We start from the raw sequence: 144,179 nt of genomic DNA, 5'->3' as shown, positions 1-144,179 counted from the left end.
GAGCTGTCCATGCTGGCCAAACAGGAAATGAAATTCAAAAGTTCGCGGTGATTTTCCTGTCTACCTGGCCAGTGCATCAGAGTTCAGATTGCTTTCCAGAGCGGTCACAATGGCGCACTGTGGGATACTGCCCGGAGGCCAATACCATTGAATTGTGGCCACACTAACCCTAATCTGACATGGCAATACCGATTTCAGAGCTACGCCCCTTGTCGGGGAGGAATACAGAAATCGGTTTTAAGAGCCCTTTATATCGATATAAAAGGCTTTGTTGTGTGGACAGGTGCTAAATTCGGTATAAACGCGTAGTGTAGACCAGACCTGGGAAGGGGAATAAGCTACAGGTTTATAAAGGCATCTTTATAGCAGTACAACCACATCCACAGTAGGGGTTGTACCAGTATAACTACATTGGTTTAAAAAAAACCCCACATCCCTAATTGACCTAATCAGACCAGTACATGAACTATGTGTCAATCAGGCCCCAGAGACCCTGCCTACACACAGGGTTAACAGCTCTAGAAGATAGTGTTTCAGGGAACTGCTACCCTACTGGCTGTATATGTTTGTGAAGACAGAGCACTGAAGTGATTAGCTCAGGGTCATGCAGGAAAGTTGTGGCAGGACTTGAATCTAGATCTTCTGAGTCCCCATTGCATGACTTAACCACAAGATCACCTCTCCTGTCTGGCTACTGAGACCCCTCAGATCCTATTAGGCCAAATCCTGAGGTCCTTGTTGACTTTTGACTTAGTTCTTACTTAACCAACCCCACTCCCTCAGAGAGCAATAGGAGTTTAAGGCGCTTCAGAAAGGAAATGTTCAGCACCTTGTCTGGCTCCTGGCCCATGTTATTTATCAAGTGCCAAGCAATAGAGGCAGTATGACCTAGTGGATAAACACTGGAACGGGAGACCTGAGTTCTGTGCCTGGCTCTACCACTGTCCTTGGGCAAGTCACTGCCCCATTCTGTGCCTCAGTATCCCCATCTGTAAAATGGGGATAACGATACTGATTGTAAAGAACTTTGGGATCTACTGATGAAAAGCACTGCATAAGAGCTGGTATTGTGGTAGGATCAGTACCTGTGCGCTGCATGGAGCTTCTGCATTTCCAAGGGCCGGAAGGCGAGATGGTGTTTTCCTTGTTGAAAGCTGTGGACAGTGGCTGCTCTCTGCTAGCCTGTGCTTTTCATAATCTCTCTCTTCTCCTATCTCTCATGTTCCCTGCTGTTTATCGGAATTTTTAGTTGTCATTCTTTACACTGCTGTGGTCTCAGTATCCAGTTAAGCGGAGCCTTATATTAGCCATACTACCTAACAGTGTGACATCTGTGAATGGCTTTCTAATTACACAAATAAATCAGCGTGATTGGAAATTCTTGAGATTTTATTAGGAAGGAAATTTATAGTGATTAAAACCAATTAATTTTGGGTTTCTGTTCATCCAGTGGTCTCGGATGCTTCGGTTTCTACCTGCATAGTCTCAAGGAAGTGGTGTTGGTGAAAGAATAAATTAATTGATTTCTGGATGATATAAGTGTAGTATTTTCCAAATGAGTTTGTTATGCATCTTGCATCAGTTGCAGTGTTTCTGTTTTGGCATCTGAAAATATCATTCAGGGCTTTTACTAAAGATTCAGACACACTGAACGGAATCTTTTTTTAATCAAAATAAAGAACCCTTTTTAATTACTCAGACTGCTTCACAGTTGGAGGTAATAATTGTCTTACGTTCTTAAGTAGCACTGTTATTAGCCTTCCCTAGAGCTCTTCTATTTTACAGAAGTTAGCAACAGTGTCTGTCGAATGCCAGGATAGAGGATGTGTCAGCTTCAATATTTCTGTCTATGTAAGTCAGACTCTTCAGTGATGGGAATTAAATGTACTGAGTCAAGCCTCTTTGTCCTGTGCCAACATTCCCAGAATGTCTACATACAGGAACATCCCGACTGGGCTACAGGAGGCAGGGCACATTAATAAATAGCAAGGGAATAGTTAGATCCAGACGTTCAGAACTGAGTGCTTGCAGTTGTGCCTGCAAAAATGTGTATGCACCTTAGCAGTTGTATGGCTAATGATGGAAAGTTGCAACTGAGGGGATTGAAGGTGTAAATTGTACATGTACCTTTTTGTGCCTGTGGTTTGGAAAATCTGGCCTATATCTAGAAAATAAAATCTCCAGTGGATATGGTGGAACTGCTCTGTATGCAATAAAATTTTAATTTCTACAGATAGTGTCATTGGTTTAGGGGGACTGGAGATGAAATAAAAGACCAGATTTTGGATGACAGCTGTATTGAAAAGGCATGCAGGTTGTCCACAGTTGTTAATAAGTCAGAGTCAAATTATTTGCTACTTGCAGGTGGGGAATGCAGCTAGAGACCATACAGGAAGAAATTTAATTTGTCCCCCTTGTTTAAATTCCCCCAGTGTTTCCACAATATTCCTCCCAGACATCTTTGCATTGTATCAGGACATTTTTCTGCCGGTACTTCAAGGGATTCATTCTACAGTGGAACCTCAGAGTTACGAACTGACCGGTCAACCACAAACCTCATTTGGAACCAGAAGTACGCAATCAGGCAGCAGCAGCGGGGGGTGGGGAAGAAGCGGCAAATATAGTACAATACTGTATTAAATATAAACTGCTAGAAATAAAAGGAAAGTTTAAAAAAAATGACAAGGAAACTTTCTGTGCCTGTTTCATTTAAATAAAGATGGTTAAAAGCAGCATTTTTCTTCTGCATAGTAAAATTTCTAAGCTGTATTAAGTCAATGTTCAACTGTAAACTTTTGAAAAAACAACCATAATGTTTTGTTTAGGTTACGAACAATCTCCATTCCCGAGGGGCTCGTAACTCTGAGGTTCTACTGTAATTTTGTGTACTCCAGTTTATGCTGGCCTAATGCCATTGACTTTAGTGTAAATCAGCAATAACTCCACTGATGTAAGCGAGAGCAGAATTAGACACCAAGTCCTCAAAAGAAGCTGTTTCTACCAGGCACTGAAACCAATCCTCTAATGTGAGAGGATTTGGATTCCATCACCTACGCAGCAATAATCTCTTCTTATATTCAACAGTCTTGCTAATTCAGCCTGCTTCTTGTCTCTCTCTTTCTCATTCAGACAGCTTTTATTTCAGTGAAATTGTCCAAGAGTATTGAACCTATTGGCTGAGGTTATCATTATCTTACCATTGTCATATCAATGGGCATGAGTGGAGGGTATGAACAATAACCATGTTATTTCCTTGAGACTCCCAAGGAACCAGCCAAAATCAGCTTCCTAATAAAGGCAGAACTTGAGAACCCCAAAGAGAGTAATAACACAAGAAGCATGTTCACAGTGATCAGACTTTTTACTCAAAAGTTTTCCCTGTAATTGAACATCATAAAAGATTACAACGGAAGAGTCCTTAGCAAAGGTGATATAAAACTGTGACAGAGAGATTACTGTGCCAATCTGCATGCCTCATCAAAGCCACTCAGAATACAGGATGACAGAAAGATGAGGATGGACCTAGAGCCATAAATCCTGGAAGAGGAAATGGTGCATGCTATTGTGAAAATGAAGCCAGGGAAAACACCAGGGGTAGATAACGTACCAGCAGAATTGTTAAAAGGGAGTGGTGACTGTGGAACTGATCTCATGGAAAATTTGCACTGATGTATGGATGTCTAGAAATTGGCTGTACAACTGAAAGGAGGGAATCTTTCTATCCTTACCAAAGAAAGGAGAGATTGCAGAGTGTAGTAACGATTGTATGAGCAACCTGATACTTCACACAAGCGAAGTGCTGCTCTACATAATCCAGGATTGCATAAAGCGAATGATGGAAGCAGAATTTACCACCACAATAAGCTAGTTTCAGAGAGGGACAAGGCACTCAGAATCAAATTGCGTACATAGATCACATCATTGAACAATGCAGGGAGTACAATCACCCATTGATTGTGTGTTTCATTGACTACCCAAAAGCATTTGATATCATCAACATGACTGTCTTTGGAGGATACTGGTAGACCGGGGGATTCCAAAGCATTTATTTAAACTCATTGCAAGTCTCTACCATCAACAACAGACCACAGTGTGAACAGCAGCAGGCAACAGCAAGTGGTTTTCCACTGGATGGGGTGTGAGACAAGGTTGTATTCCGTTCCCAAGCTTTGTCAACATATATGCAGGATTTATTATGAGAGAAACCCTGAAAGATTTTGACAAAATGGAAGGAGATGGGATTTCCATTAATTGAATTACATTGGTGATTGTAGCAAAGAACATTGTGTCATCAGCATATGTAAGATCGTTAAGAGGTGGACTTGTTAATTGCTTCCTTGTTCCAGTTGCTACAGTTCTTCAAAGGTGGGGCTGGGTTCTAGGATGCTTTCCAGGGCGTAGCATGGAAGTCTGGCTGGGGGGGGGGGTCCTGGGGCCACAGCAGGAGGCATTTTGGACAGATGGGTGAGATGGGAGTGTAGGAAGAAGAGAAATGGAGAGATCAAGGGAGAGAAAAGGGCAGTAGTTGACACAAGAGGTGACCAAGGCCTAGACAAGAGTTTGAGTAGTGGGGATAGGGAGGAAGGGATAGATTTTTTTTAATAATCAAAGCTGAAGATGCATCGGGAGAACTTCCTAATGAAAGGATGAAAATCAGCTGAGATAAGGAGTCATTATTCTAGCATTAGGGTCAACATCCCAGAAAGTCAGACTCTAATTTTTTGGGAAGGATCTTCCTCAGTGTTCCACTGTCTTTTCCAGAGGTTTGTGTTGAGGTGGCTCATTCCTGTGGTACTGATTCTCTCTGCAGCTGGTTGGCGTGACTCTGAGGCTGGCTGGAGGGGGTTGTCTGAGAGAGAGATGCTTCCTTCTCCTCCTCTATCCCTCCCCAGGGTAGAGCATGCTGCTTCCTGCTGGCCCAGGGAGAAAGGCACCAAGCCCTGTGCCTCCAGACACAGCCTGGGTGTGTGACACTTTTGCTTCAATTTGAAACATCAATTAATCAAGCCCTGCAAACAATCTTTGAGATCAGTAGTAGTTGTATCCTCATTTTGTAGATGGGGCAAATGAGACACAGAAAGGTTCTCCCAGCAAATCACTAATGACTAAGGTGGGTGTAGAACCCAGGAGTCCTGACTCCCAATCCACTGCTATAACCATATAATCATTTGATTTGGTATCACATAACATTGTGATTGAAAAATTAGCACTATACAATGGAAATATTTCTACTTAAATTCTGTAGGCATCAGTTCTATGGCAATGCTAGGCACTATTCAATATTCTTATAAAAACTATCTGGAAGTAAACATAATACCACTGTTGCTGTGCTGATGATACAAGGTGTGGCAAATTATGATGAGGGCAAGCCAGTTGTATAGAGTGACCTGGATCATTAGGTAAACTGGGCCTATTCAAACAAAGTACATTTTAATTCAGCCAAATACATGGTCATACAACTAGGAACAAAGAATGCAGGCTATACCTTCACTGGAAAACAGTGACTCTGAGAAGAATTTAGGGGTTGTAGTGAACAAACAATTAAACATGAGCTCCCATTGTGGTTCTGAGGGGAAAGGAAGCAATTGGGATCCTTGGATGTATAAACAGGAGAGCAGCGAGTAAGAGTAGGGAAGTGATTTTACTTCTGCATACAGTACTAGTGAGACTGATACTGGAATCCTGCATCCAGTTGTGGTGCCTACATTTTAAAAAGGATGTTGAAAAACTGGAGACGATGCAGAAAAGGATGACAAAAATGATCTGGGGGGTGGCAAAGATGCCTTACAGTGAGAGCATTAAGGAGCTCAATCTGTTTCGCTTCTCAAAAAAGATTGAGAGATGGCTTGATTATGACTCTAAATATTTTCATGGGAGAAAATATTGGCTACTAAAGGGTTCTTTAATCTAGCAGAAAGAGAAATAATAAGAACCAATGGCTAGAAGCTGAAGCCAGACAAATTCAAATTAGAAATCAGGTGCAAGTTTTTAACTATGAGGGTGATGGAACAAGTGATGGATTCTCCATCTCTTGATGTCTTCAGATCAAGACTGGATGCCTTTCTAGACGTTGCTTTAGCCAAACACAAGTTATTGGGCTCAATACAGGGGCAAATGAGTGCAAATGTATAGCCCATGTTGTACAGGAAGGCAGACGAGGTGATCTAATGGTCTTTTCTGGCCTTAAAAATCTGAGTGAATCTATGAATTAGATTCTTTCCCTACTATGAGCTGAACATAGAACCCAGGAGTCCTGACTTCAAATATCCATTTTGCAGTGTCTCTTAGACAGCAACATTGTGGGGGATTTCTCTTCTCCCTCCTGCCTATTATTTGCTAATACTATCATGACTTTTTGGTGTGAGGTTCAAAGCACCAGTGAGATATCACTGCTTCCCCTGTTAACATCTACTAAGATCCTAAATGTCAGTATGTAACTGATGCCACAGATAAGTTATCTGGCTCTCTGTATTGAGACAAAAATCAATTTATGGATGAGAAGTTCTGTTCCTTTTACTACTGATAGTAGTAAAAGGAACAGAACTTCTCATCCATAAATTCTCAGATAATCTTTATGGTTGTAGAAGCAAATCTAGCCAGAATATCAAGTCATCCGTGGGTATGCCAGGATCTGGTCTAACACAAGATCCTGGCTTGCCTGCTTAAAGATAATACCAACTGAACTGATCAGCTGAATGTAATATTAATTAATTAATACAATCTTTATACTGCATGAGGCTCAATTTAGCTGATGTCAGCTCTAGCTCCCCAGATGGGACCAGTTTTCAACATAGCACCCATTTTATTCTAACCCATCTAAAGAAGGCCATATGACAAGAAATACTGTGAAACTCAGTATAACCAGATGGAGTTGCTGAGTAGATTTTCCTGTGGGGTGGGGTAAGTGTAACATGTTGTAATAGTATTCAGTTGTTATATTTGTGATATAACTGGTTATGTTAATACAAAATGGTTTGGCTTAAAATTCTCCCCCTCTCTCTGTTGATACATTTAAAATCTAGATCTAGTTAGAAAATTTTCAATGGAAAATGTCATTTTGTCAAACTCAAAATGCTTCATGGGAATGTGACAATTTAGAGATAATTTCATTTAGGAAAAATATCCAAACGAAGTGTTTCAAAGATGTCAATTCAACATTGAAACAGAACGTTTTGAGCTTTCATTTCAAAATGGCTTTTCATGTCAAATTTTTAATTTTTTTTTAAAGGGTCGCAATCTGAATGAAACATTTAGATTAGACTGAAATGAAATGTTTCCATTGACTCCAAATGAATTTTTAAAGTTATGTTGAGCAGGAAATTTAGAAATTTTTAGTTTTTTTCTAATTCAGAACAAAAACAAAATTAGAAATTGTGGAATTTTACTTTGACATCAGAATTCTGCTTTCCATCCATCTTTATTAACATCTGAAACATAACTGACAAAGAACACTTTCTCTGCAATATGATGGTAAAAGAAAGACAACATAAACTGAGATAAGGACTTGAGAGAAAATTAATTGCAATTTGTATTATCAGCTGAATGTCCCTTTGCTTGCATACTGATCAATTTAATTGGATATCTACTTGTTTTAGTATTATGAGGACATGCATATCATGTCCCCTCTGATTTGTCTCTTGTCTAAACGGGGAGTATGTTCAATCTGTATAAACATTTTTATGATGCTAATTATTTTTATTTACTGTTTCTGAAGCCCTATTTATTCTGGATCTCTTTTTTAAGATGGGTTGACCAATACTGAATACAGTATTTAAGATAGGAGCATCACACTGGTTTATATAATGATACAGGAATCTTTCTTAGCTGCTATAATTCCCATGAGACGTTTTACTTGACATAATTTTTATTGGCTTCACTAAGGCTGCATTCCTATTTTTGAGGGACAACTGTAAAGCTGCTTGCTCCTTGCAATTTACCCATCCTGCTCTTGTTTTTCTAGCATTCACATTTCCTTTTTTTTATGCAGGAGTATATACTTTTTCTCTGCTTCTGTAATGGCTGCTTAAGTGGCCTCTCTACTGGTCTAAAGATTTCATTTCCTCACTTTTGACTTTATGGGTCATGACTAGTTTCCTTATATTTTAAATCCCGCATCGCTAAAGTATTTGGTACGAATCTTCACTGTCGGGGTTATTGTTCTTGTACATAGTGACTCAAATATAGTTTCTTTTTAAACTGACTCTTGTGTGTTACTTAGGTTTACATCTAGAACAGCCTCTCCTCTTGTGTTCTCTAGAACTAACAGTTCCAAGAATCCGTTGATTAAGTGTCAACACATTTCTACTTTAACCTTTGTCCCATTGTTACATATGACCAGTTTCTATCTGAACAGTTGAAATTACCAGTTATTACTGCTTTAACTCTTTGCTCTCCGTTAACATAGTGCACTCAATACCCAGTAAATACAAGATGTTACTGAGATTACAATCCATCCCATTGTTTTTATTTTTGCCTGGAGACCTACTTTTTAAATGTAATTTCTCAGTCCTGTTGTTTTTCTGGAATGTCCTTCTGCAAACTCAACCTGTCCCTCCTTCATCTTTGCTGCAACTTCTATCTTATCCTTCGATGGTGATAGTTACCTCGATATTACTGACAACCCAACCGATGTCTTAATCCAAACTCAGTGCTCCTCAGAACCTGTCAGCTCTTCCCCAACTCTTAGTTTAATCCTCTCCATGCCTAGCTCCCCTTTGGAGCCCTCTCTGCTATCCCTTCAGCATGTACTCTCTCTTCCTTACATGTGGACACTCATAAATGTAATTATAAAAAGAGAGAAAAATCTGTTTTAGTTTTCTCTCTGCCTACACTTGTGCTGCTGCTTTTGCTCCCCTGCCTGTAATAGTTCACATTTACTTTGGTCATTTCCATTTGACATTTCCCTCAGATTTGACACCTGAGGAACAGGACCTCTGAATAAGAATCTCACAACTCAAATCCAACCAGTAGCTGGCACCCAAAAAATGTCCTAGGTGCTTTTGAGACATATAGGAAAAATCCTTGTTCTGAAGCTCTGACAATCTAAGGGCCAGATCATGCTTCCTTTACTCACCTTGAGTCTTCTCCATGAGTACAGCCAAGAAGTCAATGGGATACTTGTTGAGTAAGGTACTATTCAAGCCGAGTGCAGCAGATTCTAGCACTGATTAGATAGCACAAAGAGGAAGTGGACAAGCCCACAGGATAGACCTGCACTGAAATAACATTTTTGATTTGCTCTTCACAGCCATCTTCCAGATTTTATTTTATTTTATTTTATTTTACTTTATTTTATTTTATTTTATTTTATTTTATTTTTACTCGCAACAGAAACACTGAGCTGGGATGTCTTGTCTTTAACCTAGTCTCCAGAAGTCCCTTCCCCCAGAAACCAGCTCTTATTGTCTGATGCTGAAACATCTCCCAAGGCTATGACATGAACTGGTTCTAAGACAGGTAGGGGAGATATTTCCTCTAAGTTTAGATGTGGCTAGTGTCTACTGAATCATCTCAGCTATTCTTTAGTACACGTCTATGACTTGGGCTTGACTTTGAGATTCCATTCATGAGGAAGTGTTCCAAAGTTAACCTGCACATTTCCAGACTTTTGCAGGAGATGAACCTTGCATTGTGAAGCTGCTGGGAAATAAACAGTTTGAGACTCATTCTCAGCATTTTAGGCAAATAAGAAGCCAGGAAGCAAAGGACCTTGTCTACGGTATGTATTCTATCCACTGGTTTAGCTCCACAAGTGTAAACCTGTAGTGTAGACAGGCAAAGCTTTTCCATTGGTGCAGCTAAACCCTGCTTGAAACATGTCCACACTAGGGGATGCACTAGCCACCAATGACTGCAACCAGTGCAAATCCCCGGGAGTCAGAGTTAAATTGCTTGTATGTTACAGGTATTTTCATTGGAGAAGCCCCCTGTCAGAAAGTGGTATCTTTTTGCATGTGAGTTTTAGAATGCTTTTGTGCTAATGCATTTATATTGTGACTGCAAAAAGCCTTTTTTAAAGAGGAAGATAAATCTTACCCAAATCTGATAATCATTTTTTAAAATCTGTGCTCTGCGATTTATGTTGATGTTTTTTTCTCCCCCTAGAAAAGAATACTCCCCCCTAGTGCATCGAAGACAGAAATAATAGCTTGTAAGTACTTAAAAGCTTATGGATAGGAAACTTAAAACTGGTCAGATTCAACCCAAATCCTATCAGATTTTCTTCGTTTTCATAAACCTTTAATCAGCTCCCATGGGGCATTTTTGCTAACCATAAAACGTGATTAGACGACACATGAACCACTAGAATTATGACAGCAAGATGGGCTTTGACTTTAGTCCAACTTAAGAATGGGAATTTAAGAAACCATTCAACTGATAGGACTAGCTGATTGCCCTAGGAAGGACACGAGGGAGGGGAAGTCATGTGGAAGGGCTTCCATCTTTGCTAAGGAAAAGCCAATCTGTTGGTAAATGGCTCCAATAACCATTCTCACCATCTCACAAACTCTTGATAGTCTTGACTGCTTCACACTCACCTGTGCATGTAGACAGACAGATGGGAGGCCTTGATCACTACCTTTTAAAGGCCTTAATCTTTAGTTATCGCAATGACTGCCTGCCTGCCTCTGTCTGCATCCCACTGTATCAGCTAGGATTAATGGGGTACTGAATCTGGAGGTCCCTGGAATGAAGCTCCCAGGGTAATTATCTCAGCAGTGGGTAGTCACACTTGAAATTCACTTCCACAGGCGAGCAGGATGAGCCCCAATGCAAGACCCATCTTTTCACACCAGCCTTCTCCCAATAGTGATTCTAGAGAGCCATTTAATGGTGGGAGGCAATATCATCTAGCAGAGTGAGCAGGGGATCTGCAGGCAGAAGACCTGGTTTTTATTCCTAGCTCTGTGACATAAGGCATGTCACTTCCTATATGTTCCCTCTCTCACCTTTTGTCCGTTTTGTCTACTTAGAATGCCAACTCTTTGGGGCAGGGATTGTCTCTTACTATGTGTCTTAATGGATCTAGCACAATAGAGGCCCCAGCTGAGATAAGACACCATGTGCAACCATAATAATAATTACTAGGAGATAGCCCCTGAGGCTGATCCAACTTAAGAAGAGACTTTAAATTAGGACAGGAATGGAGTATTGGTCCCTTTTTGACAGAATTTATATATTTATAAACATTATATTTCAGGGTCAAACAGCTATTCAGGTGACAGGTGCACTGGAATGTTATAGCTAGTCTAATTGCACTATATTATATGCTACTGATTAAATTATTTACTAGCACAAGAATTTGCAAGTTTTTCACTTGGTCATTTTGTTTCAGAATTTTTCTTTTTTAAGAATTGAATCTGTTGTTTGTGAAAGGTGCTGGCTGGACAGAGCTTTTTAGTGAGAGAACAAGTTGGGTGTGCAAGTGTAACCCTCTGGTGAGTGTGTTTCACAGGTCCCCAATCCACAGAGAATTTGAAAGCGTTACTTATAGCTCCATACAAAGAGTTTTAGCCTGAGCTGTAGCAGCTCATGCTTTTAGCACCAGAGGTCCCCAGTTCAATTCCTAGTGTCAGACAAGATGGTGGCCATCACACAAAGAGAACCAATTCAGGTATGAAAATTTCTCAAGCTGTGTCTTAGACCTATTTTGAAAGGACTTCCCTATTTTGCAAGGTCAAGGTAATCAACTCTCTGAGATAATCCAACTCATGGTCAGCCGATTCGGAGTTCCATCGAGGGAGCCACTTAGTCCCAAATGGGGTGGTATGGACTTCTGTCCCCTAGGAAGTGGTGGAGTGACATCACCAATCCATTTGACATGGACATGAGATGGTTGTTGGGAGTGAAGGCAACCTTTGATTGTCAAGTGCAGTTTCTGAGCATTCTTAAAGTTGTTCTGCAGAATCAACAAAGTGAAAAACAAAACAACCTGCCCACACTAACAATCTGGTCAGTTGTACAGGAATGGTCTTTATTGAGATGGATTCTGCACCTTATTGCAAGGGTTTGTTGAAGGAAAGCTAGTCTTTAAGACCTCAGAACAGCTGAATGCCCTACTAGAAGACATTCAGATACTATGGAGATGAGGGAAGTACTTCAAGAAAGTATATAGAATAAGAGTAGAAAATACAACACAGTGATATTACAAGAGGGTGAGTTTCCGGCAGGGTATTTACCATGTAGGACTTTCAGTTTTGGAATTTACTCCCTAACTTGGTCTGAAATTATCCCGTATGTCTTGATCTTTAGCGGAAACTACATGGTCCATCTCTTTTACTAGGCAAATGGAGGGATGTAATCAGGGCTGATATTTTGGAGCATGCCAAGATAGTTTCTTTTGATTGGAATCTCTGGTTGATTATTCTCTGGTTTGGGCAAAGCTGCTGTTTATTTTTATTGATAATATATTTTTAAAATTAAGTCAAAGGTACCTTAGGCCAGAACAGGTACATTTTATTCTTTGATTGGTTATAATTCTAGCTAAATAAATGTAGGCAATACAATATTATTCTACTCCGTTAACGTCCCTGGAAAAACTATTATCCAAAAACCTGCTAAAAGAGTAATAATTTTTAGCAAATTGTACTAAAATAATTGTAGATGATTTTACACATGCATACGTGTAAACACACACACACACACATTCACTCAAACAATACGGTTCTATAGCTTTATAATTTTCTACAGTGGGAGTGCTGCAAGGACTCTTCCTAGACTTTTGGGGGGAATTAGAAGTAGCTTGTCTGATATAAACCCGTGTTCTGGATAAATTTGCAATCCCTGAAACCATGTCTGCTGGGGGATTGCAGTGTATCAGTGTGATAGGGTCCTACCCTGGCTGGAGAATTGCAGAAGAGAGATAAGAATTTGATATTGCAAGTTACATATAGAACATTACTGATAAAAACACACTCATAAAAGACCCTTATAATTATATTTTATGATTAGGACCAAGCCACAAGCTTCAGATCTGGAACACATTTCAAATACCCCCCTGTGTGTGAACATTTGGATCCAAGAGTCTGGTTCAACCCACAGAGACAGGAGTTAACTGCAACATTCATAGCTGGATCTGGATTTGGATTACACTCCCCTCACTCACCAAAGTTGGGGAGTATTTGGCAAATTCAGCTTTCAAAGCTTGGTGTCCTCAGATCCCAGAGTTGGGTTTGCATCCATCTCTAGCTTAATGTGTGATTCTAGTTTGAAAAGTAACTCTCTGTGGGGTTCTATATTATCCTCCCACGGATCTTCTGTTTCAGATCTTCTCACTTTACAAGTGGAAAGACAACTTTTTTTTAAATTTTTTTAACAGCCAGCCCTTCAGACAAAGATCTGAACCTCAAATGGCCAGAATCAGGATTATTATGCAGGGGTTTCTACATCCAGAACTGTGTTTAGTCCACACTGTGCGTGCGCGCTCATGTGCTCGCTCTCTCTCTCTCTCACACACACACACACACACTCTCTCTCTCTCTCTCTCTCTATTCTTGTGTTGCTATGCAAGCCTCAATGTCAATTCTTGGCATCTACTGCTTTCTTTCCCAGGGATACCGCGATTTGTCTAATTTTGTCAGCAACAATTATTTCTTATCACTGAATAGGAAATAGGCTAAAGAGATTACAGCAGTAATTAGTGGTTTACAGTAGAGATAGTCAATACACACAAAGTTCTTCATTCATGTAGAACAATTGAACGATCAGCCTCACTCCTTTTATTTCAAATGCAAGTTAGGTTCAGTGGCCTATCTGAAATGAGTTTCAGGTCTGTGATGGGGTGTATAAGCCCTACCCTGAGGAACTAATGGTTAACTAGCAACTCTGGACCCAGAAGGCCGTGCCCAGCCACCCCTGCTGCCTGCTGGGCATGCTCACAATGGAAGCAGAGCTCAAAAAGGAGTGGGCCATGTCAGTCAGGGGGACAGAGCGAGGGAGCAGCCCTACACGGTTAGCTCCTGCAGGGAGGCTGCAGGGACTCCACGCTGCCTGGACCAGACCCCACTGCTGAGCTGCCAAAGGCCCCCTGTGAAGACCAGGAACAGTGGGCTGGATCACTGCCAGGGAGAACCCCCTGCTTGGTGAGTCCATAAGCAGACTTTGTGACTCTAGAGGAGCAGAAGCTGCGGTAGGAAGTGTCCCAGGGTCCAGGCCTGGGGGTGTCCACCCCAGGCCTCATATCCGACCTGCTGGTCACAGGTCCCGGGGTTGGAACTTGGTGAAGTGGGGGGGCTGGGTTCCCCTACCGATGGTCCCACAGATTTTCGCCACTGAGCGACACTACTGGGCTCAGATACCAATCCCCTGACATGATCTCAGACATATTCCAGGTACACAGGTGCCTACCTGGTAGTAGTCACCACCGTTCACATTGTTGGTTGCCTCACCAGAGAGGCCAAGGACTGATAGCCTTAGAGTACCATACCCTCTTCCTCATAGAGCAAGCCCCTCCATGCCAGAACTGAGACACATGGGCACAGCACTGTGGGGAAGCTTCCCCTGTGTCTACATTATAAAAAGTACCGTTTGGAGGTCTCTTGATAACATGGCAACCTCTTAGAATAGTTAAAGCCCCGTTTGTTCTAGTAGTATAGAATAGATGATCTCACACCATGTTTTTAACCATGTTTGTGACTCATGCTCCAGCTGCAGGCTTTGCAGGGCTGTAGCACCCTGTGGGAAGACATTTAAAACATATTTTGCTGCTGTCCACATTGCAAGAACAAACTAAGCTGTAACTGCAGCCTCTCTACAATCATATTGTGACAAACTCCTCTGACTGAACAGATTTTAGAGAGCAGGTGAAATCTAAATTTTAACAACCTGGAAAACATGGTACCTGAGCTATCTTCTGTCATTGGCATCCCAAGCTGCATCAGGTGCCAAGTCATCAGACAGACTAGTCTTAATTTGGAAAAGTTTTGAGCTTAATAAAATCTAGCTCAATTGCACTGGAACATGTCTGGGTCCTTTACAGCAAGGTAATGAAACAGGGAAGTAAGCAGCAACCATAAACTATGAGTGCATGGATTTTCTGAGCACTACACAGAAAAGAGACAGGAATTTTGTGTGTGTGCAGATACAAAGCTACAAATAGCTATTGTTCAAATGGGAATGGTTGGGTCACTTGGACTGGAGTCTTCAACTCGCAATGACTTTTAACAGGCAACATCTGACAGTACCAAAGCCTCTTGCAGCCCTGGGTGAAATTATGATAACAAGAGAAAAAAGCTATTACTGACACCATGCTTTCATTATGCAAATGATATTAAGATAGGCTGTGTGGATCGCCCGTGGCTATGCTATAATCTCCAGGCAGTGATTATAATGTGTCAAACTTAGTCATTTTGATTATGACATGTTAATTACATGCCATCCTCATGCAGACATGAATATTACTCGCAGTCAGACAAAACACAAATTGGGGGCATTGGTTTGTTTTGTTTTGTTTTGTTTTTGTTAGAAATTTTGTTGATTAAATGGATTAAAAGATAAAGAACTACATAATATTGTAAACTCATTAAGTATCGGCAAAGAGCTCCTTGCTTGGCTGGCTGGCTGGAGTGTTTTTTACAAACAGATCATCAGTAGCATTTTTTTTTTTAACATCTGAGCAGGGGCAAAATTTAAAAATCTTATTTTGTAAAATCCTCCCATAGTCAGGTTCTTTTTAAAGCCACGGAATACGTGGCATTGCTGAGAATTTTAACTTTTAACCCTCCTGAGGCTACTAAGGGAAAAGAAAAAGGAACCTCAGACCCTTGGAACTTCACAGCTAGGCCTGGTCTCTATGGGGAAAGGTATTAAAAAAAGAAAAAAATCCCACTGGTTCTAACACAGCTTCAGCTGAACCAGTGGGAGCCCTAATGTAGACAAGGTTTCTGTGGCTGGATCCATTATCATCACTGGTCAGTTAGATTTGCCTATCTGTCAGTCTGGTCCCCATCACCATAGCTCAATGCGTCCCATTACTTTGAAGATTACTTTGTGCTCTCCTTTCCTTCCTGGCCCCCTAGAGCAGGCTTGGGGCTATAGTTTGTGAGGTTTTTTTATAGGATGGGTGATCAAGTGAGTATTCAATTTGGATCTTAGCTAGGCAAGGTGAGAGGCCATTCTGATTTCTTCTGGCAGGGAATTCTGAATTCTTGGCCCAGCTCCTGTGAAGGTTCTGTCTCCCATGGGCACAAGCCCCTCCCTGCTGGTGGACAATATCATTGTTCCAGCAGAATGCAGCTATTGTGGCGGGGAGAATACAACATAACAGAATAACTAAAAAGAGGAGCAAATAAACCAGATAGCTGATTTTTCCCTCTCAGAGAGTGTTGGTCTTTCTGTTGTTATTGATCCAAAAGTAGGCACTCACACAGGATTGTGTGCTCCTAACCTGAAGCAAATACTCACTAGCAACCCCACACCATACAACTTAAACACTAACCCAGGAACCTATCCTTGCAACAAAGCCCAATACCAGCTCTGTCCACATATCTATTCAAGTGACACCATCATAGGACCTAATCACATCAGCCACGCCATCAGGGGCTCATTCACCTGCACATCTACCAATGTGATATATGCTATCATGTGCCAGCAATGCCCCTCTGCCATGTACATTGGCCAAACCGGACAGTCTCTACGCAAAAGAATAAATGGACACAAATCTGACATCAGGAATCATAACATTCAAAAACCAGTGGGAGAACACTTTAACCTCTCTAACCACTCAATGACAGACTTGAAAGTGGCTATTTTACAACAAAAAACTTAAAAAACAGACTCCAAAGAAAGACTGCTGAACTCGAATTAATATGCAAATTAGATACAATTAACTTAAGTTTAAACAGAGACTGGGAATAGTTAGGTCATTACACTAATTGAATCTATTTCCCTATGTTAAGTTCTCCTCACACCTTCTATGGGTCATCTCAATTATCACTTCAAAAGTTTTTTTTCTCCTGCTGATAGCTCATCTCAATTGATTAGACTCTTCCAGTTGGTATACGTACTTCCACCTTTTCATGTTCTCTGTATGTATAAATATCTCCTGTCTGTGTGTTTCATTCTATGCATCTGAAGAAGTGAGCTGTAGCTCACGAAAGCTTATGCTGAAATAAATTTGTTAGTCTCTAAAGGTATGTCTACACTACGGGATTATTCTGATCTTACAGAAACTGGTTTTTTAAAATAGATTATATAAAGTCGAGTGCACGTGGCCACACTAAGCACATTAATTTGGCGGTGTGCGTCCATGTACCAAGGCTAGCGTCGATTTCCGGAGCATTGCACTGTGGGTAGCTATCCCATAGCTATTCCATAGTTCCCGCAGTCTCCCCCGCCCATTGGAATTCTGGGTTGAGATCCCAATGCATGATGGGGCAAAAACAGTGTCTCGGGTGATTCTGGGTAAATGTCGTCTCTCAATCCTTCCTCCGTGAATGCAAAGGCAGAAAATCATTTCGCGCCCTTTTTCCCTGGATTGCCCTGGCAGACGCCATAGCATGGCAACCATGGAGCCTGTTTAGCCTTTTGTCACTGTCACCGTATGTGTACTGGATGCTGCTGACAGAGGCGGTACTGCAGTGCTACCCAGCAGCATTCATTCGCCTTTGCAAGGTAGGAGAAACCGTTACTAGCCCTATATTACTGTCTGCAATTGGAAATTGGCGATGACGGTTATCAATCCTTTTGTACCGTCTGCTGCTGTCATGGGTGCTCCTGGCTGGCCTCGCAGAGGTTGGCCGGAGGCACATGGAAAAAAATGGGAATGACTCCCCAGGTCATTCCCTTCTTTATGTTTCGTCTAAAAATAGTCAGTCCTGCCTAGAATATGGGGCTAGTCTACTAGAGAACCAGAGAGCACAGCCGCTCCGGGTCAGAGCCCCACCCATTGCTTCCCTCCTCCCACACCCCTCCTGGGCTACCGTGGCAGTTATCCCCCCATTTGTGTGATGAAGTAATAAAGAATGCAAGAATAAGAAACACTGACTTTTTAGTGAGATAAAATGAGAGGGAGGCAGCCTCCTGCTGCTATGATAGTCCAGGCAGGACAGAATCTTCATTAGACATGAAAGGGGGGGGGTGAGGCGCTCAGCCTCCAGTTGCTATGATGAGGACGGTTTTCAACCCTTTTGTACTGTCTGCCAGGAATGACAGGGAGTCATTCCCATTTTTGCCCAGGCGCTCCTGGCCGACCTCACTGAGGCCAGCCAGGAGCACTCACGGGATGATGAGGATGGGTTCCAAGCCTTTTGTACCATCTGCCATGAGGAAAGGAAGGGGAGGGGATGCTGCTTTTCAGTGCCTCAGCACCTCATCTACCAGCAGCATGTAGTAGACATACGGTGACACTGTGGAAAAAAGGCGAGAAACGATTTTTTCCCTTTTCTTTCACGGGTGGGGGGAGGGGGTAAATTGACGACATATACCCTGAACCACCCAGGACAATGTTTTTGACCCTTCAGGCATTGGGAGCTCAGCCAAGAATGCAAATGCTTTTCGGGGACTGTGGGATAGCTGGAGTCCTCAGTCCCCCCTCCCTCCCTCCATGAGCATCCATTTGATTCTTTGGCTTTCCGTTACGCTTGTCACACAGCACTGTGTTGAGTCCCTGCTGTAGCCTCCGTGTGGAGATTTTTTTCAAATGCTTTGGCATTTCATCTTCTGGAACGGAGCTCTGATAGAACAGATTTGTCTCCCCATAAAGTGATCAGATCCAGTATCTCCCGTACAGGCCATGCTGATCAGCTCTCCACGCTGGCCAAACAGGAAATGAAATTCAAAAGTTCCTGTCTACCTTGCCAGTGCAGCCGAGTTCAGATTGCTGTCCAGAGCGGTCACAATGGTGCACTGTGGGATAGCTCCTGGAGGCCAATACCATCAAATTGTGGCCACACTAACCCTAATCCGAAATAGTAATACTGATTTGAGCGCTACTCCCCTCGTCGGGGAGGAGTACAGATATCGGTATTAAGAGCCCTTTATATCGAAATAAAGGGCTTTGTTGTGTGAATGGGTGCAGGGTTAATTCGGTTTAATGTTGCTAAATTTGGTATAAACTTGTGTAGACCAGGACTAAGGTGCCACAAGTATTCCTGTTCTTTTTGCAGATTCAGACTAACATGACTGCTACTCTGAAACACAGGATTGGGTTCCCTTTGTGCTAGACCCTTTATGAATACATAGGATGAAACAGTCCCTATCCCAAAGAGCATCCAGGCTCAGTAGACAAGACAAGCAAAGGAAAGAGAAAGCAGAGGCATACAGGGGTAAAATGACGAGGTCACAGAGTCGCATATACAACTCTGGTCTCATGCCCAAAGTGATGCTTCCTTCACTAGACCACACTGCCTCTCAAATCCTGTTTTTCAAATACAGCAATTAATGCTGGGATTGGGCTAGAGGAGCTACCCCATCTTACACTCTGTCAAAACAATTCCTCTGCAGGACTTCCTGCTATTCTTTGCAGAAAAAAATTGAGTGTTTTTTATACTTTCCTATTAAAAATTTGTTCTAAAACATAGTTATTTTGTAGCATGGCCCGGTGGAAAATCAGGGGAGAAGGTTCAATAAAATATGATGAAATGTGTCATTAAATATAGAAATAAATCAGACATGGACCATCCCAGTGAGATTCCCAAGAATGAGATATCTAGGTAAGAGCTGAATTGCTTAGACACCTCAATAAATTGTGTGTGGTGGGGGGAAGGTGGGAAGCCCTTGCTATGGAGCAATTCTCAAATAGATTTGTAAATAGCTGGTACTGCTGCTCGCCTGATTAATTTGAGGGAAATAAGCCTCACCAAAGGTGTTTTCCATGTACATCAGCGTGCCATGCTTTTACAATGTTAAGAATAAAATATTAACATCTAAACAAAAGTATTGTCTTCAGTAATTAAATGCTTTGAACTACTGATTCATTAGCAGAGATCTCATCCTCTTTTGTCCCCTCTTGAACTAACTTTTTGGAAGTAAGAGTGAGAGGATGTGTGTGGGTCACATTCAAACCCACATCATATTTGTGGAAGTGAATCTCTTGTTCAGCACATGCTGCTCCTCCCGCTTCTTTGTTTAGAAGCCACGCCATGGCTGTCATCCCCATAATGATACAGTTAGCAGCAGGGTTGGCACATGTTGCTACAGCAGCACCATGGAGTCAGGTGGAAAGTGCTCTCCCGTCAGATGGGCGGCTTCGACCTCGGAATGTAGCTGAAGGGAGGTGTTGCCATGATGGAGAAGCAGACAGAGTCGTACACATGGAAGAAGAGTAGGCAGGTCAACAGTTGGAGCAGGCCTAGAGGTCGCAGAAGAATTAGAGAGGGAGAGAAGCCTAGGCATGGAAAAAGAGACAAAAGGTCTTGGCCTAGAAGCCCTTAAGTCTGATACTTATTTTCTTTGTGATCTTGGGCAATTCACTGAACCAGGCTGTGTCTCCATGTGGGCCTGTGAGGGTGAATTCAGAATGTGTGTGTGACAGGTTGGATCACAGAAACGCTCTTGGGGCTGCCAACTGATTTGCCAAGACTACTCCTGCCCCTGCTTTCCCTGCCAGCTTGGGACTCCAGAACCCTGCCTGGTTGTGCCAGACATGCTTGCCGGCTACAAACGCAGACCCAGGTCTGAACCACATTCCACAAACTACAGGCTTAACTGAAAGCAGGTTAAGAAATGTTGCTGTCTCTAACACTCAGATGCCCAACTCTGAATGGGGTCCAAACCCCAAATAAATCTGTTTTACCCTGCATAAAGCTTATACAGGGTAAACTCATACATTGTTCACCCTCTATAACACTGATAGAGAGATATGCACAGCTGTTTGCCCCTCCCAGGTATTAATATATACTCTGGGTTAAATAATAAGTAAAAAGTGATTTTATTAAATACAGAAAGTAGGATTTAAGTGGTTCCAAACAGACCAAAGTGAATTACCAAGCAAAATAAAATAGAACATGCAAGTCTATGCCTAATACAGTAAGAAAACTGAATACAGATAAAACCTCACCTTCAGAAATGTTCCAGTAAGCTTCCTTTTACAGACTAGTCTTCTAATCTGGGTCCAGCAATCACTCACACACCCATGGTTACTGTCCTTTGTTCCAGTTTTTTTCAGGTATCCTTTGGGGGTGGAGATGCTCTCTTGAGTCAGCTGAAGACAAAATAGAGGGGTCTCCCAGGGTTTTAAATAGACTTTCTCTGATGGGTTGATATCCCTCCCTCCCCTTGTGTAGAATCCAGCTACAAAATGGAGTTTTGGAGTCACATGGGCAAGTCACATGTCCACGCATGATGGAGTTCCTTACCAGCAAAGCCACATTCCTAGGAAAGCTCAGATATGGATTGGCGTCTCCAAGTTCATTGTGGGCTTAAGGGTTTCTTAACTGGGCATTTACTGAGAATAGTCTTTTCTCAGGAAGCTGATCAACTGCTTCACTGACGCTTTTTAAAATTAAACAAAAATGTTACATGCATACCTATAGGAGGAATGTATTCAGTAGATCATAACCTTTACAGAGATATGTTACATGGCATGTGTAGCATAAAACATATTCCAGTTATGTTACATATACATTCATAAGCATATTTCCTATCAATCATTGTGGGGTGCAATGTCACAGTGTGTTCAGTTCTTTGAAAAGATTTTGGTCTATACAGGTCATTACTACTATTATCTGCCCTGCCCTTTCCTCCCCCACCCCCCCACAAAGCTTGGAGGGGCAGATGCCCCTGTGCAAGGGAGTAGAAATACCTTTCCACTCTATTCTGCCTGGTTTCTGTCAGAGGGCATGGGCAGGTCTCAGATAGGAGAGACAGGACTGGCTGGAGGACCGTTTGGGGAGAAAACATTTTCTGTAGAGAGGAAAGTTGAGTTCAATGGCAAATGTGGGAGAAATATAACCTCAGTAGCAGAGGAGCATTCACTCTCTTCTGGAGAGGATGGTTTACTGTCTAAACATCAGCTTTGAAATATTTACTCTCCCTAGAGCCATCAATTAAGATCCAGGCAATTTTGACTTGCACCTTCATTCAGGGAGTTTCTGTTGTGGTTATTTTCATTATTTCCTATTGGTTTCTGGTGGCACCCACAATGTACGAGGCATGTTCCCAACATAACGAAGGGCACAGTCCCTGCCCTGATTTTCAAATTCAGGTTCCTGTGAAAAGCCCAGCCCTAAGATATACTGGACCATTATGGCAAATTACAAAATTGGAATAAGTGAAGGTGGCACACCTGTGTACCTAAGGTTGTAGAAAAAACTCTATATGATGCTATCGTCTTATCTGAAAAAGAGTATAAGATCCTGTGGCTAAAGATTGCATCACAAAGCATGTGTACAATGGGGAGTATGGGGAGAGGGGCAGCATTAAAGTGTGATCTACTCTGAAAAGTGACAATGTAATAATGGCACCATCTTGCTTAGCGTATCCAAGTGGCTTCAGAGACAGAGCTACAGTCCTCAGTGACAATAATAGGTCATTTTATTACTGTTTCTTCTCTGTAGTGCTAATCCAGACGAGGGTTTGTCTATACCGCAATCATGGGAACAAGATGACAAACTTCATGTGGAACTCCAGTTACGTGTTATTGACTAACACAATGCATGGCATCAAAAGACTACTGGACATGGGTTTGTTGATCAACTGGTTTGATTAGCAGCATGAAATTTGTTAGAAGTTCTTATCTGGAATGGCAGCTGTACATGTGAACCAAACTTAATGTGGAAGGTTTACAACATGCTAAGTGTGACTATCTTTCAAGAGTTCACGAGAAGAATAACACTGATGTCGTTGCTCTACAAGACGCTCGTGCTGCATGTGTTGAGTAAGCTGCAAGATGCAAAATTGATGTCTATGAACTTTTTGTCTTTGTGAATGACGCTAAGTATGGCAGGAGACAGAACCCCTCCTCACAGGGTATCAGAAGAGCGGTGACCTGGACACAGCAAAAGCACTAACAAAGTCATTGAACTCTGCCTGCCTGAAGTGATGGAACAAGACAGTGGAGGGTCTTCACTCATTCCAGCTGCAAAGCTTAGGCACTCATCTGTAAGCTTGGAGTGCTGATGGTAAAATACCGTCGGCTGAAAGTGATGGCCAATGCTATCATCTCATACTTTCTCCTGAAACTGCTGGGTACATGCCTCCGCTGCCCCTACTCATGCTACCATGGCTATGCTGCTATTTATACTCATGCTAGCTTGAGGACAGTGAACATGAGTATGTGTTCACATGCAGGGGATTGACGCCCCTAGCTCATAGTGTAGATGTAGCCTAAGAGAGGCTGAGCTGGATTCTCTTCCTTCTGGGGCCTCATCCACAGAATTGTGTCAAATGTTCCAATTAGTTACACCTATGCTTACCCACTAAAGGCAAGATGGGTGCGCAGAAATCACTGAGGATACAATTTGAAGACAGTGGGGTTGCACAGATTATCATTGTGACCCTAATCTGAGCTGCAGAGATTTTATTACTGGAAGTGATGCACGAGATTGGAGGCACCCAGATTGTATTGGGATGGGGACTGTGTCTTCCTGTGTGTTTCCATAGCAAAATAGGGGCCCCTGATCCTGAGTGGGGCCACTGGGCTCATCTGTAATAATAACACTGGCTTTCCGATCACAGGTTGCACTTATAGGGGCTGGCAGGTAGGGAAAAAACCACATCTTTACATTTTTAAATTGAGCACACTTGATAGAGAAATCACAGAGACACTAAACATGGGAGCCTTCAATTCCATTATGGGAGAGTCAGGTTCAGAACAGAATCACCGTCCGAAGTTGCATGCACAACCCTAACTTTCCTGATTGTGTTGCTCTTAGACTCATAGACTTTAAGGTCAGAAGGGACCATTATGATCATCAAGTCTGACCTCCTGCACAATGCAGACCACAGAATCTCACCCATCCACTTCTATAACAAACCCATAACCTATATCAGAGTTATTGAAGTCCTCAAATTGTGGTTTGAAGACCTCAAGCTGCAGAGAATCCTCCAGCAAGTGACCCGTGCCCCATGCTGCAGAGGAAGGCGAAAAACCTCCAGGGCCTCTGCCAATCTGCCCTGAAGGAAAATTCCTTCCCGAGCCCAAATATGGCAATCAGCTAAACCCTGAGCACGTGGGCAAGACTCACCAGCCAGCACCCAGGAAAGAATTCGCTATAGTAACTCAGATCCCAACCCATCTAACATCCCATCACAGACCACTGGGCATACTTACCTGCTGATAATCAAAGATCAATTGCTAAATTAATTGCCAAAATTAGGCTATCCCATCATACCATCCCCTCCATAAACTTATCAAGCTTAGTCTTGAAGCCAGATATGTCTTTTGCCCCCATTACTCCTCTTGGAAGGCTTTTCCAGAACTTCACTCCTCTAATGGTTAGAAGCCTTCATCTAATTTCAAGTCTAAACTTCCTAGTGTCCAGTTTATATCCATTTGTTCTCGTGTCCACATTGGTACTAAGCTTAAATAATTCCTCTCCCTCCCTGATATTAATCCCTCTGGTATGGTTATAAAGACAATCATATCCCCCCTCAACCTTCTTTTGGTTAGGCTAAACAAGCCAAGCTCTTTGAGTCTCATTTCATAAGACAGGTTTTCCATTCCTCAGATCATCCTAGTAGCCCATCTCTGAACCCAGGACCAGAGCTAAGGGTTTTAGTGCCCTAAGCACACAGCAATTTCACCTCCCCGAGCGCTGGTCCCAGGGTTCAGGTGGAGCTGCCGCAGTCATGCCTGCGGAGGGTCCGCTGGTCCATGGCTCCGGTGGAGCTGCCTCAGTAGTGCCTGTGGGCGGTCCACCGGAGCTGCGCGAGCAGCCAACCGTCCGCAGGCACGACTGCGGCAGCTCCACCAGAGCCGTGGACCAGCGGACCTTCCGCAGGCACGACTGTGGCAGGTCAACCGGAGCCGCCTGGCGCCCCCTCCAGCAAAATGCCGCCCACCGATAATCCTGGCACCCTAGGCAATTGCCTAGGCCGCCTAAATGGAAGCACTGGCCCTGTCTGAACCTGTTCCAGTTTGAATTCATCCTTCTTAAACATGGGAGACCAGAACTGTACACAGTATTCCCTATGAGGTCTCACCAGTGCCTTGTACAACGGTACTAACACCTCCTTATCTTTGCTGGAAATACCTTGCCTGATGCATCCTAAAACTGCATTAGCTTTTTTAACGGCCATATCACATTGGCGGCTCATAGTCATCCTGTGATCAACCAATACTCCAAGGTCCTTCTCCTCCTCTGTTACTTCCAACTGATGTGTCCCCAATTTGTAACTAAAATTCTTATTAATCCCTAAATGCATGACCTTGCACTTTTCACTATTCAATTTCATCCTATTACTATTACTCCAGTTTACAAAGTCATCCAGATCTTCCTGTATGATATCCCGGTCCTTCTCTGTGTTAGCAATACCTCCCAGCTTTGAGTCATCTGCAAACTTTATTAGCACATTCCCGCTTTTTGTGCCAATGTCAGTAATAAAAAGGTTAAATAAGCTTGGTCCCCAAACTGATCCCTGAGGAACTCCACTAGTAACCTCCTTCCAGCCTGACAGTTCACCTTTCAGTACAACCCCTTGTAGTCTCCCCTTTAACCAGTTCCTTATTCACCTTTCAATTTTCATACTGATCCCCATCTTTTCCAATTTAATTAATAATTCCCCATGTGGAACCGTGTCAAATGCCTTACTGAAATCGAGGTAAATTAGTAAATGCTTACTTCCACTGCTGCACTGTCCTTGAACAGAGAGCCCTGACAGGAGAATAGCAGGCAAAGGAACTCTGTCTCCATAAGCATTTCCTATCTCTCCCCTGTCCTCTTGGCTTCTAGAACAGCCTGGAGTGCTTTGCAATCTGCAGTGGCAGTGCAGCTAGTTGTGCAATCTAGCTTTGCATATGGAGTAGCAGTTACTCCGCTTGTCGGGGAGGCAGTGTATTTTTGAATTGCCTTAGGTAGGAGAGGAGCAGGCACACATACCCCTCAGTTCCAGATCAGCCCCTTTTAGCTTTCGTTGTTGTCATATCTAGATGCATAGAGGTATAAATGTATACACAGAAGTCACATCTAGAAGTGTGAAAAATACAAAAGGGACGAATTCTGCTTAGTTCCACCAGTGCAGCCTTGTTGATGCAACTCCATTGACTCAGCAAGGGAGCTCGACTTGTCACCATTATGTCCAGAGAGCAGGTTGAGCCCCATTTCTTGTTAGATTCCCACTTCTGCCAATCATAAAGTTAGTCCTGGCACAGTCACGATTTCAGCAGCTCATCTGAGAGTTTGCTGTTTGCTTTAAATGCACAAAATAAATTTTAAATAAAATAAAAGGCATCCCCCTAAACATTGTATTTTTACAGAGGGACATTTCAAGACAAGTTTTACACAGGTTTAGCCCAGAGGGAAATTAAACTCTACATTTAAATGGAGATTACACACAAAGGAATCCATTAGTTTCAATATTTCTCAGCAGGAGGGTTCAGAGTTATTTAAATAAGTTTAGATATTAAACCTAAAGTAGCCATTAAAGGAATGCGATTTGTTTGCCTAGTTTTTATAGAAATCTTGTTTTCTCTCCAGTTGACTGAAAAATCCATTGCTTGCATGATGCTGAATATTTTTAATGTATTAAAAAAAGGGGAAGGTTTCAATATAGTACTTCCTTTGAATTTTTAAGCACCAAATTACAGAATACTTATTATAGCAAAATGTCTTCTTTAGGAGAGATTAAACTGCAAACATCTCACTTTACTTTTTTTCTTTGCCATCCATGCTTTAGAAGAATGCTAATCTAAACACTGGCATTAAACCATATTGGCTATGTAAGGCACTTTGATTGTCATTGAGATTATTTTAAAAGTTATTTAGGCCCCCGTGTTACATCTTTGCAACTGCATGGAAAATGTTTCACTATGTTTCTCTTTGCAACATTTCTTTGGGGATTCATAAATATTGATTGTACCGTAAAAAATTGATGGAATCTTGAAACAGACTGCAGTCTTGGCAGCTAGGGAATTTACTCAATTTTTCTCAATAGCTGCAGTCTATAAAAAGAGGAGATTTTGCAAATTGTTTCTCACCTTGTCTTTTTAGTATTTAATAGCTCTCAATTCGGTAGCTTTCTGAACCATGCACACTGTGTGTTTTCCATCAAAACTGTATCAGGCCTATTCAAAGGGAATTTTAAAGGGCAAGGTGGCACCAAAGGGGTTAAACTGACTTCCATGAGGGCCAGTATAAGTTTAATTAATGAGGCAATGTGCTTCCATCCTAGTCTTTGTTATGTTAACTTTTTTCTTTTTCTTTTCTTTTTGTTTTTGTTTTTCATTCTCTTAAGCATTCCTGGTCAGATGTGGAAATGGATAAGAAGTCGATTTCAGCTACTTGATTAAAAAGGATCCTGAAGAGACTCTGTAGTCAGTGCCAAAGTTGTAAAAGCAAAATCTTTTAGCTCACCAGCACTGTACCTTCCATTAATGGATGAAAATCTAAAAGCAAACTTTCAGATACATCTATCTTTTTAGGTACTTATATGGCCCTCATCACCTTCATACTTAGACTCATGAGGCATTGTGAGAAACATTAATGGATTTTATCATCACAACACACTTATAAGGTAGGGATGTGTTAGCCCCCTTTGACAGATGGGGAATTGAGGCATGGAATAAATGTCTTGAGCCAGGGGAACTGGAACAAGGCAGGGCAGGAGGGCATGGCCCAATGCCTTTTTACCAGCTGTAAGGGTTAGCAATGTGTGGGAGGAGGAGGTGGAGAGGAGCAAGTGGGAGTGGGGTCTTGGGGGAAAGAGGTGGCATTGGAGTGGGGCCTTGGGGAGAAGGGGAGACTCAGAGGGAATGGGTGGTGCAGGATGCGGGGCCACAGTTTGGTGCTGGTGGCCCTTACTTTTAGGGATCTTCCACCACTCCTTTCTGAGCAAGATCACAGAGTTAATCTGTGACCACACCTGGAATTGAAACCCTGTATCCTAAGTCCCATTCCAGTGTGCCATTCTTCCACTGGTGCTAGTGTCAGACTAACTGGATATCTTTTTTTTATGAGATTACAAGTTTGTTAGCTAAAGTTAAGAGTGCAGCTGTAATCGAGTTAGACTTCTGTAAGGCATTTGACTTGGTACCGCATGGCATTTTTATTAAAAAAAAATAGAACAATACCAAATTAAAATGGCAAACATTAAAGGCATGAAAAGCTGGCTAACTGATAGGATTAAAAATGTAATTGTAAATGGGAAATTAACATCAAGTGGATGTGTTTCCAGTGGAGTCTCATGGGGATCAATTCTTGGGCATACGCTATTGGACATTTTTATCAGTGTTTGCAGATGACACAGAGTAGGAGGGGTTACAAAATTAAAAGGACAGGTCACTGCTGCAAAGCAATCATGGTCACTTGATAAGTTTGGCTCAGAGAAACAGTATGTGTTTGAATAAGGCTAAATGTAAATGTTTACATCCAGGAACAAAGAATGCAAGTCATACTTAGCAGCTAGGGGACTCTATCCCGGGAAGCAGTAACTCTGGAGAAGATTTCGGGGTAGGGTAGAAAAATCAGCTGAACATGAGCTCCCGGTGTGACACCGTAGCCAGTAGGGCTAACATGATCCTTGGCTGCCTAAACAGGGGAATCTCAAGTAGGAGTACAGTGGTTATTTTACCTCTGTATTTGGTACTTGGTGTGAACGCTGCTGGAACACTGTGTCCAGTTCTGGAGTGGGTTCAGAGAAGAGCCTTGAGAATGATTAAAGGATTTAAAAACATGCCTTATAATGTTAATAAGCTCAAGGAGCTCAGTGTATTTAGTTCAAGAAAGAGAAGGTTAAGGGGTGACTTGATCAAACTCTGTGAGTACCTACCTGGGGAACAAATATTTGATGATGGGCTTTTCAATCTAGCAGAGAAAGGTAGAACACGATCCAAAGGCTGGAAAATGAAACTAGGCAACTTCAGACTGGAAATAAGGAGCAAATTTTTAACAGTGAAGATGATAAACCATTGGAACAGTTGACCAACAATCATGGTGGGATTCTCTATCGCCAGCATTTTTTAAATCAAGATTAGATGATTTCTAAATAGATCTCCTCTAGTTCAAAATGAATTATTTTGGGGAAGTTCTGTGGTCTGAGTTATACAAGAGGTCAGACTAGATGATCAGAATGGCCCCTTTTGGCCTTGGAATCTATGAATTTATGACTGTCTGAGCCTTTTGGTATAAGTTTTTTATAAAGAGCGACTCTATTTCTTGCCCTTTCTGGCATGCAGCACTGTTCAGTGGTACTGCAATAGCCACAGAACAGCGGAGATAGTGTGTTCCCAGAGGTAGAACAAGAACCAGGATTGCTGGGTTCTCCTTTTGGATCTTTCACTGATTCACTTTGTGACCACAGACAAGTCACTTAGGCCAAAATTTCCAAACTCAGGAGTATCTAAAGTGAGATGTGTAAGTCCATGCTGAGGCACTCAGCTGAGTAGCTTGAATTTCAGAGAGGCCAAACACCCATAGCTCTCATGGAAGCCCATGTGATTTGGAGGCTCGTAGCACATTGCTGACCTTTAGGCCTCTATTCAGTCTCATTTAGGTGTTTGAAACTCACTCAATCTTATTTATAGGGGGCCAGTCACTGTAGTGTTGAGGTTCGAAGTGTAGACTCTGCTCTTGCCATCCTATGTACCCTTGAACTCTGTTATTTTGTTTAAACCCTTCTTCTGGCTGTCTATCTCACTCTCTCTTTTATTCAGCAGGAAATCAGAGTTTGCACTGGGTTCTAGAAACAGACAGAGAGGGCTTGTTCTGATCTCTGTCAGCAAAGTCTCCCCAGTTTATGACTCAGCACCAGGGCTTCTCTGCCTCCCAGTCCTAAACACTTCGTCTGAACTGTTAATAGTTTCCGTGTCTCCAAGGAGCACAGCAGGTTGCAGATGGACAGGTGACTTCTGAGGCAACCTGGTCCCATGAGTTACATGAGCCTGGAGAGAGAATAGGGCCACTATATTGAGTTTACTGAATTGTAATATTCTGGTTTTTTAAATTTTAAAAGTACCACGACTGCCTCAAACACAGAAGACAATTCTGTTAGGGTAATATTTTGGCTATGGCTCCGTGTGCACAGCTGTTCTTGTCTGGCTTCCACTGGTGTCATATATACAATACCAGGATTTGGTCCTATCTGCAGATATACAAACAGAAACAAAAATGACTAGCAGACAGCTGACTGTGAATTTGCCTTGCTGCTAATTCAGTTAGTGAGTATTCTAAGGACTGATGGGTGCAAATGAGGGCATGGGAAGCTCTTCTGCGCTAAGTGCCTTGAACAGATTGGCAGAAATCCAGGGCTGATGGTGCCAGCTAATTCCTGGGTAGTAAGGGCATGTTCATACCTTGCTTTCTAGCCAGCAGCAAATGGACGTGAGAAGAAATCCCTGATTCAGTTTTGCCGCATTTCCTGTGTTTTCAAATGTAGGGCTTTGAAAAAGTGGTAATTTAACCTCACATTTCCAAAGTAGTTGTAACCCTTCTGCCAGGTGCTGTGGCAGCAGCAAGGACCAGGTTCAGATGTCTAGGGGTTCCTCTTAAAATCAGCAAACACCATCGGCTGAAGACCCCACCCAGAAATGCCTCCCCTCCGTCCCCTTAACAGGCAATACTCCCCACCCCAGTTTACCACGGTAAATAAGCACCCTGACTTTCACAATAAGCCAAAAATCAAGCTAATCCCATTTCAAAACAAGGCCAACACAAGCCAATCCTTAAGAACCCCAACACTCTATGTGACTAAATCCCTGCAGTCTGGGGCTGTGATGGGCCCTCTGTGTACCCCAGACTCTCTCCCCTCCTTGTCCCTGCTTGCCCCCCCTTGCTGGGAGCTGATCAAAAAAAAGAAGCAACAAGCCAAACAAGCTACACACCACAAACTAGCCAACAAGCAACTCACAAACAATTAAGCCAAAAACAAGCCCAATTTCTGCATTTTTTTTGTGGGTTTGGCATGGCTGCTCCCCACCCCTTGCAAGCACTGACTCTGTACATAAAACAAGGAAAGGCTCTAGTAGGGGAAAGGGGGACAGAGCATTGACTTGGGAAAACATACCAACAATATATATAAATGAATGAATGAATGAATAACCTCCACTTCCCCACCCTGGTGTCTTTGGCAGTAATCCCATAACTCAATCCTCCCCTGCACCACCGCTGCCAGAGTGAACATCCAATAAGCAAATATCCCTTTAACACACTGCTTCCCCACTGCTACAGCCCGCTCCCATTTCAGTGTCAGTGGTTAGTCCTAGAGTATGGGAGTGCATTTGGTGAGCCACCTTTTCCAGTCCCTAGGGAAGTCCCTGCCTGGTCTGGTCCTGAGGTTCTACCAACTAGCCCAGCCAGAGTGATTTCAGCTTGCTGGTGCTGGGTCAGGAACTGTCACTGGGGTTCACTGAGTGCTGCTGCTGCTGCCCTCTGAGGCTTCAGCAAAGAGCTGCCTCTCACTGCAAAGCTGCCCCAGCCTCAGTGTCTCTGTGTTGTCTCTCGTTGTAAAGTCAAGATCAATAGAGCTTAGAGGACTTCTGAGTAGAGTCCTTGCCCGCCCCTTTCCCCTTCCTCTTTCTCAGTTCAGTCCCACTACCGCTTCAGTTCAGAGTTCATGTACGGCTCTGCTCAGACCCAACTGGTCAGCTGGAGGATTTCTGGGTAGAAAGTTTATGCACATGAAGCTCTCTCTTTTGCCATACTTTCACCTGTTCACCAATGGCTGGTGGAGGAGAGCTCCTTTGTCTATGGAGCTTGTCTGCTCCTTCCCCTGTTCACCAACAGATAGCAGTACAGAGCTCTCTACCCTCCACAGCTTCTGCCGCAGAGCTTCCCTGCCAATGAGATATGAGACCAAGCTGCAGAATGCTCCAAAGTGTGCGTGTGTGTGTGTGTTTGTGTATGTGTGTGTGAGGGAGAGAGAGATGCAAACTGCAGATCTAGATGCAGGGGAGTTTTACTAATGTTCTGAGGTGTTTAAATCTGGGATTTTGGCTTGGGCTGGCTGTATCATCCATTTCTCTGTGTGTGCATGTGCCTCAGGCATTTATACAGCACCATTCACCATCCTACAGGTGCTTGTATCTCATTTCTAGGTCTAAACTGAAGTTGATGGAAGTTTACCAGAGACAAATTGAGTCCAGAGAGTTTTAAGGTACCCCGTGTGCTAATCACAGAGCATCATGTTACCTCACACAGTGTAATTAACATGGGCTATGGGGCAGAAAATCAGTTCAGATAGGAAATCCACAGGCAGGGGAAAATAACTTAAATAAAAATCAGAACAGGGTCTTAAACCCTGTATAAACCCTTAATCAGGGCCATCTGTCCCCTCTGCAGTGCCTGGTCTCTGGCAGTGGAGATGTCAAGTCACCATAGCTATTTGGATCTCCTATGGAGGCAGCCATTCAAAAGTGCCACTTTATTGCTCCGGAGACAAAATCCTCTCTTCCGGTCAGAGAGACCTGTAAAGTTTCTCTTGATTCAGGTATCAGGGCACCGGAAGAAAAATCATGACCAGATACTGTTATCAGCTTAACAACAGAAAGATTTTCACATCCTTGGCTGGATTTCCCCCCTCAGACTGCCTGTTATGTACTGCTATGTATAAGCAGCCTTTCAGCCTGTATGATAATGTACAGGTTACCCATCTGAAAGCAGATGGCATTTCCTGTTGGCTTTTGAAATCATTCATTGCAGTTAAAAAGGCCTGAAGAGTTTTCAGGAACCGAAGGCTACGGGTGTACTCTGTAAAATAAGTAGCAGTGCTGTAAAGGTTCCCATTCCTTGGAGCCTAATCTGCTGCTGATATGAGAGTGTAACTCCCATTAACATTAACGGCAGTTCAGCACGCACACAGGCTGCAGAAAAAGCCTGCGTAAATTCTGTGCCTACTGCAGTAATGGGATGTAAAATGTGTTTTATACGGTCAATACTTTAATTTTTTATTGCATGTATATAAATTAGAACACAAAACTGCACACTTAGGCCCAATCCTGATACCACTGAGGTCAGTGGGAGTTTGGCCATTGACTTCAGTTGGAGCTATATCAGGTGTTGTGCTATTATTGTAGGGTTTGGGTTGGCACTAGAGTGAAGTATTCATGCAAACATGTTTCATGTAGATGAGTAAGTCTAAGTCAATATTGCATTAACAGCTGCGTTGGCCTTGGACTCCTATAATTTTTATTTTATTTGCTTTGCAGTAGTTCCTGGAGATACCCCACATGCCCCCACTTGTGCTAGGTCCAGTACAAACGCACAGTAAAACAACAGCCCCTGTCTCAAAGAGCTTGCAATCAAAGTATAAGAGGAAAGGCAACAGGATAATACAATAAACAGATGGAGGGCAGGGAGCACAAGGTAAGATAACAATGAGATGGTTATGACCAGTGTGTAATGATTTTTAAAGAGATGTCACAAATGCAAATGTTGGGGGGAAATTGCTAAAATATCCATTTTTTTTGTTACCTTTGTTCTCTCTGCCCACCGATTTGCCTCACCCACTTGTTGTGTCTTGTCTCTTCGATTGTAAGCATTTTGGGGCAGTGTGGCAAAGAGGCGTGGCTGCCTTCAGAGATTGACAGCGAGGGACGGCCATGCACACCTACACACTTACAGGCAGAAACTGTCATTTACTATCTGTGTGTCCAGCGCCTAGCATAATGGGGCCCTGATCTTGGTTAAAGCCTCTACCACAACATAAATGTAAAATAATTCTAATAATACTTCTGAGACAAAGTATTGAGTGTCATAACCAGACTTAAGAGGGGGAGTCCCTTCAACATGTGAAAGGTTTTTAAGTTTCCATGGGCATTTTTGGTCTAATGATAGAATTGCTAAGGATCAGCTTCAGCATTCATGTAACACTCATTCAGCAGGACACCCTAGAAAGCACTGCCATACATGTAAAGGAGCACATAGATATAGGGATTCTTCCTTACCTGTGACTAAACTGAAAGCAACTCTCCCCTCCCATTCTGTGTAACAACGCCTGAATGGAGTGGCAAGGACACAAATTGGTGTGATTATTTTGTATTTGGAATCCAGATACAGTGGTGGTGGCTCACTAGAAATACATGGCTACAGACAGAGATCCACCCCCCGGCATCTCTTACTCTTTCAGTTCCAGATATGTATATAGCACACAGGCTAAATGTGTGTGAGCATGACTTTCCTCTGGTTGTTGCATGCATGGAAGATAAATGTCTGCTACTGCTGCCAGCTAATAAATGTCCTTCTTTAGGTTAAGAGGTAAAGAAGCTTGTGCTGTTGGTTCTGGGTTGTATTCATGCTGATGTCTGGTGCTGGCGGTTGTTATATACACACCATTCCCCCTTTCAGTTCATTCCTCACTGTGTGTAATCCTATCAATGTCAGACTGCAGGAAGCACCTCCAATTCCGTTGGGCATCAATAAATGAGTATACAATAGCATGGTGATAATTCATTGAAACTCCTGTGTGTTTAAGTTTTGTGACTATGTCTTTCTTTTCCAGCTGATTTTGTGAATAACAAATAATTTATTTCCAAATACAAAGTGTTTGGAAATAGACATTGGAGTTTGAGATTTATTAAATGGTCTGCTCTTTCTCCCAGAGCAGGTGAAGATATGTTCCTTAAAATATGTTCAGGAGTGCTTTGTCCCATCTACCCCTAAATGCCTGAAACGATGGGGTTTTCACCACTTTCCTTTGGAGATTTTGGGCAAGTCTACATTACAGGGCTACAGTGCACAGCAGCAACATTGCACAATTACTCCACCTAGGTGAGAAGTGGAAGCTATGTCAGTGAGATGGCATCTCCTGCCTGCGCAGTGCTGGTGTGGACAGTGAGAAACTTGTGTCACTCGGGGGATTGGTGTCGGTCTTTTTCACACCCCTGAGTGACGGAAGCTATATCAACTTAAGCTATAGTGTAGACCTGCCCTTTGCCACAGTAAAATAGATCTTTTCATTGGGGCATTTTCCTCTGACCCCCAGCCTCAATTTCACTTTGCTTATTTTCATCCTGTTAGACTTAATTGAAAGTGAAATGTAGACGCGTAGAGAAAGTCAGCCCTTGGTAGTTAGAAAGTCTGGTGCAGACAAATGCCTGATCCAAACCCCATTAAAATTTCTATGGAAATAATCCCAGCATGAAATCCTGGCCTCATAGACTGCAGTGGCAAAACTCCCATTGACTGAAGTGGAGCCAGGATTCACTGCCAGTCTTTGAATCAAGTTCAAGACCATTGAACTGCATGGATCAGGCCCCTAACATGTGAATGTAATTGGAGGTATTTGTGATGATCAGCCAAGAATCCCACTGGACAAAATGCAGTATCTAGTAAATACAGCCATGCTCTGTGTTGAGGTAGATAGCCGTTTTGTATAGTTGTCTTTATAACCTTAACAGTAAGGCAAGCAGCAAGAATTTATAAGAACCGAGGGATAGTTTCCATCTGCAGAGACCATGCTGTTTGATCTGCATCCTTCCTCAGTTAATTGCTGCTTAACATAGTAGAGACTGCTAATGATTCCTTTCAAAGCGCTGGGCAATCCGACTGCCCCTCGTTGCGGTGTAGCTCTGTAAGTGTAGGTTTTCCTTAAAGGTGATCAATAATATACTGAATCTACTCAATCAATCATGATGCCATAGTATAAATCAGGCATTGAGTTTGAAATTAGCACTTGAAGAGTGCACTGTACTTTACTAACCCTTTGTAATGGCATTGGCAGTGATTTTGAGGTTTTGAAGTACAATCCAGGAAAGGAACGTCAGAGTGAGTTGGAATGAATGCATTTTGATTTTGTGAAGGACACTGGTCGTATCACCAGTACACTTACATCACCTTACATAATCAGAAGTTTGTCCGGATTGTTTGGTCATAGAATTCTACAAACTAACAGGAAAGTTAAGTTTCCTGATAAAGCAGGATTGCTCTTTATAGTAAATTTTCTAGAACTTTGTCCAGTTAGCTCTCAATGTCTCAAGAGATGAGGCATCCTCCCTGAAGAAACTATTAACAGTCTAATCTGATAGATTTTATGTCTAGGAATATTTTGCTGATAGTCATCTTAAATTTTCCTTTTATAAAGATAATTCTGAAGTTTTAGGGCCAGGTTCCCCATTGCTGTCAATCTCTATAGCTCCAGGGGAGAATCTGGCTTGCTGCACCCTAAACAAAACTCAGGGAAAAACACCTCTAATGCAAGTGTCAGAAAAGAAGGCAGAGCTTGCAGGGGGCAGCACTCACAACAAACTCTGCTCACCTGAATTGAAGCAGATGGTGCCATATGAAGAAAAGTAAATACAGAGATTTGGAAAGAAAGTAATTCACTCCAGCTGCTACAAAAAACAAAAAAATCCTGTAACATACAGTAGGGAGGTCTGTTTAAAGGAATTTAACACGGTAGAATGGGAATATCCTGGAACTTGTTTTGGATTGGCCACAGTAACAGCTGACACCAGAGAAGTGTATAATAAAGCCCAAACGTTCAAAGCCCTGTGCAATGGCACCACCATGCAAAATGCACATCTGCCAGCTAAATGCACCAAACATTAACCATGTTGTCCTCGGCTAGCGTAAACAGGCATAGTTCCATTGACTTCAGTGTAGCTACACACTGACGTCCTCCAGTTGAGGATCTGACCAGCGTTTATATGCCCAGTTCAGGCAGTTGCGTGCCTGAACTTCCATTGGCAGATAGAATGGCTCAGTTTGCATATGTAAGTGCAGAAATTTGTGCGTGCAATGTGTGCGCATGTAGTCTGATTGTTCTCTCACTGTGAAGGACTTTTACAATATATCCCTCAGTGATTCAAGAGTCTTTTGTTTCATAGAGTCAGGCTGTGATCTAGTCACGGCTCTTAACTGTGAGCTATTTACTCTAGACTGATTTGCCCATTCTCCCCACCCTGGCTTTTCTGCCTCTCTCTTTATTGGCCTGTGGAAGGGCTAGACTCAGCAGCATGGATCAAATGTCCTGCTCAGTCTGCTGGAGAAGAGAGCTTTTTGGCCAGAGAAGGCAGGGATGGCTAACCTGGCTCTGCCCAGGAATCCTACCCTCCTTCATCTTCCTCCTGGCCACAAGTCTTCCCTCCTCCTTTCCACAGCCACCACTACTGGTCTCCCAATCTCTCACTGCTTCATTGTCTGGCTATGGGACTGTAGGTGACTATGAATCTGCTCTAAGCTATGGTATTGTCAATGGCCCTCTTTGGTTGTTGATTAATAAAGGATCCACCACCAATCACTTGAATGTTCACATTGGTGCTGACATTTTTCTCCTTTGTAGATTAATAAGAAGATTTCACTTCTGGGTTCTGTTCCTTACAAAGTAAATTTGAAATAGTTAGCTCAGCTCCAGACCTCTTTCATAATTACTCAAGCTGTCTTCTCCAAGCTGACTCAGTCCAACAGGCCCCTTATCCCCCATTTTTTCCCTCAGAGCCCCCCATTATTTTCCCTCCTGCCAGTCACCCCAGTACTCTTCCAAGACCCCTCCATTTCTCTCTTCCTGGGTCCTCTGAACTTTTCTCATCTATTTCCTTACACCAGTCACCATCAGGTATCTCTGCAGAGGGAGTGCGGAGCTTGTTGTTCAGGCATTGGCCTTGGACTCAGGAGCCCTGGGACTCAGGAAACTTGGGTTCAGTTTCCTTTTATGCCACATACTCCCTGTGTGAACTTGGATAAGTCACTTCATCTCTCTGGGCCTCAGTGTCCCATGGCGATAATGCTTTCTTCGTCTATTCCTATTGACACCTCTCCAAGGCCTGGATCATCTCTCCCTATGTGTTTGTACAGCACATAGCACAGTGGGGCCCTGATCTCAGTTGAGACCTCTAAACTCTATGGCAGTATGAATAGTAATAATCCCCACCCCAAGTTTTCTGGTTAGAATGATCTTGAACATCTGACCAAAATGCTAATTCCTGCCTATCGTTGGAACCCATCCAGCTCATTTTCATGCTAAGCTGCTCATTTCTGGTTTCTTAATGTAGTTTTAAAGTTGCATTAAATAAACAATGAATATAAAATCAAATTAATTATTAGACACTCCATGCTACTTAATTTTAAGGCTCCCATTTCACCAGTATTTCTTATAAGCACAACAAACCTCGAGTGCCAGGATGAAGTGAGGCATTTTACTCTTAAATATTTTTGTATTAGAGTTGAAAATAAAGAAAGGATAAATACTGGAGCATTGATTTGCAATATTCTTTGGAAAAGTTATTTGCTACAAGGGCAAGTTTTTAGTTCACTCCTCCGAATGAATTAGTGTATCTAGATTCTCATACTGTACCCATCAATGTAGTTTTGGAGCACCTACATTCATTACCATGTTAGGATGGTGTCAGTGGTGGGGGCATATGTCTTTGTAATTGTCTGTACTGTTCCTTCTCAGATTGGCCTATTGTCAGGAGTAAGGCCGTCAGCTGCACCAGCTCAGTACTGCTCTGCTCCTCCACAGCTCCAGTCCAGATTTTGCCCTGCAGCCAACCTTGTTCCCATTTCTGTCCCAGCCTTGCTTCTACCTCAGAACCAGCCCTGCTCCTGCATTCCCTGACTCCTAGTAATCTGGTTCCAAACCTTAGCTCTGCCTCAACCTTTGGCTCTGCCATTCAGACTTCGACCAGTAGGCCGAACTCCTGCTCTAACCAACTGTCCTGACTGCCTACGACCCAGTCCACTGACACCTAACCTTCCCCACAATCCATTCACACCATCTGGATTTCAAAACAAGTGATTTGTATTGGAAGTGTAAAATGATTTATGTAAAGCTTTACGTCTAGGAGCTCTCAGGCAAGATCGGTTAAATCCTCTTTTAGGGGGGAAAATAGGTGGATATACAGAGGCAGATAGACTAAAAATATACTCCTGTAGATATGCATGTCTGGAGGTAAGAAACGGATAGAGTTTTCAGACAGGTGATGAACTACAGAATATACTTTGTGTTAAGTTTAGGGATAGCCCTGAGTTGTCATATTTGGATCTGGATCCTGATTCAAAATTTCACAAAACTGAGGAGTGGTTCATAGATTCTGAAGGCCAGAAAGGCCTTTCCAATCACTGGTCATCTTGTCTGACCACATGCATAACACAAGCCATTAGGACTTCACTCGGTGATTCCTGTATCAAGCCCAGCTCATGGCTGAACTAGAGTATTTCTTTCAGAAAGACACCCAATGTCAATTTAAAGACTCAGCAGGATGAGATTTGGGATTTTGGTTGAGCCTCATTTACAGTTAAAATTAAGAGGGGATGCTTAAACTTTTGTGAATAAAAAATTTTAAGCCAGTACTTCCCTCCAAAATTCAAACCTCTTCTGAGTGGCAGAAATTTTGAACATTCTTTTGTAGAGCTAGTCAACTAATACAAACTTGGTTTAACAAAGCATTTTTGAATTTTTTTTCAGTTTGAAATATCTGAAACAATTTCCCCCCTAAAAAAAATTGTGAGTTTTAATTAATTAATTAATTTTGTGAATGAAAATTTTTTGATAACGGTTTTGATAACAATTTCAATACAAATGTAGGGGAGAATTTTCTAAAATACCATGAATTTTTTCACAAAATGTTTTGCTTTTATAAAAAATCAATCATTTTTTTTTTCAATTTTACTTTTTCAATTAAAAAAAAATAAATATCCAAAATTTTAACCAGTCTTCTGCTGCTGCTTCTGTCCAGACCACTTTTGCAAGCATAGCCACTTCAGATATTGATAATGTGGTCAGGCATCTAAACTTTTGTGAGCTTATTTGAACTGAATCTTCTGAGGTTCACCCGTCACACGTATTAATGAGATGGCCTTGTGTTTCCCTTGCCCCTTTCCATATACTGCACTGCCACTGAATATGCACAAATATCTCTTTTACTGGAAGGGGTGGAGGTTTGACTCTTCTCAGCATAATATGTGGGAGACACATCTCCTACTTTCTCGTGGTGTCCCCCATGAGTAGCATAAACTGTAATGACAGCAAACAAAATGCAGAACACAGGCTCACTTTCTAAGTGACAATCAGCCCTCAGGAGCATAACTGGCCAAGTGTCAGTCTGGTGTAACTTCATGGAAGTCAAGTCCATATCTAGAGTGTCACCACTGAAGTCAGATATCTTTGTAGATCTCATCTAAAGTGTCCATGGTATGGCAGAAGGTTCATATCTGCCATGTATGAGGCTGCTGTCTTGACTGTGTGGATGCTTTGTGAAGCTGGGAATGGGTAACAGGGAATGGATCACTTGGTGATTACCTGTTCTGGTCATTCCCTCTGGCACACCTGGCATTGGCCACTGTCAGCAGACAGGATACTGGGCTAGATGGACCTTTGGTCTGACCCAGTATAGCCACTCTTATGTTCCTATGTTCCCTGGGGTACCCCACCACTATCTACTCTTTGCATGAAGCAGCCTTATCTGTGCTTGGTGCGGATTGGGTCCCTGAATCCACCAACCTCTAGCAACATAAGTGCTACTTTCCAGGTCTCTGCAGGCCTTGCACTCTGTACAGGTACTGACAGGCACCACACCAACCCCCAACTCCTCAGGGCGGTCTCTGTAATGTTCAGCCCCTTATCCACTGAACATTCACAGAGTTACTGGGCCTGCTGTTCCCAGAGGAACAATACACACCAACATGTAAGATTCAATTCAGGACCAGTGCTTTGCTTAGTACATAGCACTGAGCTATATTTATATCGAAAACAAGAATAAGATTATCATCAAAGATTAGAGATTCAGGAGATAGTGAGTCAGGATATTGAAAACAATTGGTTATATATAAAACAAAATCATAACACACTTTCTGGAGACTAAACTTAACTAAAAGTTTAACCTCCTGTGCAAAGAAGTTTTTCACCCAAAGTCCTGTTCAGCATTTTCAACAAAAACTAGCTGATTACTTGCTTTCATGACTGAGTTTCACTGTCTGTTTACTTCCTAAGTACAGGATGGCAGGGTGTTTTCTTTGCCTTCTAGAAACACCCCCAAGTTCATTTGTTTTTACTTACAGACAGGATAACATCCTGTGGTTTCTTTTTTTCTGGTGTTCTCCTTCACCATTGACTTCACGTCTCTTCGTTAACATTTGACTTCACATGTAAATGGACATTCATTGTGTTAGCTACCAGTTTTTAATTTATATCCTGACAGAAAGATTTCTTACCTCCTGTCTGGAGGAATTGGTCTAAGGAATGTCACCTTTTGGTGGCCTACTTTTAATTTACATGCTTTAGAACGTAATTTTCTGGTACATAAGAATGGCCATACTGGGTCAGACCAAAGGACCAGCTAGACTGGTATCCTGTCTTCTGATAGTGGCCAGTGTCAGATGTATGCTGTTTGTGGTGCCAGTATTTATCAGCATACTTTTAAAGTGGGCTATAAGCTAAATATCTTATAAAACATGTTAGTCATGCAAAAACATTTAATTAAAACAGTATTCTTCATAAGAACGTAACATAAGAATGGCCCTACTGGGTCAGACCAAAGTATCCATCTAGCCCAGTATCCTGTCTTCCAACTGTGGCCAGTGCCAGGTGCCCTAGAGGGAATGACCAGTACAGGTAATTATCAAGTGATCCATTCCCTGTCACCCATTCCCAGTTTCTGGCAAACAGAGGCTAGGGACACCATCCCTGCTCATCTTGGGTAATAGCCATTGATGGACCTATCCTCCATGAACTTATCTAGTTCTTTTTTTGCACAGATACATGGCTCCTTCCATAGTACCTGTACATATATGTGACAATGATATTGATGACTAGTTGATCTGAGACCTCATGTGACATTGTTTGGTGAACCCAAATGTACATACCAGATCAGGAGATATCTCTACCCCTCTGCATCCCCTTGTCAGTTGCCATTCAGAAGTTCTTGGCTCTCGATCTTGTCTTTGCTGCAAAGTTAACTTGTTAAAGCACAAGCGTTGCCCTTCGCGTTGGTCCCATCTGCACACAAAACCCCATAACTCGAGTGTGGTTGTGCTTTTAACTCAAGTTGGCAGGGGCAAAGGCTTTCTGTGGCTAATACAATCACTGTTTGTCTCGCATATGTTGTTTTGCAGTATGGCCACTCTCATTCAAGGTAGGTTAACTCTAGAGGAGTAACTCGAGTGTAGACAACTTGAGTTACTTCTGCAGTGAAGATGTAGACCAAGATGAAGAAAACAGCCCCATAGTCATCTATTTTTGTTGGAATTTACAAAACCACTAGACGTACTATATTAGACTCCCAGATAATCAAAAGGTTGAGACTCCAGAGTTCACCATGGCTTTCCAAGGCATTAGGATTGTTCAGAGATGCAATGTTAGCAATTTTACGGCATCTGTTCCAAAGCAGGCTTGAGAATCCCACCTGCACTACTATAAATGCAAGCATTATTATTAATGCAACATTAAGTTTGGGAAACTAAGCTTTAAAAAGGCAGGAGATTCTAAAAATTGAGGTTTATGTCATGATGTTAACAAGGCCATGTGGCACCTGGTTAGTATTTTCTATTTGTGTATTTTCTCTCTGTGAACCGTAAGCTTTTTTGTTCGTATTATTAAATCTGTTCCATAAATTATACAGATTAGGCACTAATGTCACTCTGCTCCAGCTCTGGGGCCTTGGGCATGGCCACGATACACAGAATGTAAATCAGGGCCAGGTGAATAAAAATTGCCTAAAGCTTTTGTTTTGCACAGCCCTGACCATGGTGCTTTTCTGCACTTGCTGCTCCCCTGTGCTACGTTAGAGCAGCCAGAGGGCAGTAATGGCCACAAGGGACTGAAAATGTAGGCTAGGAGCACTGTGGCAGAGGGGCATCCCTACCTGGCTCTTTTTTCTGTAGCCACACCCTTTCCCTAGCCACACTAGCAGCAGGGAGGATGCATGGGGAACATGCCTCTTCTTTGGTTATACACCAGTGCAACATTGCCTTGCACTGGGTAAACCTCGTTTATGGTCAGACACACCACACTGCCTCTAAAGATCAAGATTAAACTCTTTACATTTTGCCCCTAAGTTTTAAATCTCCTAAATCTGGGGGCTTCTCGGGCCAGTTCTCCTCTCACTTACACCAGGGGAAACTGCTAAAGGCAATGGAGCCACAGCAACATAAAACAATGTGAGAAGAGAATCAGGCTCTCTGATTTCTGAGGTCTTGGGTTCTTAACCTTATCCTGCAATTTTATTCTCTGTATGTTCTTATGCTGCCCTCATCACTGTAGTATCTGAGCACCTTTTAGTAGTGCATTAAGCGACGTGACTAACATCTGTCATGTGTGGTTTGTTCATTCTTTCTTTTCCCAGGGGGAGTATTGTGTGTGCAGTGTAGTGTTTTGTTTTGGTAGGGTTCTTTTTGTTATTGGTTTTCTCAATGATGACTGTGTTTTGTTTGCTTTTTCTATGTGATCTCACCTAATCCCTCTTGTCCTATATTTTAAATATATCTATTTTTGTGACTTGTGCCTGCCAAAAGCTTTTATGAAGCCACCTGGTAATGAGACATGTAGGTGGCCAGTCTTTCCACAGCTTAATATTTGGTGACCCCCCTGAATTTTTGCTATACCATAGATTTTCCCTTTGATGCTGAGAAAATGATGCATGTTACATGTACCCAAATATGAATCAAGACCTGCAGAATGTTTGCCATTGTAAATTCCATTCTCAACACAGAGAACGTGCTTGGAGGGTCTGGATGACAGAGAATCTGTGCTGAACAAACTGATGCCTATTGCAGCTGAACATCAGAGGTAAAATGAGTTTTGGCAACTTCCTTTTGAAACAGACAGTGATTTTTTTTTCTTTGCAAGATGAGGAGGGTTAGAAACATTAAAATCAGGCGGTAAAGATGGATGCAGTTGTTAAGCAATGGCAAATAAAGGGTCAGACCCTTTTAGTCATTCTTTATGGTGCAACTTCTTCCAGGACCCACAAAAAAAAAACTTATTAAGCAGCTGCCTGTCACCTCCTTAATAAATAAGAATCTCTTTCCAGCCTCTTTGTCTCCTTCACCTCTGGGGCCAGCCTCCTGTAAACACACTGCCAATTAAACCTCATGTCTAGCAAGGCCAGAACTAATGAAAAGCAATAGAGAATTCACTGCCTTTTAATGAGGAAAACATTGCTTTTTACAGGGAACAATTTATTCGGCCAATTCCCCCCATCCATCACCCAGGGGAACCGCTGCCTTTTTTACCTCCCGTTTGTTACTTTGTCAAGTGTGTGTAAAATTGCACACTGAACACAAAGGTGAAGGCTCTGACTCAATTTATGGGGTGACATCTCTGATCTTGCTCCCTGGATCAGTAAGTGATCCTGGCAATGATATGCATAGAAATTAATTACTGTGCCCGCCAGCGATACAGCAGGGCCCTGCCGTTGATAATAGATCAGTTTACAGGAGTTTGTTAAAGGGGTGGGCATGTCTGTTTCTGTTTGCCAACATGCAGACAATGTCAGTTAAGTGCAAACCACCACCATCATTGCAATTCTTGTATACATACAGGGAGGGAGAGAAAGAGAAATGCCAGAGTATCCTCGGAAAAGAGAAAACACTGTTAGACTAATGAAAGGAATGCACTGATTTTTGAAAGAGCTAAGTTCCTATTCCCTGTAAGGACATGTTAATATAAAAGTGACACAAACTTTTTCAAGCCAAGCTCATGCTCATGATCAATATTTACAGAAAAATACACATGCACATTAAATCAAAATTAAAATACAAAGAGTTTGAAAGGTACATTGGATAAACTCCTCTGAGGCCAGAACCTCTGCTGGTGTAAGGTGGGCTAGCTCCGTGAATTACTTTGAGCTTTATTTCTTGAACTTCCGTTTTAAAGCATCCCTGTGCTGTTTCTAGTCCAGTTCTCTGCTGTGTTTTTTGTGTGACGCTTCTGCTAGACAGCTGATTTTTGCTAGACACCTCAGATGGTGTCTTCAGAAGGTTTCATTTTCACACGGTTCAAAATGTGAATACGCATCAAATTCATACAAGGGGAACACAATGATTGGCTGAACAGATGAAAAGCACATGTGTCTCTGAATGCACACTGTTTTCTCATTAATGGATTTCATCAGTTCATTTTAGCACTCATAACAAGGTATCTGGGGTGCTGGAGAAGAGCTACAAGAATAAGTAATAGAGATATGGATTCAGTGGTTCAGAAACACCCCCCAACAACAACAACAATTGGCTAATGGACAGGAAAGAAACACTGAGAGAGGATCAAGAATTGCTGGTGTAAAAGAGAGGTCATTGTGTTCAAGTCATTGGTCTCTATACCTGCCCATTCCCAATTCAGATGAAACCACAGGACAGAAAGGAGAAAACACAGCTGACCTCAATGGCCTTCTCAGATGAAGTCAAATGGGACAGTGCAGTCTGTGACTACACCTTCCTGCCAGTGGAATATAGAGCCTGATAGGTGACATGCTGGGAAGTCTCATCTCCCAGGGACTGCAAAGGATTGTGGGAAACCCAGGGTGCTTTTTGAGTGCTGGATGCAGGGTGTGTGTTTGGGCCTCTTGGGCTGTGGCTGGGGGAATGGTGGGTGCTGGGCTGAGGTGCTGATGCTGGTGGCTGGGTGAGGGAAGGAAGTAAACTGAGGGATACTGGAGCGGGGTGCTCAGTTGGCCAGTCTGTACCTCTGCAGTCTCTTGAAGCAGCATTTCTCAACTATCCATTGCTGGGCAGTGAACAGGAAGGAGAAAAGAGGAATTTCCTTAGGATTGGGTAGGGGGTAAAGTAGGCAGTAGAATGGAGAGGTAAATGCTCCATCTGTCCTTGGTCCCAGCTGGTGTTGGGTCCTTATCCCTACAGGATTTCACAATTTTATTCCTTTTTCAGCTGGTGTGCTATAGTCCAAAGGTGCCCTTTATGTCCTGCTTCCAAGTCAAGCCTCGCTGGTTGGAAAATAATGGTTTGTTCTGCAGGAAGTGGTTGCTGCATGCTAGCTACACCTCGCGCATGATTTACAATGAAGTAAGTGCCGAAACTCACAGCATAACCAGATGATACTTGATATCATCAAGATAACGAGACGAAAAATGTGTAGGACACTTGGTTTGGCTGAGCTGAGGAAGATTGCCAAAGCAAGTGTTGCAGGGACTGGTAGATTGGGTGAGGGGGGCCTGCGGGAAGTGTGGTTCGATAATGTGGCTAACTGGACAGGTTGTGGTGTGGTGTGCTTTTCAGGGCTGTGTGAGGACTACACAACATGGAGGAAGGTTGCTGGCCAGTGACTCTCATGCATCACATTTACTGTTCATTGTGATGTGACTTTGGGATGTTTTGCACCATGAGAATAATAATAAAAATAAATCAGTCTGCTTGTGCAGGGCTGGATCCTACAACATGTTCTCCAAAGTGTTAGACAGGCTAGTTGGAGAGGGAAGATAATCCAGTGGTTAGGACACTAGCATAGAACTGGGGATACCTGAATTCACGTCCCTGCTGTGTCCCAGGCTACCTGTGCCACTTTGCGAAGGCATGTAGTCTCCCAGTGTCTCACTTTCCCATCTGAAAAATGGGAATAATGGCACTGCCCTACATCACAGGAGTCTGATGAGGATAAATACATTGAAGATTGTAAGGTGCTTAGATCTTACTGTGATGAAGGCCATAGATGGTTGTCAGTGATGTCTTTTAAGCGACAGAGCTTCAAGCTCTTCCTTAGGAGACTGTTCTACACACTGAAGTATCTCACAGATAGGAGTCTTTGTCTGATACTTGACCTGTGTTTTTCTGTGCTCTGTGTGATCATATTCTTCCTTGTCCCAGTGAACCATTCCTTTCCCTCCTTGGCCTTTATACCCTCAAATATTTGTAGACATATTTTATCCCTCTGGTTTTTAGAGGCCCACACACTCTTTTCCTCCTCTTCAACCTGTCTCCAGACTGATAGCCACTGACATCCTGAATGATGATATTCCTGGAAATGGTATTGATTGATTCTGTTCACCCCACAGTAATAGTACTGCCTTTTACTGACCATAACTGCAGGAGTGACATGAAACAGACACACCATGGACTAGATTCTGCCCTATATGCTGTCAGTGGCACAAAAGAAGGTGAACAGGGACCGTGTAGCACTTGGACTCTTTCAAGGAGGAATTCTAAGTCAGCCCAAATTCTTCCTAAGACAGCGGTTCTTGAACTTCATTGCGTCGTGACCCCTTTCTGACAACAAATTTAGTACATGACCCCAGAAAGGGGACCGACATGATCCTGCCTGAGCTCTGGCTGGAGGGGCAAAGCTGAAGCCCAAGCCCCACCATTTAAGGCTGAGGTGCCAAAACCAAAGCCCCAGGGCTTCAGTCCCAGGAGGGGGACCTGTAAGCTGAGCCCCACCATCCAGGGCTGCAGCCAAAGCCTCAGCCCCATTGTCCAAGGCTGAAGCCCAAGCCCCAGCAAGTGTAACCCCATTAAAGCCCTGGAGACCCCATTAAAATGGAGTCATGACCCACTTTGGGGTCCTGACCCACAGTTTGAGAACCACTGTCCTAAGGGATACACTAGGCAACTTCCCTTCATGGCTTCCTCCAGAAGAGCTGAACAAGAGGAGATGGTGATCTTCTCTCTGGGTTGAAGGGGTGTATGTCATTTCACTCATACCACCATTAGAGAGCTCATACACATAAGCAACACAAACATAAGCATAAGAAGGAACAACAACTTAAGAATAGCCACACAGGGTCAGACAAATAGTCCATCTAGCCCAGTATCCTGTCTTCTAACAGTGGCCAGTGCCAGGTTCTCTAAAGGGAATGAACAGAACAGTTATCGAGTCATCCACCCCCCTATCATCCACAGCCAGCTTCTGGAAGTCAGAGGCTTAGGACACCCAAAGCATGAGATTGCATCCCTGGCCATCATGGTTAATAGCCATTGATGGACCTATCCTCCACAAACTTAAATTCTTTTTTGAACCCAGTTATACTTTTGACCTTCACAACATCCCCTGGCAATGAGTTCCACAGGTTGACTGTGCATTGTATGAAAAAATACTTCCTCTTGTTTTAAACCTGCTGTCTATTAATTTCATTGGGTGACTCTTGGTTCTTGTGTTATGTGAAGGGGTAAATAATGCTTTTTCTCCACACCGTTCATGATTTTACAGACCTCTGTAATATACATCCCTCATTCATCTCTTTTCCAAGCTGAACAGTCCCAGTCTTTGTAATCTCTCTTCATATAGAAGCTGTTCTATACCCCTAGTAATTTTTGTTGCCCTTCTCTGTACCTTTTCCATTTCTAATATATCTTTTTTAAGATGAGGTGACCAGAAATGCATGCACTATTCAAGGTGTGTGTGTACCATGGATATATATAGTGGCATTAAATTTTCTGTTTTATCTATCCCTTTTCTAATGGTTCCTAACATTGTTACCTTTTTTGACTGCTGCTCCACACTGAGTGGATGTTTTCAGAGAACTCTCCGTAATGACTCCAAAATCTCTTTCTTGAGTGTAACAGCTAATTTAAACCTCATCATTTTGCATGTATGGTTGAGATTATGTTTTTCAATGTGCATTACTTTGCATTTATCACCATTGAATTTCTTCTGCCATTTTGTTGCCCAGTCACCCAGTTTTATGAGATCCCTTTTTAACTCTTGGCAGCCTGCTTTGAGCTTTCCTATTTGAGTAATTTTGTATCTCCGGCAAATTTTGCCACCTCACTGTTAACACCTTTTTCCAGATCATTTAGAAGTATGTTGAACAGGACAACTCTCAGTACAGATCCCTTTGGGACACCTCTATTTACCTCTCTCCATTGTGAAAACTGACCGTTTAGTCCTATCTTTTGTTTCCTGTCTTTTAACTAGTTATTGATCCATGAGAGGACCTTCCTTCTTATCCTTTGCTTAAGAGCCTTTGGGTAGGGACCATATCAAAGGCTTTCCAAAAATCCAAGTATCCACTGAATCACGGTTGTTCACACATTTGTTGGTCCTCTCAAAGAATTCTAATAGATGGTGAGGCATGATTTCCCTTTATAAAACCATGTTGACTCTTCCTAATCAAATTGTGTTAATTTATGTGTCTGGTAATTCTGTTCTTTACTTCAGTTTCAACCAATTTGTCTGGTACTTAAGTTAGGCTTACTGGCCTGTAATTGCCAGGATTGCCTCTGGAATCTTTTTTTAAAAATTGGCATTAGATTAGTTATCTTCCAGTCATCTGGTATAAACGCTGATTTAAGTGATAGGTTACATACCCCATTTAGTAGTTTTGCAATTTCATAGTTGAGTTCCTTCAGAACTATTGGCTGAATACCATCTGGTCCTGGTGATTTATTACTGTTTAATTTATTAATTTGATCCAAACCCTCCTCTACCCTCATTCCTGGATAGTTCCTCAGATTTGTCAACTAAAAAAGAGTGGCTTGGGTGTGGGAATCTCCCTCACCACCTCTGCTGTGAAGACAGAGGCAAAGAATTCATTTAGCTTCTCCGCAACGGCTTTATCTTCTTTTAGTGCTCCATTAACACCTCGATTGTCCAGTGGCCCCACTGATTGTTTGGAAGGCTTCCTGATTCTGATGTACTTAAAAAAAAGTTGCTGTTAGTTTTTGTGTCTTTTGCTAGTTGCTCTTTAAATTCTTTTTTGGCTTGTCCCTCTTGACTTCTTGTTTTTGCTCCCTTCTATTTTCCTCATTAGGATTTGACTTCCAGTTTTTAAAGGGTGCCTTTTAGCCTCTATCCACTTCTTTTACTCTGTTGTTTAGCCTCGGTGGCACTTTTTTAAGTCTTCTTACTCTGTTTTTTAATTTGGGGTGTACACTTAGTTTGAACCTCTATTATGGTGTTTTTAAAAAGTTTCCATGCAGCTTGCAGGCATTTCACTCTTGTGACTGTACCTTTTTAATATCTATTTGACAAGCTTCTTCATTTTTGTGTAGTTCCCCTTCTGAAGTTAAATGCTACTGTGATGGGCTGCTTTGGTATTTGCCCTTCCACAATGATGTTAAATGTAATTACATTATGGTCACTATTACCGAGTGATTCATCTATATTCTCCTCTTGGACCAGATCCTGTCCTTCACTTAGAATTAAATCAAGAATTGCCTCACCCCTTGTGGGTTCCAGGACTAGCTGCTCCAAGAAGTAGTCATTAACAATGTCTAGAAACGTAATCTCAGCATCCTGCCCTGAGGTGACATGTACCCAGTCAATATGATGATAGTTGAAATCCCCCAGTATTATTGTTCGTTTTTAAAATTTTTACAGCCTTTCTAATCTTCCAGAGCATTTAACAATCACCACCACCATCCTGGTCAGGTGGTCGGTAGTATATTCCTACTGCTATATTCTTGTTATTCAAGCATGGACTTTTTATTCATAGAGATTCTGTGGTAGAGTTTGATTTATTTAGGATTTTTACTATATTTTACTCTGATTTTTTTTCACATACAGTACCACTCCCCCACCAGCATGATCTACTTTATTATTCCTATATGTTTTGTACCCTGGTACTAGCACGTCCCATTGATTATCATTGTTCCACCAAGTTTCTGTGATGCCTATTGTATCAATATTCTCATTTAATACCAGGCACTCAAGTTCATCCATCTTAGTATTTAGACTTCTAGCACTTGTGTATATATAAGCACATAAGAACAGCCATACTGGGTCAGACCAATGATCCTTCTAGCCCAGTATCCTGTCTTCTGGCCAATGCCAGGTACGCCAGCGGGGATGAACAACACAGGTAATCATCAAGTGATCCATCCCCTGTCACCCGTTCCCAGCTTCTTGCACACAATGACAGGTTATTTGGGTTTCTGAGGTGGGAACAAGATGAGGCCCTTGATTTGCATTGCATTGTATTGTGCTTTAGTTAGCATTTTGTTCCAGCATTTAGAGATTGTGCAGGTGAAAATGTTTATTTATATATCCTAAAGCCAGAATGGACCACTGTGATCATCTAGTCTGCTTGCTTGTATAACACAAGCTACAGAACTTCCTTTAAATAATTCCTGTTTGAACTAGAGCATAGCTTTTAGAAAAACAAGTATTTTTATCATTACAATATGTATATGTCAAATTTCCAAATGAGATTTTAAAGAATAATCTGATACCAGCTAGACTTTTCACTAATCATTTGTAGTACTGGTTAGGAAACTGAAATTTTTCCCACAAGAAATTTCAGATGAAAAATCTTTATTTGACGTCTTTCATTGAAAAATTTGAATTTTTTTCTGCAAATTTTTGAACCAGTTATTTTGAATTGAAATTTAGAAACAGAATCAACTTAAAATGCCATTCTGATTGCTGGGCTTTAAAAAGTGAAACCTTTGTCAATTCAAAACAAAAATTTTAATTTTGAAATTTCCCACAGGAAAAATTATTATTTGAAGGGGAGTTGACATTTTCTTGTAAGAAAATTTGGTTTCAAGTAAACTGTATTTTTTTAGCCAGAAAATTTTTCACACAAAAAGTTAATCAGTTCTAATAAGTTTTACATCACACCAAAATGTCAAAATGCTTTAGTCAACATACCAAAAAGACAGATCTGTGTTCAAAAGATCTTACAGCGTAAATAGACCTGACACAGGGTCCAAACACAAGTGGAATGGGCTGGGGCAAGGGAATGCCCAGTGGTTAGGATGTTAGCCTGGGACCTGGGAGATCCTGAGTCAATTCCCCACTTTGCCCAGGGGCTCCAGAACCAGAAGGGGCCATGCCCCCCTGCCCCCGCCTGGATGGAGCAGCTCAGGCAGGGGCTGTGTTTTGCAGTGGGGGGAGGTGATCAGTTCCTCTGCCATGAAGTGCAGCCCATGTCAAGGGCACCAGCCTCTTCCTGTGCTGGCTTCTCTCAGTGGCCCCACCCCTGCTCCTCCTCTTTCCCCCAAGGCTCCACCTCCTGGCCAGGCCAGAAGCCAGAGTCGAGCCATAGTAAGATCCGCCCAGGGAGCCCGGGCCGCTGTGAGGAGCCCTGGACCCTCCTCTCACCCTGGGCAGTGGGCCAGGATGCCCAAGAGCAGCCCCTGGCCCATGTCCCTGCCCCCTGGGTTGCACTGCTCAGGAGGGTCCAGAGATTTCTAAAGGAGCGTGGGCTCCCTGGGCAACTCTTCCCACAGCCTGGCTTTGGCTTCTGGCTTCTGGCCTGGCCAGGGCTCAGGGCCTCAAGGAAAGAGAAGGAGCAGGGGGTGAAGCCATGGAGGGGTGGGTTCACAGGGGAAGAGGAGCAGGGGTGGAGCCAAAGAGGTGGCAGGGCCTCGTGGGCCTCCCCCACACTTCTACTCAGGTTCTGGCACTCTTGGCTGTGCCAGATTTTTTGTGTGGCCTTGGTACTTCCTTTCTTTAAAAAAATAGATGGGGAAGTACTCAGCTACCATGGTAACGGGGGCCATATAGGTACATAAGCTAGGCAGAAGGGATACATATACATAATTTTGAGTTTGGTTTGGTTCTGTACATCTCTTGGCTCAGGATTGTTCTCGTTGCTTCTGCTCCTGTCTTGTTACAGGATGGTTCACTGGCTCGGTGACTCTGAATGTATTTTGGTTTACTAGTGGGTAGGTGATCATTTCATAGAATAATATGATGTCAGACTAAAGGACAAACTCTGCCTTTGGACCTGGGAGTACATCTTACATTGAGCAGAGTGGGGGACTGTCAAGGGGCAGAGTTTGGTCCTTAATAATAATCCCTTGGTAGAGAAATGTTAACAATCTAGACCAGGGATGGACAAACATTTTGGCCCAAGGGCCACATCTGGGTATGGAAATTGTATGGCTGGCCATGAATGTTAACAAAATTGGGGTGCAGGGTGCAGGAAGGGGTGAGGGCTCTGGCTGGGGGTACAGAATCTGGGGTGAGGCTGGGTATGAGGAGTTTGGGGTGAAGGAGGCTGCTCCAGGCTGGGACTGAGGGGGTTGGGGCACAGGAAGAGGTCGGGGGGCAGGCTCCAGGCAGCACTTACCTCACACAGCTCCCGGAAGCAGCAGTATGTCCCTCTCCGGCTTCTATGCAGAGGTGCAGTCAGGCGGCTCTGCGCGTTGCCCTGTCTGCAGGCACCACCCCTGCAGCTCCCATTGGCTGAGTTTTCCAGCCAATGAGAGCTTTAGAACCAGCACTTGGGACAGGGACAGCGTGCAGAACCTCCTGGCTGCCCCTACATGTAGGAGCTGGAGAGGGTACATGCCGCTGCTTCCAAAAGCTGCGTGAAGCCAGACAAGCACCCCACTCCACTCCCCAGTGGGAGCTAGAGGGCTGGATTAAAAGGTCTGACAGGCCAGCTGCGGCCTGTGGGCCATAGTTTGCTCATCCCGATCTAGACACTGCAAAATAAATATATATATACACACACACACATACATATTCTGAACACACACACACACATATTCTGAAGCTTTACAAAAGGGGAGAGGAGACGCATGAAAGATCTTTTCTTTCCTGATGCAACTGTTAGATTTGGCTGCTTAACAATTAAACTTTTCCTTTAGTTGTTGCCCCTACAGACCTCAGCTTTGAATGGCAACCTGAAGTTGTGTTCGCCAGAGCATTGGGCTTACATGATTCAATTAACCTTTAAGGTAGCTGTGGAAGTTGGTACTATAGGAGATCCTTTCATTAATTGTCAGCTTGACACAGACAATTAAGTTTGATCAGCTGAAGAGGGCATCAGGGACGTCATTAGCATATTGTACTGAATGCATCGCGATGTGTAAAAGTTGTTTGATTTCTGCTGAGGAGGAAAGTGGGGGACTCGGGGACCCCCTCCTTGCATTTACGGCTAATTAAATATTTCATTTCCCTCGCTCCAAGTGTTAAATGTTCCTAATTTTTTTCTCCCCTTTTTGGTTTGTTCCCAGCGTATTTTTATTGCAGTGAAATTCACTAAATGATCATTTCTCCATTATTAAAACTTTGCATTTCACATGAGGTACCACATAAAAACCAAGCATAAATATAGACAGATGGAGAGACTGGGTGCAGAGATACAACTTCGGTTTGGAAAGGGGTGGAATAACACCTGCAGTGCATGGAACATAAGTGACTGTTGAAACCTCATGCTGTAGGGAGGTAGCATGGTCCAGTGAATAAAGCACTGACCCAAGTGTCTAGACTCTAGTCCTGCCTCTGCCACTGACTCGCTTTGTGTCCTTTGGCAAGTCATTTCCCTTCTTCCTTTTATATTGTAGCTGAGATACTCTCTCCCATGCTAGGCACCGTACAGAGGCCTCTAGGCAGTAAATAATAGCACAGTCCTGAATGCTTTTGGGATGGGATGGACATTGATTGGAAGGAGATGATGCACCAGACCTATTGATGGAGCTAGGTCATTGGCATTACACTGGCTTAGGTGCAGTTTAAAGTATAAATTATTGCAGATTTTCCTCTGTACCCATTCTTTTTGTGTAGTAGTTTCCCCCCACAATTGTATGAGTCACTGTCGCTACCTAGTCACAGTACATAGAGGGGATATTGCTGATCATTACTTGGGGAAGGAAAGGAGTGTGGGCTAGTGGTTAGAGCAAGAGACTAGCAGTCAAGACTCTGAGGTGAAATCCTGGCCTCACTGACGCCAGTGGTAAATCTCCCATTGACTTCAGTGGGATTAGGATTTCACCTCCTGATTCTGCCTGGCTGTGTCATTGACTTGCTGTGTTTTACATAAGAATTTCCGTGCCTTAGGCTATGTCTACACTACAGCCAGGATCGATGCTCTGAGATTGAGCCATCGGTGGTCAATTTAGTGGGTCTAGTGAAGACCCACCAAATCGACAGCAGATAGCTCTCCAGTCGACCCCAGTACTCTACCCCAATGAGAAGAGTAAGGTAAGTTGATGGGAGACTTTCTGCCATTGACCTCCCTCGGTCTAATCCCCAACTAAATCATCCCAGCCAGGGCTTTGTCGAGCTGGGCCTTAAAAATATCTAAGGAAGGAGATTCCACCACCTCCCTAGGTAACCCAGATCCCTAAGTGGCCCCCTCAAGGATTGAACTCACAACCCTGGGTTTAGTAGGCCAATGCTCAAACGACTTACCTCGGTAGTGTAGATGTTTAGCTTACCCATCTGTTACGGGAGTAATAATGCTGATCTTCCTCACCAAATTGCAGGGAAGTTTAATTCTTGTTTGAACAGTTCTGTGAGATACCTGGCTGCTATTTAAGTGCAAAGCGTGGTTATTATTACTGAGCAGGAGAATTGTGATGCTTTAAAATCCTGCTTTTTCTAGCAGGTCACTATGCCATGCATAACATGCATGCAGTGTAATAAATAGGGATCTTGATTTCAGTCCTCTCTAAGGTTTACTCCTCTCTTCCATCCCATTGAAGACATATGTGAAGCTGTTGGGGAGTTTGTGAGACACCCTGGATTCAACTGTTAATAGTGATTGGGCAGGACTCAACTTTACATCTCTATCGCAAACATAAATAGCAGCATCTCCTAATGTATCTGGCGCCTGCCTGAGATCAGCACCTGTATGAGGAGCAGTTGGCTAAAGCTAAGTCCAGGTAAGGCAAAGGTGACACTGGAAGGAAGATGACAGTATTTTGAAGAACTTGCCATGTCCATAATAGCTCATCCTCTGTTCAGAGCATCTGATCTCAGATCTTCAGGGTGGTTCACAACCACGGGATTCTTCTGGATTCCTCTCTGCTACTGGATACTGAAGTAGCTATGGCTGCTAAACACATCCTCTGTCTATGTCTGGCCAGGAGGTTGAGCCCTGTCCTGTGAGGTGTTGACCTGGACACCTTGATCCATGCTTTCATGACCTCCAGGAGAAGCAGGTGCTTTAAGATCACACAAGGCTACTTTCCCCTGCTGTTCTCTCCAGGGGCCAGCCCAGAGACTCCACCTGGTTACTACACCAAGGACTTGCATGTACGCACTTCATCAAAGGCTACATTGTGACCAAATGGACTGATGCACAAGCACTAAAACCCTCCCGGGCCTCCTCAGAACTAAAAATCATTTCTACCCCATCCTCACCTATCCACTCAGCCCTCCAGGGAAAGCCCTCAGAGAAAAGAGAGGCCTTCAAGTGCAACCTTCAGGTCAGCAAATTTCAGCCATGGAGAACCAATGGGAAGAAGGAAATCCCAGATATGAGGCCCACGCCTATGTTGCTTATGTCTAAACCAGTGGATGTCAGCTGAAGTGACCATCTGGTGTGATCTGCTATGGTACCACATGAGAAGAGAGGCTGGTTATGTAGCTGTATACATCCCTCTTCTCCCATCCTATCAAGGAGGCTGCCAGTGCCATGGCACCACCTGCTGAGAAAAAAGAAGTAAAAGCATCCAGAGTCTAGACCTCTGGATAAGCCCCAATCCGTACTGCTTCTCTCCAGTTCTTTTGCCTCCTTGGCCTAGAAGCCTGGGGAATATGCTTCAATTCCTCTGCTTTTCATGCCTTCTTTTCCAACTTACCTTCTGAGGACAAGAAGGAAGGCAACTAGAAAGGAAAGAGGACAGAGGGAGAAAAATAAATATATGATATTAGCAATTTCCAGCCTAATATCGCACAGGCAAGCTCTCCACTGTGTCATTAGCTTTGCATAGAAGTGTTAGCAATTGTGATACATATTGCATAGTTCTTATTGCATTAGCTTTGCCACATAAGTCATTAATGTGCTCAGACAGTTGTACTGGCAAATGTGGAACTCGTCTGCTGTGTGAGGCTAAATAGTATCTATGGGGTTTTAGTTTTAATCCAATCAGATGTTTTTAGCATCCTATTGCTGTGATGCCATGTAATGGAAAGTTACTGCTACAGCATCAGAAGTTTTTCTTTGTTTGTTTTGCAGCCCTGCTTATCTGTAAAAGTCCCAAGCTTGTGAATAACGGAAATTGTCAGAAATTGTCAGAAACCATCATCCAGCAATATCTTTTAAAATTTCAGATTAGTTTTGCAAATGGTAGGTAAGTGATTGTGCTGATGACTCTCTGAACTTCTTGCTCTCTGTGCTTCTCTCTCCACCCATCCCAGTGGGTCAAATCATATTCTGGGTGTTCTTGCCCAGGTGAGTCTCTGTTTGCAGTTGTCCCCTGGCCCATGGGGAGCTGGGAGTTGCCACCTTTGCAACATCATATTCCCCTTCCCTTGCAGAGCTCTCCTCAGCGTCAGAGCTCCATAGCTGGTGAGGGTTTGGGTTTGGGTTTGGCTGGGATACACATCTTCCCCGAATCAACCAAGCATTGAGCAAACATGAAGACCTCCTTAGGCTGTCCGTGTGGTTGCCTCTGTGCTATGGAACCTGCCTTGTGAGAAGAGAGGGGCCCAGGAATGGCAGGCCAATGGTGGAGCTTTTGACATTGCAACTCCATGGGAACTGTGCTGCCAGGAAACTGGATAAGGCACCAAGGAATTCTGGAGCCAGTATAGAGACACAGGACCTATGCATGAATGACTCTGGCCTCCAAAAGATCCCAGGAGTTCCATGGGTTTTAGGGATGGAGCCCATTGTTTCTTCCACAAAGAGACTAACTCTCCTGGTGGCAGGATTTGTAGAAAGCTTAGTGAGGAAAACACTGAAGAATTTTCACTCTCTTATGCAGCCTTTTCTTGCATAGGGATTGATTTAAACCAGTAGGAAACCTGTCCCAAATGCAGTGGTGGATTTACATTGGTTGAGGCCAAAATGTGAAATTGGTTTATTTGCTGCTGATTTTGTTGATGATGTGTTTTTGCATGAAGACAAAAGGTATTTTTCCAAAGGCAGCCACTATCTCTCTGCCCTAGTGACCAGCTCTACTCTACGTTTGCTAGGATCAAAGTGGTTCCCTCAAAATGGAATGACACTGGGATTAGCACACTGTAGGATAAATATGAAATTGAAGAATTAGGGTTATCTTAAATTTGGTTAAGGAAATATATCTGTGTTGTAAAGAAGGGCCCTGACTAACACGTAGAAGGAAGGCCTTGAAAATAAGAAGGTATAAAGACAGAGAAAATGAAGTTGGGAGGGTGTTTGGCTCAAAGAATAACTAATGAGATAAGGGGAAGTTTCTAAAAAGAAGGCTTTTGACCCATAGGGGTGACTGCAGATGGTTTTATGTAAAACAGGGAGAATCTGTCTTAAAATGAGCCAATATGGCCCTTCCCAACCCACACACCAATGTTAAAGCCTATGTGAACCCAGATGCAATGGAAAAATAGTTAGGCAGCAAGAAGGAGGGGAAGAGATAGGGAGGAAAGGCCTTGGGGAGAAAGGTGATTGTAAATCTTATCTGAATAAAGACTGGAAATAAGGGTGAACTGCCTCAGAGTGGATGTAGCAGAGATCAGTAACTGGCATTGACATCACTTGTTTGTCGAAGGGTATAAAAAAGTAAACTCTTACAGAGTTCATTGCAAATACCTGCCTGAGCGCATTGGAGCCGACCAACATGGGTCTGAGCACACAGGCTTTAGCCTGTTTGTAAGTATCTTGACCAAATGCTTATAAATGTTTTGTTACTGTTTGGTTGTAGTAAATTGCTTATTAGTTAGGCTTTTTAGGCGTGTTTAGAACAACTGTATGAATACCATTTTGCCTTAAATTTAATAAAGGAATCTATGGTTAAATTAGGCCATGTCTACATGTACCGTACTGCAAGCAGCGCAGCTACACCGATACAGCTATGCCACTGCAGTGCATCTGGTTGATGCTCTGTGTCAATGGGAGAAAGCTTTCCCATCAGCATAATAAAACCATGTTCGCGAGCGGCAGAAGCTATGTCGGCAGGAGAAGCTCTCCTGCTGACATAATGCTGTGCACACAACAGCCTATGTTGGTGTACCTAATGTCGCTCGGGATGGGTGTGTGTGTGTGTGTGTGTGTGTGTGTGTGTGTGTTTATCACACTCCTGAGTGATGTAAGTTATACCAACATAAGCGGTAGTGTAGACATAGCTTTAGTGTTTGGTGGATTCTCATATTAATCTTAATAATTTAAAATATTACTAATAATTCCAACATTTCCTGGGAAAATTGCATAATTAGCTCAACAGCCATGAAGTTTATGCAGATTGCACAAAAACAAATATAGATTTTATGAAACTGTTAGGAATTAACTTGGATTTTATGGAAACCCTGGGAAATCAGAAGACATGCCACCTCCCCAGATAGTTTGGAAATACATTTCTGTTTGTTGGTTTTTAGTGTTGCGTTTTACCAAACACAAACTGTGAATCACAAACTTAGGCCTGGTCTACACTGGGGGGCTGAATAAGAAGCTCAACGGGAGTTGATGGGAGAGCGTTTCCTGTCGACATAGCATAGTGTGGACCCCGCAGCAAGTAGATCTAAATACGTCGACTTCAGCTACATTATTCACAAATCTGAAGTTGCATAACTCAGATCAATCTAGGGTGATCAGATAGCAAGTGTGAAAAATCGGGACGGGGATGGGGGGTAATTGGAGCGCATATAAAACAAAGCCCCAAATATCGGGACTGTCCCTATAAAATTAGGACATCTGATCACCCTAGATCAATCTCCCCCACCCCCACAGTGCAGACAAAGCCTTAGAAAAGTCACATGGAGGGAAATAGAGGCTGTAGAGCCAAATATTGCAGAGGTGTAAACAAGATCAGAATTTGGCCCAGCAGGCTATATTTATTCTTGGCATAAGCAGGAATGTCTTATATTGAAGTCAGTGAGGAGCTGCACTCTCTTACACCAGGATCGAGTTTGGCCCATAGTGTTTAGCTGCTGGAAGAAATTTTTTAAAACATCAAGAAAGAAGTTCTAGAGCTCTATTGGCTGTACAGTTTCATTAATATGACATAACATCTTGGATAGATAATTTTATAATACCTTTGCATGCCACTGCTATTACTACTATGCTGTTTTATGGCAATGTTAATATACAGATGTTCCTTTAATCTGTTTTTTAATTTACTTTGTATATCCCCTATGTACATTTTGTCGGAAGGTAGTTTATTTTGTAGCAGCTCATTTATTTTAAAAGTTATTTTTTTTCAATATATCACTGCTAGCATGCTAATGACACTTATACATGTGTTCTCTTTAATCTTTCCCCTAGTTGCTTGGTAAAGAACACAGAGATTGCCTGTTCCCTGACCTCCTAAGAGCTGGTATCTGTTTTATTAAGGGTTTGATCTGAAGATTTACTAATACAGTTCTGCAGTAATCACTCCTTGTTTCTTAACTTTGCCTTATCTTTTCACCAGTGCTCCCTGTCATATCCTCTTACATCATCCTCTTTGTGATAGATCCAGGAGATGTGTGCGCACCCTCCTTAGGGATGATCAGGTAGGGTAGGGTCAATCAATCAGGTAATGAAAACAGCAGAGGTGGACCTGAACCCAAACCCTGCATCTCTTGAAATTTGTGGAAGTTATGATCTGAAACTGGGACCAGCTCTAAAATTAATCTCTGCAACTCATAATGAGCCAAATCAAATCCAAATATCCCAGAGTTTTGGAGATGTTCAGATACGTGGAGGCAGGTACTTTATACAATTCTAAGGGTTGGATTCTGCCAGATCCCCTCACACTGAGTAGTGACTTACTCCTAGAGTAGTCTCATTGAAGACCGTTGGCCTGCATGTGGAATGTTACTTCCCAATATGACTAAAGGGACTGAAATCTGACACTTAGAGAGAAAAAGAGAAAGAGATCACAATGTGGATTTTGGTCCTGATTCAGCCAAGCACTTAAGCATGTGCTTAATTTTAAGGATATGTTTAAGTCCTATTTAAAATATGTTTATGTGCTTTGCTGAATCCAGACCTTAGAGCTGAGCTTTGTGGGGTTGGCACCATCTCTGGAGAAAAAGAAAGGGGCTTAGGGAGTGGAGAATTCTTGCTTAATAACTTTCACAGTGGACTCCTCAAAGCGCATCTAATTCAGTCCCCAATTTAGCAAACCTGTGCATTGATTTCAATGAGGCTCCTCGCCTGATTAAAGCTAGGCACTTGTTAAATACCTTGCTGAACTGGAGCCTAAATGTTCTATAGATGGCTCCGGTTTTGCTACATGACACATGGAAATAGCCGAGGAAACAAGAAAAATTAACTGCTCAGTGCATGCATAGAATGAATGACCCAAGTGTTATAGCCTTCCAGAGCTTTCCAGTCTCCTTGGGGAGATTTCCCCACTTCCCTTAAAAATAAATGTGTGTCAGCAGATGCCTGAATATTTTCCCCATAACTTGGTGGGACAGAGCTTTAGAAATGCTGCCATAGACGGTTTCATGTTGCCAAAATGTATTTGCTATTTGATGATGTGGGCTTCCGAGAGCCTGCTGTTCTCAATTGTCCATTACATATTAAGGATGGTTATAGCCAAGAAGACTTTTCTATTTATTTTTTCCCTTTTCACTGTGAACTTTATTATGCATGAGCAGCTTGACTGTGATACTTCTTTTGTTTTACATTTTGCATTCATTAAAAACCAGTCATCTGCATATTTTGTGAACCCTTAGGGGTCTCTTCTCCCCTTGATACATGCGTGCTAGACCCATTAGCATCAATGGGAATTAGGAGCTCAGGCTGAAGGGAAAATATAGACCTCCCCCTCACCCCTAGTGCTAAACTAGGATATTAAAAAAAAAATCATTACAGCCCATGTTCACAAAAACAATAAAATACAATTTTGACCATCTATGGAGGCTCTTTTTACAGCCCAAGACTCTGGTGTAAATTACTGTGACTTTGCTGATGTCAATAGAGTTGTGCCCACTGAGGATTTAATGCTCTATATTTCACCTGGAAAATACAGGCTACGTTTTGGTTCTTAAAGCCTGCTCTGCACTGGGATGCAGGTGGACTGAGCAGCTTGTGCTTGCCTAGGGGAGAGGCAGGAATAATGCCTTGATGGTGGTAGGGGCAGTGTACTTTTTGAAGGTGCCCCAGGACCTCCCATCTTTGTGTGGGTCGCTAGCTGGAGCACAGAGGCCTGAACTCCACTGCCTCTTGCCTGGACATACCCGCTTGAGAGAGCTGAGGACTTATTGCAGCCATAGCCCCTTGCACTCTGTGTGACAGCACAGGCAGAAGTGATGTGGCTGCACCTATACAGGTCGAAGGGAATGCGCCTTCTTCCCATCTCAGAGCAGCTAACCTGGGCCCAGCTATGGTTTAGCCCCAAGGCCTGTATTCTGCCATTGCTCCATGGACAGCTACCATTGAGCTCTCTGGGCGCTTTGTGTAATGACTGACTGTGGAGAATAGCCCCTAATACAGGCAGGTGGGTTCTTAGGCAGTCATACTGCTTTGGGTTTTCATGATGTTCTCCTTTGCATTCCAGAAAACAGGCTTTCCATCGAGGCTGAGAAAGGTCTAGGTATATATGCAGTAAGCTCCCATCAGAAAGCATCAGTCCATTAAAAAATCCCCAAGGCCCCTTCACCTTTACTGCGTAAATTAGCTTCATACTCGAGGCAGTATGGGCCAGTAGAGATCAGCACCCACACTGGAGGAGTGAGGTGCAAAGCTGCTCAGGGGGTAGTTAGGGGGCTCATGTCTCTCTGCTTCCTCCAGTAGTCCTCTGCTGGTATTGTCTCTCTTTATCTCTCTTTACACTGGACCTGTATTAATAACTGGAAGTTTTGGGACAGAAGAGAGCTCTGTGTAGCTGCCACAGGAGGAGAGGAAGGGGTTGGAGCCAGAGGGTGTCTGTAACTTTTTAAAAATATTACCACTTTTTGGAAGACCCCACTGGAGGGCTGCGTCCTCCCCATCTTGTGGGTGTTCTTCAGCCTAATGTGCCCTTCCTTCTTTCTTGACTGACAGCTCTGCAATGGCTGCTTTCCAACATGGCAATAGTGTCTGTCCGTCCCTGTTCCCAGTTTCCTCTGCTAAAGGGTGCCTCTCGCCTCCAAACACTCAGGTGGAATCTAACTAGACAAATGTGTCCTGGTAAGTCATCAGGAATTAACCTGTGGCTTCCCGGCACCTGGCAGCATGAAGAGAATCAGGAACACCCTCCAATAGAATTAGAGATGGGTTCACGTCTCCAGATCCAGATCTGGAGCTGACACTGCACCAAGGTCAGGGCTGTTTGGATCTGGGCTTTCGTCTTTTGCCTCTCGCTACCAATACATAATTCTACAACATAATTAAAAATGCTAGTATTGAATAATAGCCTCCTGTACTCTAGTCTTGGTAGCCTCTCTCTATTTTTTCTGAGGGCCAGTTTGAATTGTGTTTTTCTAACCAAAGAGAGGTTTTTATAAAGCATACATTGACCCTCTGTATTTTAAGGCTGGAATGTCCGCTTTTTAAGCATGTGTATGTGTGTGTATCCATCTATATCTATATATACACAGATAGAGAGGGAGACACACACACACATAGGGAATTTATTTTCTGCATTGTTAAAGCTTTAACGTTGCCCTCCGAGCACACTGACACAAAGGAAATGCAGCTCAGTTCTCCAAACAGCACATTTTGCCCTGAGCAAAGACACTTTCCCATGCATGGAATGATCTCCCACTGTTTCCCATAAGAGCACCAGGCTGGCTTGAGAAATGGAATAAAATGCTTTCCACACAACAGCCCCATTCAAGCAATTGAAACAAATGAGGGTGCAGGCTGCAGTGGGACGATGCCTTTTGGAACCTTACGCTAATATTAGTATTAGGCAATAATTCTGCATTGTTGTTGTTGTTTGTTGTTGTAGCATTATATGCTCTGTAGAGCATTCGTCAGTTCTTATCATCATTCTATGAGGACCAAGTCTTTGCCAGTGTGTTTGCACACTCCTCAATCTGTCCTATATCATTGGTTATGACAAGCTCAGGCACAATGGATACTTTAACAAGTCAACCAGATAAAGGGAGGCTATCTTGTCTGACTAATAGTGGGTGGAGTTGTAGGATTAATGTTTTTGGGGAATGAAGCATTCTATATAGTACAGCTTCCTGGGTATTGTGTCTTTGCTTGCAATACAAAACACTCGCCCCAAATTAAAGTAAAAGTTCAAGTAGCAGCGTTGTTCCTCTGTCTAGCAGGGATGATTTCTCTTGTGATCTATGTTCCACTGGACCATACAATTGACTTCTTCTCCATGCATCTTTACATCGTAAGTGCTGTACTCACAAGCAGCCCGATCAGATAGGAGGTTCTGGCATAGACCCAAAAGCAAAAAAAGAATCATTAGACAGGTGGTAGATGAAACCCAGCAGCCTGTTAGTATAGTATCTTGTGAGACCTCAAATTTCAGGGTAGTGTAAAATAGCCTGGCATAGTGTTCACTGATAACACGATGTAGATTGAGACAAATTATGAAGTCCTAATAGACTTTACTCAGTCCTTAGGAGGACTTTTCGTTTGGCCCATTGGACTCAAATGTCTGTATCTACAAAGTCTGTTTCTACTTACAAACAGTTCCATCATATTGGATCAACTAAGAACTGGGACCAATGAATACCTGCTGAATGCTGGTGGTTTATTGGGTAGTGCTCTTTTCCCCAAGTCAGTACTGAACCTGGCCCTACTGTGGAATTGGGGGCATTGCGCTGCTCGAGGTGCTATCCTTTGGAAAAGATGCAGAACGAAGGTCTTGACCACGTGTAGTTCTAAAGACTCCATGTCACTTCTCACAAGAGTAAGGGTGCTTACCAAAGGCCGGTTAGCATATGCCCTCTGTCTACTTGGGTTTCCTGCTCTTTCATTTGCGTACAATGTTCTTCCAGTCCTAAAGTTTTTCTTTAGTGTTGCTATGTGCCGTTACAGAGTTTCTGCAAGCTGAGAAATGGGACCAAGTGCTAAAGTGGCCTGTTCTCTGTTTTCACGGATTGGAAACATAGTTCCATCAGTGAGAATTTTGCAAGATTTGACTAGTAAAAATATTGCACCCAAAAATATAACATTGCATCAGAATGGAAAAATACAGCTTATGTCATGGGAATCTCTTGGGCAATATTTTGTCCTCCCTAACACCTGGCCAGGTCCTTGTACTTGAATAGTGTTGCAGCAGTGGAAGTAAGAGAGAGACTTTCATTGATTTCAGTGGGAGCTGGATCAGCCTTATGTCTATAAGGAGGCAAGTGGTGGGTTGTGCAACTGCACATGGTAAAAACAAGATGACAATTTACAGATAGAGGCCTGAACCAAACCCTCAGCACTGAACTTTGAGGGGCATTTGAATCTGAACCAAGATCTGCAAGTGGCTCTTATATTTATAATAGGTCAAACCCAGATCCAAATAGCCTTCCTCCAAATACTGGCACTCAGCTCTTAGGGTAATGAGTACATTGTTAGAGAGAGAGATACAGAGAGAGGTCTTTGAAATTAAGATCCAGACCTAAATGTTATGGTATAAGGCTATTTCACCCACATGGATAACTAGACTAGTTCAGAACATGGAGTTACAAACCTGCATTATGATATGTGTAAACAGAGCAGAAGATTTGCTTATTTGTTACAGCAATTTCTTGCTGGGAAACTGCAGAAAACTGCCATTCTGCAGATGTACAATCAAGGTAAATTCACCAGTCTTTTCCTGTTTTGTGAAATGATCAGAAACTGTTTTGCACCGGTTTCACTGACGATGAAAAAAAAAACATACACAGACAAGCTCTGTCTCTTTACCCAGGGTTTGGATTAACAGCAACCTAAATTGCACCCAGAACACATGTGGGAGCATGCAACTATATTATATGATGATGCTGTTTATGAATAGAATAGAAAATGTGTATTGCTTTGATATTGGGCACTTTTCCTATTGTTATTTATATGGCCCCTTTTGTCTGAGGATCTCAAAGTACTTTACAGACAATTAATTACATCTGAGAGAGATGCCACTGGCAGTGGGTAGCTGGGCCTTTGAGGGAATGTCTATATTGCCTGAAGAACCAAGCCTCCCAGCCCAGGTTGATACACTTGGGTTAGTGGGATATAGCAGCATAGGCAGCGCTTTGAAGTTGCAGTTCAAGCTGGAGTTTGGTCTCTGAAGCCTGACCCCAGAGGCTGAGCCATAACCTAAGAGGCAACTAGACTCAGCTCTTACCAGTGTCTGGTTTCCTTTCAGATCATGGGACTAGAACTTTGAAAGTTTTCCATCAAAACCATATTGATAACAGAAAATGGCATTTTTTTTGTTTTTGCTAAATTTTAGTTAAAAAATCTGTTTTTTTCCAGAATGAAAAATTTTTTTGGAAACAAATTTTCCTTCTATTTTCCCCCTTTCACTCCCTTTTTTCATATTTTCCTGGAAATTTATTTTTTCTGGAAAAAAAGACAATTTTTTGAAATTTCCTGCGAAAAATGACATTTATTGACTAGCTTTATATGTGACTGTAGGCTACGGCTCGACCTGCTGGGAAGAGGGAAGCAAGATATAAAAGTCAGAGTGCTCCACTAGGGAGCCTGAAGGGGATCAGCAGTGATTGTTAGGTCTCTCTAGGCAAGGCCTGGGGAGGGGAGGGTAAAGATTATCTGGAATCTAGGGATTAACCCTTAGAATCTATGGAAAGGACTTATGAACTCCTGATACCAAGTGAGAGGGGATCACCCTAACCCTGTTAAAAGGAGGCCCGTGGAGGCCTAAGAGATGGCTGGTAGAGTTTCAAACAGTCAGGTGAGTCAGACTAAGTTATGAAAAGAAGGGCTTTCCTGTAAAAGTGTAAGGACAAAATTTGAGAATGAATAAGATTTCAAAAACAACGAGGAGTCCAGTGGCACCTTAAAGACTAACAGATCTGTTAGTCTGTTTGTCTTTAAGGTGCCACAGGACTCCTCATTGTTTTTGTGGATTCAGACTAAGATGGCTATTCCTCTAATGAGATTTCAATAAGCCAAACTGTAGGATTTGGGGCTGTGGGAAGGGTTGTGAGAATTTCCTTTGGGATGTCATTTGTTTTTTGTGCATGATTAAACCAGACCCAGAAGGGTAACTGAGGTTCAACTCTACCTGGATACTGGAGAAAAATGTGGTGCTCCCACAGCAAACATTTTATCATCCCTGTTATACAGCTGGGGAAAACACAGCATCTTGCCCAGATTTACACAGGAAGTGCATGGCTAACAGACTCCTGACTCCCAAGCCTGCATGTTAGTCACAAGATCATTCTTCTCCCTTGAATGCTTTAGACCAGGGGTACTCAAAAGCCATTGCACTGTGACCCCCTTCTGACAAAAAAAAATTACTAAACTACCCCCAGGAGTGGGGACTGACTGAAGCCTGAGTCTGCCCAAGCCCCAGTTGGGGGGTGGGGGGAAGAGGCAAAGCCAAAGCCTGAGCCCCACCACCTCAGGTTCAGCCCCAGGCAGGGGCTTGTAACCTGAGCCCCACCACCCAGGGCTGAAGCCCTCAGACTTCGATCCCAGGCAGCGGGGCTTGGGCTTTGGCCCTAGGCCCCAGCAAGTCTACGCCAGCCCTGGCAATCCCATTAAAACAGTTTGAGAACTGCAGCTTTAGACATTCCCACATAGTGTTCATATCAGCAAAGAAAATAATGAGCTGTCGTGCTCTGAGCAGAGGCTGGGTTTTGCTGACTCTCTATGAGAAGGCAGGCTGCTGTTGTGTAGCTGTGCTACCCTGTGGAGCTACACTTATTATTTTCAGTCTGTTCATTTGGTAGAAACGCAGAGGTTTACCGTACGTTTACTTCTGAGTGGGTGTCAGTAGATACACAGTGATGGTAAATCTTCCTCATGATGGTTGGGAACTCAGACCTGAATCTTGTTTGTCTGCTCTTTTCCTTTATGAAACCAAAGCCATTCTCTCAGACACATAAAAAAGGGTCTGAGTTGGTTAGCCAGGGGGTGAAGAATAGAGAGAATCAAAGAATAAGAAAAATGTCAGAAACTGAATGAGAAAAACCTACAAAGAATCACACAATGAAACATAGACACCAACTCGGGGGGTGCTCCAGTGCTCAAGCACCTACAGAAAAAAAATAGGGGGTGCTCGGCATCCAGGAACCATAGTAGGTTTTTTTTACATGATAACTGTTATTAAAAATGTCCGTTGGCAGTTACTTTGCCTTACCGACACTTTACAATGGCACCAGTAGGTGGCAGGAGCATATACATGGCGCACAGTTAAATTGGAAGGTGGAATTATTCGATTAGAATTCCACGATTCACAGTCAGGTAATGGAATTGAGTAGGGCCAGGTTGAAAGATGGATAAATAACAGTTTCATCCAGAAAACTATAGTGAGACGCAATGTCTTTAAACTGGGTTGTTCGTGAAGACAGCTTGTAGGTGAGTGCAGTGGTTTTAATATACTATAATTCATTATAATGTAATTATGTAGTTCATTACTATTTTAAGAATGATTAAATTGTTAAGATACCAATGATAGGCACATATTCGGTAACTAGAATATGAAAGAAGTATATAAATATACTGAAAATACCCTCTCTCCAAAACTGGCAGAGCCTCTGTCCCCGTAGCACACACACCTCTTCAAAAGCACCTGCAAAACCAAAAGTCAGGGCCCATGTGATGAAAGGCCTGATTTTATGCACTACGGTTGGGTGGATAATGATGAAGAGCGACCATGAACATTTACTTATATTGAATAAATTTGAACTGGCCTCATTTCAGCCCCTGAAAACTGGGACACCTTGGAGACTGTTTGGGCTGTAGCTTGTGTCTGAAAGGCCCAAGAGTCAGCATGTGACCTATTCCCTCCAAATTCCTGTGTCATGCAAACTGCTGCAGCTTGAGCCTGCAAAGGCTGAAGTGGGAGTTGGGTTGTGGGGAATAATTACTGCAGCCAGAATTGATGAGTGTGTTTGTGGAGAGAGAGTTGAGGGAATAGTGAATGCAGGTTTCCTGCTACACAGAAGGAAGATGGAAAGATGCAATGTGCCCCAGCCAGGGCTGTGATAAATGGGGAGATATCCAGTGTTCCCAGGGAGCTCATGTTATTCCCACAGAGCTCTCAGCCAGCACAAAACAGCTCATACTCAATACCATGTAGAAACTGAGCATACACAGTAAACATCACAAATGCACTTATTATTTGGTGTATGCAAACTTGTTGGCTGAGATTCGTGGTAATCCTCAAATTTGATCTGCTGGTTGGATTGTCCGTTTCTCCAGACCACAGACAAGCTGCAGCCGGATACTTACACGGGATGCGTTGTGAACACCAGAACACCAATCCATTGTGACCCCCACACGTTCACTGGCAGCTCCCCATGACCTGTGGCCTTCTGAAGCTGCAGCTTGGCACCAATGTCTGACTTGCCCTGGTGCCTTCTTTGAGTTCTCTTTCCATGATCATTCATGCACTGGAGTTTTGCTAGCAGGAATGCTTTCAGGAAGCCAGTGTTAAAAGATGTCAGTCAAACACTAACACTCAGAACACTCACCATTCACACCAGAAGCCTGGGCCTAAGAACTGTGCACATCCACTCAGGGAACAGAAGAAACACCAAGTGACTTATGTGATCAGGCATGACTAATGAGGTCAGCTTGGATATTTGAAAAACAAGCCACAGAATAAAGAAAAATCACAGAAAACATCAATGAATAATTTTGATTCGAGACTAAATTTACGAAAATTGTCACCTGTGGTATTTCACAAACAGAAAGAAGAGGCATAAATTATGCATTAGAAATTGCTCACTCAGCTCCATTATGCATCCAAAACCTGCATTAACAGGTATGCAAGCAATACAGAATCAGGTTTGGGGAGTCCAATCCTGATTGGGGAATTTGCATGCTACTAGAATACAAATATTGAATAATAATTATAGGTCACACCAGCTTTCAGAATGAGAATAGAAAATTAGAAGTGCTAGGCAACAAAAGATGTCTCTGATTTTAATTACATCTGAGTTTTTGGCCTTTATCTTCTAGCAAATATTCCAGGTATTTATAAACTCTGTACCAAGAGTTCCCCAACTTTTTCATAGTGTTGGTCACATCTAAGTAGAGTATCTCATTGACATTTCCCTTCTCATTTATGATCACATAATCACTATGGCAGCAGTAGCATTTAAATAATATTAGGAAAGCATTGAGTGTATATTTGGTTTCTTTAAATGTGATTTAACAGTTGGAAACAGAAGAGAAGCCAGCATCATGTCACCAGTCAGCTCTCTGCAAACCACCAGTCTATGCTCCACAGACCACGGTTTTGAGAACGTTTGCTTTGTTGTGTCCAATATTCTTCTTTTCAAAGCACCTGGAATAATGGAAGAATGAAAGACCATCTGCATCGGTTCTTATCTGTTCAGTTCTTATGAGAGACAATAAATCAGCCAAGTGCTTTCCTTTTAACTGGAAACCATCAGTTTTGATGGGCTTGAATCCATCTTCTGTCTTCAAAATTTAAATCTATATTAAGGCTCATTCATGCTGACTACGATACAGTTTAGTCTTAGTTCTTCTGTATTCACCTGACAACATGCTTATTTTTTTAAAATTCATCCATTTGTATGTCAGACTGCATTTCTCTCCACTGCTATGCATGCAGCTGGATAGGGACCCATGCCTGTCTTTCCCCATTTCATCCATGTAAATGTCCCAGTCAAACTTGACCAGGATGGAAATCTGTCTTGCTGGAAAAACAAATGAAAATGAGTCCTTCCTCACAATACTCAGTGCAATTGACTGCATTTTAGAACCTTTTAAATGAATTTTCAATAGCGATCTTACACACAATCTGGTCTGTTCTGGAGAATAGACAACTCCTGTCTGGGCCATCTCTTCTTTCGCATTCAGGCAGTGCTGTTATTCCACCTGCTGATAGGAAGGTTGAGAGAGTTGGAAATCGCTCAGCCAGGTACAAGCTCCTCTTGCTCCTCTCTCTTCAGATTTCTCCCTGCCAGTTGAGTCTTCATCATCCAGAAAGGAGGGAGAACATGGGAGAAGCTCAGATCCCCCAACCTAAAAAGTGCTCCCTCAGCTTTTAGCAGAAGATGAGGAGCTTTGCTCCCTTGGATTTCCCCTCTTAGTTTCACCGCTGACTGATTCTTAATTAAACTCCTATGAAGGAGTCTCTTGGGACGAACAGAATATTAGGCCATAGCTGGTGCAATAATTCCGTTGACCTGGTAGGTTTGTTCAGCCTAGGATATTTGTCAGTGATGGTCACATAGTGAAGTGAAGTGCAAGAACATTCACGTGCTCTGCTGTTCCCTGAATATGGAGGAGGCATAATAGGAAATTGTTCAGTTAACGGTAAGAGAATGGATTTTTGATTATGGAGTTTTGACCCGCCTGCTAGTCTACCCTCACACACGGCTTCACATGGTTAAGTTTGTGGCTGAGTCCCTGAACTTTCAGTTCTTTCTGTTTGCTGCTTTGCCATTTTGGACAGACTCATTCAAGGAGACTGTGATAGATTTGTACTAACATGGCTACCACTCTGAAACCTGATAGATTTGTGTTGATCAAAAAATGTTGGCCAGGAAAATAATTTTGAGCAGATCTCTTGCGTTGCAATCCCACTGAGTAGCTTGAAAAGGTTGACTGTATAACTAATGTTAAGGTTCCAAGGCCATCTGAACAATGTGTTTGCCCACCATACTTGTTAAAATCAACTCATTTGTTACCTTTTAGTGATGTATTATTTTGAAGTTGTTAGTGTCTCTGAATTTTAAAAATGAATTTCAGAGCTCTATTTACTAAGCCTTGTCACCAAGTCCTGCTATGGAACAATCGTGTCGGAACGGAAATAGGATTATTCTTTATTGTTTCTATTGACTTCTTTGCCTAATATTGGAATATTTCTGATGCTGAATAAAAAGGGATCCAGAATATATTTTGTTTTTGCTTCACAAACCGTAAGAAAGGGGCCTGGAGTATTTCGTATCACATCCTAGTGGCCCTCAAAGCTTTCCTGCAGGTCTGTGCTGTGCCATGCAGTGAACATAATGTGTCCTCCCAGGGACAATTTGCATAAAGGATAAATAAGAGAATCACAATGTGAAGTTTATTCATTTTTAAATCCTGCAGCGTTTGTGATTGAAGGCCCAAGCTCAGATGTTTTCCTGATGTGTACCATTAAGACTCAGGGCTTTGTCTAATGTCTCTTCTGTTACTGCAGGGGGATGTAATGTGCACTATTTCTCCACACTGGAGTATCATTTTCAGTGTATACCACTCGACTAGGGAGTGAGGAACTGCATGCTGCATTATCTTGTACCAGGCCCACTCTCTTTAATTTGCTGTAACTGAGCCAGCACATTAAATACAAAACATATTGATGTTCTCTGAGAACCCTTGAGGGTCTTTACCCTTCCTTGTCAGAGGAACTATGCAATCCAGGAGGAAAGAAAAAAGGCATTTTGCCACACTGAAAATAGTTGTACTGCTGGCATGCCACGGCTGACATAACACTGTGTTTCCATTTACCTTACTTAAAGGAGAAAGTCTGTGCTAAAGCCATTTTATCTTCTTACTCAAGATTAGGGTCAATGGAGAGAGACCATTTGTCTCATGGTTATGTTTATACCAAAGACATTAACCAGCATGCTAACTGATTTGCTTAAGACCATTCTGATGTTTCCACAGTTGAAATATATTATAAGGGCTTACGGTGACAGCCCAGCGGATCATGGGTTATGAAGCGGACTAGCTGTGTTAATTGGTATTGGGGAAAATCCAAATGATCATATGCTATGGGTTAATATTTTTACCTTCCTCAACCCAGTGATCCAGGTTCAAATCTGACTTGCAATAGGTCATAGGTTTGACAGTCTCAGCCTAATTCCCAGTGATGCTCACCTGTGTGTGTGGCCTGATGCTGAAACAGCAATGTAAATCATCAGTGAGAACGAGAAGACCCTAAGTATCCCAGCCATGGCTGCCTACAAACATGTCCTTTGTATTCCATGACCAAAGAGTGAGGTACAGTGGAGCAACTACTAGATGACAGAACCTCCCATTCAGCACAGAGCTGCTTCCTCTTATCAAAGAATGGGCGGCCCTACAGTTACTCGGTCTGTGTATGGTGTCCCTGCCCCCTTGCTTTGTATGAAGTATCTGAAGTGGCCTTCTCGAGGGTTATTGCACATGTTCTTTATAGTAGGTTACAAACAAACGCTCTTAGCTGGAAAACCAGCTGGGTCTCATAGCTCCATTTAGACTGTAAGCATCTCAAGTCAGGGAGCAGTTTTTCTTCTGTGCACACAGAAGAACGCAATTAACAAAAGTTACAAATGTGTAGTAACTAATTATGGTCTCTTGAAGCTACTGGAAAGGTTGCTCTATGGCTCATAGATAGGCAAATTTTATTCCAGCTAATAAGTTCCTCTTAGAGCATTACGCAGACCTTTCAAGTGTCCCATACTTGTGAACTATCCAAGTATTTCTGATGGGCTCCCCTTTATGGCACCCGTTGAAGCTAGAGATGGGCTTAAGTTCCCAGAGTCCAAGCATTGGAAAAACCCCAATTTCAGGGTGGTGGAGATGGGGTCAGACCCAGGGTTTTGGTTTGGGCCTATATCAGTTAGATACCAATCTGGAGTTTACATCACGTTTAGGCTGATGACTTTAATGGCACAAACTTTTGCAAAGCCTGTAAGCTACAGCTCAAGACAGCAGATGGATGGCGCTGCCCAAGAATCAGACATGGAACTTGCCTTTTGTTAAGCTGTCTGTAGTTTTCTTGCACAATGACCTTACTGCAGAAGGTACCAAGTTATATAAAATCTGTAAGGAACATGATTAGCAAATACATTACTTTGCAGGGAGGCAAAAAAACAAACCCAAAGCAGCATTTCTAAGCCTGATATGGCTTTTTTTTTTCCCCACTGAAAGCTCATGTCAGGCTCATTAAGTTACATGGTGATATTTGCCATGGGTAATGTTTATTCCAAACCATTTTATGCAGCTCTAGTCACAATCCTTTAGATCCTGTGCAATCATTTGTTGTCTTTCGTATTAGAAATCCTTTGTGTTGCAATGGAATACTAACTGCCTGTGCAGTCATAGGTTGTATCAAAGGCCTGGCTGCTATACATTGTAGGCTTGTCTCCTTCTCATACTTTTCACTGTGGGGAAAAAGTAGATTTATATGAACCATGGCCAAAAAGGAAATTTTTTTTTAACAAACATGCCTTGTTATTTTTTGATACATATCTTAGGTAAAGAAATGGCTAACTGTCTATTAAAATTAGTAATAATAAACCATGTAGCAATTCTTGTTTTGAATCATTGAAAAAATTATCATTGCTGTTCCAAGATGCCCCATTCCTTTAAATGTTTCATGAGAACTTACTTTTTCAGAAGAATGCATGGGCCAGATCTCTATCTGGTGATTCATACCAGCTGAGCATTTGGTCCCTTGGTGTCTATTCTGTGAAATGGCCTTTGAAAAAGCAGTTTCCCTCTCCTCTATGGTATTCTTTATTGCTGGGCAAGTACGTGTGACATATTAATGTGTTAGATGAATTTAATCTCTTTGTCTGTTTGAGAATTGTCCAAATAGACAGCAATTTTTCTCAAATTTTGTTAAAATTATCCAGCAATTAGTTCTTGGTGAATGTGATATTTGAACTGTTTTGGATGGGTCACATGATGTGCTTCTGTGCCCTGGTTGGATGATTGCAATTCTTACAATCAGGTTTCTAGTGTGAATGTCTGTGGTTGTGAATTTGGACTTTGTTTTCCGTGATATTGGGAAAATGCTTCTGCATTAGTTATCTTGTCCGTGTCAACTTATTCGCTACCCTGTTCACAGAAACCAATCACAAAAAAGGCCATGAGCAAATTAGATTAAAGTTTTGAATGAATAGTCACAGGAGACATGTTCCATTATATGCCTAAGTAGCTAAACATCGTAATTTTTCCTACACTTTGTTACTTCCCTCTACCATCCTGTATTGAATCACTCATAAACCCCAGGCTTAAATTCAGCCAGAGCTGTTCGGAGCAGAGCTCCAGTAAATATTTTTAAACCCACAGGGCTGAAACCCTTAGACCCAGCTCATGCCATGGGGCTAACGCCCCAAGACACCCCTGTCCCACAGCTGAAGCCCAGAGCCTTGAATGGGTGCTGGTGTGCAGGGGGGTGGCCCTCCAGGAAATACTGTCTGAGAATTTAAACCCTACATAAACTTGTTTGGATTATAACACAACACTGTTAAGCCCATTCTGTCATTTGAGCTGTCCCCTATACTTGATGTTCTTAGGAGCATTACAGATTGGAATGCTGAACAATGGGCCTCTGTGGGGAACTGGATAACCTGGGGCACTGAAAGTGTGATCTGGAGACTTTCTCTGTGAACTGCAATCAGCTGCTCACATCCAGCCATGCTTCAATATCGCCATTGTCTTTCTGCTCAGACCCATGCCCACTGCACAAGAGCCCTCCTCCCCCAAAATACTATTCTGACAACTGACATCAACTGACTCCCTGGATGGCAGTGTGTAGCGAAGCGTGATTCACCAGCATAGGTGCCTCCTGTCCATCTTCTTGGGAATTAGCTCATCCAGCACTCACAGCGCCCTCTGCTGGCCCATGTCTCACTTGTCTCAGGCCCCCAGTGTCCCTCCTGGACCCCAGTGCCCCTTACCTTGGGGTTCTGCCACAGCACGCTCTGGGTCTCCCCTCCTAGGGGAACCCCCAACCCTCTCACCCACCTGCTCCGTTCCCTGTACCCTGAGCTCCCAGGCAGCCAGATCTTCTATCCAGAGCAAGAGAGAGACTGACTTAACTCCTGGCTCACAGCCCTTTTATAGGGCCAGCTGTGGCCTGATTGGGGTGTGGCCCCAGCTGTGGCTGCTTCCCCAATCAGCCTATTCTTATTGGCTCTCAGCCCCAGCCCTCTCCAAGGGCTGGCTTTTAACCCTTTCAGGGCTGGAGCAGAGTGACTGCCCTGCTACACAGTGTGTAGGTATGGTTTCAGTTGATGGGCAGGCTGAACAACCCTGGAGTTGGCTTCTGTCGGTGAGGATGGAAGCACGTTGTTGGAGTGCTGCGAAAGCTAATGCTGCACTTTCTCTACAGCCTCCAGCCTGGCCTATTTAGCACCTGTCATGAGCAAAACATTCTCTTATTAAAAATAGATGATCAAAGAGGCTAATTGTAACCCTCCGGAGCTGAGTGGATTCAGGAAGAGACATCCAGGAAATCAAGGACAGTTGACTAGTACTCAAGCTATAGCGTACCCCACATTACAGTGATAATACACTGACCTGTTTATTTGCAATGTACAAAATGCCTATCAGCCTCTAAGCTAGGTCCTTCCACATGCCTCAGGAGTGCATTGGGGCAGAAGAGGATACAAGGAGCCTCTTTCCTCCATACCAGCAGAAAGTCACATTCTATTCCTAGCACTCAGGACAGCATTAGGGAAAGAGAACAGTTTCTGTGTTAAGCCATGCACATTGGCTTCAAAGGGCCATTATTAACCATTTAGAGAGCCTGTCCAGATCCCTGCTAGCTAGTGGTCTTGCTGAAATGAGCAGCACGTGCTCGTCAGGGCAGCACTTGTGTGGCTGGCAGTGTGTTTGCATAGGCCACCCATATGCTATGGGGTCCTGGCTGGCAGAATTCCTAAGGAGGACATGCAAGTCCTGTTTGTTAATTGCAGGCACCACTGCTGCTTGGTTTAAAAAGAAAAATAGCTGACTGGACATTCCACTTCCCTACATTATATTCTCTCTCAGTGCAATGCACCACCAAGTCACCTCAGAATGAACAGTAAAAACAACAGATGAGAGTCACCGGCCAGCAATCTTCCTCCACATTTTGCGGGCTTTGCACAGCCTTGAGAAGCATGCCATATTTCATCACATCCAGTCAGCTGCATCACTGAATGACCCTCATAGCCAGCACCTCCTGCCCCTTGCACCTGGCACCAGTCCCTGCAACACTAGCCTTGGCAATCTTCCTCCACTCAGCCGAACCACATGTCCTGGCAAACTCAAGTTCTCTTCATGTCCCCATCTTAATAATACCAGATATTACTCTAGTTGTGCTGTAAATTTGGGAAATTACTTCCTTGTTAGTCACATGTGAAGTATAGCTACCACCCAGCTATTGCCTGTAGCATTTCAATTCAAAGGCAGAAAATCTCTGAATGTCTGTTTCTTTGATGTCCATGTCTCACATGCATATAGCAAGATGCTGAAGACAAGAGACTGCAGCAAGTGCATTTCACACTTCATAGTAATGCCGTTCCTCTTCCAAATGTAACTGTGTCACGAGAGCGGCAGTTGCAAGTCCAACTGTAGCTAGTAAGTGATGTTTAGCATCCCGTGTGGTCATACTACCCAGGTATTTGAAGTGCTCAATGCACTCCCATGCCATTTCGGATCTGGGTAGGAATAACTCCACTTTTTCACCTGTCTGAGTTTGCACCACTATCTTTGTCTTTTCATGTGTTATCTTTGGACCTAACTACTCTGTTTCCACTGCTACTCTTTCCAGCAATGTTTGCACCCCCTCTTGAGATGATCTGGCAGTAAAGACTAATCCTCTTCCCTTGGATTCAACAACCATCTCTTTGTGCATGATTATACACAGAGAGAGAGAGAGAGAGCTTCTATGGACTTTGTAAGGTGTCTCGGGGTTTGTAGAGGGTTCTATACACAAACAAGAGGGTTCGTCAGACAACCTGCATAGCTGGCACTAACTCACCTCCTGGTTTGTAATCTCAGCAGAGAGGACCACATTCACGTGGGTCATGGATGCTGAAGTCCCTTCCCTTGCCTAGGGCTGGCCTGGCACCTCAGGATTGTTGTTGCGGGACATTCATGGAGAGAGAAAGCTGAGGCTGTCAATGCCCATGATTTATGTGTGAAGCTTTTCAGTTTCCAGGGTTGTCATCTGTGGTCACCAATAAATTCTCTTGATTTTTTAAAAAAAATAAATATTTTTAAAATTGCCTATTTAAGCATGATTTAAAAAAAAAAAGATCTGGTTCATGACATTATGTAATCTCACTGGGGTCTGAATTTTGGCCCTCCTATAATACTGCTGAGTGCTACTGTAGGCAGAAAACCGGCCTTTCTGCTGTTACTTAAACTTGTACTTAAATCAACTTGAGACATCTATGCAACAGATCTGCAGTTTCAGGCCCAACTAGTTAACATAATTAAGCAAATATACTGTAGAGGGTTAACACAGTGTCACAAAATTTTTGAGTGTGCTGTAATGTCGATACATCATTCATTCATAGTTAGGCCAAAAGTTACAGCCTAGCTTAACATTCATCATATGATTGTAAGCGCTTTGGCATGGTTGCCATCTTTTTGTTCTGTGTTTGTACAGCACCAAGCATGATGGGGTCCTTGTCCATGACCGTGGCCAATCATGGGCCAGGCATTACCATAATGTAAATAATGTGCACAACACTAAATTATAAAACAAATGTTTTATAGGGCCAATGTTAGATTTTTTTTCCCACTTTTGGAGGGGACATGAAATGACCATATTCACAAGAAGACCTGTTAGTCACAAAAAAACTCAGAGTGGGCAATGGTAGTGCGGGTTTCAGTTTCCTCCTTGTAAAATGGGGATAACAATGTTTTATAAACCTAGGCAATGAGCTCCCCAAGAGACGGATGTCTTATTACTTGCTTACACATCCCCTGACAAAATGGGCCCCCTATCGAGGCAACGAGGTGCTACCATAAGACAATGACGTAGTTTCTTCCATGCTGCCCCAGTGATGCACCTCAACTCTTTTCCTGTGGTGATCACTTTTAGGAGGGAGAGAGTCCAGTCCCATGGACAACCCACTCAAGAACTGGTCCCAAGGGGGTAAAAACACAGGACTAGCCCAGAAACTATGATGATTTGTGCCTGGGACAGGAGGCAGATGCAAACCAGACAGAAGGAAAGGGAGCTCTAAAGCAGGTTTACAAAGCTTGTGCTAAGTCATCAGTTTATTAGCTGGAAAGAATAATCCTAATAATTAACAATAAAATACTGTTCCATGCAGCCCCAGCAACCTCTATCGCCTTCCCCTACCCCTTCCTGTATTCCCAGCAGACTCCTTGAGCTCGGGGGTCAGGCAAATGCAGAGTGTGTGTGTGTGTTTTTGTTCCAGGGTGACTTGTTTGTGCTGTCATCGGGCCGTTGTTTTGGTAAATGGCGAGTTAAACAGATATATCCAAGCGTAAAATCTAAAAAATGTTCCCTGTGGGCGCCTGGGGGGTGTTGTTTGAAATCAACTACATATCAATTGAGCGGCGGCGAGCGGATCCGATGATAAATTCCAGTCCGCAGACGCCTTATAAATTACATTTTTTTGTTCACGATCTAGCCTCATCTCAGCTCCCCAGAGGCCCTTCGACGGCGAACTCTGATTGTGTTGGAGAAACGTTTGCTCAGCTTGAGCGATGCCATTAGCATTGCGTGTGCCAGTCCTCTCCCTCCCCACCAAACCCCCCCTTACACTTCTCCCCCTTTGTTCCCCCCCCCCTCAACAAAATGCAATATGTGCCTGGTAATTTTTCTGTTCATTATCTCATTGTTTTCTGTAAGTACAAGGTTAGATTGAATTACTGCAGGCTCTATTGTCTAGTTGTAATTCTCCTTCCATGCCGCGCTGCTAATGAATGGGCAATTTAGTCAATTCTTTGTAACGGCTTCTTCTGCGCGTCAGCCACTTAATTACTCTGAGCTTTTCTCAACTGCTGCTTTATTGCATGGGAGCTCGTGCTGCTGCCAGGCCTTTGGCTAGGGGATCTCCAGCTCCCAAATAAATAAATAAATAAATAAATAACCGCCAGGATCATCTTGTTGTTCCCTTCATGCAGCAGCGGCAGCCTGAGCACAGGGGATTTTCCCCCATATGTTTCATTTGCTTTGTACTTAGCGGTTGTGTTAAGTGGCATGTCCTGATGAAAGCTGTCAGTGTGTAAATTAGGCCAAGTGCAGCAGAAGTGAGCGCACTTTTAGATGCTCAAGGGCGAGGGGAACTTTGCCAAGAAAACAAAAATGGGCTCTCGTGCCACTGAAATGCATGGCCTGTTAATCTGGATTTAGCTTCCAAAGTGAAATCAGAATGTGGCCTGCTCTTTTATGTGTGCATAGGAATCCCATTTACTACAGAAATAAGCTTCTCTGTGTTTCCCAGGAAAGAAACGTCAAATATTTCAATCTGAAAACAGCATGAGGAATAAATAAAAAAAGAAATAGCATTCAATGCACTCAAACATGGCTGGATTTTTATTACTGCTAGCAAGAGGAAGAGTTTATAAAAAACCCCAACCCTCTTGGTTTATTAAAATCATTTAACATCCTTTAATAATATGATGAAAAGAATAAAAACAAGAGGAAATAAAGAATAATCATCAGAAAAAGACCTAGAGGAATGTGAATATAAAAGTAGGCCCAGCTCTTCAGCCGGGGTAAATTGTTAACTTCAATAGACCAATGCCAGTTTGCATCAGGTGAGGATCTGGCCAATACAATTTAATTGCCAATGAGACTGATTCTGGTATTTCTTTCTGCATTTAGTGGGCTCTTTGAGTATATAAGGAATGCAGAATTAGGATAAATATCAGATAGAAATGTTTGTCAGGTACATTTTAAACCCACTTTGTCTGAGCATTTAACCCAGACAACAATGCCAGGTATGTTATATTTTAAACACATTCTAGGCCAGATCCTACAAACATGAGAAATATGTGCACAGTGTAACTGTATTCTGTGTTGTATATTTTGGGCAGGTAACCATCCTAAATAAGAATTTACTCTAAATGATCTGGTTTCGTTGAAGTTTATAAATACATTGCCATATAAAAGGCATCCTTCTTAATCTCTGGTTATACCGTTTCCCCCTGCCATTTTTCCCCTTTCTTTATCTCTTTTATTGTCTTCGAATCTTTGGATTTGTTCAATAATTCCAGTAAAGCTAACCTTTTCCATAGGTTTTTTTCCATACCAACAGGCAGAAATTATGTAATACCCCAGTACATTATACTCATCCTAAGTGGAAAGGTCAATATGTTCAGTATCTAAATGTGATCAAAATGTATTCTTAAAAAAATGCACATTAAGTGCAACAGCAAACAGGTGCTGTCTTTTCACCACAAGTGTCTAATCAGAGTAGAATATTTTCTTACTTTACTGAAAAAAATATTATGCAAGGGTTCCATGGCATGAAAGTAACATTGAGAACACTTGTAAGCCAATCACGGAATTCCACTGCTGTTCTAAGGGCATGAAAATAAACCTGGAAATCCTGGACACCCCATCATCTCAAGCATTGGTACCTTAACAGCAGGATTGTCTAGCTATGTGGACTCTCTCCTCAGGCCCTATGCTACCAGCACTCCCAGCTATCTTCGAGACACCATTGACTTCCTGAGGAAACTACAATCCATTGGTGATCTTCCAGAAAACACCATCCTGGCCACTATGGATGTGGAAGCCCTCTACACCAACATTCCACACAAAGATGGACTACAAGCCATCAGGAATAGTATCCCCGATAATATCACGGCTAACCTGGTGGCTGAACTTTGTGACTTTGTCCTCACCCACAACTATTTCACATTTGGGGACAATATATACCTTCAAGTCAGAGGCACTGCTATGGGTACCCGCGTGGCCCCACAGTATGCCAACATCTTTATGGTTGACTTAGAACAACGCTTCCTTAGCTCTCAGCCCCTAATGCCCCTACTCTACTTGCGCTACATTGATGACATCTTCATCATCTGGACCCATGGAAAAGAAGCCCTTGAGGAATTCCATCATGATTTTAACAATTTTCATCCCACCATCAACCTCAGCCTAGACCAATCCACACAAGCGGTCCATTTCCTAGACACTACTGTGCTAATAAGCAATGGTCACATAAATACCACCCTATACCGGAAACCCACTGACCGCTATACTTACTTACATTCCTCCAGCTTCCATCCAGGACACACCACATGATCCATTATCTACAGCCAAGCTCTAAGATACAACCATATTTGCTCCAATCCCTCAGGCAGAGATAAACACCTACAAGATCTCTATCAAGCACTCTTAAAACTACAATACCCACCTGCTGAAGTGAAAAAACATTGACAGAGCCAGAAGAGTACTCAGAAGTCACCTACTACAGGACAGGCCCAACAAAGAAAATAACAGAACACCACTAGCCATCACGTACAGCCCCCAACTAAAACCTTTCCTGCGCATCATCAAAGATCTACAACCTATCCTGAAAGATGACCCCTCACTCTCACCAGGACCAGCGCTAGGGGTTTTAGCGCCCTAGGTGCACGGCAATTTCGCCGCCCCACATCCTGATCCCGCGGTTCAGGTGGAGCTGCTGCAGTCGTGCCTGCCGAGGGTCCGCTGGTCCGCGGCTCCGGTGGAGCTGCCGCAGTGGTGCCTGCGGGAGGTCCACCAGAGCCGCGGGAGCAGCCGACCATCTGCAGGCATGACTGCGGCAGCTCCACCGGAGCCGCCTGCCACCCCCTCCGGCAAAATGCCGCCCACCAATAATCCTGGCGCCCTAGGTGATTGCTTAGGCCTCCTAAATGGAAGCGCCGGCCCTGACTCTCACAGATCTTGGGAGATAGGCCAGTCCTCACTTACAGACAGCCTCCCAACCTGAAGCAAATACTCACCAGCAACTGCACACCATACAGCATAAACCCTAACCCAGGAACCTATCCTGGCAACAAAGCCCAATGCCAGCTCTGTCCACATATCTATTCAAGTGACACCATCATAGGACCTAATCACATCAGCCATGCCATCAGGGGCTCATTCACCTGCACATCTACTAACGTGATATATGCCATCATGTGCCAGCAATGCCCCTCTGCCATGTACATTGGCCAAACCGGACAGTCTCTACACAGAAGAATAAATGGACACAAACCAGACATCAGGAATCATAACTTTCAAAAACCAATGGGAGAACACTTCAACCTCTCTAACTACTCAGTGACAGACTTGAAGGTGGCAATTTTGCAACAAAAAAACTTCAAAAAGAGACTCCAAAGAGAGACTGCTGAACTCGAATTAATATGCAAATTAGATACAATTAACTTAGGTTTAAACAGAGACTGGGAATGGTTGGGTCATTACACTAATTGATTCTATTTCTCTATGTTAAGTTCTCCTCACACCTTCTATGGGTCATCTCAATTATCACTTCAAAGATTTTTTTTTCTCCAGCTGACAATAGCTCATCTCAATTGATTGGACTCCTCCAGTTGGTATGCATACTTCCACCTTTGCATGTTCTCTGTATGTATAAATATCTCCTGTCTGTGTGTTCCATTCTATGCATCTGAAGAAGTGAGCTGTAGCCCACGAAAGCTTATGCTGAAATAAATTTGTTAGTCTCTAAAGTGCCACAAGGACTCCTGTTCTTTTTGCAGATACAGCCTAACACGGCTGCTACTCTGAAACCTGTCATTACTGCGGTAAGTAGATCTAAGAACACTGATTTCAGCTACATTGTAGCTGAAGTTAGATAACTTAGATCGATCTCCTCCACCCCAGTGTAGACCAGGCCCAACATGAACAAGAGTAACATAATCTGAACCTAAGTGAGGGACTGGATATGAGATGTGGATTTCCCACAAAATAGCTCAAATATACAGCAATAAGAAAAAAAACTAGCAAATTCTACAGTTTTGCCATTTCCCTTCGGCAACACAGAGCATATAAAGGCAGAGCTGGCTGCAGAGTCAGTTAAGAAAGAGAGGGTTTCTACTATGTATGTATAGCAGCTGATCCTCCTGAATCTGAATATGCTCCACTCTATTATTTAATGTATTGTGTTATTTTGTACAGTGAGTGTGCATATTTACCATAGCAATGTCATCACATCAGGCTGACCTGAGAGATGGAAACTTTGGAGAAAAAGCCCTACCAAAGTGGGTCAATCATCTTTACATTTTGCGGGACTGGGTTTCATCTTTGAGGGCCCCCTGTTCTTCTTCCCAGGTTGAGCTATGCAGTGTAGGTCTCAGCCATGGTGATCTTTTGTCTCCACTTCTGCAGCCCCTTTAAAGTGAAGTCGAGGGTGGTGGTGAAAGCCACCTGTCCCACATTATGAATTACAAAAAAGCACTGAGCATGTCTGATGTCAGCATAAATCCTCAGACACCTGCATATCATTTTTAAAAGTAATCAGCATAACATAAGAACGGCCATACTGGCCAAAGGTCCATCTAGCCAGTATCCTGTCTTCCAACTGTGGCCAGTGCCAGGTACCAGAGGGAGTGAACAGAACAGGTAAGCATCAAGTGATCTATCCTCTGTCGTCCATTCCCAGCTTCTGGCAAACAGAGGCTAGGGACGCCATTCCTGCCCATCCTGGCTAATAGCCATTGATGGACCTATCCTTCATGAATTTATCTAGTTCTTTTTTGAACCTTGTTATAGGCTTGACCTTCACAACATCCTCTGGCAAGGAGTTCCACAGGTTGACTGTGCATTGTATGAAAAAATACTTTCTTTTGTTTGCTTTAAGCCTGCTGTCTATTAATTTCATTTAGTGGCCCCTAGTCCTTGTGTTATGAGAAGGAGTAAATAACACTTCCTTATTTACTTTCTCCACGTGCAATCATGATTTTATAGACCTCTATCATATCCCCCCTTAGTCGTCTCTTTTCCAAGCTGAAACATCTCAGTCTTATTAATCTCTCCTCATACCCCTAATAATTTTTGTTGTCCTTTTCTGAACATTTTTCAAGTCCAATCTATCTTTTTTGAGATGGTGAGACCACATCTGCATGCAGCATTCAAGATGTGGGTGTACCATGGATTTATATAGAGACAATATGATAGTTTCTGTCTATGTATCCCTTTCTTAATGATTCCCAACATTCCTTTGGCTTTTTTTTACTGCCACTGCACATTGAGTGGGTGTTTTCAGAGAACTATCCACAATGACTTCAAGATCTCTTTCTTGAGTGGTGTAGCGAGGCGACGACTCACCCTGAGGCACCTCCTGCTGGTCATCCAGGGAATTAGCTTGTCCAGCCTTTGGAGCGCCCTCTGCAGACCGATGTCCCGCTTGTTACTGGCACCCATGTCCCTCTCGGACCCCAGTGCCCCTTTAGCTTGGGTGCCACACACTGGGGCAGACTGCAGTCCGTATCACTCAACATTGGCAAGGGGGGTTTGAACCTGCTGCCTCCGCCTACCCCTGGGCTGCACCCCTGCAACCTTAGTACCTATTTGGCCTTAGACAAGGCCTGCAGCCTGGGGAGTTTCCAGATGGGAGTTCCTTGGCTCCCTTGCCTTATTCCCCAGCAGTGCTCTACTCTGGTACCTTTCAGTTCCCAGGCATCCAAGTCCTCTCCTCTCTACCACTAGAGAGGGACTGCCTGAGCTCCTGGATTGCAATCCTTTTATATGCCAGCTGCAGCCTGATTGGGCTGTGGCCCCAGCTGTGGCTGTTTCCCCAATCAACTGAGGCTTGCTGCTTTGCCCTGCCACAGCCCTCTCCCCGCTACAAATGGTAACAGCTAATTTAGACCCCATCATTTTATATGTATAGTTGGGATTATGCTGTCCAATGTGCATTACTTTGCATTTGTCAACGTTGAATTTCATGTGAAATTTTGTTGCCCAGTCACCCAGTTGTGAGAGATTCTTTTGTAGCTCTTCGCAGTCTGCTGAGACTTAACCATCTTGAGTAGTTTTGTATCTGCAAATGTTGCCACCTCACTGTTTACCCCTTTTCCCAGATCATTTATGAATATGTTGAATAGAACTGAGCCCAGTACAGACCACTATTTACCTCTCTTCATTCTGAAAACTGACCATTTATTCCTACTCTTTGTTTCCTTTCTTTTAAGCAGTTACCAATCCATGAGGGACAAATATCAGAGGGGTAGCTGTGTTAGTCTGTATCCACAAAAACAACGAAGAGTGTGGTGGCACTTCAAAAACAAACACATTTATTTGGGCATAAGCTTTCGTAGGTAAGAAACCCATTCCTCGTTGAATCCATGGGAGAACTTTTCCTCTTATGCCATGACTGCTTACTTTGCTTAAGAGACCTTGTCAAAGGCTTTCTGAAAATATAAATACACTATATCCACTGGTTTCCCCTTGCCCACATGCTTATTGACCCCCTCAAAGAATTCTATTAGATTGGTGAGGCATGATTTCCCTTTACAAAGATCATGTTGACTCTTCCCCAACAAATTATGTTCATCTATGTGTCTGACAACTTTGTTCTTTACTGTAGTTTCACCCAGTTTGCCTGGTACTGAAGCAAGGCTTACTGACCTGTAATTGCCAGGATCACTTCTGGAGCCTTTTTAAAAATTGGCATCACATTCGCTATCCTCTAGTCTTTTGCCGTAGAAGGTGATTTAAATGATGGGTTACAGACAACAGTTAGTAGATTTGCAATTTCACATTTGAGTTCCTTCAGAACTCTTGGGTGAATACCCTTTGGTCCTAGTGACTTCTTTTTGTTTAGTTTATGAATTTGTTCCAAAACCTCCTCTAATGACACCTCAGTCTGGGACAGTTCCTCAGATTTGTCACCTAAAAAGAATGACTCAGGTTTGGGAATCTCCATCACAGCCACAGTTGTGAAGACCGATGCAGAGGTTCAGATTTTTAGGTCAGACATGCTAACAGATGCTCAAATTACTATAAAGAGCTTCATCTGGGATGCTCCTCCTCAGTGAACTAACTCACAAGGTTCTCCTATGTGTCAGATGTTTTCTGAACTTAATCAACCTTTGTTTACCCTTGTATTCAAGTTTCAGTTCTCCCCATTCCAACTGGGAAAACAAAATATCAAGGTAAATCACCTTTATGGCTTCTTTGGCACAACGGATTACCACTGGAGATCATCCAGATCCAGATTTTGATTCCACCAAAGTTCAAAGGTGTTTGGACTTGAGAGTTTTGGTTTGAACTCTAAATACTACAACATGCGAAGGCCAAATTTTGATGGAATATATATCTATATATCTATATATATATCTCCCCTTCAAAATGCAAGGAAGGGGTTTTACTTAACATTAATTCCCATGTGGATCACCACAGGGAGGATGCCTTGCAAAGCAGTTTCTCAGTCTTTGTTCTCTCTGTACACAGTATGTCTCTGGAAGGCTCTTTCCAGGTTGAGAGGGGAAGCATGACCAGAAGTACCTTAGAACCAGCTTCCCGATTTTCACTCACTTCCACTTCTCTCTGCCCGTATAACTTGCTGGTTAGGGTCAATATGTGTCATGCATCCTCTTGTGTCCTCATCCACAGAGGATAAGGGTCTGTTACCATTCTCAGCTAGACAGCTCGGCTATTTATCTCAAGCTATAGCAACACCTCCATTTAGGTCTCGGGATTCCATGTTCAGTCAGTCAAGATGATAGCCAGTATATGAGCATAAATAGAGCAGTTCACCTGGCTCTGTCATTATAACTGGCTCCGTAAACTGAGTTGCAGTACTGCGGTATTTCCTGTTCTAAACGGAGAAAAATATCTCAGTTTCTGCAGGTGTCTATACCAGTGAATGTCATAGGTGCCCCCCCACTTTGCATCCATGGAACTGAAAAAATACATCTTGTGTTTAAAAATGCTTGTTATTTAATAGTGGTTTATTTCAATTTGTCTTTACCAAATAGTTAACGAAAGAAAGAGAAGCAGCCCAGGAGAAAACTGGCTTCTCACAGAACCAGATAGGCTTTTCCCCTGCTTTGTTATAATACTTCATTGGAACTGACACATTGATAGCCACCGTTTTTCTAGGAAGTGACCTTCATGCTGTCCATCGATTCCCAGCGGCCATCAAGTGCTTGCAATTGGAGTGACAGCCCAGGTTAAAGGTCAGTCCTTAAATAAAGCTTCTGGATTACTAAACACCTGAAGTTAAAATGAAAATGGAAATCTGGAGCCTCATTTTAGGTGACATGTTACTGCTAATGACGCTTCTGGATCTTAAACGACTCCTGCTCCTTAACGCACATGCACATTTCACTCTGTAACCTCTTAAACTGCTTCCCTTCCTGCTGCAGCTTCACTGTAACAGGACAGGCTGGGGCTAGAGAGAAGAGCCGCCTCAAAGAAATATACTGCATGTGTTAAAAACCTTAACGGGAAAGACAGACCCAATTAAGACATTTTGTTTTTCGAGTGGTGGCTGTTCCCTTCGTTAAGATTCACAGGAAACAGATCTTACTCACATGAATTGTGGCATTAAAAAGCTCCCAGTAGCAGAGCAGCACCTTAGAACTTCCATACATTTCGTTTCTGTGGACACGGCTATTGGTTCTGCGTTCTGAGGCAAAACCTCTGCCAGCCCTGAGAGCAGGGGGCTTTGTAAAAGGAAATACCATAGTGGGAGAGAGGAGGAATAGTTCCTTAAAGCTGCATTCTTGGGCCACCCTTGCAGGGCTGCAGTACCCTTTTCACCTACCCCAGTTTGGTGGGAGGAATTGTCCCATCCTGCCCCCATATGAGCTCACTGGCATGCAGGGTGTTTGTATGGGCTCCTAGCACCTATCTAGTGAAGCAGACGGATTCTGCCGCTGGCAGGGCCTCTGTCCCTGTGGAAGGTGGGACAGGATTTGTCACTTGAGGAAAGGTATTGTAAGCAGTGGTGGTTCTCCCTCTCTGCCCCCCCTTGCCCCCAGGGAGTTCTCCAAGTTTTTATTTGAGCCCTATTTGTCGTGCTTCACTCAAACAGAGCTCCACTTTGTCATGCCCTCCTAGCACAAGACAGCTAGACTCTCTGGCATTGATCAACCCTTAGTGGCTGTCTGAAGGGGTCGCTAGAGAGCAGAGCTGGTCAGAAAAGTCTCATCAGCATTATTTTAAATTAAAATCTGCTGTTGTTGCTTCTGATGTTCTCTGGTTTCTGAGCAGCTCTGTTATTATAACATCTGCAGTCTCCAATGAAGTTTGTTGCTCCATTGTGCTAGGCCAGTGGTTCTCAACCAGAGGTACGTGTGCCCTTGGATGTATGCAGAGATCTTCCAGTGGGTACATCAACTCATCTAGATAGTTGCCTAATTTTACAACCGGCTACATTAAAAACACTAGCTAAGTCAGTACAAACTAAAATTTCATACCGACAGTGACTTATTTTTTACTGCTCTATATACTATACACTGAAATGTAAGTACAATATTTATATTCCAATTGATGTATTTTATAATTGTATGGTGAAAATGAGAAAGTCAGCAATTATTCAGTAATAGTGTGCTGGGACACTTTTGTATTTTTATGTCTGATTTTGTAAGCAAGTCGTTTTTAAATGAGGTGAAACTTGGGGGTGCGCAAGACAAACCAGACTCCTGGAAGGGGTACAGTAGTCTGGAAATGTTGAGAGCCACTGTGTTAGGCACTGCACATGCCCGAAGTAAGAGAAAATCTCTGCCATAAAGAGCTTGCATTCTATAAGGCAATATGAGGACAAGGTTTTCATTTATGCTAGAGTCCATTAAATCTCTTTGTGGAATCAGACTCCCAAATCTGTATTGAAATACAGTTGGGGAGAAGGGGTGTTTATTCCCCAAATGCCCACTATAGGTGTGCACTTTTGCATGTGCACAGCTATCTGGGCATATCCACAATGCACGGAGACGTTAGACGGTTTGTGCATGTAAGCTGTGCACATCCAGGGCCGTCCCTAGCTATTTTGGAGCCCTATGCAGCCCCCTTGTGGGGAGGCTCTGTGGGGCCACAGGCCTCCACGGGGGGTGGGGGTGGGAGGCGGCTGGCCCCAGGCCTCTTGGGGAGGGGCAGGGAGGAAACCACCCCCCAGCCCCAGCGTGCTCCAGTGCTACTCGGCAGAGCAGGCTTGGACTGGGTCGCTGCACTTACTGCCACGGGTGAGTGCAGGCCCGACCCCTGCAGCAGGAGAGTGGGGGCAGGGCTCTGGGGGAGCAGGAGCGGGAAGAAGTGGGACTGGAGTGGGGGAGGCGCCGGGGCCCTGGGGAAGAGGCGGAGCAGAGGCTGGAGCACCATGCAGCTGCGCAGGGCACCAGGAAATATGGTGCCCCAAATTTCCTGGTGCCCTACGCAGCTGCGTACTTTGCATATGTGTAGGGATGGCCCTGTGCACATCATATAAAGGTGAGTGTCTGAAGCAAGTCTAACATTTCACCTGGGCCAGGACAGAATCTCTCAGATGCCATAGTGATTGACAACATATAAGTATTATTATAATCATTATTATTTATTTGTATTACTGTAGTGCCTAGAAACCTTAATCCTGGACCAGGACCCCATTGTGCTAGGTGCTGTACAAATACAGAATCCCTAGATCGATAGATGTAAAGCTGAAATAAACACCTCATGATTTGGCTTATTATTCTAATTTGTGTTATTTTATTCATTCGATTATTATTCAGTCTCCTGAGAAATGGCGCAGTTGTGGAAATACGTAGCTAGTCAATTTTCACATTTTCCTGATAATATTGTAGGCACTTCTACAGATCTGTTAGGCTGTAGTGTGCAGTAATTGTCCCCAACATTTTATCCTGTGTGTTACTGGAGAAGTGGATGGCTCAGGGGATTTATAACAGCCTGTAGAGCCTTTCACCTTGAGGTCACCCTTCTGACTCTGTCACTGTTCGGTAGTGACCCAAAAATCTAATGGCATCAGACAGCTGTTTGGGAATCTGTGTGACATGAGTCTAGTGTCTTGTGAGCAAGTGTCCACATAATGAATAATGTAATTGTTGCCCTTGTTGGTAATCCTAGCAGAGAGGCCAAGGGTTGAATGAGCATGGAGACTGAATTATGCTCTCATTGCTACAGGTGGTCCCTCCAGGGTAAGGTGGTGGGATGAGGAAGCTAGCTAGCCCTGCTGCCTGTATTGTAACTGTTCAGTTGATAAATAGTCTCCAGTCTCCAGCACTGTAGTTTGACACCACCCACCAGTACTAAATTAATTTAAACAACAACGATGTGGATCATTGTTTTCAGAGTGATAGCCATGTAAACAAAAAAAACTTCGAAAACACTCTCCAACGAGAAACGGCAGAACTGGAATTAATTTGCAAATTGGACACCATTAAATTAGGCTTCAATAAAGACTGGGAGTGGATGGGTCATTACACAAACTAAAAACTATTTCCCCATGCTATTTTACCCCTACTGTTACTCACACCTTCTTGTCAACTGTTTGAAATGGGCCATCCTGACTATCATTACAAAAGTTTTTTTTCTCCTGCTGATAATAGCCCATCTTAATTGATTAGTCTCGTTAGAGTTGGTATGGCAACCCCCATTTTATCATGTTCTGTGTGTGTGTGTGTGTGTATATATATATATATATATATATATATATAAATACTTCCTACTGTATTTTCCACTGCATGCATCTGATAAAGTGGGTTTTAGCCCATGAAAGCTTACACCCAAATGAATGTGTTAGTCTTTAAGATGCCACAAGTACTCCTTGTTCTTTTTAATGTGTATCAACAGTGATTGGGATTTTATTAATAAATGTTTAATAAAAGTAACAATAGCAGAGCTGTTTAATAAAACTTTATAAAGCATTTTCAATGCACATTCACCCAACAGACTACGGTATAATGGATGGGGAGTATTTACATCTCAGTATGTGTTCAGTACAGGTATATATTTTTATATTGGTTTTTAAAATAACATTTTTCTCTGGGAAGTACCTGTAATTTCTGTTGGGTAGCCACTTGTCTAAGTAAATATTCTTTATTTATAAAAAGATATAGTCTAAAAGATAGGACAATCTTATAGAATAACCATTTGGTACATTTGATTTTTTTAAAATCAAGGCCTGTTTCATATTGTAGAGTCAAAAGGAAAGCTTTTGTGTTACACTGGAAAAAAAAATGTTGAAAATGTTTCCCGTGGCCTGAGACCTCATACCAAATTTCAGCCAGGAGCAAATTTTTACAGCCAGTGTTATAAATCAAAACTGGGTTTCTAATGGAAATGCTGACACAACTTTAATTGCAACAGTACTTGCAGGCAAGACTGTAAATAAATTAGAGTCACAAATTCAGTATTCTAGTGACACATCAAGTGTAGCGTTTTTTGATCTTTCGCCAAAAGTGGTTCTATGTTTTGAAGTGGGATCGAGAGTGAAAGAACTTGGTTTAGGGCCATATGAGGACATCCAGTAGAGCTAGTGAAACTATTCATTTGAAATTACCTGTGTTAGAAATGTAGCCTCTTTATTGGTTATCAAACCAATTGTGATGTATTACCAGTGTGTGGAATATGCCTTGACCTTCATTAACCCGTGCCCTCAGCTACCAGGCCAGTAGCAAAGACCTCAGCGGTTTCTATGGCAGATGAGAGTGCTTCATTCTACCATAGTGTAGCCAGCAGCTGCAGGCATAGCACTTGTTCACTACTAAAGTGGGCTCATGGAATGATTTCATATTGACGGCCATAGACTGTACCCTAACCCTATTCACTATACCCTAACCCTAACCCTGTACCCTATTCAGTTGAATCCATAATTGCAAGGAAAGAAATTGTTCTAGATGGGGGGAGAGGGGAGGCAGTTTGAGTTTTAAGGCTCTGAGATTGTATTTCTCTAGGTAAAGACTCTGCGACTGGAACCTAGTGAGTTATTCTGTTGGTGATGTATGAGCTATAAAAGAATCTAACTTGCTTTCCTGTAGCAGTATTGTGTCTGCTGTAAAAGATTGTTTGGGGTCACTGAATGGGATTCTGAATACATGTCGTGTGACATTCATCTATGTCAGGAGCTAGAACATCACCTAGGCACTACTTCAGAGCCAGCGAAGTCCTCCAGCCCCAGTCATTGTAGATCACCACAGCTCCACTGAAGTCAATGCTACTATACCAGATACTATTGGGGTCTGAAATCATAGAATATCAGGGTTGGAAGAGTCCTCAGGAGGTCATGTAGTCCAACCCCCTGCTCAAAGCAGGACCAATCCCCAGACAGATTTTTGCCCCAAATCTCTAAATGGCCCCCTTAAGAATTGAACTCTCAACCCTGGGTTTGGGAGGCCAATGCTCAATGGGATTTACAATGGTGCATAGGCTTTGTGTTGGCCCTTTGCACACAGGTGAATTTCCCTCGCTGATAGCAGTTCTGCTGAGTAGGGGCCATTTTTCTGACCATCATCACCATTTTAAAAGGAGATTACAATATATACAGTCACATAGAAGCAGGAAGATGTTTCTCAAAAAAAACCAAACATGTCCATAAGCGAAGAAATCACCATGACAGAATAGTATTGTAATGCATTTTATTTACTTATAAATGTTTTCATCTTAACCTCATCTTGTGTACAGAGGGCTCAATCCAGTGAGGTGCTGAAGGCACGGAACATTGGGCCACATCCTTAGCCATTGAACCAGTCTCTTGTAATGCATATTCAAGTACAGCATTAGCGGCAGATATGAAGCCGTTTAAGGTGGATATTCTAGGATGCTAACTTGTCTATTTTACTGCCTGAGTTACGTAACTTGAAGTCAGAATAAGACCCTTTTGCTTATCTTCCTCTTCTTTGGATTTTTTTTCTTCATCAAAAAACTTTTGTGTTTTTTCTCCTAAACTGACAGGAAAGAACTGTAAATGTAACACTGGATATTTACTTTATGCAATTGTCCTTCCAAATTACTCTACAGTCCAAGGCTTTGGCAAGAGATAGAGAGAGGGAGAGAGTGAGCGAGCTAGCAAGAAGTAGTATTTGTAGTAAAACGTGGATAGTCAATAGCATGTGGGAAAACAACTGAAACTGAAAATGGTCCCAAAGGTAATTTGCAAATCTGCTGAAATCCCGAACAAGCTTTGATTTAACCGAAGCTTGAAATGGCTTTTATTTACTGTCTATTGTGGAATAAATGACATCTCATAAACAGGCTTTATCCATTACCACAGAATGGAGATCACTGTGTTAGGGACATTTTATCCTCTTGATATAAAACAAGATATGCTATTGTGTGTTATTACAAATAGAAAAATCAATGCTGAGACACACACCTCTGAAATTTCATTTTCATGGAACCCCATTTTCAAACATGTATTCTCTAATAAAAACGTCTCCATAACCAGGGGATTGACAAAATACTGAGCAACAAAGAACAATAACAAACAATGAATAAAGTGGCTCCATCCTGAATCTTTTTGCTGTACATTAGTCACATGCTTGCATACATTTCTGAGTACTGAGCAGAGCTCCCTCTAGGCAGGAAAGTAAAACAGCTGAATTAGCGTCTCTTTTAAGCATTTTGTGCAGCAGATACATTGCATTCCAAGTGGTGCTGGAGGTGAGAACTTAACAGTAAATACTGGCCTGATCCAAAGCCCATTGAAGTCAAAGGAAAGACTCCCTAAACTTCAGTTGGGTTTGGATGAGACCATATACAGATAAAGGAATCAGAAATAGTCTGATTATGATCAGCTGTGGTACCATTTGATACAAGTTATCTGGTCCAAATCATGCTCACCTTAGTCATATGAGTAATAATAATAACCGCTAGCTCTTAAATAGAGCTTCACACCTCTAGATCTCAAAGTGCTTTAAAGAAGAGGTCATGTTTTACAGATGGGGAAATGGAGGCACAGTCATCCCATTGATTTCAGTGAGACTATTTGCATGAATAAAGTGAGCAGAATTGGGCTGCTGGTATATATTTTTTCCTATCCATTTACTGTGACAGAATGAATTTTAATTGTAGTAACTATAGTGATGAGGAAAAAATTATGTATCGAGAGACAACTATCCACTCTGCACATATTTACTTGGCTGGCCTGGTTGTTAATATATAAATGTTAGAATCCAATAATAATTATAATCACAAATGTATTCTCTTTATTGACTTAAACTTGGTGGCTGAAGTTAGAACTAATGGGATTATTTGTAGTCCATAAATTATCTGATTTCAGCCTTTTTTCCTCTATTCACTAGCTGATGGTGAGTCCTATGCTTTTGTTAGTTTGTTGATCAATATTCACCCCCACAAAAGTATTCAAAAACATTTCAGCCACTCGGTTATTTGTGAACTATTCAGATTGACTATTTGCTTTATGTGGTGCACAACTGGTCACCAGACTATGGTATTATAACTACTTCCTGCCTGGGTGAAACAGAGGTATAACAAGGAACAAATGATTAACAGTGAATTTATACATTTATGGGGTGGTGATATTTTTTTCAGTGAGTAATTGTTTGTCCCCAGAAATCATGACATGTTGGAATTTATGACCATTTTCTCAATTAAGCAGCAGGGGTGTGTGGATATTAACAGACATTGTACAATATGACCACGCAAATAACAGTGGAGAGAACCTAACAAATCACTTTTTGATTATTCAAGCATCTCTACCTAAAATCTAGACTGGAAAGTTATTAATCTGCTATCTGCTGCAGTTCAATGTTATCATAAAAGCTGCTAAACTGAACTAGTGAAGAGATAACAACATACAAATTGCCATATTGGATCAAACCAGTGTCCACCTGCTTCAGTGTCCTTGTCTCTGGCCTGTACTTAATACAGAGGCAGGTAGGAAACCTTGCAATGGGCAATAAGGGAAACTTTCCACAGTTAACGTCTCTGTCTAACTCCCATTAGTAAGTGAGTATACCTTGAAGCTAGAGCTGAGCAACGAGATGATTTTTGGGTTTGGCTGCTGAACTGAAAAATCTCAAAAAAAATCAGTTTCGTTCACACAGAAACTGAAATGTTTTGTTTTTTCTTATCAAAACAAAAAACTAAGAAAAAATATTTCGACTTTAATTTACTATCTGAAAAAAAAATAACTCCTCAGCTCGACCTGATGCAAGAAGGGATATAGTTCTTCTAAAGCTCTTATGGTTGGATTTTTTGTTTTATTCCTTATCATCATTCTGGATATACTTGTAATCCATATACATCTCGAATTCTTTGCTGAATGCTTTTAAGCTCTTAGCCTTACTAATAACTTGTGGCAATGAGTTCCATATGCTAACTGTGTGTTGAGTGAAAACAGTATTTTCCTGAAAGATCCTATAATGCTTGGACTCTAAGGGCCCAACTCTGCACTTGTACTCAAGGTGAACAGCTCTTTATTCCATGAGTACACCACTGAATTCACTGGGACAATTTGTGAGCAGTGATGGTAGAACTGGGCCTGGAGTTTGCATTGAAACTAATTTCATAACCACAGGGGTTTTGTGTCAAGGACTGAAGAACCCTGTCCAGATCTTTTCCTCTGTTGTGTACAATGCAGACAAATGAAGCTGGGTGAGCCAATCTAATGGTAATTCTGCTTTCAAACAGTTGTTAGTATTTAAATAGAGCTTGAATGGGAAGGAAAGGTCTCTTTGGACTTTCCCTCTGATGTCCTTATTGCAAGTAGAAATTTGCTGGAGCCCCATTACCTTCTCCCCACAGGAAATTCTCTCTTTGAGAAATGCAAGTCTAGTGACTACTTGCCCATCAATAGTGGCTTAGTGAACGCATGACTCAGACCCTTTTCTTTTTAAGGTGGAATATGTTTATGAAGGATTCTTTGGTTTAAGGGAGTCCCATCTCATGATTTCCTCTGTGACTGGGTCAAAATCTGCCATTACGGCCCCAGGATTGTAAGCAAGGACAGAGTCTGCCACAGTGATTTTTATCACTCATGTTTTGGTGACAGCTGCAAGTTGGAAATCCCATTTGTAATGGGCAAATTAACTAGAGGATTCCAGAGCCAGTCCCATGTCTAGTGGGACCTATGGAAATGAAATTATGTGGAGCTCCATCCAGCTACCTGTATGCAGGTGGCTGGTCCAATCCCTGTCTTCAGAATCTGCCCAGCAGCACTGTTAGTTTCCAGCCTGGCTTGCATTGATGGAGTTTGCAGGCACTGGTGTGAAGAACCATTAGACATGTAGGTAGCACAAACCTGCTGGTAGGAGACTGAGTTACTATCAGAGATACCTTATTTGCAGATAGGCCAGCTAGGCCTGTGTCATAAACAGATTGTTAAGGGCTAATGTCTCTTCTACTTGTAAAGGGTTACAAGCAGGGAAATGGACACCTGACCAGAAGACCAATCAGAAGACAAGATACTTTTAAATTTGGGTGGAGGGAAGCTTTTGTGTGTGTTCTTTGTCCGTTGTGTGTTCTTCTCTCAGAGGGTCTGAGAGAGACCAGACATTACTACAGGCTCTCTACGTTTCTTTTCAAATAGTAAGTAAAAACAGGCGGTTTAGGCTTTTTGATTGTTTTACTCTATTTGCAGTTGTGGATCTGGCTGGTTAACGTTTATATGTGTAGTTGCTGAGAATATTTTGATTTGTATTGGTACTGGGGGGAAAGTCTCTTTCTGGTGTCTGTAAGCTATAGGACCCTGTAATATTTACATCTTGAAGTTACAGAGATAATTCTTTACTTTTTCCTTTCTTTTATTAAAAGATTTCTTTTTAGAGAACCTGATTCATTTTTTTTTCTTGTTTCCCTTGTTTTATTCCAGGGGATTGGGATAACTCACCAGGACGGGTGGGGGAGACGGGAAGGGGGAGAGATAGAATCTCTCTCTGTTTTCCTTGAATCTGTTTGCCTCTTTGTGGAAGGGAAGGGAGATGCTTCTCTGTCTGGTGATTTAAGAGGTTGGATCAGTATCTCTCAGGATAGCCCAGGGAGGGAAATTCTGGGAGGGGGAAAGGTGGGGGAATGATTTATTTCTCCTTGTTTTAATAACCCAAGGGATCTGGATTCTTGGGGTCCCCAGGGAAGGTTGGGGAGGTCAGAGTGCCCCAAAACACTATATTTTTGGGTGGTGGCAGTGCTATCAGATCTAATAAGCTGGTAATTAAGCTTAGAGCCCTATGTGTTGAAATTCCCTAAATCCCACTAACCTGAAGTGCACTTATCCTAACATGCCATTCACTGGGTGGGTGGGGCGGGGGGGGAGAGGAAGAGCTCATTTCACCTGCTTAAAACTCTGGGGTCATCATGCTTTGTGGCAGTGAAGTGTCAGGGGGAAAAGAAGGTTGGGGAGGTGAAATCCATTCGCACAGCCTGAGGCCAAGGGGTAGGCCTACAATTAGTCCCTTCCTTCCTCCCATGGCCAATAGTTCAGCCCAAGGGCTGGAATAATAATAATAATAATACTCCTGGAGTGTGTGGGGGCTACTAGTTGCTGATGGACAGGGATCCCATGCTCTGTCCTCATTGCCAGACTATATGCAGGGCTGCTGTAAAACCCCTTTCCTGGCCAACAGGGATGTAGCCCTACATCTAAGGCACTTTGCCTGTGACACACTCACACAGAACCCCATCACAGGTCTTGCATGGTTCCACAGGTTATCATGTGGTCTCTCTGTACTGGCCTCACTTCCATCCAGTATGAACCTGGTAGTGGCCAGTCTGTTATTATGGAGTTGTTTGCAAAGGGAACAGTCTCGCTGTGACAGGCCTGTGTACGGCAGCTCTGGAAAGGTTTAATTGCTGATGGGAGGACGTGAGAAACCCACCCATTTGGCCTCAATTGTATCTTTGTTCAGCAGGTTCCCCGTCTGACTCATTTTATTCCAAAGGTATTTTGTTCCATTTGATGTTCATGAACAATCGGTGGAATGTTTTCGCGTAGTACTGCCTGCAGCCAGTGCAAATGAAATGCAGATCTGCAGATTGAGTATCTTGGTACAATTCCTGTCATGCATATGGATCAGCCATCCCAGATAGGAAAAGATCAGTGCGAGCAGAGAGTATTTAAGGAGCTGGCGCCTGATGGAAAACTTTGAAAAACATTCTACTTAGAAACAATTCTGCTCGTACCTCCTATATATTCTATATAGCTTTTCATTCCTTTGTTATTGTTCAGGACATTTGCATGAAAATAGGGTCTTTTGTTCTTTAAACATTCATCTGCTCCTGCTGCTTATTCCTCACCCAAAGTCATAATCCACCGCCTGTAAAATTGCCAAGTGGTTGCTGTGTGAAATACGCGTGGGCTGTGACAAAGGGGGTGATGACCAGTGGTAGGAAGGTCTTGGGAAACTCAAAGTTCAGGTTCAACTTTAGTTACTTCTGTGAAAATCCAGACTGTACTATCCTGACTTTCTTATATGGCAAAGTTGTGTTGGAACCGGGCTGTTATGTTTGCCTTCTGACCCAAAGTTTGGAGGTGTTTTGCTGGGGTGTTTGGATCCAGAGTTCTCATTCAGGCCCTTACAGTCCTGGCTGGATATATTGCAAGAAAAGCCTTTTTAAGGATGTTTTGGCATGGCAAAGTCCAGTTTTGGCCGGAAAAATGAAGCAGAAGAAAAGGACATGGATATTGCAAAACATTAATATTAGAGGTGGGTCCAAATTGGAACGCTGGGCCAGACCCCTCTGAACTTTGAGGAAGTTTGGATTTAGAACTGGATCTGAACTTCCCAGCTCAGATCTATCTCTAGCTAGGTTGAAACAGCACAGCAAATGCAACCCAACTCTCAACTTTAGTGGAGCTTGGATTTGAATCTGAACTTTGGCAAAGGTTTGGCAAAGGAGGGTATTCAGGTTGACTGTAGAGTTTTTTGTTCCCTAGTCAAACCAGCCTTGGTGTATCCATTCCAGCCCAGTGTCACCCCATAAACACTTACAGTACATTCTGCAGCCACTCCTTCTGTAGTGCAGGTGAGATAGCCCTGGGGGTATTATTTCTGACCCATTTGTCCAATTCCTGATTACGACTTCACACCATGAATAACTAGCAGAAGCAGAGGAACTCCTGTGAAACCAGGATGTTGTTGGTGCAAATATCCTCAGTAATAGAGAACGTAGGCAGAAACAACACAGGAAATACAGTCTGACCACATAGAAGGTTACCTTATGATCACCACTTTAGCACAGTTAGGTGTGGGGCATCCTTTGCTGTTTAAACGTCACCTTCAGACCTACATCATCAAGGCTCAAGTAAATGTGTGTGAGCGGATGGGAGGAGGAAGGATTAGTATGATTAATCTCAACCTCCACCCACAGTCCAACTGTCTGTTCCTGCTAGAATGATCAGCTGTGAAAGAATTAACAATATCCATATTCAAATAGATATAATTAGGCTGCAGAGTGAGCATCCAATTCTGATGAACAGGGGCAGGTCATACCTGTCTTATAGCTGTTGCTTCAGTGGGTCTTTCTGCAGGCTCAGGAATACCACACTGCATTGGTTTATATTCAGAAGGTTTTCTTCACAGTCACAGGGACTAGAAACCTAATTGCTGCTTTTAATGAACAAGTACATTTCGTATAAACTGCTGGGATTTTGAGAGACCTGCAGATATGGTGTGAGACGAAGCACTGACCCAGTCTGAGCTGTATATACTGCCTGCAGATGAAGAAATGATTCTCTGGCTACGTCCTTAGCAAAAGGGAGTGTGGGCCTGGCTGGGGAGGGGACCAGTGGAAGGACAGCACAAGAGTGGCAGCCACGCTGCTGCTGTTCTAGGGACACTAGAGGGTGCAAGGACAGCCCAGAACCCACTGGAGAGGACTGTTACTTCTGTACACCATGGGCTTCCTTTGAGATTCGCAGCTCTGTCCCTTGACCATTCTGTTCTATCACCAGTACATCTCTGGCAAGATATGATGGAGGGGAACAGTGGTCCAACAAGGCAACATTATCAAAGGGAGCAATGCTTCTCCTCTAAGCTAATTTTCTTGGGATGAGGAGCATTTGGGCACAAATGTGGGTCAATGAGGGAAAGTGACAGGTACTGGGCTGAGACTCTGGACATGTGGGTTCAGCTTCTGGCTCAGCCACAGACTTCCTTTGTGAGGCTGGGCAAGTCATTTAACCTACTCCATGTCTCAGTTTCCCATCTGTAAAATGGGGATAATACTTCCCTAGCTCACTGGGGGGGCTGATGATTACGAGGTGCTCAGACAATACTGCGATGGAGCCCTTTTAGCACCTATCTAGACAACAACCAACACCCATTCACAATAGCAATAGAGGGTTTATAAACACTAATCAACTGTTGAGATAGCTATACACAATACCTCCCAAAGGAACCACCATGAATTGGGCTAGCATGCTCTCTGGATTTATCACAGGATAGGATACAAAAAAAGCCCATTTCAAGATTGATTGAGCTGGCAAGTTTCACTTTTAATACCATTATTCAGTCTTTCTGACAAGGGTTCTTTTGCATTGGCTGTCTGCATATTGTACTGCTTGCTTCTTTTAAGCTGTTTACTACAGAAAAATGTTTAAGTAGGATTCAGATATCCCTCAGCAAAGGGGTAGGGGGGAGCCTTTACCAAGTATAAACTAGAAGTTGCTGGAGGCAAAGATACCTTTCAGCAGTTTCAAGCTAAGACTTTCTATTTCCATGTAAAACTATCTGTCAAAAGGTCAGGCTACATTTACAATGAGCAAAGTTTTATAGTCTACACATGCATGAGCACCTGCTTGGGAGGTAGTGGAAAAGATTCAATTTACCTTTGGGTTGCAATGCTCAGATTCCCATTTAAAAGTCTAAGACCTCTGATTATTTATTGATGTCTTTCTCTTCATAGCTGTCTGAATCTTTACTGGGTTGCAAGATGCTACAGAGTGGCCTAAAGGATTTTTTGAATTAAGTTCTTTGGAGTCATTTTCCCTTCAGGTGTTTAACCAGTGAGACGGCATCTTGACAGGACGCTGTTGCGTGTATTTATTTATATATTTATTTGTCTAAAATCAAATTAACTGCCAGCCAAGCAGCCATCAAACACGGCGTTATGACATGGTTATTGGGTGCTTTATTTTTTATTTACCAGGGAGGTGCGGGGGAGGAGGGGACAATGATGGGAAATAATGCTTTGAAACAACTCACATATTACAGTGAATATGCTTCAGGTTCCCAAAAGGCAACAACAGAGGAAATTTAATAGGAAGTCTCTATCAATAACCCTTTCCCCTTCCCAGAAAGCACAGAAGTGGCAGCTTATATATTTTCTTTAACTTACAAGAACCAAGACGACTGAGGAGATCTAAAAAGGCATTAGATTCTACAAAGTACCTTGGGCAATTAAGTTCCTCCTCATTTCAATGAGAATAGAAACACATTCTTTTTTCAATCATAATATTAGCAACCATTCAGAAAAAAAGAACGAGCACAATTCATTTTAGTACTTACAACCCGCTGAATGATCAAAGCCCGTAAAAAAGGAGAGGGTCAAACCCTGATCCCAATAAAGACAAGAGCAACCTCCACTTCTGTGGAAGCAGGATTTGGCCAAGGAACTATATTGTACAACGGGTCTTATTCAACAAGTTGGCACAGGATGGTGAAATTAATCTTCAAATCAAGACTGTATGCCTTTCAGGAAGACGTGTTTTAGTCAAACAAGTTATTGGGCTAAATATAGGAGTAACTAAATGAAATTCTATGGCCTGTGTTATACTGGAGGTCAAACTAGATGGTCTAATGGTCCCTCCTAGCCTTAGACTCTGAATCACTCCCAATAGAAGCACAACTCCTTGTATACCAGGACAGAGTTTTCACTACTGTCCCCTAGGGGTTTTCCACATACACCTCTGCCCTGATATAACGCTGTCCTCGGGAGCCAAAAAATCTTACCGCGTTATTGGTGAAATTGCATTATATCAAATTTGCTTTGATCTGCCGGAGCGTGCAGCCCCGCCCCCCCAGAGCCCTGCTTTACCGCATTATATCTGAATTCTTGTTATATCGGGTCGCGTTATATCTTAGAAGAGATGTATTGAGGCAGCTTTATTTCCTGCTGGAGCTCAGATGTGGCTCAGCTGTCCTGGCATTCTCTAGAGAGTTGTTGTATGAGTGAATCCTCGAGATCAGGGGTTCTCAACCTTTTTCTTTCTGAGCCCCCACCCCCACCCCCAACATACTATAAAAACTCCACAGTCCATCTCTGCCACACCAACTGTTTTTCTGCATATAAAAGCCAGTGCCAGCGTTAGCAGGGTAATTGCCCAGGCCCTGCGCCATAGAGGGCCCAGCAAAGCTAAGTTGCTCAGGCTTTGGCTTCAGCCCCGAATAGTGGGGCTCAGGGCTTTCTGCTGTGGGCCCCAGCAAGTCTAATGCTGCCCTGCTTGGCAGATGCCCAGAAACCTGCTCGTGCCTTACTTTAGAGGTGCACCAGTGTGACAGCTACCATTTTGGCCAACACGTTAGGGATTTAACCTGGGACCTCCAGAGCTCAAAGCATAACTTTCTACGGCTTGAGCTAAAGTGCCAATGCTCTGCAGCTGGCACATCATAGCCCCAGAAGATTGGGCACAGAGGGGGACCTGTAACACATTCACCCATGGGTTACACCCAGCTGCTTACAGACTATTTCCCCAACCCTCATTAACTAGTGAGCAGATCCCGTAACAGAATGAAAATAAATTGCTGTTTAACATGTAGAGAGAATGAGGGAAGGAGTGCTCATCGCCTTCCAGGATTGAGTCCATGAAAGGCTGGTGTAGTATTCGTGAATAAAGCATTAGTGCGTTTAAGTAAGACCTGTACCTCTGGCATGCTTCTCCTCCCTGGAGAAAGGAAATACAAGGTCACGAACTGACTAGTGTGTATGTGCACCATTTCCCTCTATTGGGTGAACTGCTCACCTGTATGACATAAGCCCTATACTGCAAACATCTGGCAAAGATTTTACCTTGCACCATGTGGTAAAGGAATTTTCCATACGATTTCAATGCATGGAAGAGGTGTTTGGAGTTGTAGGAGCTGTGTTCTACTCCCCACTGTCACAATGACATTGTGAGAAGCCATGATGTGCAGCACAGTGACAACTATTCTTTTCAAAGTAAGTTCTTATATGGCGCTCATCGCTATGTTATCTGAGCACCGTCCACTTGTGCATCAAGCGACACGATGAACATCTCTCACATTTTGTTTATTCTTTCATCCTCTACAGAGATGTGCAGAGGAGTGTCTTGTATTGGTAGGGTTTATTTAAGTATCCATGTGGTTACGTATTTATTTTAGAGAAGACAAGGTCAAAGACATGCACCTTGCTGTTGGAGTGGAAGGTGGAGAGGTTTGTGATGGTGCTCAGGTCCTGGGAGAGTTCATTCCACAGTCTCAGACCAGCCCCTGAGAAAACTCTGTCTCCTGCACAGATGAGCTTTACCCTTATTGTAGCGAGTTCCATTGTGCCAGAGAAGCAAAGCTGTCAGCCACAGACTTTATCCCGGACCTTTATGCTGTCCTTTAAGTATCCTGGGCCCCAGCTATGGAGCTCCTTGAAGATAAGGACCAAGATCTACTTGATCCAGTATTGTACGGGAAGCCAGTGTAGAGGGCAGAGAACAGGTGCTGATGGCTTGTGATAGCCCATGTTGCTGAGGAGACACATTGCCGTATTCTGTACTAGTTGGAGTGTCGTAAGCACTGAAGGCATCGTGCCCAGCCAGGTATATCACATTGCGGTAGTCCAGCCAAGAGGTGACAAAGGCATGAATAACCGATACCAGGTCATTGTCCACCAGAATGGGATGGAGTCTCATAGCTACCTGAAGATGCTAGAAAGGACTATTCATAGATGCTGTTATGTGAGAACTTAGTGTCAATGAGGAGCCCAGGTGCATGTACTCCTAAACTACAGATGGAACTGGCAACTTGTGGGTGTGAACCTTCAACCAACGGAGACTGCACTTTGGCTGTGAACTATTCAAACTGCTTTCCTCTGCCCACCTGCATCACCTGTATCTTGCTCAACTATGAATGTCCTATATAGCCATGTATTTGTTACACACACTGACACCAGCCTTATGGATACTTATTGAGAGTGATTGAATAGTCCTCCAAGAAGAAACTGAATAATATTCCAGCAGAGACTATTTACAGATCTGATCATGAAACTAAATAATTGTCCAATCTATTTATCAACATGCTTTCAATTGCCAGATCAGAGCTACTAAAACAGTGCTAATGACTGGAGTAAAAGTGTTTATTGAGATCATTTTAACAAAAGTTTAGAAACTTCTCATGAATACAGAAAGACTCATAACCTAGCCTGCCACAATTTCCATTAATCTCAGTGGGTGTAGAGCCATATATTCTACCTCGTATAGTTCACAAATGTTTAAGTACAGTACAAATAGGGCCTGATCCAAACCCAATGGATTTCCATTGACTCCAATGGGCTTTGAATCAGCCCTGTCCTATATATCTTAATAAAGCAATGGCAGGCACACAGCCTTCCACTGATGAGCAATGCAAATAATGTAGTTTGCAAAAATTAAATAAAAAGAGGGTATTGTGTGTCTGATGGTTGATTCTGCTTCCCTCCACTCTGCTTGGCTGCTTTCTTCCCTAGATGGGAGGTTAATAGGTATATGCATTAACGTAGTGACCTCTTTATTGACACACTTTCATTTCACTTCTCCTTAACCACCATGAGAATAAAACCCAGAAGAACTGTTCAGAGAAGAGTGACTACATTTAGAAAAGTAAAACAAATACCATTACAAGGAGTGCACTAAAACCAGGTAATTAGTAAAATGAAGTCATGGACTCGCTATTATAGAGAGATGCACGCTCAGCTCTTGTGTCGTCCTAAAGATATTTTCCCCTTTAAGTGACTGATAAGGTATTTACCATCTTAACTCCATCAGAACAATTTTTCTTTTGCCTGGGAGCTATACGTACATCTATTTAGCAGATGGAGTTAAACCTGTAAATACCATCTCTCTCTATATACATAAACATACATCATGCAGGATATTTGTGGATACCAACTGCTGGTGTAATAAAAGTGGCCAGTTTTGAAAATCAGGCCAATAATCTGAGTCAGGAAACATACATACATGATTTAATACATAAAACATACATACATACCACATGATTTAATATTCAAGTCAATTTCAGAAATATAGTATTATCTACCAATCAGACTAAACATATTTTTTTTGTGATTTGTTTGACTGTGTATGAAAAGTAAAACTGGTATAACAATAGCAAGGAGATAGTTCCGCATTGTTTGAAAGTGTATAATTTAGCTGGACTTGAATTGAATTCTTTTCACTGAAAGAAAAATACTAGGAGGTTTGTTCACTAGATAATAAATCCCTAAATGGTTCCATTTTCCTACCCTCGTGATTGTTGGTATTGATTACTTTGTATTCTTGAATCTATTTTGTTCAGCCCCTGTTTAATATTTAAGAGACATGAAGAACCGTATCTTGTAATATTTAAGAGGTTAACTTATTGCAGAGCGATAAAGAAAGGAAACAGTTCCAAATGAGGTGTAATTTTGGCCCATTTCGCTGATGTGCCACAATATAAATTTAGAGCTATACGCTGTACTGTACTGTAATATACAGCTTTAAAATGTGGCAAAACATCTATTACTGCGGAGACCTTTTGTGTTTAGTACAGCATTCAGTGCCATTTGGCACCACAGCTCCAAATCCAGATTTCAGGGCTTGAAACCAGGGTTTTTTCTCATATGGGGATTAGTAATACATTTTCGGATTTTAAACATCCACCTATCATGTTGGAGTCTCTGACTGTGGCTTTAGTTCAAGCTCGGTCTAATGTTCTGGGACTGAGATACATTAGATACCCACATCTTGCCTGTTTAAAATGTTTAAAGAAACACCTCTAATTAGTTTAGGCACCAAGAATCACTGGTTAGTAGAGGCAACAATGTTCGTGCTCTGATCTTTCACACAGGTGCCCAAGTTAAAAAGAGACTTCAAAGTCCAATGTTTGATGTCCCCATTAAAAATGACAGTGTTTATTACATGTTTTAGAGAGGCAGCATGGTCCCTTAGATTGTGAATGGGACTATTCAGAGCTCTACAAGTGACTCATTATGTTACCTGGGGCAAGTTCTACAACTCCTCCGTTTATTTATATCACAGCTCTATAATTAATCACATGACTATCATCAGCACATGTGGCATATGTGTTGTGTATATAAGTATTTAGCACACACATAGTATAGATATTTTAAATCCTTGTCAACATTCCTTTAGTACAATATTGGACTCCATAAGATCTATCTAAGGTACTTATATGTCCCCCCCCATACTATAATATCTGAGCACCTCACAATCTTTAATGTATTTATCCTCACAACATCCTGGTGAGGTAAGGAAGTGCTATTATTCCCATTTTACAGACAGAGGTAAGTGATTTGCACAAGGCCATCCAGGAAGTTGGTGGCAAAGTAGAGACATAAATCCAGGTCTTGCATGTTGTAAACTAATGCTCTAACCACTAGACCATCCTTCCTCTCTGTTTGTCCTTTGAGATAGGCTGTAACTAGTGTCGTGTCCTTTATTTTCTTTCATAGAGACAAGCACGTGAGTAATAAGGAAAGTTTATTCTTTTTCTCCTATTTTAACTGGTTTGCCAGTGGGAATGAAGGCTTATTATTAGTACCAGGAGCTGGTTACATAGACCAAGCCATTTGGAACTTGTCTTGTGCGAATAAATGATTGTTTTGGTTCTCTGGCCAAACCAAAAAATAACAATAATAAAAGAAATAGGTTTTGGTCAACCCGAAATGAAACTTTTTTGAACTTAAAAAAGAAAATCAAATAATTGGGTCAAACAAAATGGTGCATTTAATTGTTGAGGTTTTTTTCAAATCTGGATTTTTTAAAAAAAAAAGTAAAATTGAAAAAAGAAAAGGCACTTCAAATAAAAAAAATTGAAATGTTTCATTTCAAAAATCTCAAAAACGAAAAGTTTGGATTGGGGAGGTTCTTTTTTAGTTGTATTTTTTCTACTAAAATAATTCAGCAAGTTTGACATGAACTTGAAAAATGTTTGTCGACCCAAATGTACGTTATTGGGCAAAAAAAAGTTTTGTCCAAAAACATTTTTTTTGTCACTTGGCTGTGTTTGGGACAAAGTTTTCCAATGAGGGTGTGTATAACTAGGACTGAAATAGGTAGCCCGACATTCAGAGCTGCAGGTGCCTGGCTTTAGGCACTGATATTTTAAATGTTTTGCATTAATCACTTTTTGCATCAGCTGTATCCATGTAAGACAAGCATAAAAAGCCCTTGAAGTCTTTGCCTTGTAGATTTGCTGTTGCACGCCTTAATTAACTGATGCTTGTGAAAGGAAATTGTGGTGCTTGGATGAAAGGCTTGAAATGAAAATAATCAAAAGTAGAAATGGAAAAGATCTAAATCATCCAGTCCATATCTCTGCCAATGTGGATAAATTAGATGTGCCTGCATATAAGCGCAACATTATTATTTCTCATTAATTTAAGAAATCCTCCCAAGATCCTAATTTTTGATGCAATATTGCAAAACAACGGGACAAAAATAATAAAATAATGGAACAGCAACATATAGCCTGCCAGATCCTGAGCAGGTGTGATCAGTGCAACTGCATTAACTGCAAGGATCTGGCCCATAATATTTGATTAGTCACCTGAATTATATTGGAAGCCGGCCATGGCTGGTGCCCGGGATTAGTGGTAAAGCTTTAGGTGCAATTGCCATAACTGAATGCTGATAGGGTATTCAGAAGCCTGTCCATCCATCCTGTCCTCCATCTCTCATCATACAGAGGACAGTGCCCAGTCCTCACATTTACAACTTGCTGTTGCCTTGCATGTCCGCAGCAGATCCTGCAGATTTTGCTGTGGAATGGTCTGTGTGATATAATTTGGGTGTGCCATTTTCAAAACCTCTTTTCAGAATGCCCATTCTGTTTTAATTCCTGGAACAAGCCCCCGGAAGAATCATTACAATCTCTTTCATGCTATATGCAATAGGTGCAATTAGATTCCGTGTCATCAAGGGATAGCCACTGTCCCGCAGGAGTGAAATAGATTTGCAGTTAGATAGAGCTCTGCCTAGTGAGTTATTGCCTCTTTTTATAGCCATGAGATCACTTATAAGATAAAGAGAACATCTCTTAAAATGCATATGCCTGCCTTTAGTGCCACACCTTCCTTGCATGTGCCTTTTAAGGCAAACCCACTGTAATTATTAAAGAGACATGCTCATATATTTTTGATCTCTGTGGGACTATGTAACTGCTCCCCTCTGCCCTGGGATATGCAATTTGGGTCCAGAGAGGAAATCTGAAACAATTTCTTTCGCAATCAAACTTTAATTTTAATAGTGCCCATGCTGCAATTGATACGGATTCAGGGAGGTTTGGGATCTGTGTTATTTCTTCTGTCTCCTACAGCACAGAAACATTTTAAAGATGCTGCAGCCTCCATGTCTGGATTAGTCTGACTACAGCAAAATAAATTTCCAGTATACCAAAGTCATCATCAGTTAAGTACAGGGCTATGGGTTTATTTTTTGGTCTAAACTAGAATGCCAATGGCCACTTGTTCAAGGAAGTTTTTAAGAAAAGTTCTATGTCTATATATAAAACCCCTTTTTCTAGGAGGCTAGAGAACTGCAGGAAGGAAAGATTGCATGCCAGACCTCCAAAAGCAAATACTAATTCAGCAGTCTAGTCACTCTGTCAAACATTTAGTGTATCAGGGTTGATTGTTCCCTGGTAGGTATAGCTCTGGTATATCCGCCAGGCCTTTTGTCATGTTAACTGCAACCGATCAATGGATTGAGGTCAGGACTTCTGATGTAGGTGCAAGCTTAGAGGGAAAAAAGTCTCAAAGATTCATTTTTTCTCGTCTGGTAGCACTCCGGTCACTTATTTTTTCTCAGTTAGCCTCTGCCGCTCTAAAGTGGATATTGATCAGTGCTTTAATGCAAACCTGTCAAATTAATTTTGCAGAGCTGGGATATGACTGGCCTAAAATTGCTTCTGCATCTGTTCTCTGCAGCAAGCCTATGAATTTTAATCATGACCAGAATGGGCTGTTGGCTTTTTTTGTTAGAAACTTGAATAGGAAAGGTTTAAACTGTAAATGCCATGAAATGATGCTGTTTTGTTCTTTTCAGAAACTCATGTGGCTGAGGTCAAAGAAATTATGATGTCTGCGTATTCTTGTCAGATGCTCGGGAAGCTTTGCGGGTTTTTCTTTTTTTGCAAAGCAGAGCAAAGGTATGTGCTGTTCTTGTTCAACATGCTCAGACCAATCAGACAACAGCAGGCTTCATGTCTCCTGGAATGCCAGATGCATTAATATTAATATAAAATGTACCTCTCCAGCCCCCATTGAATGATCTTATTATTCCTGAAAACTTGATCTCAAGGGATGGGGTGGGAGAGAAATAAAGATTTTTTTCCTGCCTTGGTACACTTGTAATACAAATAAAATGTTCTTCAAAGAAACCTGGGATGCAATTTAGGTAATTAACAAGGATTGTTGCTGAAGTATAAACTTGACCAAGAATACAAATGATTATCGAGTTTGTAGATGTGTGTGTCACTTCATCATGCAAAGCAAGTTATTTGCATGCTCTTCATACATAGATACCACTCAAGTGTACAACTTTCTGTTACTACGTGGACAATTTGCAGTGCAAGTAAGGACATTTGCAGTTTTGTCAGCATAAACCCTTAGTCAGACACAAAATGTTATACACATGAACACGCTGCCTCAGCATGAGGCAGGACCATCCATCAGGACTGAACCAGCTAGTAACAACATTCTGACCTTATGTTGCATCTTTCATTTGAGGATCTCACAGCGCTTCAGAACATTCATTAAGCCTCAGCACACCTGTGGGGTAGGGAAATATTATTAACCCAGTTTCAGCGATGGAGAAACTGACACACAAACTCAAGCCAGTGCAAGGCCATGTCTCTCTCCTGCTGAGATAACTGGCAAAACTCCTATTGACATCAGTGGAGCAGGACTGGGTCAATAGTGATTCAATGGCCGAACTGGAAAAGAAATCCTTGGCTCTCACAGCTGCACTTGGTCCACTAGACGGCATAGCTGTGTACTGCCTAGCAGTTGCCCCCATAATATTTTTAATTGTAAAGACCCTCTACAATTCTTGCTTCTATTGCTGTCCTTGGCAGGGCAATCTAAAAAAAGGTCATCAACCTCCCCGGTGATACATTTTGCCTAAATTCCTTGTTTCACTTGCTGCTTCCTTTGTAGTTAAATAACAAAATAATACTATTGATCTGCATTCCACTGCCACTCCGACGCTCCAACTGAGATCAGGGGCCTCACTGTGCTATGTGCTGCAAAAACACATGGTAAGAGATAGTCCCTGCCTTATGATCTCAATAGACATGACAAAGGGTGGAGAAAAGGAGGGATTATTATCATCCCCATTTTAGAGATGCGGAATTGAGGCACAGAGACACTAAGTGATTTGCCCAAGGTCCCCCAGGAAAGTCTGTGGGAGAGCCAGGAATTTTACCCAGCTCTCCTGGGTTCCACTCAAGTGCCTTATCTCATTACATAACATATTTCACATAACATTTAATTTCTTAATATTAGAGGGCCAAACTCAGCTCCAGGTTAATCAGTTACTGCTCCCATTGATTAAAAGTGGCAGCAGAGTGTGAGAAAGGTACAAAGGGTTTTAAAAAGCTTTAAAATATTAAAATATTTTCACACATTTTTAAACCTCTAAAAGTTTCGTGCAACATTAGACACTTATTATTCCGCCTTCCCTAAACCAAGAACCAGCTTGTAGCTGTAATTTATTGACAAAGTGTGTTTTGTGTCTCCTTCTAGTGGATGATTAACTAAAGGATAACTGCCTACTATTGCTACCAGCCACTGAAGGCTAGGGTCCAGATCTTCAAAGGTAGTTAAGCTTAATACTTCTGAGGATCTAGGCCTAACCGTCTGCTATTGCAACCAGTGGAGTTATTCCTTTAGCTGAAGTGGTGGGGCTTGTGCTGTGGTACTTAAAGGCCAGATTTTTAAAGGTATTTAAGGTGCCTAAATACCTTTAAAAATGTGTCCATAAGATCTCAGGTTGAAATCATGCTTGTGACCTAGACGTGGGGTTGTTGCATAATGTTGAGTTAATTTTATATTAATTTCTAATCCAAATTCCATGATGTAACCAAACACAATGAGATCTCAACACTGTTAGATTTGTTCAAAACTTTATGTAATCCTGGGGGCAAAGAGTTGTGACGGTGTGCAACAATCCTTTCAAGGCAATGGGTGTGGGTATCAGTATTTTATGCACATGTTCTGCTTCACATGAAATGGGGTTTAGGTGAGTGCAGATGATGTATCTGGTAAAACTGATCACAGGTATAAGCAATTACTAAGCACTGATTTATAAAGCACATTTCTGATAGATCATGCTGTTCAAAAAAGCAACAGGCAAGAACCAAACAACACTGCAAAGCATGCTGTAGAAATTCTCCAGATAGCTTTAAAAGAGCTCTAGAAGGGATCGCAGTAGAAGAGAATCCCACCAGTTTGGGGTTAGCAGTGCCAAAGCCTTATCTGTGGGTGCAGTATGACGTGCAGCTGGTTTAAAATGTAGCAAGTTAGGCACACAAGTGCAAGCAATGGAATAATGTAAATCAAGTTACCTAGCTACCTCCGACCCAAAAATCTCATTTCTGCTGCACAGTTCTGACCACACATTGAATCCTGACCTGTCCTGCCAGGCAGAGGCCAGACACTCAGTCTTTCCAATGCAATGCTTCACGATCTGTCTCCCATTGGGGAAAGTGAGATCAATGGGATTGGAACTGTTTATGGTTTCAAGGTATAAGCTGGAGAGAAGGGAGGCAGGGTCTTTTACTTGTGTTGAGCTGGGAATCTTTCCCTTGACACATTTCAAAGTTCATCTGTAAGAACCTCAAGGGGCAGATGAAGCCCATTTCATTCTCTTTGGCGTGCGTCTGAGTTATTTATTGTACACGGGAAGTGATGCTGGGGTCTCCGCTTTGATCTGCTCTGTTGTTTGTCTGGAACATGTTAACGTCTTCCGTAAACATTGCCTTCAGTTATCTTGTTGCTGAGTTGCCCAGAGGCCATGAGGCACCATTACCAATAAAATAAAACTGAAGAGGGTAATCTGCTTAAAACACAGGACTGGGCATCAGGACTCCTGGGTTCTAGCATCAGCTATACCAGGGACTGCCTGTGGAACATTGGGCAGTTTATCCATCTGTAAATGAGAGATAATATTTCATACATCACTGGGACAATGTAAGGCATAATTCATTATCATTTAATAAAGTGCTTTGAGATCCTCACACTGAAGGCACTGTAGAAAATGAAAAAAATTATTCATGCTGATGCTGATGATTATGTTCATCGTGATCTTACAAACCTCTGATATTATAGATTCATAGATTCATAGATTCTAGGGTCAGAAGGGACCAATGTGATCATCTAGTCCGACTCCCTGCACAAAGCAGGCCACAGAACCCTACCCATCCACTTCTATAACAAACCCCTAACCTATGCCTGAGTTATTGAAGTCTTCAAATTGTGGTTTGAAGACCTCAAGCTGCAGAGAATCCACCAGCAAGTGACCCATGCCCCACCCTGCAGGGGAAGGCGAAAAACCTCCAGGGCCTCTGTCAATCTGCCCTGGAGGAAAATTCCCTCCCGACCCCAAATATGGCGATCAGCTAAACCCTGAGCATGTGGGCAAGACTCACCAGCCAGCACTCAGAAAAGAATTCTCTGCAGTAACTCAGATCCCATCCCATCCAACATCCCATCACCAACCACTGGGCATACTTATCTGGCAATAATCAAAAATCAATTGCCAAAATTAGGCTCTCCCATCATACCATCCGTTCCATAAACTTATCAAGCTTAATCTTAAAGCCAGATATGTCTTTTGCCCGCACTACTCCCCTTGGAAGGCTGTTCCAGAACTTCACTTCCCTAATGGTTAGAAACCTTCGTCTAATTTCAAGTCTAAACTTCCTAGTGTCCAGTTTATACCCATTCGTTCTTGTATCTACATTGGTACTAAGCTTAAATAATTCCTCTCCCTCCGTAATATTAATCCCTCTGATATATTTATAAAGAGCAAGCATATCCCCCCTCAGCCTTCTTTTGGCTAGACTAAACAAGCCAAGCTCTTTGAGTCTCCTTTCATATGACAGGTTTTCCATTCCTCGGATCATCCTAGTAGCCCATCTCTGAACCTGTTCCAGTTTGAATTCATCCTTCTTAAACATGGGAGACCAGAACTGCACACAGTATTCCAGGTGGGGTCTCACCAGCGCCTTATATAATGGTACTAACACCTCCTTATCTTTGCTGGAAATACCTCGCCTGATGCATCCTAAAACCACATTAGCTTTTTTCACGGCCATATCACACTGGCGGCTCATAGTCATCCTGTGATCTACCAATACCCCAAGGTCCTTCTCCTCCTCTGTTGCTTCCAACTGATGCATCCTCAATCTATATCTAAAGTTCTTATTATTAATCCCTAAATGCATGACCTTGCACTTTTCACTATTAAATTTCATCCTATTACTATTACTTCAGTTTACAAGGTCGTCCAGATCTTCCTGTATGATATCCCGGTCCTTCTCCGTGTTAGCAATACCCCCCAGCTTTGTGTCATCCGCGAACTTTATTAGCACATTCCCGTTTTTTGTGCCAAGGTTGGTAATAAAAAGGTTAAATAAGATTGGTCCCAGAACTGATCCTTGAGGAACTCCACTAGTAACCTCCTTCCAGCCTGACAGTTCACCCTTCAGTACAACCCGTCGTAGTCTTCCCTTTAACCAGTTCCTTATCCACCTTTCAATTCTCATATTGATCCCCATCTTTTCCAATTTGACTAATAATTCCGCATGTGGAACCGTGTCAAATGCCTTACTGAAATCGAGGTAAATTAGGTCTACCGCATTTCCTTTGTCTAAATAGTCTGTCACCTTCTCAAAGAAGGAGATCAGGTTGGTTTGGCACGATCTACCTTTAGTAAAACCATGTTGTACTTTGTCCCAATTACCATTGACCTCAATGTCCTTAACTACTTTCTCCTTCAAAATTTTTTCCAAGAACTTACATACTACAGATGTCAAACTAACAGGCCTATAGTTACTCGGATCACTCTTTCTCCTTTTCTTAAAGATAGGAACTACGTTAGCAATTCTCCAGTCGTACGGTACAACCCCTGAGTTTACTGATTCATTAAAAATTCTCGCTAACGGGCTTGCAATTTCATGCGCCAGTTCCTTTAATATTCTCGGATGAAGATTGCCCGGGCCCTCCGATTTTGTCCCATTAAGCTGTTCAAGTATGGCTTCTACCTCAGATGTGGTAATATCCACCTCCATATCCTCATTCCCATTTGTCATCCTTCCATTACCCCTAAGCTCCCCATTAGCCTTATTAAAGACTGAGGCAAAGTACTTATTTAGATATTGGGCCATGCCTAGGTTATCCTTAACCTCCTTTCCATCCTCAGTGTGTAGCGCTCCCGCTTCTTCTTTCTTTGTTTTCTTCTTATTTATACGGCTATAGAACCTTTTACTATTGGTTTTAATTCCCTTTGCAAGGTTCAACTCTACTTGGCTTTTAGCCTTTCTCACTTTATTCCTACATGTTCTGACCTCACTAAGGTAGCTTTCCTTGCTAATCCCACCCTTCTTCCACTCCTTGTAGGCTTTCTGCTTTTTCTTAATCACCTCTCTGAGATGCTTGCTCATCCAGCTTGGTCTACAACTCCTGCCTATGGTTTTTTCCCCCTTTCTTGGGATGCAGGCTTCCGATAGTTTCTGCAGCTGTGACTTAAAGTAATGCCAGGCCTTTTCTGCATTTAGATCCATTAGAACTATGGGTGGAAATAGCAGCTTTGAATCAGAGTGCTTTTGCCACTCTGAAAGGCCAAGGTGAAATCCTGGCCCCATTGAAGTCAGTGACAAAAAATCCCATTGACTTTAATCAGGTCATGATTTCATTCTAAGACTTCTCAACGCCCTGAGTCTTTGCTTTGAGTGCTTACCAAGTGTAACCCAAAGTCTAGTGTGTATGTGCCCCCTCCAGTCGCTGGCCAAATGAGGATATGGCTTTACTACTGCTACCAGTAAGCCCTCGTCCAGACTAACCCGCGGCATCGGCGGGTTAAAATCGATTGCTCGGGGATCGATATATCGCGTCTAGTCTGGACGCGGTGTATCGATCCCCGAGCGCGCTTACATCGATTCCGGAACTCCATCAATCCGAACGGAGTTCCGGAATCGACGCGGAGAGCCGCGGACATCGATGCCGCCCCGTCCAGACTGGTGAGTACCTCGATTTTAGAAATTCGACTTCAGCTACGTTATTCTCGTAGCTGAAGTTGCGTATCTAAAATCGATTTTAATTCCTAGTCTGGACGTGGCCTAAGAGGAAGTGCTCCTTTTGCACAAATGGAAGTAGAGCTGGAGGTCCTAGTTCAGGTCCCTTTGACAAACTGGAGGGAGGGGTCACTGCACAAGCAGCGGACTCAAGGCAGAGTGAAAGCAAGGATTCTTGAAGCACACATGTGGGACAAACCTTAATTTTGTATTTGGCATCTGGATACCATGCTGGTAAGGACTGCAGTACAAATGCCTAAGGGAAATAGATCTACGGAGTCCATCTGTGCCCTTGGGGTTCAGGGAGTGGGTTTTCAGTTCTGTGGCAGTACATGTGTTTATTGTAAGTCCCATGTCCTTAGACTTTATCTTCACTGTCATATTGTTTATGGACCCGTCTGGATGTTATATCTGTTACATCTTAATCTCTGGGAGCCCAAAGTGCTTTGGTCAGGCTCAGGGTATTCAGAGTAGCAATTTTTTTGTATTGATAACTGAAGCCACACAACCAGAAGGCTGGTGCCCTAGATTGGCAGCTGCCAGTATTGATGGGCTGGTGTGTGAAGGACTTTGCCAATCACAGGTGATACACTGAGGGCTAATGCCACAAAATAATCGGCTGTGGTCCACTTGGCAGAGGGGTACATTAGAGGCATAAAATCATAGAATATTAGGGTTGGAAGAGACCTCAGGAGGTCATCTAGTCCGATCCCCTGCTCAAAGCAGGGCCAACACCAAGTAAATCATCCAGCATAAAGGAAGTGAATGGACTGTGGCATCTGGCCTTTTAAAATCACTTGTGTTCTGTAGGGGGAGCTCCACTGAATAACTGTGAGTTAATGTAAAAAAAAAGAAAAGACAAAACAAAACAAGAAATAAACACCCACTGTTTCCATGCAGGACAGGAGAGCTTTTAAAGGGCCAGAATGCTATAATCCACCTGCCTTGTCTGTTGTAAAATGTTACATTCAGTGGGCAGAGCAGGCATGAAGGGATGCTGAAAATAACTTTGAGGGATGATTCTATGTTTCATAGGCAGAAAGAAACATTGATGGCACTCCATGCAAACAGTACAAAGCTTGCTGTTGTCCTTGGACCTACAGTTGTTATATCTAGTAGAGGCGCTCTAAGATGTGGTGAACATAAGGCGTGATGGTTCTGCTTGGTCATTGCGATGCAACATGCATGGTGGCATTGATGGTTCTGGCTTCTTAGGGGCCAGAACCATGTATGAACTGGCATTGGAGTGGCAATCGGTGCTGTCATTTGCCCCGTCTTCCAGCGTGAGTGATATAATTGTACTGTAAATGCCATATATGTAGGTGATTGATTCTACATTGGATAGGCGTTTTCCTGCAGTTTGTCTGGTAGGATACGTAGTGCGAGTGTGCCTCTAATTCGCCACTGAGAGAGTGTCTTGCATTGAAAGGTCTCTCTTAAATCAAAGCATTCAATCCAGGTGAAATGTGGGGGTGGGAGGAGAGGGGTAAGCTGGAAAAACAAAGTAAGACAGTAAAAAAAATCAATAGCACTTCCCTATAAAAGAAATTGAGATTTGTGGAATTCACTTCCACTTGATGTCAGAGATGCTAGTCCAGCAAATTCATTTAAGATCAAATTGAAGACTTCTCTCGTAGTCTGGTTGCCAATCTCTCATGCAGCTCACTTATAAGGCCCTCTGGTCATTATCTCATATAAAAGCACTCTGAAGTGCTTTATATGAGCAGCAACGTAAGCATGTACCTTGTATTGTGATTATGAGCGTTGTACATTATTGCTCTGTATTCTTGTCTGTAGATGTTAGTTGATAGTGCTATAAGCCAATGAAACAGAAGCCCGGCTCCCATTGCTTTTCTTTGTACGCAAGCTCTAATTATTGGCATGTTCTGCTCTTGGTGCCCCCAGATCGAAGTGAGTAGAAATCACACTCATTTGGAGGACCACAAGAGGAATTCCAGGGGAGTTCGTTCTGGAACAGTATCTCCACCTCTTTTTGAGAGGCTACTCCCCATCCTGCTGGCTGGATGCTGAGGCATTAGCAAGGCCATGGCCCCATCCTATTTTTATGCTCTGTGCCATTAGCTAGAAGAACTTCTGGGTGGCCCCAATGCCGGGGCAAAAGTGTGTGTTTGGGGGGAGACGCCACACGTCCCTGTGAATGTGCAGAAGGGCTGGCCAGAATCCAGCCCAGGTAAAATAAAATGATCCACAATGAATTTATGACTCTCTCACACAACTAAGGTCAAAGCATTTATTTCCCTTCCAAAGCAAAATAATAAAGAGCTCAGCTCAGAAGTGATTAGAATTTGTGAGCCTGGTTGTCCATTGCTCTGCCCCCAGGATAGTCATTTAGACTAGAGCAAAGTGGGTGCAAGCAGTATAAGAGTATTTTACATTCTCTTTTCCTCGATGTAAATGAAATTTTGTATAAAAAATTCGTATCCATAAACTTTAATTGAAAATTGATTTATTGTGTGACCTTAGTCATGTCACCTAGCTCAAAATGTTTATGCTTAGATACCTAAAATTAGGAATCTAATTCCATATTTAGGCACTTCAATGGAAGTGGCCTGTTTTTCAGAGGTTCTGTACACCTATTGTTTCCGCTCAATTCAATGGATAAAATTCCCACTGCCTTTAGTGTTCATTGGATCTCCTAGTTTGCATGTGGAATTACTGGGATTATACATTCAATTAAGCAGAACAAGACATTAGCTCAACAAAAACTACATGAGCAATGGTGTTAACTGTGTGTGCAAATTAAGGAAACAAATGCACATGCATTTTGCATGCATGTTTTATCGCCAACTTTTAAAAACATCAGCCTGTTTTCAGTAACTCTCAGTTTTTCCCTCTGTAAAATGGGAATAATAATATTTACTTACCCAACTTCACCAGGGCACTATGAGGCAATTACGAAGCATTGTTTACACAGTACTCTGGAGATGTAAGGCTCCACAGCAATGTGTGGTGTTATTGTTACTGAATTCATGCTATGTTGTTCTTTTTATACATCATTTGCTCTTCCAAGTATGACTGGGGTACGAGGGATTTCTCTTGCAATGGCTTCCAGTTCAAATTTCACTTACTGCGCATGTGAAAACATGTTTTTCTAATTCCTGCTAAGCAAGCTCAACCCAGTAGCTGGAAATCAAACTGTGTTCTTTGCATGCCACATATCATCAACAAAGTGCAGGTTCTGGACTCACCACTTCATCATTGTTTTGCTGATGATGCCGGCAGCAGTACAGGCTGCAGCATTCCCTTCTGCAGCTGCAGGCACAGTAGGAGTGATCTCCTCCCTTAGGTGAGCAGGAGACTCCACAAGTTTTGACTTATAGGGTTTCACCTCATTGTTCCATCAGGGCAGGCAGATTTGCCCCCCGACACCATGAGGAAGGGGCAGAGAGCTTGCTCCCCTAAAGCAACAAGTTGTCCCAAATCTGCACAGAGAGAGATATCACAGCAACTCTACTGTTGTGTCAATGGGTCAGCCAAAATCATGACTATTTGGTACCAATATTAGAGTCAGAAAGCTAGCTAGAAATGTTAGCTGGTGACTGCTTGGCTTACTGATCAAAGGCCAGTTCCTCCACCTCCCCCGCCCACCTCCACCCCCACCTGGTTTAGCAAGCAGAAGAGAAACCAAAACTAGTGGAATTTGGCCTAGGGCATGGAAGTGAGGCTGCAGACACCAGATCTGTGGCATGTCCCTCTTCTTGGGTTCCCTGTGGAAGCCCCTGTGACAGAGCTGCATGGGCACAAGCCACTGTACATTGTTGGTAAGAGAAAAGAGTAGGGTGGATGCTCGGCTGCTAGCCCAATTGGTATTGATCGGATGTCATGATGCTACAAACAGCTTTAACACCCAGAAAGACACCCTCCCTCCCCACTTTCTATGGCCACTGCTGTGCAGCTGTGGAGTTGGGGGAGGAGTTAGCATATGGTTCTCAATGTGTGAAACCACAGGAGAAGTCTTTCTGAGTCTTTATGATAAGTGACTAGGTCACTGTGTGTGTTACAGTTACTGCAGGAAAGGTAGGTGCTTAACCAACTAAATATGGATGTGACTTTAGATATCAATGTCAGTGAGATGACAAAAAAGAGGAGGGCTAGGGTTAACGGGGACTCTAGGGGGCAAATAACCCCCTAAGGGATAGGTCAAACCTCTACCATATCTGCAAGAGAGTGAACTTAGGCTTGTATGCCTCAGTCATTTCCTTTTTGAGAACAGAATCTTGATTTGACCTCCTCAAATTGAATGTTCACTTTAGCCTAGATTCGCAAAGCTATTTGTTAATGCTCACATACAGGGTTGTGTCCTCTAGGGTTTTAAAGAAAAAACTCATTTCAATGTAAAATTCACAGGATCAAATTGAAATGTATTTTGAGAAGAGTTAATGCTACTGATTTTCAGGCTCAGACAGTCACGTCCATGTCAGATTGTAATTACGTATTTTTGTGCATCAGCTGCACGCGTGGTGTGGAGAAAAATGGAAGATAATACTGTTTCTTTCAACTACAGACAGGATTTTTGCACTGTCCTACCATGGAAATTCCTAGACTAAAAGGAAAAAGCAATACATTTGAATCAATCCGTCACCATGGCCAAAAACATTCACTTTTTAAAGACTCTGCTTCTTATCCCAAGTTTTGTTTCATTTTCTGCCATTCTGTTATAGGCATCCAGCGATTATTTTTCTTTTTAATGCAACCACACTGAAAACTTGTGCCTCTGAAAACAGCAATATTAAAAATATTTAAGGGCTGTCCCATTTTATAACCTCCAAGCAAGAGCCATAAGCTTTTGTACCGTGGATTAAATTGAGAGGAAAGACAATGTAAGGAAAAAGAGAACAGAGTGAAAGTCAAGTTGCATAAAATAGTTCTTCAAATTAAGTATATTTGGAGCTCATTATTTGTATTATCTCAAAATTTGGATGTTCATTTAGAAACAGGGCCAAGCAAAAACCTCTGATCTGGACACTGCCAAAACTTAGGGAAAAGGCCAGGTTCAGAGTCGAAACCCAGACCCAGATCTGGACTTCAGAGCTGGCCTTGACTGTTGTTTGTTTGCATTAATGTAGCACCAAGGGGCACAAAGGGCTAAACACTGTGCTAGAGTACAGTCAGTGCTTGTCTAGATTAGAGAAATTTGCATTCATGTATCTACATCAGGGCTTGTCTACACTTGAAATGCCACTTCGGCACAGTAGTGGAGCTTCAGTGTAGACAGTACGTATGCTGATGGGAGCGGTTCTCCTGTCAATATTGGCAATCTACCTCCCCGAAAGGTTGCAGTCCTCTCCCCGAGAATTCTTCCATCTACCTAACACTGCCTGCGTACCCCTGAGTAACATAATTATGCCAACCTAATTTTCTAGCATAACCAGGCCTCTGTGTGGCTATGTCATCCAAAAACAATGTAGTCACACTCTGCTGGTGCTAAGAGCGGGTTTGCATGGGTGCAACGGACCCCAATGACTTATCAGTAAGTCAAGAGGTGCAAGCCCCGTCTTACACAAATGCAGCACATCTACAATGAGAGGGTACGCTCTTGCATAGCTAGATTGGTGTAGCTGCAGTACTGGAAACTCCACCAGTATAGACAGGGCCTAAGAGAAAGTCCCTTTCCCAAGGAGCTTACAATCTTCTCTTTCTTATTTGTCATGTTATTGTGCCTAGAGCCCTTGACCAGGTCACAGTCCCGTTGTGCCAGGCACTGTGCAAACATAGAGCAAAGGACAGTCCCGACCCCACAGAGTTTACAGTCTTAAACTACAAGCCATAACAAGAAAAGATGTAACTGAAGACAAGCTATAACAGCTCACAGTGGAGTGGGTTGGGAGGAGGGGTATAACTGTGCTAAGGTTCTGAGGACCAGCTATCTGCATAAACGTCAGCTTTCTGTGACATCTTAAGTAAATGAGAGATGATCAATGAAAAACTTTTCTCTTGGCCTTAACCAAATCTCTTGTCTTGATAACGGCCAGCTCCAAATACCACTGCATTTTGGAGAGGGAGAATGGTTTAAAACCCCATATCCAAACAGCCATTTTGTGCCTACCACAAGCTTAAATCGCAAAACTACTAGGGCTATCGCTTCATCACAGTTAACTCATGCAATTAACTAAAAAAATTAATCGTGGTTAAAAAAATTAATTGCAATTAATCACACTAAAAATCGCACTGTTAAACAATAAAATACCAATTGAAATTTATAAAATATTTTTGGATGTTTTTCTACATTTTCAAATATATTGATTTCAATTATAACACAGAATACAAAGTGTACAGTGCTCACTTTATATTATTATCTTTATTACAAATATTTACACTGTAAAAATTATAAACAAAGAAATCGTATTTTTCAATTCACCTCATACAAGTACTAGAGTGCAATCTCTTTATCATGAAAGTGCAACTTACAAATGTAGATTTTTTTTTGTTACATAACTGCACTCAAAAAACAAAACAATGTAAATCTTTAGAGTCTACAAGCCCACTCAGTCCTACTTCTTGTTCAGCCAACTGCTAAGACAAATGAGTTTGTTTACATTTACAGGAGATAATGCTGCCCTGTTCTTATTTACAAAGTCACCTAAAAGTGAGAGCAGGTGTTTGCCTGACACTTCTGTAGCTGGCATTGTAATGTGTTTACGTGCCAGATATGTTAAACATTCATATGCCCTTTCATGCTTTAGCCACCATTCCAAAGGACAAGCTTCCATGCTGATGATGCTTGTTAAAAAAAATAATGAGGTAATTAAATTTGTGATTGAACTCCTTGGGGGTGAATTGTATGTCTTCTGCTCTGTTTTACCCGCATTCTGCCATATATTTCATATTATAACAGTCAAGGAGGATGACCCAGCATATATTGTTTGTTTTAAGAACACTTTCACTGCAGATTTGACAAAACGCAAAGGTACCAATGTGATTTTTCTAAAGATAGCTACAGCACTCGACCCAACGATTAAAAATCTGAAATGCCTTCTAAAATCTGAGAGGGATGCGGTGTGGAGCATGCTTTCAGAAGTCTTAAAAGAGCAACACTTTGATGCGGAAACTACAGAACCTGAACCACCAAAAAATAAAATCAACCTTCTGCTGGTGGTATCTGACGCAGATGATGAAAATGAATATGTATTGGTCTGCACTGCTTTGGATCATTATCGAGTAGAACCCATCATCTTAATGAACGCATGTCCTCTGGAAAGATGGTTGAAGCATGAAGGGACATATGAATCTTTAGCATATCTGGCACGTAAATATCTTGTGACTCCAGCTACAATAGTGCTATGCAAATATCTGTTGTCACTTTCAGGTGACATTGTGAACAAGAAGTGGGCAGCATTATCTCCTGCAAATATAAACAAACTTGCCTACGCAATTGGCTAAACAAGAAGTATGACTGAGTGGACTTGTAGGCTCTAAAGTTTTACATTATTTTATTTTTGAGTGTAGTTATTTTTTGTATATACTTCTACCTTTGTAAGTTCAACTTTCATGATAAAGAGACTGCACTGCATAATTTGCATTATTACTATTTCTTTTGTTTTTTAATGTTCAAATATTTATAATCAAAATAATAATATAAAGTAAGCACTGTACACTTTGTATTCTGTGTGGTAATTGAAATCAGTATATTTGAAAATGTAAAAAACATCCAAAAATATTTAAATAAATGGTATTCTATTATTCTTTAACAGTGCACAGCCACAAAGAAGGATGTCATTGTGGGGCTGTGGTGTGTTTAAACAGAAATCATGGCCGTTATCATTTGGCCTGTCTAAATCATATACCAATAAAACAGCATGGGACAGCTAACCTAAACGCATCTAGGCTAGGTATGCATGGAGTGTCCGTCACTGTTGTATCTAAATACTGCACAGCTTTAATTAGCTCTGCTTAATGCTTATGTCATAAACAGATAGTTAAGGGTTAATGTCTCTTTTACCTGTAGAGGGTTAACAAACAGTGAATCAGACACCTGACCAGAGGACCAGTCAGGAAACAAGATACTTTAAAATCTCGGTGGAAGGAAGCCTTTGTTTGTGGTTTTTTGGGTTTTGCTTTGTTCTCTCTGGGTCCTGGAAGGGACTAGATGTGCAACCAGGTTTCTTGTCAATCTCCCTGCTACAGTCTCTTATATATTCAGAATAGTGAGTATTTAGTAGAAAAGGCGGTTATAGTCTTTTGATTGTTTTCTGTATTTGCAAATGTGTAGTTTGCTGGAAGTATTTTAAATTGTATTTTTTCTGGGGTAGAGGCTTCTTTCTAGTTTCTTTAAGCTGTAAGACCCTGTAACTTTTACCATCTAAATTACAGAGACACCTTTTACTTTTTTTCTTTCTTTTTATTAAAAGTTTTGCTTTTTAAGACCTGTTTGATTTTTTCCCCTTGTTGAGGCTCAAGGGAATTAAGTCTGTACTTAACAGGGAAGGAGACGGGAGGGGAGAAGGGTGGAATCCCTTTGTTTTAGATTCATGGAGCTTGAATCTGTCTATCTCTCCAGGAGCCCAGGGAGGGAACACCTGGAGGGGAAGAAAAGGGTGGGGAACAAACCTGATTTCTCTGTGTTGTGATTCAAGAAGTTTGAATCACAGTAATCTTCCAGGGTAACCCAGGGAGGGGAAATCTGGGAGAGGCAATGGTGAGGGAAAGGGTTTACTTTCCTTGTGTTAAGATCCAGAGGGTCTGGGTCTTGGGGGTCCCCGAGCAAGGTTTTTGGGGGGCCCAGAGTTTACCAGGCACTCCAAGTCCTGGTTGGTGGCAGCTTATCAGATCTAAGCTGGTAATTAAGCTTAGGGGAATTCATGCTGGTACCCCAACTTTTGGACTCTAAGGTTCAGATTGGGGACATATACCATAACAGCTTATTTGTGACATTTGCGCTTGCTTGAAACACATTGGCCAGATACTCCCTTGTCATGCACCTTGTATGGCCATTTACACCAAATGAGTGCGACGTGGGTATAAAACGTTACCAGATCAGAATGCACTCACTTTGTGCTGCTGTAAATGACTACCTGAGGTGCAGGGCAACTGAGAGCCAGGGCCACTAGCTTGAATGTTAGTATGTCACTAGGTTAAATCGACCCTCATTTTATAACCTTACAAAATCCTCAGCTGAGAGGTATAATACTTGGGTACAGCAGCTAAAGAAAAGGCGCCTTTGGCTAATATCAAGACTTTCCCATGAAAATGTAGTCCTGGAAATCACTGATTTGTTTAGACTGCTAACGCAGGGTGTAATGGGGGAGAAAAGAGATTCTCAGTGTATGGTGTTGTGTTTTTGATGTTCCAAATCCAAAAGGGATTTTTATATGCACATCATTTCCACAGCCCACTGGAGTCTAACCCAGCAAGTCCTCTGTGCGTGGAGCAACATTTGAAGTCATTAAGGGTTCCATGTGGAGAGAGTGAGGGCTTGTGGGACCCGAGCCCAAGATAGCAAGGGAGATGCTAGATATCAGAGTTTTCTTGCCTGTGCATCACAAGTCGATATCTGGATTGTTCAGCCATCTAACTGCTGCATCGTTGAGGGTAGCAAGGTTTACAGCCCACTCTCCAATCTTCTAGCTGTGCACTCCTCCTCCTCCATGGGTTTGACTGTCGGCCTCACTGCCCCACAGTCACATGGTGAAGACTGGCCTAAGCAAAATTTCTGCATCGTGGGAGTCACTCTGGTCATTCCAGTCAGCAGCCTATTAAGCCTACTCTAGGATCTGCATCCCAGGTTACAAGCAGGTGGGGTAAGTCAGGGCTTTGGAAGTTTGTCAGTATGCCTGTCCCTCTGTGCCAGGGTTGCTTCCACTCTGCTAGGACACAGCTGTTGGACCTGCCTTCTCGCAATGTCGCCCATGAGCAGTGCAAAGCAAAATGGAAGTAAGACAAAATGCAGAACACAGGCTTGTGTTCTAAGCAAGCCGATATCACAGCGATGGGTATATTATAAATTCCTAGGTAGATTCATGGAGAGTATTCAAGCATTGCAAACCCTTGCGGGAAAGGCAGATGTCAATAATATTTACCGTAAGTTCAGAAGAGAGTGAAGTAGATCCACCTTAATGTTCAGATGAAACTCTTGTGCTGTTCCTCAGCACAAATATTTTGGCAGACTGGACAGTGGAGGCATACGGCTGCCTGTTAGCCAGCTACTGGATCTTGTGAACACAAATGCTGCATCAGTGAACTTGACCCCTCTTTACAACGCATCATTTTAATATTAGCACATCAGGCTGGGGAGTCAACAGCAGTTCATTCTTTCTGCAAACAAATTAAATCTTAAGGGCTGTCATTTCTACCAAGCAGTGGGGAACAGGGATCATTATATGAATGAAAACAAATCCTTCCACTCCTGCATTTGCCACGCATAAAGAAAAAAAGGAAAAGAAAGAAACGGCATGATCCCACACCCATTAAATCAATGGCAATCTTTCCACAAATTTCACTGGGGTTTGGATCAAGCCCATAATTGCTAAGCATGCCCAAGCCTGATCCAACTACCACTGAAGCCAAAGGAACTATTCACAGATTGAGCTTCCTATATCCTACATAAAGGCTTTCACAATATAGCAATAATCACTCCTATTGTTTCCCTTTGGTACTGTACCCTTAGAAACACACTGTAATTCGTGATGGAAAACAACAATAATACTTCTTTACATAGGAAGATAAGAAACACCCTTTGCAGCAACGAAGCTCAGATGTCTTGAGCAATGTATGTAGCTTAAGGGGGATTTTTGACAGTGCAATATTGTATATAATAACAATTACCAATGACCTCTATTAGGTTGTCCAGTCTCATTAAAGCCAGTGCATTTGGTACCTGCCACTGCCAATTTGCCTCAACTGAGGTTTTATTCAGTGGGAGATGATAGAGCTGTAAAGCAATTTTTTTTTCATTTAAATAGTTTAATTGAGGAATGCTATCAGATGTTTCAAAATTTAATGTATACAACAATTTGCTTCCCGTATCTCTTTTCAGAGTTTAGTTTGGAGAAAATGACATCTGATTCTTACAGAAAGAAAGCAATTACATTTTGGTGCCTGCATGCCCGTATTGCATATGTTTTTAAACATAAAAAGAAATTCTTAATATGTAATTGTCAGGTAATAAAAAGGAAAATATTTTACTTTGCATTTATGAAGTAATTTTTCAAAAGCATAAGGGAATTGCATGTTAACGTTTTTCGTTTATTATCACACTCCTAATTCTGCACTGTTTCTACAAGTTTAGATTTTTTTAAAAAAAATCTGATGCTCACATATTTGTATGATAATAAAGTAATTAGGACAGGGGAAACCAAAGAAGTTCTGAAATCCTTGACAAGCCGATGCAGGCTCCAGGGCATGACCCAAGAACCACTGGGAGTCTTTCCTCTGATTTCAGTGGACCCCACTTCCTAGCTGAATTTTATCAGGAACTTCAATCCCATCTCACATTCCATTCCCTGTGGGCTTGTCCTACTCCTCCTTGAGTCCACGCCCTGCTCCCACTGAAGTGAGTGGAGGTTTTGCCATTATGTTAAATGGGAATAGGACAGTTCCCCTTTTCCTCGCTAGACTGCTTGACCCAAAAGAGAAACATCAGGCCTCATTCACTACTGCATCACTCTGGTTTCATGCCCGTAGACCTCCACAGAGCGCTTGTCTTCACTATGGGGGTAAGTCGACCTAAGTTATGCTACTCCAGCTATGTGAATAACATAGCTGAAGTCAACGTAGCTTAGGTCAACGTATGGTGTCTTCATGTCACTGAGTCGAGGGGAGACGCTCTCCAGTTGACTTGCCTTCCTCTTCTTGGCTAGCTGGAGTACCAGGGTCGACCAGAGAGCGCTCTGCTGTCAATTTAGTGGGTCTAGACCCTCTAAATCAGTCCCTGATGCATAGATTGCAGCAGCGTCAATCTCCTCGTAGTGGACACCGGCTCAGAGGCTGGAACTGGAGTAATGCAGGGGTTAATCAGCCCCTCTGGAAGGCTGGTCTTTGTATCTACTATATTGTGATGCTGGCAGGTCAGATGCCAGCTCTTGTCCAGACTGCAGGCACTAGCTGAGTACTGACAAACTCATAGATGGAGACCAGACCATCTCAGCTGTATGTTAGTTTTGCTCAAAATAGGCATTAGTCTTATTAGAAAGTGTTTAGTGTTTAGACTCTGTGGACTGCTTGTAAGTTGCTGCAGGCATTAATCTCACTTGTAATGTTGGCATTCCAGGCGGTAAGAAAATATGTACATTTTGCTTAATAACATTGAAAATGTTTGCTGTGAACTTGTGAACCCAGGCCTAGTTATTGTCCCCCTGCCCATCCACCAGAAGGACTATCAAAGGCCATCAAGGGACATACATTGCGATACAAAGGACTGGTGAATGGCCCTATCACACCTTAGGAATGCTACTCAAGGCAGTGCATTCTGTGGACTTGGAAGCTGAATGAAGGAAATAAAACAAAGTCACAAGAAAAAATTCCATCTCTCTTAGTTGTTTGAGTGCTGACTGGGCTAGAGACACCAAAGTTAAGGGCTTGTACACAGGAGCACTTATGTTTGAATAACTTGAGTCGCTCAGAGGTGTGAAACAGTAGAGTGGGCTATGAATCAGGGGAGATGGGTTCTAGTTCTGGTACTGTTACTGACCAGCTGTGCAGGCTAGGACAAGTCCCTTCTCTCACTTTTTATTTGTCTTATCTGGTTAGATGGTGAGCCACTTGGAAAAGGGACTGTCTCTCTCCAAGTGTTTGCAAAGTGCTTAGTGCAGTGGAGTTCCAATCTTGGTTGGAGACCCTCGGAGCTACTGTAATGGATATAATAAAATGGGAAAACCCAGCACCTTTCATTTAGAACTACTTTGGAAAACAGAGTGCTTTCAGCGCTGGAGAGAGGTCCTGGATTGGCAGTGCTAAAAATAAAGTAACCTATTTTCCACAGAATAGGTATAGCATTGGTTGCAGCAGTATAAGCTTCCCTGATCTCCTTGCTAATAGCTTGCAGATAGCCTCCCCGCCCTATCAGTATTTACAAAATACCAGTAGCAGCATATAGCAAACCTCCAAGGTTTGGATCCAAAATCAACAGGGTGGCTTCTGAGCCTCTCCCTCGAAATCTAAAGCTCCACAAATCACGACTGTCTGGCTTCAGAGTATTCTTTGAGGGCTTAAATTGGATTTACGAGGTGTACAGACCTAGCACCGACTCTCTGCACATGGGAGGATCTTCCCTTCAGTGAGCAGCTCTGACTTTGCCACCGTTTCTTGAATTCTACTTTAGAGCATATTACATCAGAGAGGAGACAGTGGCCGAAGGAGGCTGAGTAGAACCTGAAGCAGCAGCATTAGATGTGTACAGTGGCTGCTGGCTAAACTTGTTGGTACCTCCTGCCTCAGTGTCCTCAGCTGCGAGATGAAAGCCCTATGCATACAGCTCATGTCCCCAGCTGGGACTTCCTACAACTGATTCGTGATGCTTTGTTGGCAGTGAGAGCAACAAGCGTTCAGCTACTATTGGAGGTCAAGGTCAAGTGATGTCAATTAGAAGGGTCTCAGTCCAACGTGGGCAGGTTGGGTAACACTGACAGTGTGAAGAGATGAGCCACCTAGTCATTTCTTGGCGGCGCTATTTAGGGCTTGCAGGAATCTTTTTAGTTTTCTTTTAATTCTTCCATGTCTCTGTCACTGCTGAGACACTAAAAAGAAAATGCAGCTGGATTCTTCAGCTTCCTAATGTTTCTCTCTCTCTTGGGTGCAATGCCCCAAAACTTCAAGGTGAAAGCACCTTGAGAGGGAGACTAGAGATCCAAGAAGGAAAGGAAACATTCAGCCATTGCCCATACAAGATGGTTCCTGACAGAATATTCTTGGAAAGGACTCAGAAGATGTAGGTTTCCACTGCTTCCCCAAGAAACTTTGTCCACAATAGGGAAGGCGTAGTGTCTGCACTCCACTGAATGCAGGGACAGCGACTGTGCCAGGCTCTTGCAAAAAGATGGGTGGAAAGGAAGGCTCCTTACACTACACCCCTACTTCATACGCTTAAAGGGCGCAATCTGGGCCTAAATAAGATGCAACTAGATTCATCTTCCAGATCTTAGGCCAAACCCTCAGGTCCTTACTCAGGAAAATGTCCACTGATGCCAGTGGGACTTTGTCTCTATGAGAACTGAGTAAATCTCAGGATCTGGCCAATTGCTGTTTCTTTTGGGCTGTGATTCTTTGCTCGGCCAGTTGAAATAGTCCCTTAGTGCATGGAGCTAAGAGGCAATGGACTCTAGTGACATAAGGTGACAGGCATGCCTTGGGAGCACCTCCTAAGAGGAGATGTAACCACTGCAGTATTGCCAACCCAAACTGTTCAAATATCCCAAGTCAGGCCCCCCCAAAAATCATGATTTTAAAAGTATATATTTGGGAGTTCGTTTAATTTGCCTTCCAGTGTCTGAGCTGATAGAGAGTACTTGGATCATGTTTTCCAGCTTTCGTCCATGACTGTGAAGGCTTAGAAACTTACTTTTTAAAAAATGTGAAAAGCTGAGATTCTTACCTAATCACATGACTCCAGGAGCTAGGGCTTGAAGAAAACCTGCAAATGGTGTGATATTTGCAATACAATTGAAAGAGTTAGTGACAGTGACTTTCCCCTCTTGTTTGTTTTCTTAATTTTTGGGAAGGGGCATTACCCTTTACATTCTCCCAGCTGTAAGTAGTCCAATCTTGATGCCCTTAGTCAATTTTGACTCTTGTCCCTACTTGGGCAAAAAAACTCAAGGGCCATCAGTGAGAATTTTCCTTAGTAAAAACTTAGTTTGGACTTCGGGATTTGGCACCGTATCATTGTATCTTTTCCTTCAGTTGCCCTTTTTCCTTCATTAGCTTTTTTTTCCTCATGCGTTTTTGCTGGATGCCTGACCCAGGCCTGGTCTACACTACGTGTTTAAACCGATTTTAGCAGCATTAAACCGATTTAATGCTGCACCCGTCCACACAACGAGGCCCTTTATATCGATATAAAGGGCTCTTTAAACCGGTTTCTGTACTCCTCCCCGACAAGAGGAGTAGCGCTGAAATCAATATTACCATATTGGATTAGGGTTAGTGTGGCCACAAATCGACGGTATTGGCCTCCAGGCGGTATCCCACAGTGCACCATTGTGACCACTCTGGACAGCAATCTGAACTCGGATGCAGTGGCCAGGTAGACAGGAAAAGCCCCGAGAACTTTTGAATTTCATTTCCTGTTTGCCCAGTGTGGAGCTCTGATCAGCACAGGTGGCGATGCAGTCCCAAATCCAAAAGAGCTCCAGCATGGACCGTATGGGAGATACTGGATCTGATCGCTGTATGGGGAGACAAATCTGTTCTATCAGAGCTCCGTTACAGAAGACGAAATGCCAAAGCGTTTGAAAAAAGTCTCCAGGCTATGATACAGAGTATACAGCACAGTGCTGTGTGACAAGCGTAATGGAAAGCCAAAGAATCAAATGGATGCTCATGGAGGGATAGAGCGGGTACTGAGGACTCCAGCCATCCCATAGTCCCCAGCAGTCTCTGAAAAGTATTTGCATTCTTGACTGAGCTCCCAGTGCCTGTAGGGTAAAACACATTGTCCGGGGTAGTTCAGGGTATAGCTCATTAATTTATCCCCCTCCCCCTCCATGAAAGAAAAGGGGAAAAAATAGTTTCTTGACTTTTTTCAATGTCACCCTATGTCTACTGCATGCTGCTGGTAAATGCCATGCTGCGGCAATGAACAGGGGTATCCTCTTCCCTCTCCTTGATGGTACAATATGACTGTTGTTATCATCAGCCTGTGAGTGCTCCTGGCTGGCCTCAGGTGAGGTCGGCAGGGGGCGCTTGGATAAAAATAGGAATGACTCCCGGTCATTCCTGGTAGATGGTACAGAACTGCTGGTAACCGTCTTCATCATAGCAACTGGGGGCTGAGCTCCATCAGCCGCTGCCCTTTCATGTGTAAAGAAAAGATTCTGTACTCCCTGGACTATCATAGCAGCGGGATGCTGGGCTCCTCTCCCCTGCACTGTTTAATGTTCTGCCTGGACTATCATAGCAGCTGGAGGCTGCCTCTCCTTCATTTTATCTCACTAAAAAGCCAGTGTTTCTTATTTCTGCATTCTTTATTACTTCATCACACAAATGAGGGGACACTGCAACGGTAGCCCAGGAGGGTTGGGGGAGCAGGGAAGCAACGGGTGGGGTTGTTGCAGGGACACCCCCTAGAATGGCATGCAGCTCATCATTTCTGCTGGATCTGACACGGAGCGGCTGTGCTCTCTGGTACACTGGTTCTCTAGTACACTTGCACCATATTCTAGGCAGAACTGACTATTTTTAGATACCATAAAGGAGGAATTGACTCAGGGAGTCATTCCCATTTTTGTCTTTGCGCCCTCTGCCAACCTCAGCCAGGGGCACCCATGACAGCAGCAGACCGTACAGAGCGACTGATAACCGTCATCTCATTGCCAATTTACAATGGCATGGCAGATGGTACAGAACAACTAATAACCATCTCTGCTATCTTGCAAAGGCAAATGAATGCTGCTGTGTAGCGCTGCAGTACCACATTTGTTAGCAACATCCAGTACACATACGGTGACAGTAAAAAAAAGCTGAACGGGCTCCATGGTTGCCATGCTATGGCATCTGCCAGGGCAATCCAGGGAAAAAGGGCGTGAAATGATTGTCTGCCGTTGCTTTCACGGAGGAAGGAATGAGTGACGACATTTACCCAGAATCACCCGCGACACTGTTTTTGCACCATCATGCATTGGGGTCTCAACCCAGAATTCCAATGGACGGGGGAGACTGCGGGAACTATGGGATAGCTACGGGATAGCTACCCACAGTGTAACGCTCCAGAAATCCACGCTACCCTCGGACACCCATTGACGCACACCACTGAATTAATGTGCTTAGTGTGGCCACGTGCACTCGACTTTATACAATCTGTTTTACAAAACCGGTTTATGTAAAATCGGAATAATCCCGTAGTGTAAACATACCCCCAGTAAGGTGCTAAAGACTCCTGCAAAGCATTGAGCACACTCAGCTGCTACTGAAGTCTTTACAGGGTTAGGAATTCATGGCCAGATCTTCCAAAGTATTTAGGCACCTAATTCCCATTGTTTTCAACTAGGGCCAAGATCCTCTCTTTACCCCTCACAAGGCTTCCCACCCATCTTTCCTTCAAAAAAGATGGAGATGAAAAGAAAATTTACTCATTAAATAGTTTTATAAATAAAAGCGCTGAGAAGAAACGGAGATTCTGAGCTCTGTGGTGTGACAGTGAGTGCTGCTGATTAAGTGGCTAAGACTCAGATCGATAGCATACAAGGCAGCCAGGTGCATTTCCGCTTTGATCTTCATTCTCCACCACCACCTCAACCTCCCTGTGACACACAAATTACAGCTTTGTACAGGGGAAAGCAGTTTTCTAGGGTTTTTGCATATTGCAATAGTGGATCGGCTGGAAAATGATACATTTTGCTTATAGACTTTTCAGAAAGCCACTGAAAAATGGGAGCTCCAGCAGTTCAACTTGACGCATCAATTTTTTTTTTACCTCAGCTGGATATTTTAGGCTTGACCTATAGAACAAAGCCATTGGGGTGCTAATAAAGAATGTTAACTCTGAAAGAAGGAAATAAAACTGAGGGTAGAACTTATCTGTAAAGCTATAAATATACAGTAGGAAAATCTCAGGGCACAGGAATAATATAAAGAAAGACGCTATATATAGACAAATCAAAGTAGCCTGACTTCCTGAGAGTCCAGGCAGCTATTATTCCTCCTAAGAGCTGGTGGGAAAATATTTTCATTTTAAATTATGCCGGCATTTTGAAATGTTAAAAGACAGGAGTTCAAAAATGGACCCCCTCCCTTTTTGGGGGTAGGCAGGGAGAGGGGGTCTGGAAACTTCTGCAGACGTATTTTTCACAAAACTCTTTTCATATTCCTAATACTGTAAATGAACATTTCCACTTCCAAAAATCAAAGCAATTATTCTCTCCTGACATAAAATAAATGTCCCATGCATAGATAACAAACAGGCCTTTTAATGTCATCTTGTTAGGAATGATCCAGCCCGACTCACACAGGTGACTTTGCTACTTAGGAGCCCTGTGGCCTTCTAGTAGATGGAATTACTAGGTGTCTTCATTGCTCAAGCATGGAGCATGCCTTAATATATAATTTATTAATGCTTGACTTGTACAGGTGGGTGGTGCTTCATTAAGCGAGATTGCTGAAAGGGTGAGAGTTGCTAGCAATAAACTATAGGCTTTCCATATGTTCTCATTTTTAGCGTTACAGTCAGTTCTGTTTCAGGCAGAACTTCCCTCTGACAGGACTGATGGTTTTTAAAAAATAAATAATTATAATCTTGTAGCTTCTACGCCCTCCACTGCTGTTCAAGTTCCCAACCAGCTGTTTTAATTGTTTTAAAATTAAATGTACACCATGGAGTTCTGTGGGTAGCTGAAACCTGAAATATGTTTTTTTTTTAATTGGGGCTAATGAGTCAGTAATATCCAGACTGTCTGTAGGCCTGGGACCTGATTAAGCCTCCCACCTCCCCCTCATATTAAACCAGCCTTAGGTGAAACTCAGGGAGTTTACCACTAAAATAATAATAAAAAAAGAATATTCTGCTGCTGACAATGCACTCACATCTCAGGAATGGCCCAAACAAAAACTAGAACCACCAGGGTTATAAAGTAAAGATGCTGGAAAATTTTTAAAAAATATTCCTCATTAAACAGTAAAATAAGCTCTAACCAGAGCTTTTATGCTAATCATCTGCACAAACAAAAAATGTCACAAATAAGTAAACGTTACAGCATAAAAAATAAAAGATAAAAAAGTAAGCAAAAAAAACAAACCCAATGCCCACATAGGTGACCGTGTGTAATTAACTAACTTTTTTGTTACTTGGGGAGGAAAATAATATCATAAGTTTAATCAATTTAAAGAAGGTAGCTCATTTTCCCTCTATAATATAAATAAAAGATAATGCTCTTTAAAAATCAACTCTGAACTGCAGGACAACTACAAGCTGCAAGACATCGTGCCCCCTGCACAACTGTGAGGTATATGGGCGCCCAAAACCTAAACAAGTAAATCCCGATAGGTCGTCGGATAAAATTCGTCTGTATGCTAAAAATACTAAGCATAAAAAATGTGCTTAGCGTATGTATTCTGTATATATTGCTAATAAATAAATGTTGAAAACCCAGCTATGAAAAGCTCTTTCACAGAAAAAGGTCCCTCAAACCCATAAAGCCCGAAGCCCCACACATAAAAGCAGGTACTTAAATAAACCAAGTTTCTCCCTAAACCCCATAAGTAAGGGTAGGTGCCTTATGCCCCAAGCCATCAGAAGGGAAAGGGTGGGGGTACCTAAGTTGACTGGGTCACACTTTAAGCCCTGGGAAGGGTATATGCGGGGGGTTCCCTAAAGTGTGCAGGCAAGAAGCCTTTATACCATGCAATGGCTGCCTTAACACTCATGGGAGACTCTCTCATTCAGTTCCAGGTTATTCTCTTTCTGGCTTTGGCTCCCGCCTCTTTACTTTTGAAATCTCTTATGTCTACTATGATATGGCCTGGCTTCAAAGAATTTATCAGAGATCTTTCTTGTCACTATTCCTGTCCAATGTGCATATGAAGAGGGAAAGTAAGGAAGTGGTAGTGGGTCCACTATGCCGATAGAACCATGCTCTATGGCCCAGAACATGCCACCCAACTTGCATGTGGAGGGGTCCATTGCATGTGATTCTCCCCTTGTCCATGAGGAAGAGGAGCTTAGGTGCTTCAGCAGCTAGGCCGCTTCCATGGATGTTCCATGCCATTTCATGGAACTCTGCAGTGGGCTTTCCTGGGCCCACACAGTGGGAGGGAGTGAAAATGAGACAAGAAGGGGCAGGAAGGCATATACCAAGGGATGCACTTTGACCCCCCTAAAGCTAGTTCATCCAGCTCCTAGCCCTTAGGCCCTCCCATAAAAAGAGGATTAATAATAATAATATTCCAGCCCTATCAAAGGGGTGAGCCCAGCTCAAAGACCCTTGTGAAGCCAAGACGGTCAGATGATCCTATTTTAAAGTTCTATACAATCTACTCTGAATGGCATCTCATTTGTGTGACTGAGATGGGAGGAGTTTATTTTGTGGGAGGAGCTTGGAAGAGCACCACCATCTCCCCTCCTGCCTCTCCCGCCAAATCTGCCCCATGTGTCAAACTGTAGTCCGCAAATGAAGGATTTCTGTCCACTGTAAAGTGTCTGTGTTTTTAGGAGTCTTATCTTGCCTGTCTTATTTAGACTCTGTAGCTGAAATAATGGTCTTCAGAACAAAATCCAAGTAAAAGGGCTCTTGTATGTTGCTATGGACAGAATTCTTCCTCCTAATCTGTAAATGAAGGTGTGAGTAGCGGTGGGCTGCAGCCACAGCTACTGGCTATGAGGAAGAGTTATAGACATATTATGATTATTTATCCAGCAGGGGAAAAAGGCACAGCAGAAGGCAGGCACAAACTCTTACTCAGGGGGCATGCCAGGGTGAGGCTGTGGGTGAGAGATGTGTGTCAGAAGGGGGCCCTCAGCATTCAACGCGATAGAGTTTCCACATGGCACTGCAGGGAGGCTTCTGTAACCTCCAGCCCTACCCATGTTATTCTGTGGGATCTCCAGCCCCAGGAGCTGCCTAGGACACAGAGGATGGAAAGGTGGCTTATAGCTACCAGAGCAACCCTCTCCCCTGCCCTAGTGTAGCACTTTCCATCGCTTCAGTGCTCTGAATACTATTTGGCTGTCAAGAAATTCCAAAACTAAGGCTGCTTTGGCAATATTAACTTGCTCGTGTGAATATATTTATGGCGAAATCCTTGCTCCGCTGACGTCAGTGGGAATTTTGTGAGGATCCTACCCTCACTATTTTCTATTCTGCCTCTTCATGATAAATATAAACGCTTCATGTTGCTCTTTGGTTAATAATGTTTACCATATAACATGCACGATGCACAATGGAGCTGAGTTAATATTGCTGGGACATCTATAATGGTTAGAATTTCCTGGGCCAGATTTTCTGCTGGTGAGCATCTGATATTTTAACTTTAACATTACATTAATACTAGGGTTTTTTAATACACATCAATCCATTCATATATCGATACGTTATATGCATGCTTAAAGGCCTCCTGTGCACACAGAGAAATGGTTCAGGCTACACAAGGAAAGAGAGGAAGAAGTTTTTTATTCAGTTCAATTTTAATCAAATTCAGCAGAGCAGTATTTCTAAGCCCTATTTAAATCCAAATAAAAGTGGAATCATTTCCTTCTCAGCCTATAACCTCTTACTATTGTTATATCAAAGGAGCAAGTAAAAAGCTCAAAGAACCCCTTATAATCCCATTGACATTGGCCAGATGCAATCTGTACAGATATTTTAACCTCACTAAATAACTGTTTGATATGTCCTTGGCTTCTCTTTCTGGGTTCTAAAGGTCCTGATGAAATGATACCTGAACAAAGTGGCCTATGCCTTTGTTTGCTAGCTCGGTCCATGGTTTCTTAATGGTAATTTAGAATATTAAGCATTTGCCCCAGTGTCTGCTATGAGATTTTCAAAAATCTGCTTTAAAGCAAAAGAGACAAAAGAGGATGAATTAAATCAAATTGAGTTGTAGCAGTGGACAGATGGGACCCACTTGCTAGCACAACCCGGCCTATTCATGATGTTTTCCTCCATGTGAAGCAAGGTTCTAATCTGTAGAACAAAAACGGGAATGGCACAGTTATGAAGAGCTGCTTGACACTTCAGACTTTACGTTGACATTTGGACTGATGGGAGCTTTTCATTTGAACCTTTCCATTTTGTTTTGTTATTATTATTACTAACCAGGGCTCAAGTTAAGAAGACTGTAGTGAGACCAGACTGCTCTTGTTGATGGAGAAATTATGGATGTCCTCTGCTGTCAAGCTAGGAAGATGGTATGTTCTTTCAGGCAAAATAAGCATGGCTCTGAAAGGCAGACAGACTGCTTCTCTCTTCCTGAACATGTCCTTCTGAGAGAAGCATAGTGTTGTGACCTGCCTCTTACTGGGTGCACACCTTGTTCAACACTGGTGTCTCTGGGTCGCTAGTACTGCCTTTTGACCCTTCTAATCATCTTCTCCAGACACTTGCCTACAAATATCAGTTGATCTTGGCTGCTTTTCCTAAGTCTATTTGGAGGGCTCTTTAAAACACCATGGATTGATTACGCCTCTGACTGCTGGATTTGACAAAATATTCATCTTTTATTTAACCAGCGTTAATATAACACAAGCAGAACAATAATGTTCAGTAACCTTCCGACTTGAATAGGGCAGCCTAAATTTATGAGAGCCCCCTCTTCTCAGAGAGTTGATCCTTCCAATTCAGCCCCCCAAAACTCCAACCGATCACTCAGGGTGGCATTTCCATCCAGGTGTCCAAACCTCTGTGTTGTATACTATTTTTTTCCAGACAACCCTTGCTTATTAAGCACACAGAATGAACAGTGCTCACTGAATGGGCACCTAGTCAATATTTTTTTTTACTCTCCTCATTCAATGTGTGGCTACAATGTGGTACAGAATTATTAATGTCTTCACAGGCAGTCATTATCATTGCATCTAAGTGCTTCACAAATGCTTCATTAATGAATTTATCTTCAAAACACCATAATGATGTAGGGAGGTATTTTTACCCCCAATTTTAGAGAGGGCACAATGAAATTCAGGCCAGACATGTCCAGTAATTTTGGGTGCTGAATTTGAGACCCCTGATTTTTTTCAGCCCGAATGGTTAAAATTTGGCAAAATTATAAGCAACTGGAATCAAGGTCTTATACTGGAAATGCTAACTCTGCCTATAATATACACCATTGGGTCTTATATTTATTAATATAAAATGGACACTAGAATAGAAGGAAGCTGATTGGCTGATAAAGGTGCCTACTCAGTGGCAAGCAACATAACCAAACTGAGCCATGCTCAATGGCCAATTTGACTTCTGAAAATCATTGCACCTATGGAAGGGGAAATACAGGCAGGTACCACTGGGTGGGTGATTGTTGCCAATGGGTAAGACTTACTTCCAGATGAGCACAAGCATCTGAAATAAGTGTTCCCTGTCTCAGCTTGGTATAAAAACCATAGGCAGATTAGATTAGGGAGATACCAACACTGTTTCCTAAACCTCCTTTTGTGGGAAGGGAAGAAGCCACAAAACTAAGAGACAGAAAAGTATCTTAGAAGATTTTATTTTAAAACTCTCCCCTTATTGTCATCCAGAATCACGATGTGGCAGTCAGCAGCTGGAGCTGACTCTCCATGGAAGCTTTGAGGGCTGTGCACATTGCAATGCATTACTGCAGACACGTCACCCTGAATTGTTTTCTGCTTGGTGCTTGATAATAGATTGTAACTAAGCCATTGGTAGAGTTGAAGTAATTTCCTTTGCCAAACCAGTGATGCCGTTAAATCCATGAGGGCCATTTACATCTGTTATGAAAAAATAGGGGGCAGATCAGGGTCAGCCCCTTTGCAGTTCCACAAAGGAGGGGGCCAAGGGTGTATTTCCAACTTGCACCCTGGAGGATGGAGCAAATGAGAGCCCAGAGAAGGCAAGAGCTCTGCAGAACTTCTGAGACTAGCCTCTTCCAAAGAGAGGGGGAAAGGGGTGAGACATGGCCTCACTGCCTCTAGAGCAGAACGGATGCTGCAACTTGGTCCCGGGCTAGCGCAGCAGCTGCATTCTCCTGTGCTCCCTTGACCTCTGGAGGACTTTGTGCATCTCCTCAGCTTCTGCTGGGATCCTGCAGCTCTACATCACTCCAATATGAGGTTGTGCCTACATGGTGCAACTGAGCCCTAGTGATGTGCACACCCTGCGCTGTTTAACTGTGATTTGGGGATGTGAGACTTTGTGGAGGTGAAAGCCTGGGCTCCAAAGCTCAGAAAAACTCACGTTTGCATGGACCACGTTTTCCCATGGTTGACCATCAATGCAAACACATAGACCAGCTAATTCCAATGCATCAGTTAGATGGTCAGAGAGCACTGTTTCATTTTACTTTGTAGCAAGTGAATAAAGAGGGATTCTAGCTGGACTGAAAGCATAGAGCTTCTCATTATAAATGGTGTGTTACTTTTTGTTTCATCACCTTCGTCCTGTTGTTTTGACAGTGTAATACTCCAGCCAGCAGCTGATCGCTTACTATCCACGTGTTTTTTTCAGAGAGAATTTGCCATTTTAAAAAATTTCCATGTTCTCCCCCTTCCTCCTTCCCCAAGAAGTATTTTATTTAATCAAACATATAAAATATAGTGGGGGGTTTTACTTTATTTTAAAACTCTATATTCCATCAAGGGAAAAATCTCACTGGTGAGGAAGATAAACAAACAAAACAACCCAACCACCAGGGCTCCAAGAGCCTTAGTTATTTATTTCCACAATTAGCAGCTGAGTTCTGGTGCTGTGCCCAGAGAACTCCTCTCATTTGTCAGTGTGTCACTTTGTGCACAATACGCTTTTAGGAATTGCGGATTAAGGTTGCTGATTGTGGGTGGTTTATGAAACTTTTTATGGGAAACCATGCAGCAAAACCTTTAGAGAATCAGGCCCCTCATTTTAATGGGTTTGTGTTGTATGGGAAACTATTCGGTGAGATTTCAAAACAGCACAGAGCATCTTGATGGAGCACTTGGATTAATCAGCGATAGTGTTGGCATTCAATGCTGTTGTTTTCTGAGTTAGTTACAAAGTATGAACAGTGTTTGGAATGGCCCTCGGGCTGCTGCTCTCCCCGTTTTTAAATAATTTGGAGTGGGTGGCTCTCAATGGGCTGGAAAACATCTCCAAATCTATTTATGGAATAAATAGTTTACTATAGATGTATAGACTATCTTGGAAAATGGCTGGCAGATGTACCCAATCAAGGATGCTTCCATACTGTAAATCTCAATACACACACAATATGATATTCTGGTTTTTGAGGTTTTTCTCAGAATGCAATGCTTAAAGAGAGGTCACTGTAAATGAACGCCATCATAGTACCATGCCATATATAGATGCTATATTTACAAAACTGACAAAAGTCATTAACAAATCTGTTTGCTCAAATGTTGCTATTTTTCTTGCTCATCAAAAAAAAATGGCTCTGAGCAAGTAAAGTTTTGCAAGAAGCCATTCAGAAGTAGGGATGCAAAACTTGTGAGACAACCTTTGTGAGATGAGGATCAGTTCAGCTTTCAGTGAAGTCCAAAGTGAGTTTGGTTCTTGAGATCAGTGGGAGCAGAGTCAGACCTGACGGAAGTTACAGCTACTCAGTACGCCTCAGGATTTGGCCCAATATTTGTAACCATGACAAAGGCGAGAGTAATGCCTGGATCTACAGTACAGAGCACAGAAATACAGGAGATGTCATCTTCACAGAAGGTCGTTAAAGGTATTGATTGATTGCCTATTGTTAAGATTATAGATTGATGAGGCTATAAGCATAAATACTGGCACCATCAATTACTCTAAGTGGAGATTTAACCTGCATGATTGGATTTTTCAGATATTTTTTGCATTTGTAAACCAGTGCAATTTTGCGCCAGATTCTCCACTCCCAAATTCTCTGCCCCTTTTTGCGCACCTTGTACAAGAAAGAACCCCCTTGCCCAGCAAACAATCCACACCGATAAATATCCATTTTATATGATGTAAGTTACTCAAGATAATCACAATGCACAATTTTGTCATTTTGCACAATACAACACTTTACATGGGAATATCTTTTTAAAGACCTGAACCTATGAAGACCTCTACCTGCCATTGACTTCGGGGGACTTGAGGGCACGTGGAACCTCACAGGAGGTGCTCAGCACCTTGCAGGTTGGGCTCATAGAGCCACATTTTCAAACATGGGTGCCTACAGTAAGGCCTCTAGTTCTGGATATAGATATATGAAGGTGAGATTTTCAAACCTGCCTCCAGGAGCTTGGATGTCCAGTTCTCACCCTAAATGTTTAACTCAGCATGTGGATGCCTAAATCTAGATTTAGATGCTTTACTTTATGAAGTCCAAGTTTGAAGGTCTAGCCCCATGTGAACAGAAAGGGAGATTTTCAAAGGGGCAAACAGGAATTAGATTCCCAATTTCCATTGACTTTCAACAGGATGTGAGTGCCTAAATGTCTCATGGCTTTGAAAATCTTCCCCTGATGCTTTAAAAAATAAACAGCCAATATATTTCTCCAAAGTACTAGGGAAAGTGTTATATGCCCAGCCAAAGGAATGTCTAACCCAATGGGTGCATAAATAAAAGGACAACAGACCAAGAATAGGAATTGACTTCCCAGAGTAGCCAAAGAAGCCAAATTCCCAGCTGTTGCTTTAGCCATCAGACACCCAGCAACCTAGTGAACTCTACTACAAATAATCACCTTAGAAAAATCATTTTCATTTAGCAATGCCCAATTTCAGCCACACCATAGTTTTATCAGTAGCACTGGAAGGAAAGAGAAAAACAATCTGCCAAGGCCTTCAATGTCAATCCACCGCCATTGCCACCAAAGTGATGCAAATAGGCTCTATGCTGATTAATTATTCTTGTGTTTAATTACTAAATCCCAGTTCTAAGCCTCTTGAGTGGCTCTTCGTCATGCTTATTGCCAGAAGCCCCTTTATCTTGCCAGTTGCATGGAGCTGTTTTTAATTAGGGGCATGGGGTGGGGGGAATCTATTCATGATCCTACTTCTGAACAGCCATCCAAGCTGTAATAATGTGCTGAGACTTCTCAATCCCCCCACAGGGCACTTCACCTCCAGGCAAGGGAAACCAGAACTGCACCAGCTGAGAGGCGATTGTAGCAGTGGCATTGCCCTCCTTGCCTGGCCATGACGTCCAGCATGCCAGCAGCACTTTGGTAGTACAGCAACTCTCTGATCACCAGTGCAAAGACTGCGGGAACTCTTGGGCATGTTACAGCTCCTGAAGAATTTCACAGCTAGCAGACCTGAAGAAGAGCTCTGTGTGGCTGGAAAGCTTGTCCCTCTCACCAGCAGAAGTTGGGCCAATAAAAGATATTATCTCACCCACCTTGTCACAGCCAACATTGGCAGATAAGGCTATGGGTCATAATGTAATAACCTGCCATGGATTAGGGAAGATCTATGAACATGGACACACAGGCGTCCCAGTCTGTTCAGATAATCAGCTGGTTTTCACAAACACTTTATTCCAGTGTCATATCCGAAGGAAATGCACTTGGAGAGCTCCCCAGACCAGCTACACAGGAAACAAATTAATTATATTATTGTTTAGATGAAATGGAGAAAACCGTGTCCTCTGCTATTAGACCCTTCCCGGTGCTGTCAGTGCCTCAGGACACCAGCTATTGCTAGCAAAGTTCAAACAATAACTTAAAAAAATTAAAGGATTATATCAAACACTCCAATTCCATCTCAGCAATGCTGGAGAAAAGGAAAATGGAAATAAGCAAATAGTTTGATGCACTTGTGGGCTTTGATGAGGGCAAAAAGGTCCAACGACTTGCTGGGCCAGATCCTCAGCTAGTGTAAATTGGTGTTGCTCCATTGATTTCAATGGATCTGGCCCTTAAATATGTTTTTAACTATTTTACTTGGGAGTGCCTTTAAGAAAACATTTTGTATATCGAAACGTAATATGATGTCGGCACATTGCTGGTGATTTCTGTGGGGAAAATTGCAGAGCCATACAGCAAACAAAAACGATACCATGCTTCCATGACTGTCATGCCCCTTTGACTGTCTCACCACCTCCCACTGGGTTACGTCTAACATTCTAAACATTCCAGCTGCTTCATACAGCTGCCTATAAAAAAAAAACCTCACACACCAGAAAAAAAGCTTCTTTCTTCCCTCTCATATGTAGAATTCTGAACAAGTGACAGGTTCAATGTCTTGCACCTCTCCAGGGCTAGAGGCTGTAGATTTATATAAGTGAGAAAGCAAGCTGGCTAGCTTTTCAGTGAGACACACAGCACCTGCTTCTAGATCTAATAGCTCTCAAAATGTCAGACCTTAAAATACGATATAGAAAAGTTATTGCAGGCCTTTCGTTATGCTTTCTGAGCCCTGTATAGGCAGGATCATCATAATAATAAAGGCACCTGGCCTTACAGGGAAAAGGGTACAGAAAAGTCCCACTAAAAACTTTTAAAGCCTGCTAAAACTTTTGTAAAATATGTTTTTCCATGTTGGGTGTATGCCATATATGTTACAGGATAGCGTAGTTGGGGGTTGGGGAGGAGCTGTTAGTGCTTGTCCAGCATGGGCTGCATGACTCACTTGTGACTTTGCCTCTT

The sequence above is a fragment of the Gopherus flavomarginatus genome, chromosome 3, assembly GCF_025201925.1.
Source record: "Gopherus flavomarginatus isolate rGopFla2 chromosome 3, rGopFla2.mat.asm, whole genome shotgun sequence".
Classification (NCBI taxonomy): Eukaryota; Metazoa; Chordata; order Testudines; family Testudinidae; genus Gopherus; species Gopherus flavomarginatus.
This window is presented reverse-complemented; position numbering follows the sequence as displayed.